The sequence below is a fragment of the Lissotriton helveticus genome, chromosome 4_1 (assembly GCF_964261635.1).
Source record: "Lissotriton helveticus chromosome 4_1, aLisHel1.1, whole genome shotgun sequence".
NCBI classification, from domain to species: domain Eukaryota; kingdom Metazoa; phylum Chordata; class Amphibia; order Caudata; family Salamandridae; genus Lissotriton; species Lissotriton helveticus.
Window position 1 is genome coordinate 1,369,255,344 of NC_136063.1, and position 144,179 is coordinate 1,369,399,522.

The following is a 144,179-nucleotide window of genomic DNA, read 5'->3' on the forward strand; positions in this document are numbered from 1 at the left end:
GGCCAGTGGAACTCCTATCGAGGTGACATATGTACACCTCCCTTCACACATGTCGTGACCACTCCACCTTCCCCCTGACCCGACATTCCTACTGATGTTTCAGCTAAAATGCCTCCTGACTTGCAACTCCCCTTGCTTTCCCCCATCCTGCATTGTTGATCGTATTAAATTTGTATGCTTTCCTTCCTCATGGGACGCTTCACCATTTGTAATGCTTGTATTGCCTTGTTCTCTTTTTTTGTTCATGCTCAAATTTTAATAAAAAGAAATATAAAAAAAAAAGAAATGCCAACTTTTAACATGGCTTGTTTGTTTATTCTTATAGCAAAGTCATAGGGATTGAAAGAAGGGCTACAACATCGCCAGATAAAGGTTTGTGTATATTGTATCCAATGGGCCCTCATGTGGGGGTGTACTCCTCAAAGTTTTTGAACCAGAGTACATTACGGTTATTCGGGGGGATTGTCACCGTTCACATTGCTCTCATACAGTGGCATAATGACATGCCTCACTTTAAAGATGATCGGAACATTTGGACTGAATAGTGACCTTCCTGTTGTCTCCGACACCATAGGAGCGTAGTTTATACGTTAATCACCGGCCCCACAGAATGGCACATTGGATACTGTATATACTCCTTACAGCAGTCATTCCGACATAAATAATTTTGAAAGGATGTTTAAATATGGGAGATTTTCAACCTGTGAATTACTTTCTTTGGGTTAAGTTAACCAAATGCACTTAATATCTTCGGAACAACCCTGAACATGTTTGTCAATAGTATATATCTAACTGATGTAGTAATAGCAGACAGTCTATCTGACTTTATGAAATGCATTAGTGAGTCAGTAATTAATATTTGATCAACTGTTCAAGACAGGGGCAACATCATAATTTATTCAGTCCAAGGAGAGATATATATATATACTAGCAGCCCGTCCCAATGTTGTCCGGGTATGAAATAGAATGTGTGTAATGTATGTATTTGGCAAGGGCAATTTATTTTAAAATCTCGCGGTAGACAAAATCTTTTGTTTCATTAGAATAGGGACGGAGAAGGCCCAGCTGCAGCCCTGGTTGATGTTAGCAGGCGCATGTAATTGGTGTAGTGATCCGCCGCCTGAGCCCGGCTACAGCCCTGGTTGATGTTAGCAGGCGCGTGTAATGTCGTTGAATGAGAGAGTTATCAGCCGCGGGTAAATCCGTTTAATGAGAGAGTTGAGTGACAGCGAGTAGGAGAGGCTGCAGTAATTGTCCCCGCAGACACGCTCATTTGCGTGTTCCCCCACTTGAGGCCCAGATGCAGGCCTGTTTGCTGTTAGCAGGCGCGTGTTCCCCCGCTTGAGGCCCAGCTGCAGCCCTGGTTGATGTTATCAGGCGCGTGTAATTAGTGTACTGATCAGCCGCCTGAGCCCGGCTAGAGCCCTGGTTGATGGTAGCAGGCGCGTGTAATTTCGTTGAATGAGAGAGTTCAGTAACAGCGCGCTGGAGAGGCTGCAGTAACGTTACTTGCCAGGCCTCCAGGTGAACGCCTTTGTCACGCCCCCAGCACACGGCCACAGCAGACGATCTTCTGATTAATGTACGACCCACATGGCATGAAGGGCGGAACGTAGCACACGCCCCCAGTGTTTCTCACCCCCCCAGCGTGCCCCTTGATGCGGCGCAATTGCGTTCACATGGCATGAAGGCCGGACACACACCCCCAGCGTTTCTCACACCCCCAACGTGTCACACCCCCTGCGTGCCCCTTGATGCTGCGCAGCAACGTAATTGGCGCCTGTATGTACGACTCACATGGCATGAAGGGCGGACACACGCCCCCCAGCGTTTGTAACGCCCCCAGTATTTGTCACGCCCCCAGCACACACCCACAGCCCACGATGTGATGGCCGTACCACACGCCCCCAGGGTTAGTCACGCCCCCAGCCCACGCCCACAGCACAACGCAGACACTCCCACAAGGGACTACTTTGCTGGCACGGTTCTTTTACCTTTTAAATGTATAGAGGAGTTGGCCTAACGGCTAAGGCGCTCAACCTCGGACCTGGGGATCTGGGTTCGAGTCTTGGTAATGACGCCAAACATCCTGTGATTCTGGGCAAATCACATAGGGCTAGATGTAGGTAACTCTAATTTACCGACTCATAAATACCAAATTTTACCGATTCGGTATTTATGAATCGGTAAATTAGAAGGAGGGAGATGTAGGTAATTTTTTATTTTGAATTACCGAATCGGTAACATTCGGTATTTACCGAATCGGTAAATACCGATTCGGTATTGCCCATTGATCCCTATGGGCCTTGAAGCCCATAGGAATCAATGGGCAATACCGATTCGGTATTTACCGAATTGGTAAATACCGAATCCTGCAAGGGTGCAGGGGGTGTCACTTTGACACCCTCTAGCACCCCAAGTACAGGCATGTGTGACAAGTAGCACATATACATGCCCTAAGGGCATGTCTGTGTGTCACATTGCACAGGTGTGCATGCACACCTGAATTCAATATTTTACCACCCAATAGGATTGGGTGGTAAAATACCGACTCTTAAGGGCCTGTGGCACTCTCAGGAGTGTCAGCTACATATGGATTTACCGAATCGGTAAATATACCGATTCGGTATTTTACCGATTCTGTAAATTTAACGATTCGGTAAATTTACAGAATCGGTAAAATGTAGGCCCCCTACATCAGAAAACCCTAATACCTGTCGGTAGCGGCCGAATTCGGCCGTTACTGACTGGTATTAGGGCTCCTACATCTGGCACTTAATCTCCCCGTGCCTAACAAAAATGAATGTGTGTCCTCATGTAACGTAACTGGTGCTATGCAAAGCGCTATGATACCTTATTCAGTTCGGGTCAAGTTCGCGCTATATAAAAATCTGCAAATTTTTTTTTAAAAAAATATAAAAATATGGTGGCCATCTACATAGCCTATGTCCTTCTGCTGCAACTGCCCTTTCCAACGCTGTATTGGGTGTTGTGATTGGAGCTGTGGGTACTGAGATTACCCGCCTCAAAGGTTTGGGCTCTCTCTTTATAATATTAGTATGGATATACATATATATATATCCTGAAAGTCGTCTCACCCACAGGAATACGATCTCCAAAGAGACGACGCGGACCCAAAGTCGTGCTGCAATATTTTTTATTATATTTCACCCAGCACCTCCGCCATGACGCGTTTCGGTCCTCCTCGGACCTTGATCACATGACAAGTCACATGGGGAAGTTTCTTTCAATTTAAAGTGCTAGTGCAAATTAAAGTGCAATAAATATGGACAACAGACTGAGTGTCAACCACTATATACTTATATCTGTAGAATACAAGAAAACTGCATGTGCAAATGTCGACAAATGTGCAAAGTGCATGACATAAATATTTATAATAAATATTTAAAATCATCCTAAATGCAATTATAAAAGCCATACAGTAGGAAACCTAATTGATAAAACACGATTAGTTAAAATCTGTGCTTGGAATTCCTAGTCGACCAAAATTCGCAATGTATTGATAAAGCACAAGAGTCAGCGCACATTTGGAAAAAACAGCATCAAATACATATGTGGAAATGACACAAAAGCAATAAAGCCCAAGTGGGCAATACAAGAATTTGTCCAAGTAAAGTGCAAGTGTAAATAAAGTGTGTACCAAAAACCTAAAATACAATAGAATAGTGAATAAAAACTATGTTAAATATATATTTTACAGAAGGCGTCAAATTTAGAATTCATTGATGAAAGGCACTCAAAGATATTTACATTTAAAAACAGGATCATTTCATAAAAATGTAAAAAAATTGTCGGTGGAATTCAATCCATTCGGACTTTTAGTGTCCATCTCCAGTATATACTTTGTCTCTAATTTTCTCAGTTTAGCATTTCTATCTCCTCCTCGTCTTAATGGGAGAATGCAATCCACTACATAGTATCTCAATTCAATTGGGTTCCTGGAGTGCATAGCCTCAAAGTGCCTGGCTACAGGGTACGTATCATCCCCATTTTTAATCGCTCGTAAGTGCTGGAGTATCCTTTTGTGGCATTGGGGTCTTGTGCTCCCCACGTATTTTAAGCCACAAGGACACTCCAGCACGTATACAGCATATTCAGTGCGGCATGTCAGTTTTTTATCTATTTTAGTTGGTTTGTTTTTAAAGGGGCTATGATATTCGGTTTTATTGACCCCTTGTTTGCATGCCTTGCATGTTGCGCACTTTATGAACCCTTTGCTACCCAAGATCCACAGATCACTTGTTTTTATTTCTGGACTACTAGTGACTCGTGTGTTGCTCATGGCACTGGCTCTTCTAAATGTCAAATTCGGAGAACGTGTAAGTTTCTCCCCTAAGATGGGATCATTTCTGATCAGAGGCCAATTCTTTGTGATGATTTTTCTGATTGCCTGATGCTGATTACTATACGTTAGTATAAGCCTTAACGATTGATCCTCACTTAGATTAGTTCTGGCTACACGTCTAGTCAGCAAAGCCTGAGATCTATCTTGTGTATTTGCTCTTTTTGTTGCTTTATCGATCATGAGAGGACTATATCCTCTCTCAATGAATCTTGACCGACACTCTCTTTGTGCTTTTAAGCAATCTGTATCCAGGCTGCAGATTCTCCTAATCCGCAGCATCTCCCCATAGGGGATGCTTCAGATTCAGTGTGCAGGATGATTACTCTCCGCATTAAGCAGGGAGTTCCCTGCCGTGCTTTTCCTGTGCAACCTGGTATTGAGGAGATTATCTGAGACAAATATTTCCACATCAAGAAAGAACACAGAGGACTTGCTAATGTGGCTGGTAAAGTGCAAATTCATGTTGTTGGTGTTCAGAGAGTCAATAAAGATTTCAGCTTCACTCTCTGTATATATATTTTCACAGAAAAAAAAAAGGTTACAGAGATAGTTATGCTCGCACAAAACCAAAGAAATTCAGCCACTACATTAAGTGAGCTAATTATAACTCACGCCCCACAATGCACTGCTTATGACCTCACATAATACATCACTCATAACATGGTCAGTGACATCACTGATGACATCCCAAATGACATCACTGATGACATCGATATTATCCAGTGACTGTGAGTTTAAAAAAAAAATGTTTGAGTATTCAATTATATACCAAGGTAAATCTGTGGGTGCATGACTAACTATTTAAGTGAGTGATTAGGTGTCTCAGTGAATGTAGGGGTGAGTGACTGGTTGTGTGAAAGTATCTGTCTGTCAGTTGGCGTCTAAGTGGCTGTATGGGTATGTGAGTGGGTATACGAGTTTCTGTCTGGGGGAGTGATTGGTTGTCTGAGTATCTCTATTGGTGTCTGAGTGTCTGTGTGGATGGGTGATCAGTGAGTGGGTGAGTCAGTGGCTTTAGGAGTTAGTGAGTGAAATTGTGAGGGGCTGCATGTGTGTGTGTGTGTGTATGGCTGTGGCGGTGAGTGAATGCATGTGTCAGTGGTATGTGGGTGAGTCACTTGGTATGTGAAAGGCAGTATAAGTGAGTGAAGGGCTTTCTGAGTGACTGTATGAGTGAGCGAGTGAATGTGAGAGTGTCTGTATGGGTGCGTGTGTGCTTGTGTCAATGACTATATTGGTGAGTGAGTACATGTTACTATCTGTATGAGTAAGTTAGTGAGTGTGTGTGTAACTGTATGGGTAAACAAATTACTGTGTGATTGACTGTATGGGTCAGTGAGTAGATGTGTGTGTAGCTGTATGGGTGACTAGCTCAGTATGTGAGTGGCTGTACAGGTGTATGAGTGGATATGTCAATGGCTGTATTAGTGAGTGAGTGGGTGCCTGAGTGGCTGTATGGAATCGGTAAAATATAGGCCCCCTACATCAGAAAACCCTAATACCTGTCGGTAACGGCCGAATTCGGCCGTTACCGACCGGTATTAGGGCTCCTACATCTGGCCCTTAATCTCCCCGTGCCTAACAAAAATGAATGTGTGTCCTCATGTAACATAACTGGTGCTATGCAAAGCGCTATGATACCTGATTCAGTTCGGGTCAAGTTCGCGCTATATAAAAATCTGCAATTTAAAAAAAAAAAAAGATATAAAAATATGGTGGCCATCTACATAGTCTATGTCCTTCTGCTGCAACTGCCCTTTCCAACGCTGTATTAGGTGTTGTGATTGGAGCTGTGGGTACTGAGATTACCCGCCTCAAAGGTTTGGGCTCTCTCTTTATAATATTAGTATGGATATACATATATATATATCCTGAAAGTCGTCTCACCCACAGGAATACGATCTCCAAAGAGACGACGCGGACCCAAAGTCGTGCTGCAATATTTTTTATTATATTTCACCCAGCACCTCCGCCATGACGCGTTTCGGTCCTCCTCGGACCTTGATCACATGACAAGTCACATGGGGAAGTTTCTTTCAATTTAAAGTGCTAGTGCAAATTAAAGTGCAATAGATATGGACAACAGACTGAGTGTCAACCACTATATACTTATATCTGTAGAATACAAGAAAACTGCATGTGCAAATGTCGACAAATGTGCAAAGTGCATGACATAAATATTTATAATAAATATTTAAAATCACCCTAAATGCAATTATAAAAGCCATACAGTAGGAAACCTAATTGATAAAACACGATTAGTTAAAATCTGTGCTTGGAATTCCTAGTCGACCAAAATTCGCAATGTATTGATAAAGCACAAGAGTCAGCGCACATTTGGAAAAAACAGCATCAAATACATATGTGGAAATGACACAAAAGCAATAAAGCCCAAGTGGGCAATACAAGAATTTGTCCAAGTAAAGTGAAAGTGTAAATAAAGTGTGTACCAAAAACCTAAAATACAATAGAATAGTGAATAAAAACTATGTTAAATATATATTTTACAGAAGGCGTCAAATTTAGAATTCATTGATGAAAGGCACTCAAAGATATTTACATTTAAAAACAGGATCATTTCATAAAAATGTAAAAAAATCGTCGGTGGAATTCAATTCATTCGGACTTTTAGTGTCCATCTCCAGTATATACTTTGTCTCTAATTTTCTCAGTTTAGCATTTCTATCTCCTCCTCGTCTTAATGGGAGAATGCAATCCACTACATAGTATCTCAATTCATCTGGGTTCCTGGAGTGCATAGCCTCAAAGTGCCTGGCTACAGGGTACGTATCATCCCCATTTTTAATCGCTCGTAAGTGCTGGAGTATCCTTTTGTGGCATTGGGGTCTTGTGCTCCCCACGTATTTTAAGCCACAAGGACACTCCAGCACGTATACAGCGTATTCAGTGCGGCATGTCAGTTTTTTATCTATTTTAGTTGGTTTGTTTTTAAAGGGGCTATGATATTCGGTTTTATTGACCCCTTGTTTGCATGCCTTGCATGTTGCGCACTTTATGAACCCTTTGTTACCCAAGATCCACAGATCACTTGTTTTTATTTCTGGACTACTAGTGACTCGTGTGTTGCTCATGGCACTGGCTCTTCTAAATGTCAAATTCGGAGAACGTGTAAGTTTCTCCCCTAAGATGGGATCATTTCTGATCAGAGGCCAATTCTTTGTGATGATTTTTCTGATTGCCTGATGCTGATTACTATACGTTAGTATAAGCCTTAACGATTGATCCTCACTTAGATTAGTTCGGGCTACACGTCTAGTCACCAAAGCCTGAGATCTATCTTGTGTATTTGCTCTTTTTGTTGCTTTATCGATCATGAGAGGACTATATCCTCTCTCAATGAATCTTGGCCGACACTCTCTTTGTGCTTTTAAGCAATCTGTATCCAGGCTGCAGATTCTCCTAATCCGCAGCATCTCCCCATAGGGGATGCTTCAGATTAGGTGTGCAGGATGATTACTCTCCGTATTAAGCAGGGAGTTCCCTGCCGTGCTTTTCCTGTGCAACCTGGTATTGAGGAGATTATCTGAGACAAATATTTCCACATCAAGAAAGAACACAGAGGACTTGCTAATGTGGCTGGTAAAGTGCAAATTCATGTTGTTGGTGTTCAGAGAGTCAATAAAGATTTCAGCTTCACTCTCTGTATATATATATTCACAGAAAAAAACAAAGGTTACAGAGATTTGATAGTTATGCTCGCACAAAACCAAAGAAATTCAGCCACTACATTAAGTGAGCTAATTATAACTCACGCCCCACAATGCACTGCTTATGACCTCACATAATACATCACTCATAACATGGTCAGTGACATCACTGATGACATCCCAAATGACATCACTGATGACATCGATATTATCGAGTGACTGTGAGTTTAAAAAAACAAAGTTTGAGTATTCAATTATATACCAAGGTAAATCTGTGGGTGCATGACTAACTATTTAAGTGAGTGATTAGGTGTCTCAGTGAATGTAGGGGTGAGTGACTGGTTGTGTGAAAGTATCTGTCTGTCAGTTGGCGTCTAAGTGGCTGTATGTGTCACGATTTGGTTTCTGAGCGCCTGCTGATTTAGTTTTGTCCTGAAGGAGACATGTAACTACAACTACCAGAAGGCTTAGCAGGTAGGAGGAGTCCTCATCTATTTAGTTCCCTGCCTGCCGGGGCGCTGTGTACGTGATTTTGAATTTTGGAATTCCTGTGCTTCGAACCTGTGGTTTCCCGCGTTCGGCAGTGAGCCGGCCAAGCGGAGTCCTCTTCCGAGGAAATACGGCGTGCGGCGGCTGCCGTGTGACTTTTGAACCTTCCCCCTCCCTCCGTCCCGGCTGGGGCTGGAAGCAGCGGTTGTCATCTTGGCTGTCAGAGGGGTGAAGCGGCTGATATCCTAGGTGGCCGCTTAGGAAAGCTTTTGTTCTCTCGGCTGAGAGGAATGACAAGCGGGGAGCGGCGGCTTCCCGTTCAGGCGTTCAGCGGCTGCTGAACGCGGTTCAAGCACCGGCTGGTGTTTGTTCATTTTGGGACCTTGTGAGTACCAGCGTCTTCTAGGAGGCGCGTTCTAGTACATTTGTGGATTGTTATAGACTTTGTGAGAACACTATTTTTGTTCACTTGAAAGCCGGATATTTAGGTTGCGAGACTGTGTTCTTTATTGTGGATATCACTGGAGTCCTAAAAAACATTTACAGTTTATTTTTGGGTCATTATTCCTCTTATGGTTCAAGAGGTTTTTCCCAAGGGATATTTTGTTTGGTGCAAAACCCAGGAAGGCTGGAAGGTATGCATGGACAGAGTGTAATTGCAGAGGAGTGTTTGGGGTGTGGAATCGCCTTATTGAATGCTGATTTTGTTTTCTGTATTACAGATTTGTTTGTTTAGGTGGAAGTAGTTCCTTCCACTACCTACCAAGAGGGAGAAGAAGAGATTTCAGTTAGTTACCGTGGTAGGTGGTGTCCTAGCGAGAATTACTGAGAGTAGTCAGTATTTTGAACAAATTACCAATTGTTTGTCTTTTTGCTTTTCTCGTTTCAGCCTCCCTTCCCGTTCCAGTCCCTTCCTGACCTTTCCCTCACCTGATTTCCTTATGCTCTGTGGTATTTGATATTCAGAGTGTAGGGCAGTCTGGAGGTGGACCCCTATATAGCATCGCCCTGATCCTGAGGATACACGGACGTGACAGTATGGGTATGTGAGTGGGTATACGAGTTTCTGTCTGGGGGAGTGATTGGTTGTCTGAGTATCTCTATTGGTGTCTGAGTGTCTGTGTGGGTGGGTGATCAGTGAGTGGGTGAGTCAGTGGCTTTAGGAGCTAGTGAGTGCAATTGTGAGGGGCTGCATGTGTGTGTGTGTGTGTATGGCTGTGGCGGTGAGTGAATGCATGTGTCAGTGGTATGTGAGTGAGTAACTTGGTATGTGAAAGGCAGTATAAGTGAGTGAAGGGCTTTCTGAGTGACTGTATGAGTGAGCGAGTGAATGTGAGAGTGTCTGTATGGGGGCGTGTGTGCTTGTGTCAATGACTATATTGGTGAGTGAGTACATGTTACTATCTGTATGAGTAAGTTAGTGAGTGTGTGTGTAACTGTATGGGTAAACAAATTACTGTGTGATTGACTGGGTCAGTGAGTAGATGTGTGTGTAGCTGTATGGGTGACTAGCTCAGTATGTGAGTGGCTGTACAGGTGTATGAGTGGATATGTCAATGGCTGTATTAGTGAGTGAGTGGGTGCCTGAGTGGCTGTATGGGTGAGTGAGTGAATGTGTGTGTTGATCTATGAATGGGTTTGAGAATGGTAGTGTGAAAGTTGGAGTGGGTGTATGAAAGGATATAGGGGGTGTGAGTGGGTGCGTCAGAGATTCTGTGGATAATTCCATCAGTGATGTCACTTGAGATGTCATCAGTGATGTTATCAGTTATGTCACTGCCCATATCATGAGTGATGAAATATGTGAGGTCAGTGAATTTCTAAGATTTGTTTAATTCCTTTTTCTAACTATAACGTCTGTGTAACCTTTGTTTTGTTTAGTGAAATTCGAAGGTTTTTAAAATGCTATTTCCTAACTATAACGTCCCTGTAACCTTTGTATTTTTCATTGAATTTCTATGTTTTTTTTACTAGTAGTCGTATTTGCACAGTGGTGGAGAAAGGGGGCTGGGACTCTGACCAGCTCTCAGGGAATCTGCTGTGTAGGACTTACAGGAGGTACCAGCAGGGCTTCTTCCCTCAGGAGTAAAGTGATGGAAGATGGGGCTGGCCTCAGAAGCCCTCTTAGCAATCTCACTTTGTGGGACTTATTGGAAATAGCAGGAGAGGTAGTTGGCCCCCAAGGATGTCCTTATGGGGAAACAACCCCTCCTATTACTTCCAGTAAGTCTCACACAGCAGGATTGCTGAGACCTGGTAGGAGGCAACGCCTCCTTTCTCCACCACTCTGCAAGCAGGCCTCCTGGTGCACTACTACTAGGGTGATGCAGCCCCCTTGGCTATTGGAGGTCCTTGGGGGCCAACTACCCCACCTGTTACCTTCAGCAAATCCTACGCACTGGGTTTGCTGAGAGATTTTTGGATGCCACGTCCCCTTTCTCCACCACTCTGCAAACACACCTCCTGGTGCACTACTAGTTGGGGGATGAAGTCCCCTTGGCTCTTGAGGGTCTTTGGGGCTACTTAGCCCTCCTGTTACCTCCATTAAGACCCACATAGCTGGATTACTGAGAGGTCATCAGAGCCATACCTCCTTTCTCCACCACTTTGCAAGCGCGTCTCCTGGCACACTGTTGCTTGGGGGATGAAGTCCACTTTAGCCCTGAGGCCTTCACCCACCAGCAGTGCACTGAGAGGTGCATTTACAGAGTGGTTCAGAAAGGGGGCATGACCTCTGACCACCTGCTCTCGCTTGCTGAAAGCAGAGTGCTTGCTTTGGCTTGGCGGGAGCATAGTAAACTTCAATGCCCTGGGGGTGGGCACCCTGGGACATTGCTGGAGCCAGACCTCTGAGGTGGCGGTCCCCAGGGCCATGTTGGCTCTATGAGAGGCCTCCCTTCTGTGTTCAGTAAGCCTCAGGGAGTTGGTGGTCCACGGGGCAGAGGTCTGCAATGTACCCCTTAATTATTGAGTTTGTGCCCCGGGTGGGGGGCGGTCCCTGGGGTTGTGTGGGGGCCAGAGCGCCTCCACGCATTTCATTTCATTTATCACTGGGGAGGTGGCGGTTTCCAGGGCTGCGGGGAAGGCCCTACGGCCTCCCATGCATTTCTTTTGCATAAAGTGTACTCCAGGTAGGTGGAGGTCCCCGGGTCTGCAGTGGCTCCACATGTCACCCACATCATAATTTAAACTTGCCCCAGGACCTGGCCCACCGGGAGCCTATAGTAAATGAAGCCGGGAGCCCGCGATTCATTTTAAAAAAAATGTTGCAGCCAATTAGTGGATCTTTTCACGAGTCTGCATCAAAAAAAAAATGTTTTTGACCCCGGCGGGGTGCCTAAGGGACCCCCCATCATATTTAGGGGGTCAGGGTATTCCTACCCTGCCTCCTTTCCTAATTTGTTTTAGATATTTTCTGGTAATCTGCTTCTAGCAGAGTACAAAGATGCCTGCCAACACTTCCTGATTGAAGTGTTTACAGCAAATCTAATTTTAGTCGGATTTCACTGCAAGGACTCGCATCCCCAGATATCTATATTATTTAAATATAGATCTCAAAAAGTACTAAACGGATTTACACCAAATGACAAAAAGCACGCTTTCTGGGCCAGTATCTAGCGTTCTCCCAAATTTGATTTAATTCTGTTCAACTGTTCGGGCTGTAGTCATGTTAGAAAATGAAAAATTCCCATAGACTTAACATAGGGAAAATAGGTTTTGGGGTCCCCTTTTTTCTCGGCCCCGTTTGACAGATGAGCCTGAAACCTTCCACACAGCAGCTGAACCCAAAAGTGGAAGTTTTGTGAAAATGTCATGGAGATTCGTCAAGCGGTGCCAAAGTTATTGGCAAAATAAAAACGCTTTTCCTATGGAAACTTTGGTTCTAACTAATTCGACTTGCTGGTGATATATAGATATATTCCTGCTCCGTGTCACCTGCCTCGTCCAACAGTGGCAAACTGCTAAATATTCAGGTTTTAACCTAACGAGAGTTGAAATCCTGCAGAGAAAATAAAATAAAATGAAGTGGGGACTCCCGCGCTTCGTTATTGTTAAGCCCTTGGGTGGGCCAGGTCCCGGGGGAAATACCAAATTATATAGTGGGGACCCGCGGCCTGCCACCTCCCCAGGGCTTGATTGATGATTTGTGGGGGGGCATGCAGCCCCCCCCTGCAGCCCGGGGACCACCACCTCCTTGGGGCTCTTATTTCTAAAAATTAAAACATGTGGGGAGGCTTAAGCCCCCCCCCACATGCCCCGGAGACCACCACCTCCCAGGGGCTTTGCTAATTAAATGCAGAGGGCACGCGCACCCCCGGAGCCCCGGGGACCACCACCTCCCCGGGGCACTCTATATTTAAATTCGGGGGTCTGTTACTGCCCCCGTGCCCTGGGGACCACCACCTCCCCGGGGCATTAGAAATGAAGGGAGGGTGCCGCCCGGCCCCCCTCCAGGAGCCCTTGATGGCCCTGGGGACTGCCACCCCAAGGGCCGGCTCCTGCAATGTCCCGGGGTGCCCACCCCTGGACACTGCCATATGCTATGGCAGGGAGGGAGCACCGGTCCCGCCCTACCATAGCAAACTCTGCTTTGCTTGATTGAAGCGAGAGCAGGAAACCCTGCTCTCGCTACAATAAAGCAAAGCAGGATTGCTTTTGAACAAGGGAAGCTGCATGGCAGCAGCTTCCCTTGCTCAAAAGCAATGCTGCTCCCGCAGGAGGCGGGGAGCTGGCGGGACTGTGGGGGCTTTGGGGCTCCCCCCACGGTCCCCAACAGAGAGGCCAGGCCCCGTGGGATGGGGTCCCTGGGGCCAGAAGTGGGCTGGAGGGGGGCCACGCAGTCCCCTCCCCAATAATTAGAAATTGGCTTAAGGAGGGCCTCAGGTCCCCAGGGCCCAAGGGCCCGAAAAATAGTAAAAGAAGGGGAGGCCACACTGCCCCCCTTATAAGAAAATAAGCTGGCATTTCACCGGAGGCCCCGACCCCTCCCTGCACCACTCTGCAAACATGCCCCGTGGCACATTGTAAGTTGGGGAATTAATTCCCCTTGAATACTGGGGGTCCCTGGGGCCAACTAGCCCACCAGGTACCTCCTGTATATGCCACAGAGCTGCATTGCAGAGAGGTGGTCCAGAGCCACGCACCTTTTTACACCTCTCTGCAAATGCTCCTCTTGGTGCCAGAGGTCCCGAGGACCTCAGGACACAGGTGGACTTCATCCCCCAAGCAGCAGTGCGCCAACCAGAGCGTTTGCAGAGTGGTGTAAAAAGGGGGCATGGCCTCGAACCACCTTTCTGCAATCAAGCTGTTTGGCGCTTACTGGAGGTACCTGGTTGGCTAGTTGGCCTCCAGGGACCCTTAGTATTCAAGGGGACTTAATCCCCCAACTTAGAACGCACCAGCGGGTGTGTTTGCAGGGTGGTGGAGAAAGGGGGCTTGGCCTTTGTCCACCTCTCAGCAATACCACTGTGTGGGGGCTTACTTAAGGACCCCCAGCAGCAAAGGGGACTACAATCCCCATCAAAGAGCGCGCCAGGGAGAGCGTTTGTAGAGTGGTGGGCAAAGAGGGAGTGGCCTGCTTTTCGAAATTAGCAATGCTGCTGTGTGTGACTTACTGGAGGCAATAGGAGGGGTAGTTGCCCCCCAAGGATGTCCTTGGGGCCAACTACCCCTCTAGTTACCTCTAGTAAATCCCGCACAGTGGGATTGCTAAAACGTCGTCAGAGGCCATGCCCCACTTTCTCCACCATTCTGCAAACGCACCTTCTGGCAGACTACGGGATGGTGAATGAAGTCCAATTTACACCTGAGGGACTTTGGGGGCCAAGAAGCCCTACTGGTACCTCCTGTAAGCCCTACGCACCAGTATTCCTGAGCGCTGGTCGGAGGCCCAGCACCCTTTCTCCACCACTCTGCGAATGCGACTACTAGTTAAAGACGTGTTTGCAATGTAAAAGGTTTCGCTTTTGCGAGAATTAGAGCTATTGGCGTTGTAAATGCAAAGGTTTTTTACTAATGTTTTTTGGAGTGGAGTGGATGTACGTTGTGTGTAGTGGAATTATGTGGTATGTTGTGCAGTGAAATTATGTGGATAGACAGTATGTGGTATTTAGTGTATAAGAATTATGTAGAGTGGGATTATGTGTTATGGAGAGTAATTATGTGGAATAGTAGTCTGTGTTGTGGAGTGGTGACCTCAGGTTTAGGTTTAGACACTTATACACCCACTCATTCTTCAATACAGCGGTCCGTTTAGTATGTGGCATTTCCCTAAGAGAGCGTATCTCCTCTCACCGGCGCTCTCTTCACTGGCTACCAATCCAGAAGAGAGTTGAATTCAAAGCCCTCATCCTGACTCATAGGGCTTTGAAAGGACAAGGTTCTGCCTACCTGACTTCTTGTCTGCGCCCATACAAAAATGTTAGATCTCTCCGCTCTAACACGAAAAACTTTCTCATCTCTCCCAGATTTAAGAAAACTCGCTCTGGAGGGAAAACCTTCCAGGTCTGTGCCGCCACTCTCTGGAATAAACTTCCTCTTGCCATCAGGTTGATTCCTGAAGAGCCCTCCTTTCGTAAGGCACTTAAGACCTTCCTTTTTTGCTGATCCCCTAAAGGAGTAAGATTGTTACACTCTCAGAAGCGCCGGGACACCCCGTTGGGGTAGCCGCGCGCTATATAAGACACACTAAATAAAATAAATACACCTTTGCCTAAATATATATATAACATATTTAAAGTTTACAGAAACACACAGTGACTGGATGATGTCATCAGTGATGTCATCAGTGATGTCATTTGAGATGTCATCAGTGATATCATCTGTGATGTCACTGACCATGTCATGAACGATTTAATATGTAACGTCATCAGCAGTGCATTGCGGGGGCGTGAGTTATAGTTAGCTGAACTAACTATAACGGCCACAAACCTGTGTTTTTTTCAGTGAATATATATCTATATATAGATATATCTATATATACACCCCCCCCCACACACACATATCTATACCCAATACCAAAAAGCATTTAAAAAACATGCCTATGGGGCGTGGCCAAGATGGAGGGCTGAGCAGACGCTCTCGTCTCGAGCTCCCGAGACCTCGGAGCCCTTGAGCCGTTCTACACCGCCGATCTCCCCCAGATCAAGCGGAGGAGAGACCCGGCGCGACTGCGGAGGCGGCGGAGCGGCTTGGACCCCCTGGTGGCCCTGCAAACACAGCACGACGCCTCGCCACAGACATCCCCGGGGCGAGCGCGAGCTGCGGATCCGGCGAAGGCCCGAGAGCCGGAAGCTACGAACCGCGGGCGGAGCCACAGAAATGCCGGAGCTCCGACGGGACCTGGCAGCTTGGAGACGCACCCTTCCCGGGCCGCCGGCGTGGTTTGCAGCGGAGGCTCCGAGCGGAGCGAAGGTGCGCCTTCCGAGCTGAGGAGGGGGAGGAGCCGGCGGGAGGCCGCCGCGCCACATCGGGGATCGAGTAGGCCGGGAGGCCTTTCCTTGAGCGGCGACCCTGCGCTTCCTCCAGAAGCCCCTGCGGAGAGGTGGGGCCGAAGACAGAGGGGGACGGGTGGGGGTGCCCGGCTGCCCCCACGTGCGGTGCGAGGGCCTGCCTGACCCGGGGTCGGGGTGCTTGTGCCCGCCCTGCTAACCTACGTGCCGGCGGCCCTGACTGGCGCCGGGCCCTTGTCCCCCCGGCCCCTCCCGGTGCCGGGACCACGCGGTGGAGCTGATCCCCCGCCGGACACCTCGCCAGGAACGGGGGGCGCCCCAGGGCCCAACACACACTGTCCCAGCAGCCTGAGGTCGCGTGATCGACCAGGAGGGGGTCCGGCCTGTGCCGCCTTCCCCTGTGGCGCGGTGGGCCTCCCATAGGCCATCGTGGAGAGGCACTTCAGATACCGGCCCGAGGTCTAGCACCGGGCCCTACCGACGTGGTAGCTCAACCCTGGACGAACGGGGGAACGCTTGCTGCTCCTGAACCCTGGCCATTTTCACGCAGCTGGGCTAGACTGCTGCTGAGAGAGACCCGCAGCGCCCCCTCCTGAATCGGCACCTTGGGGCCCCGGAGCCCCGCTGACCCGAACTGGACAGCGCACGACGCCGAGGGAGACGAGGCGACGCGGGCCCGGACCCCGGCACCACCACACCCAGCAGACTCTTGTGGCTACCCCCCCCCGCGACGCGCCCCCACTCCTGTGATGTCGGGCAACAGAGGGGGCAAGAAAGGAGAGCGCACCCTGCCCGAAATGTTGGGCAGAGGGGCTCCGAGACAGGACCGGAATCAACCAGCCTCGAGCCCCCCAACTAGCTCCCGGGGTGCGGAGGGAGGAGAGCCCCCGGTCACCAGGTCCTTCCTGGAGTCGTTGTTCGGCACCCTCAGGGAGGACTTCCAGGCGTTGAAGCAGGAGGTGGCCGGGGAGATCCGGGAGGTGCGGAGAGAGGTTGACGCGCTAGGAGACAGAGTATCCACCGTGGAAGACGCTAACCACTCCCGGGACGAGGAGATTGCGCACCTACAGCAGGAAGTCCTGCGGCTCCAAGACCAACAGATTGACCTCCAGTCCCACGCCGAGGATCTCGAGAACAGGTCCAGGCGCAACAACATCAGGGTCCGCGGTGTTCCATCTAAAGAGGAGGGAGAAGACACTGCAGCCTACCTAGGGGACCTGTTCCGCGACATCTTAGGCGAGCCCGCGGACTTCCCGGTGAGAATTGACAGGGCGCATAGAGTGGGCCCGCCGCGCCGGGCCTCGGCGCCCCCCCCGTACATTTTGGCCTACCTACCGGATTTTCCCCTGAAAGAACGGATCTTGCGCGAAGCACGGCGGAAGCAGCCACTGAGCTTCCGGGGTCATCAAATAGCCCTGTTTCAGGACTTATCAACGATCACACTGCAGAAACGCAAGTCCTTCAAGATTTTCTGCGGGAACACGACACGCAATACTCATGGGGACATCCCTTCAGGCTCATCTTCCGTTGGAACGGAACACTGCATCAGCTTCGGTCCCTGCTGGGTCTCACCGCGGCAGACGACGACGTCTCAACGCCTCGACACCGCCGCACCTCCAGGGAGGGATGGCAGACGGTTCGACGGCGACGACCCACGCTCCCGCCTTCACGACCGGACTCTCCCACGATCAGAGCTGAGATGGACAGCGCCATACGGGAGGCGTCCAGAGATTCGTCGTCTGGTGATATGGCCTTGACGGCCTGAGCAGACTCCGGGGAGAGATCTTATTGGCTTCATCATCATTGCAGGTGTGGGGATTCTGGGGGGGAAGGGGGGCTCTGGGAGGGCTTAGGTGGTGGCTGGACGTCCACTCGAATACTTTTCCACGGACTAGTCCGTTAGGGACCAGACTGGGACAATGGAGTTGTTTTTTGAGCAGTTGGGGCTGGGGTTGAGGGGGGAGAGGGGAGGAATCGGGAGTTGGGCAGTTCAGGGGATGTTTGGAGGGTGGGGATGGGGGGGTATGGGGTTTCTGCTGTGCTGAATCGTCTTGCTGCTATGCGCGCTTTACCCTTGCGCCACTTTCTCAGGGCTGGTTGAGGACTGTTTGGGGAGGGACCTCGGGTTTGTGCTGTGCTATCGTTTTTTGCTGCTGCTTTTGCCATGTCCTTCTTCCATAGGTACAGACTTCAGAATGGCATGCTACAAGGTTATCGCATTTGTTCCGACCCACATTGCTTGTCTGCCCCGCTTTCCCTACTGATTTAGGTTCACTAAGCGATATTTCACTGTATGTTCATGGCCCTTAAGATTGTTACCCTTAATGTGAAGGGGCTGAATAACCCGATCAAGCGTAGAGCAATGTTGTCCCTCCTAGAAAACCCCCAGGCAGACATCTGCCTCTTGCAAGAAACTCACCTCTTGGCCCGAGATTGTCTCCGGATGAGGTCTCCCAAATTCCCGGTACAGCTTTTCTCCTCAGGGACTACTAAAACGGTGGGGGTTGCTATTTTGGTGTCTAGACAGTTTAGAGGGGAGGTCCTCTGCAAGGTGGCGGAACAGAAGGGGAGGCTCCTGGCTTACAGGGTTAGGCTGGGTGGATTTCTGTTCACGGTGGGCTCGATTTATAGCACTAATGATCACCAAGATTTGTTTCTACAATCAGCCCTGGAGGATATCACGATTACACCGGACAGACACATAATTATTGGGGGGGACCTGAATATGGTCTTTAACTCATCCTTTTTTTTTTTGTAACTTGTTTTTATTGTTGCATTAGCAAGCATAAGGTTGGAGGAATCATCTGCTGGCGCGGCGTCAACATTCAGCCGCGGTCAGCCAATCACGCAACTTTTCTGCATATAAAACTAGGCAATGTGGCATTTCTTCCATTGAATAACACAGGCTCCTCAAACTGGTAAGTAAGCAGGGATGCAGGCAGGAAACCCCACCTGGGGGGACAAAGAGGAACAGTAGTCGTGGAAGTCCCTGCTGTGGAGGTCGTTGGAATAGGGCCCGTGCAGGTCGTATAGTGGTGGTGTCGTGCAACTGGGGGGACAAAACTGTGGGGGGGGAGCATGGTGGCAATAGCAGGAGCGTCGCTAGAAGGGACGGGAGTCGGGCGATGGGCTACGAGAGGGATTCACAATATCCATGCACGTCGTGGCTGTGCAGTCAGTAGGTAAGGTCGTCCCATGCGTGGGGCAGCCGGGCAGGTGGCGTGGGGGGGGGGGGGTCACAATGTCTCTAATATGGCGCGTGGCGTCGGAATCTGGCACAGGCAGTGCGGGAATCAGCTAGGAGTCGTGAGTGCGCCCGGACGGGCGGGGGGGGGGGGAATGGGGGGTAGATGTGGGTGAGGTACTAGCGCGCAGGGATTGCCGGAAGCTGTGGAGGAGCATGGCCCATTCCAACGAAATGGGATGCTTACGTGCGCCCTTAGCTTCTTCCTCTCGGAGGGCATCCTCCTCGGCTGCCGCCCACTTACAAACCGCCCCCGACCAAGCCGCTATGGGGGGGCCCTCCGGGGATCGCCAATGCATAGCTATGCAGCGGTTCGCCAGTAGTAGTGCCAGCGACACAAAGCGCCTGTGTGCTGGGGCCCGTTTGGTAATGTGAAGGATGCCTAGCGCACTAGCTTCCCATGAGGTCAGGGTCGTGAGGCCTGTGAGTTCCGTCAGTGTGTCATGTACTGTCCGCCACAGAGAGTGGAGGGTGGGGCAGCTCCAGAACATGTGTTGGAAGTCCGCAGCGGGGGAATGACATCTAGGGCATAGGAACGTCGTCGTGGGGTAGAACCGTTGCAGTCGCGCTGGCGTAAGGTATGCCCTGTGTAGTATGAAATATTGAATGTTTTTGAAACGGGTGTTCCTAGAGACTCGTTTTGGGGCCTCGAGAGCCTTGGTCTACTCCGAGTCATGCAGAGCACGCCGGAAAACTTCCTCCCACTTGGCCCGTAGGGTCGCCAGTGAGGCTTGCGAGAGTTCTCGAACCAATTTATAGAGCCAAGTGACTAAGTGGCGCCCCACACCCATGACTAGGGTAGTGTGTATGACTGGATGCGTGTCTGGTTCGCCGGACTGGAGATTGTGGTAGGGACGAAAGCCCTCAAGCAACTGTCGGTGTTTGAGGAATTGACCTGGGGGGAGTGCGTACTCGGCGGTCAGCCGGTCGAACGACTTCATCTGGCCGTCCTGAAAAAGCGACTCCATGTCCGTGATGCCGCAGTGAGTCCACTCGGCCAACATGGGAGCTGAGAAATAGAGTTCCCGTCTGGGGCAGCCAACCAGAGGCAGCAACGGGGAGTACGGAACTCTCCTGGGGGAGATCCGATGGACCCGCATCATGCATTGACGCGCTATCGCAACCTGGAGGGGATATGTACGCCGTGGTTTGGTGCCCGGAAGGAGAAGACGGAGAAGCTCCGGGTTTGCAATTCTACCAGTCGGGGTACCGGTTTCCAGGGTGTATCGGTCCGCAGTCCAATATGATAACCATTGGAGCTGCGCCGCCAAGAAGTATGATTCGAAGGAGGGAGCTCCCAGCCCCCCTTGTGTCGTGGGTAGTTGGATGGTTTTCAAGGCCACTCTGTGCCGGCCCGAGCCCCAGACCAGGCCGCTTAGGAGAGAGTTGAGGTCTTGGAAGAAGGACTTCGGCGGTATCACCGGTAGGTTGGTGAAATGGTAAAGGAGCCGGGGAAGCATCACCATTTTGGCTAGTGCTATCCGTCCTATCGGGGCGAGCGGGAGCTTGGTCCAGAAGGTGACCGTCTGGCGGAGGCTAGCTAGCATCCTGCGGTGATTCCCATCAAAGATGTCGGCCGGGGAGTGGTACAGACGGACGCCGAGGTAACGGGGGGCTCAGCGGACCATGCAAGCTTGTGAGTCCCTAGTTGAATGTCTCGGGGTGGCAACTCGGGGTGAAAGGGGTAGATCGTGGATTTGTCCCAATTCACTCGAAGTCCCGAGGCATCCGCAAATTCGGTAAGTGCCACTGCTATGGGAGCAAGATCTATCTCAATGTCTCGGACGTAGATGAGAAGGTCATCCGCGTACATCGAAACGCAGTGCGTGATGTCCGCAAGCGGAATGCCCCAGAGTGCTCCCTCCTGCCGCAACCTGATTGCCAGTGGTTCGACGGCCAGGGCAAAGAGAAGAGGCGACAGGGGGCACCCCTGTCTAGTGCCCCGACGGACCTCGAATGCGGGTGAAATGTATTTCCCAATTTTTACACGCGACGTCAAATCGGTGTATAAGAGGCGTGTATATGCTGTAAGTCTAGGGCCCATGTTGAGTCGGTGTAGGACCGAGAAAAGATACGGCCAGGTGAGGGTGTCGAACGCCTTCTCTAGATCTAATATGAGGCAGGCGGTGCGAGGGAACCTGTCTCGCACCTGGTCCTGGATATGAAAGACCCGGCGGATATTCTGTGAGGTATTTCTCCCCGGAACGAAGCCACATTGGTCAGGATGGACCAGTGGGCATATGATCTGGGCGTACCTGTCAGCTAGGATCTTCCCCAGGATCTTACAATCCGCAGAGAGAAGCGTGATGGGGCGATATGAGCCCATGAGGTGCGGGTCTCTGTGGGGCTTTGGGAAGGTGACAATCACCGACTCGCGCAATGAACGGGGGAGCACTCCTGCATCGAGTGCCGCTGCAAACACCTGAGTCAGGCGAGGGACCTCCAGGGGGGAAAACCTCTGGTAGTATTCTAGTGGGAAGCCGTCCAAGCCCGGCGCCTTGTTACGAGACAAGGCTTGTAGCGCCTGTGCGATATCTGAGGGTGCTATTTTGGCGTCGAGCGTGCGCTTGTTGGCATCCGAGATCGTGGGTAATGACAGCGGGTCAAGGAAATGGTCCACAAACGACAGAGAGGAGTGTGTTGGGGCGCCGTACACCCGTGCGTAATAGCAGTGGAACGCCAAGAGAATATCAGCTTGGGACTGGACCAATGTCCCTTCCAGGTTGATAATGTCTGTGATTGGTTTGTTCTCGGTGTCTTGCCTCGCAATCCAGGCCAGTAACGCACCCGTTTTGTCTCTGTCCTTGTGGACTCTGGCAGCATAGGCTTTAAAATTGTATTTCCTAAGGTCGGCACAGGCCTCCTGGTAAGTGGACTTTGCCTCAGCTATGTGTGCGGCGTGTTCTACCGAATCATCTGTTCGTTTAGTGAGTGCAGCTAAGCGCTGTTCCGTGGCTGTGAGTGTCTGTTCCAACGTGCGACGGACCCCTGCGATCTGTTGGATGCATTCTCCCCGCGCCACCACCTTGAAAGCATCCCACTCCACTAGTGCCGACGTCGCAGTGTTTGCATTGTGCGAAAAATATTCTCGTATACTGCGTTGGTGTGAGTCCCTGAACACCTGATCCGTCAGGCAGTCCTTAGGAAGCCGCAAAGAGGGAACGGGTGGGTGTGGGGGACGCCAGGACAGGCGTAGTATATGGGCGTCATGGTCTGAGACAACTCGGCCCAGGTAGTCCGAGAAGACCAGTGTAGGGAGGATCGGTGCAGAGCACAAGAATCTGTCCAGCCGGACTCGGAGGTTGTGGGGTATGGAGTGGAAGGAATATACGCGTGCCTGGGGGTATAGGTGTCGCCAAGCATCGGTGAGTGCCCAGTGTGCCGTCCAAGCTCTGAAGAGTTCCGCCTGCCGGGGGATTGGAGAACGCGCAGGGGGGAGGTGTGAGCGGTCTAGCAAAGGGTCCAACGTGCAGTTGTAGTCCCCCCCTAAGACCCAGGGGACGTCGGTGAACTGAGCTAACACTCCCGTGAGGTGATCCCAAAACTTATCTTGCTCTGTATTGGGGGCGTAAATGCTTCCTATAAGGATCCCCTGACCGTCTAGTAGACCCTCCAGTAGCGCATATCTGCCGTCTTTGTCCACCACCCGTCTGAGTTCTCGGAAAGGGGTCCCTGGTCGAACCCATATCAAGGCGCCGCGCGCAAATGCTGAATATGTCGTGGCGCAGAGGGTCCCCCGCCATTTGGACTGTAACCGGCGTAATTCAGTAGCATTAATGTGCGTCTCTTGTAAGAGAGCAATATTAGACGACAGGCGCTTTATGTAGGAGTAGACAGAATATCGTTTGCTGGGCGTGTGAAGGCCTCGTACATTGAGTGTGAGGATGCTAACATCCGGTCGTGGGGTCGTCATGACTATGGAGTCGTGTGTGTGAATCTAGCCCCTTTGTACTCCCCGAGGGAGTGTTGTTGTGAGTCTCGTGTGAGCTCCTGCGTGCCGTGCTTCCATAGGTACGATGGGGGAACTGTCGGGAATAAACAGGTAAAAACCAACGGTGGGAAACAGTCCCAATACAAGGGATATATCACCGGGGGTGGCATATCCAAACCAAGAGTCCCACTAGGGAAGAAATTAAGCAAAATTCAGCGGGGGCGGCGGCGTGTGTTGTCGCTGGGCTGTGCGCCGATCGGTCTTCTGTAGGAGAAGTATCAATCGCACGTGTGCACACACATTCAATCCATCATGTAACCATTGGCTCACAAACAACTCAAAGAGCAAACATCATAAGAGGATACAGTAGTGCGTATGTCTCTACTCAGGAAGTGGTTCCAGGCTGTTCAATCAGGATAGCGTCCATCTCGTGCGTAACAAGAAGAGGGGAAGAGATCGGGCCAAACCCTGACATAGTTCCGTCGCTGTCTCGGTCTTTCTCAGGGGTGAATAGGTGCGGTTGGCATTCAAGGTCCGGAGCCAGGGGGGAGAGGTGCAGATCCGTTACCGCCTTCAGTGCGTCTCGTCGCTCCTTCATGATCTGCGTGAGGTCGGGTGAGCCCGATGGGGAGGAGGCTTGACTTTTGGACGAGCCCGTTTGGGTGCGCTTCGTACCCCGTTTCCTGGGTCAACGTTGATCATCAGTTTGTCCTCTTGGGGGCCTGGCTTTGGGGATCAGCGGGCAGTGGAATTCAGCCCAGTCCTGTGCCTCATCCGCGTTGGTGAAGAAAAGGGCCTTTCCTTTGTGTAGCACCTTGAGGCGAGCCGGGAACAGCAGAGAGTATTGCACATCGTTCGCATGGAGGCGCCTTTTAACGTCCAGAAAGGTGGATCTCTGTTGCTGGATCTCTCGGGCATAGTCCGGAAACACCATGACTCGCTGGTCTTCCACCTGCAAGGGGCCCACTGCCCGGGCCGCTCGGAGCACCGCATCTCGGTCTCGGAAGTGTAGGAACTTGGCCAGCATGGGGCGCGGAGGAAGGCCCGGTTTAGGCGCCCGGGCGGGGACCCTATGTGCCCTTTCGATGGAGAAGAACGCCGACCGCTCCGATTCTGGGGTGAAAGATCTTGTCCAGGACTCCATATAGGTCAGCGGATCCGAGTTCTCGATTCCCTCCGGTAGCCCCAGGACGCGAATGTTGCATCTCCTCGAGCGCCCCTCTAAATCCACTGTACGTTCCTCGAGGGTCGCCACCCGGCGTAGGATGCCCTGTATGTCCGTCGCTTGGGTCTTCACCTTGGGTAGCAACTCGGCGGCAACCCGCTCACCCTCTTTCACTCTGTCCACCAATTTACGATGATCATCGCGGATCAGGCTGATGTCAGTCGTCAGGACCCCCAATCGTTCTTCCATCGAAAGTCTGGATAGTTCGATGGCTGCCAACACCTGATCCAGCTTTGCCGAAAGCGTGGGGTCGGTGGGTGGGGTATTGCTCTGTGTCCAGGCCCTTGTTTGTGGCATGTTCTCGGGGGCCGTTTCCGGGACGGCGGCCGCCTGCTGGCCTCTAGGTTTCCCCATGGGATCGGTGGGATGGGCCTTGTATCGCCGCGCAGTTGGAGGGGAGAGCAGGAGTCAGAGAACAGGTGATCTGGGTGATAGTTGGCCTGTATGGGCCAGGTATACGGCCTGCACTGGTGCGGGGGTGAGGCAGAGGCTCCTTTAGTGCTGTGTGCACGGTTCCTCGGCGTGGCAGGCAGCAGAAGAGTCCGTTAGCAGCGGGAGTAGCGGGTGCCCCTCGGCGTGGTCCAGCGACTGCGCCAGCACAATAGATGGCGCCTGGGGGATGAAGACCCGGAGGGTCCGAAGCGGGTCGGCGGCCTGTGGTGACTGATGGCTCCGATGTAGGGGTCCTCCCTGTGTTGCAAAGTCCCGACCCCTCCGCAGGGTGAGCGGTAAGGTAATGGCGGTCCAGGGGATATGCTGGAGGGTTCGGGGGGGTCTCTGGTGTGTTGAAGGGCCCCTAGTGGTATCCAGGTACCGCCCGGCTCGTCGCGGGGCCCCCGGGGGCCCCCGGGGACTGCGGCGGCGATGAGGTGGCGAGGCGGTCCCTCACAGTGGCGCCTGCAGGCGTACAGCGGCTGGCCGGTGACTAGGTGGGAGGCCGGTCGCACTTCACCCCCCTCGGGGCAGGGAACAGCGCCCGACAGGGTTTGCGGACGACGGGCGCCCGTGAGGCTGTGGCGGAGATGAGGAGTCCTCACCGCGGAGCGTCGCCGCCGTCTCCCAGGGGGTCCCGCCACCGCCGGCATCATGAGGAGGCCGGCGCCGGGCCTGGCAACCGCGTCCCACCGGGCGCCATCTTGGGGTCAGGCAGTCCGTGTCAGGAGTTCTCGGGCCTCTCCGCTCCCACGGGCAGGGGGGGAGGGTGTTGGGCTATCCTCGGGGGGCCCCCAGGGGAGGCCTGGAGCGGTTGGGGCGGTGGTGTCGGGGATCCCCGGGGGGGGGCAAAATAAAGCAGACACTCACTGCCGCGAGAAGCTCCCAAGGCGCTGGGAGGTCTGGTCGCCGCACTGGCGGTGTGGTTGTAATTGCCCCTCAGTCCACGGTAGCTCGACAGGTATCCGGCCGGGTGGCAGCGCTGGTGGGGTGAGGCTTCGGGTCGGTGGCCGCCATCTTGCGCTGCGCCTGAAGCACGCGTATTACACTGGCGGTGACAGATGCGGCCGGTTACTCGCGAACAAACTCCGGGTGAAACACCAGCACCAACGGGTTAGAGAGCTGTCCCTTCCTGACGGAACTTTGGCCACGGAGGACCGCCAGATTGCGGATGGGTTCCGTCGCTATTACGCCAACCTATATGCAGGCGCACCCTCCTCAGCCTTGGCCGAGGATGATTATCTTGCGTCGGTCGACCTCCCTGTCCTTACCCCGGAACAGGCGGAACACATGGAACGAGACATTAGGCCGGAGGAGGTGATTGCGGCTATCTCCCGACTCAAACATGGGAAAGCCCCGGGCCCCGACGGTTATACCCCCCTTTTTTACAAAATGTTTTGTCAGGAACTGGCGCCACTGTTGACACGGCTCTTTTGCTGAGCTGGGGGCTATCCCCCCGGGCTTGCTACGGGCAACAGTATCGGTTATCCCCAAGCCGGGGAAGGTCCGGACTAAATGCGACTCCTACCGGCCGATCTCGTTGCTGAATGTAGACCTCAAGCTCTATACGGGGATCCTGGCGGCAGGTTTGGCGCCATATTTACCGGGCCTGGTGGATCCGGATCAGGCCGGGTTTGTTCCAGGCTGACAAACAGTAGACAACACTAAGAGGGTGGTCCACGTTCTAGAAAAGGCCTCCCGTATAGCCGGGGAAGGCATGCTGTCTCGGTTGACGCGGAAAAAGCGTTTGATCGGGTGCACTGGCCTTACCTTGAGAAAGTGCTCTGCAAACTGGGTATAGGAGAGAAATTCCGCACCTTCATATTTAACTGTTACAAATCCCCCGCCGCGACGGTACGGGTGAACGGGTGCAGCTCCGGCCAATTCGTGATAGAGAGGGGTACCAGAAAGGGGTGCCCACTGTCCCCGCTACTCTTCGCTCTATACATGGAGCCATTTGCCCAGAGAATTCGCCGGAACCCGGCTGTGACCGGCGTCAGGATGGGGGGCCACATTCACGCCATTAGTCTGTATGCGGATGATGTGATCCTGATGCTTGATAATCCAAGGGAGGCGCTCCCTGCTTGCATTGCCGAGATGGACGCCTTCGCCACGGTTGCGGGCTTCAAAATGAATATGAGAAAGTCAGCGGCCCTGGATGTCTCGCTCACCACTGCTACGAGACTTGAGCTGCAAGGGCGATTCCCTATGCAATGGTCTAGGGATCTGGTCCCATACCTGGGCATACTCCTGGCACCTTCTTTGCCTGCCATGGTGACTGCTAACTACGCAGCCCTGGGCAAGAAAATTAAGGAGGAGCTGTCCCACTGGATCAAAGGCACGCTGTCGTTGCTGGGACGGGTCGCTGCGGTGAAGATGACTCTCTTACCGCAGGTGCTATATTTGTTCCGGGCCCTGCCGCTCCAGCCACCGAAGGGGTGGATACGACAGGCTCAGTCCGATGTCGCACACTTTGTCTGGCAGGGCCGCAAACCCAGACTCAGGAGAGCCTTGTCCACGCTGGCTCCTGAATCTGGTGGACTTGGCATTCCGGATCTGCACAAATACTTTCAGGCGGCGCAGCTGCGGTATCTGGTGGAGTGGAGCAAATGGGAATCTGACAGACACTGGACTTCCGACCCGGGATGGAGCCTGGCGCTTTCGCGCTCTGGCAGGCAGCCAGATGCTGCGCTATGTTTCACGTATATGGTCCGGAGGGAGCCGTGCCGTTTGAAGACCTCCGCCGGGACTACCACCTACCCGAGACTGAGCGTATGCGGTATCTACAGGTACGCCATTGGGCGCTTCAGTCGCAAGTACGGGATTTGGCTGACCGGAAACTTACCTCATACGAGATGTGGCTGGCGACGCGTTCATCGGACGCCAAGCTCATCTCAGACCTATACCGGCTCTTACCACCCCCCACTTACCACATCCATAACCCAGGGAGGGTTCGCTGGGAGCGAGAGTTGGGGAGGGAACTGAGCCACAAGGAATGGGACGATATCTCCTACCGGGCGCGTCATTCAGCATACCACACTGGGCTCACCGAAACCTTTACTAAGATATTCACATACTGGTACTACACGCCTCAGAGGTTGCATGAAATGAACCATAACATGCCGAGCACCTGTTGGCGCGAATGCGGACAGCCTGGCACACTTACACACATCTTGTGGGATTGTCCGTTACTGAGTCCTTACTGGAAGGAGGTTTTAGACGAGATAGACCAGTGCTTTAACATTGAATTACCCTGCTTCCCAGCCTATGTCCTGCTAGGATTACCTAATGGCTTGATGTACCCTTTACGATCCAGGAGGGGCAGACAGATAGCGATTGCTTTGGGCTCGGCGATCCAAAACATACTTATATATTGGCGCACCACCACCCTTCCTACCACCATAGGTTGGCTGCACAGGTTATGGCACGTTCTGGGAATGGAGAAACTGTCCCTCACGGTGGCAGGCGAGGTGGACAGATTTGAGGACTTGTGGCAACCTTTCCATACTTTGCTACAATCGGAATTCAAAGAAATTACTTGTCCCCGATACCTTAGGCTGCTGAGACTGACGTCCCCGATTGCCTAGTTGACATGGAGGTAGGGCACGATGGGGGGTGTGGATCCTTTGCGATGGTGATGGAGGGGTAAGACATTTGCTCAGCACAAGGGGGGGAGGGGGGAGGGTGGTTCTGGGGGGAGGGCACGGTGGGGGGGAGTTGAGGGGGGAGTTAGTTTTGGAATTTGTCATCACGGCACTTACACCTAGACTGAGGCTCTACAATTGCTCAGGTGGTACTGCATGGACTTCTGAAGGCGCATCTGGAGCAAAGACTTTGCATTCCGTTATTACGATGACTGTATTCATTGTATGTATTGTTTTTCCCTGTTTCTTAAACTGCAATAAAAATGCTTTAAACCTAAAAAAACATGCCTATTTTTTACAAATAAAAAATATAAAAATATAAATTTATTATAAATATATTTCATATTAAAAACATTACTAATTAAACATATTAACATTTTAACATCACAAAAGCATAATTATGTACATTTAATTAATAAAATCTAAACTGTAAAATTCCACAAATAATTCATGTAGTATACCCACTTCAATTTATAAAACAGTACAAGAAGAATTAAACACAGGAAAAGTATGTGGTGTGGCTCACTGGTTAGAGGCGGCAGACCCGGAAGCAGAGAACGGCCCGGGACCAGGGTTCAATTCCCGACGCGGCAGGGTCGTGGACCAGGGTCAGCAGACTCGATAATTCTCGCCTCGGTGCCTACTCTAACCAGGGATCACACTCGGCAACTCTGGGCATTAAGCTTGCCTCATCTCTACAACGGCCCCCCACAGACGCCGGGGATGCCTGGTTTCACCTTGGAGATACCCAGAAGGGACCATCTTACAGGGAAAGCCAGGACGGGTTCCCCAGCGGTCTTCAGCGCCGGGACGCTTCCGGGCAGCTGTGCGCTTTACAAGTCCCACACATTTACATTTACAAATTACTATTCCCATTACAATAAATGCAGAAGTAGGGAATATTATGTTATATTTTGCCCAATGTAACAGATTGAGTGCTCTAAAATTAGATATGGCCCATCTCTATTCATGTTATTTGAATTTGATATATGACCAATGGAGTGGTATTGTTATAAACTAAACAAATTATACTGGTGACATAATTGTCTTGTCATGTTGTTTTTTAACCTTCTCTAAAAAAATATATACATTTTAATTTTTAGGTTTTGCTGTGGTACTTTCCTGAAGAAGAAGTTTGCTATGCCGAAACGCGTCGAATTATTACTACTTGTATTATTAAATTGTTTATTGATGTAATTTTTACCTTTGGATGGTTTGAAACACTGTAAAAAACTTTTTTTGCTTTGATATATTTTAAAATGTTTGTATTGTTTTTAACTAGTCATGTATTAAAAACACAATACCTATTCGTATAGACATCTTTTTGTTCCTTGGTTTTTTACTATACCCTCCGCACATATATATGTATTGATTCAAGATTGCCTAGGATTTGTTTTTTGCACATGCTTTATTCCCTGTCCTAGGAATTGAACGATTATAGTTCAGGGGGCCTTTGTTTATTTCTCACACTTTTACCCACAGCTTGTCTGTGCAGGGCTGTTGCTTTTTGTATCATTATATTCTGTTATCATTCTGGCCTGTTCTTTTTTATGGCACTCATTTCTCTAGTGAGGAATTTGCTATCCTGGTGGGCACCACTGCTTCCTTTGGTGTCGGTAATCAAGTAAGCAATCATAACCAGGACGATATCAAAAAATTAATAGAACTTAAAATGAAACTCACACGGATTGAGGCACATGGAGGATTCATGTTAGCATACTTGAGGGCAGGCATCATTCCAACAGGCCTCCGAGTCCGTAATATTCCTGGACTATTTGTACACCACAGAGAATTTTTGGAAAAGTGGAGTATGATTGCCAGTAGATGTTCACGAGATCTCATGATTTTAATTGTAGAAATGGCTAAAGAATTATCAGGTAATATTAAAACAGAAGTACAAGAGTTGTAAGGCAAAATTTAAAAAGCAGGCAGTATAGATGAAGCTTTAAAAAAATTAGAAGAATGTAATAAAGAAATAGAATCTTTTAGTAATTATCTTAACAAATGTAAGAACGATAAACTGACAAAAGATAAAAGGTTCTATAGTATTGAAAACACATATCCATTTTTAAGACCAGACTTCTATAAACAAAATCACTACACTGATGAAGCAAGACCACAACAGCAGCGAGTCAATACCTTCTCAGAAACATCTAACTCAGAAAGTGATAATAGCAATAACTATTATGAATCCGAGAACAACTTTAACTCTTTTCAAGCGAAACGTCCTCAACCTCAGTCTTTTTTAGGCAACCGAGGATCACACAGATCACGCCAGAGAGTCCGATTCCAACCACAAACCAGAGGGAATTATCAGCCGCAATTTCACCACCAACCGCAGGATCCTCAACTGATGCGGGAAACACGCAATCGTCAATATTGGAAACAGGGCCTTTAATCCCTGTTTTCAATCTATCCACTACAGAATTAGACACACATAGTATTAATCTTTTATCAAAAGGTTTATCCTATGTTCCACATGCCCATGTGAATATTTTTGAGTTACACAAAGATATCATTTCGTTCTTTCGTAGGATTAGCCTAATGAAATTCTTTAACAGTGAGGAAGCATAAGACAGGGATATAAATTGTATTAATACCCTAAGTTTACCATCCACTTTCAGTCCATCCTTAGATCAGTTAGGACCGGAAGTGGCTGCCTTTAAATTGGTCATTCTACAAAGATTGGAACAAGCAACACGCTTTATTCCAAAACCCTTATATAATCTAAATAGACAGGAATATAATGCACTTACCTCCCTATCAAAAAATAAAGATGTCGCAATAAAAAGCTGCGATAAAGGAGGTGGCATCCTAGTTATTGATACTACTGATTATCAAACTAAAATGAATACTATGCTTAGTGACACTGCCTTTTATATTAAGATTGCAGCTAACCCTAGATTAGCCATTTCCAAAAAGATTTATGACCTTACATGTACAGCCCTACACAATGGAGAAATAAACAACAAAGAATTTGAATCTTTTAACTTTAATAAGAACAAGACAGCATGTATATATGGCATGCCTAAAGTTCATTAAAGTATGGTAGATCCACCGAACAGGCCAATTGTATCTACTATCGGAACCAATACGGAACCTCTGTCTAAATTCATAGACCACTATTTACGTCCATATATTCCTAAAACACCATCGTATATTAAAGATACAGGAGAAATGATCAATAAGGTGGAGAACATTGCCTTTAATCCTAATGTCGACTTACTAGTCACATTGGATGTAGAGGCTTTGCACAATAATATTCCCCTGATAGGAGCTATGGAAGCGACTAAATGGTTCATTGAAGCATATTATATAAATTGCCCAAAATTGTTTATTCTAGAGATTCTGAACATTGTGTTATCTGAAAACATTATTGAATTTGGTCAAGATTTATATAGCCAGATCAAAGGCGTTAGCATGGGGGCATCAGTGGCGCTCTCTATTGCTAATATATATATGGCAGCATTCGAACAACGTTCTATATACAATGAGATAGCACAGTTTTTCGAGTCAGTCTCCCATTGGTCCAGATATATTGATGACATCTTTTTTGTCTGGACCAAAAGGAGGGATGTCTTACTTGAATTTCTTGAGTGGCTCAATGCTACCGATCCAAATTTGAAGTTCACTGCTCAAATTAGTGCACAAAAAGTAGAATTCCTAGATATACTGATCTTCCACAGTCAGGACAAATTAAAAGTGGATTTATATGTAAAACCTACTGCACAAAATACTATGTTACATTTTAACAGCTTTCACCGTAGAAATCAGAAACAGAGTATCCCCTTCTCTCAATTTCTAAGAGTGAGAAGAAATTGTACTGACCTAAAGGACTTTGATCGTCAGGCTGCGACAATGAGGACTAAGTTCATAGAATGTGGGTATCCTCACCGCCTGATAAGAGATTCTTATAAGAGAGCGAGATTTTTTGACAGAGACCATCTGCTTAAGTCAAAAAAATTTAAAGAAAATACCCAACTAGTTTGTGTCACGAGACACTCAACATTAGATGCAAAGATCAAACAGATCATCAATGCCAATTGGCATATTTTAAATAGCAACCCTACTGAGAGTCTCAAACTAAAAAAAACACTGTTCGCCCATCGACGCAACAGGAATTTGAAAGATCCAGTTGTACACTCCAGATTTGAGGGTACTAATAGGACTATGAACTTTGTCCAAAGATCCATTGTTAATGATGCACCAATCAGGGGAACGAAGAAATGCTCTATGTGTAAATCATGCGGTTCCATTCTGGAAGAAGAAATCTTTGTCCATAATGAATACAGTACCCGTGCCACAGAAATGTGGAATTGCAAAACTTTGAATGTTATCTACTTTATCCTTTGCCCATGTGCTTTAGGTTATGTGGGAGAAACATCCAGACCCATTCAAACTCGGCTTACCGAATACCGTTCGGCGATTCGTACCATGAAACTCATTTCACCTATGGTGAAACACTTTGTTGAGAAAGACCACAGGCCAGAAGCTTTTAAATGGAGGATTCTTGAAAAAATTAGACCCCAGACAACAAAGGTGGTGATAAGATCCGAAAGAAGCGAGAAGTATTTTGGATTTTCTCACTTGACACATATAAAAGGGGGCTTAACAGTGAAATCCCTTGGGAGAATGCAATAATTTAGATAAAGGATATGCATTTATTGTACCTAGTTAATCTAATTTATATTGTGGAAATCTTAGCAGATAATAGTTGATTGACCGATAGTACGTTTCTGGTAGCAATAGTGTACATCTCTTATAAATCTTTGCCCAGACTGTGTATTTAGTCTTGAGCGGGGCACGTGTATTTCGAGAACCTGTTACACATACAACAATATACCATTTAATGCCGATCAACATTGTAGTAAGAAAAGAAGGTAATGACTTAATCGATCGTAAAAGATTAGGATAGATTTTAAGAAATTCAAAATAGAAAATAGCTCCTTATTTACCCACTTCATGCAGTCCAATGACATTTTTATGATAGAGTCTGTCGTTTATGTCTATGTAATTTTGAAGATACAGACTCAATAAAATATATAGGTAAATTACTACATGGCCAAATAACAGTAGATGACTTATGTCTTCTAGTCAATACATTAATTATAAGGTTACATTCCGCTGACCTAATGTTTTTGATCGCCAGCTTTAGCGGTCGAGGGCAGGGCCATTTTTTGAATCACATGATATATCACCTCCAATGGATACGTAGTATTTAAATCAGCTGCTCGACAGCCGAAATTGTTTGACTTCCTGATCCCGTGACGTCAGACGCCAACAGCGGACGAGCTGATCAGGTGGGGCTCGACATCGATAATATTTTTAAGTAGGTATTCTCGCTAGTCCCTCACAGGATAATCTTTAATAGCATGCAGGAAAGCAGTATAGTAGATTTAGATATTCATATATCTTTTTTCTTTAACTTGAAGTGTTATGACTCTTTAAATCGTAGGAGTTACTATAGGCCATATCCGGCTCGTTTGTGAGGCATAAAAAGTTTTTCTGCTGTACCTTGAATATTTTTAAACAGGTAGGTATAGCGCAACTGACAGAGTTTTGGGTCTGCTGCCATAATTAGTTTATATATATATATGTCAGATTTCTGACTCGTTGAATAATATTGATTATGTTACTATCACTATTAATTCTCCCAGCTCTGCCGTTGACGTCCCTAAAGTAATTCACAAGGAGACGTTATCATTGTGCCACCGTGATCATTACTACCTGTTAAAGAAGGTTGTTCCGTATACAGGTATGAGGGTTGTCCTCAGATAGATGCATATATTGTTTGCTCTATGGACATAGCTATGAACCTTAGCGATTTTAGTCCTCTAGCAATAAATAAACCAGATGGAATATGGCCATAAGTGATGCATATACTGGCTGCATTATGGATATAGCTATTAGTTTTAGCGTTTTTAGTCCTCTAGCATTCAAGTAACTCAGATTAAATATGGTCATAAGTGATGTAATATTTCAATGTTATGCGTATATAAAGAGCATTCACTAGGTCTGATTAATGCTAGACATAAATATGATTGAGATGTTAGCATGCGTACCACAGACATGTCCGATAATTTAATGTATACACGTGACTTCATATAGAAGTTGATTAATTGACTTTAGAATTATAAATTACTGGTGATGTAGATAATTATTTTAGTTCAAATTAAATAGATAGGTTTATTCATGCTCCTGTCTTTGTCTAATAGGAATGGAAAAATGAATGATAATTTCTAAACTTTATATTTGATTCTACAACCCGCATATTGATTGATTTGGGAGTTTTTAGTAAGTACCGTCCATTTTACTTTCAGTTAACTCATTTGGTAGTTGATATCTTATTAGACCATTATGGTAAAAATGTGTGTATATAATTCTACATTTCAGAAATAACTATCAAGCAGTTCATATAATCAAAAAATCAAGCGACATCATTCTACAGTATGCTCATGTCCTACTTAATAATAAGTAAGTAGATTTACAAATCCATCATTGTAAATAGGTCAATAACTTCCCCTTCTGTGCTCTGGTCTCTCCTGCTCTTTTCTAATTACTTTTTTCTTTTCTCCTCTTTACTTTTTTCTCCCCCCTTCTTTCTTTTTATTCCCTTACTCTTCTTTCTTCTTTTTCCTTTTCTGAATCTATCTGTATATCACACAGATTTTATTTTCAATCGGATTATCCTATATTAGATTGGGGAGACTAGTGAGTCTGTCTATAATACTATATATTATGTTATATTTTTCCCAATTTAAGAGATTGAGTGCTCTAAAATTAGATATGGCCCATCTTTATTCATGTTACTTGAATTTGATATATGACCAATGGAGTGGGGGGGGGAGAAGTAAAATTTACTATTCCCACTCCAATAAGTGCAACCGAAGAGAAAGTGTAGGATTGTGGAAGGGTAACCTTTATTATTGGCACTGCACTCTATGTAACATTACACACACAATAGTTCACTTTTAATTTTTTTTAAAATTTTAAAAACATAATTAAATAACAAGCTGTTTAAATATTTTAATAGAAAAAGTATATATATAATTGTATTTAAAAAGAAACAAAATACATATTCATTACAATCTTTAATACATATTATAAATGAATATGAATATTCTAATTATAATTAAAATACCAAACTATATTCTCAAAATAATAATAACAAATAAATACAATATTTTTCAGAATAAAAAGCACAACACGGTTAACACATAACATAACAAAAACACAATTTTTGAAAATATTTAACATTTTTAAATGTTTTATTACTTAGGTAACTTCCTACCCTATACCCATGGAAACTCCACTACACACACCTAAAATATATTTTTTAAATGATAATATATACACATTTTACATCAGTAATTATAAATTAAAATATAAGTAATAATTACATAATAGTAAATTAGTTATTTAATTATCTTCCCACCCTCTATCCTTGGAAAACAAACAACATGCAGCTAATATATGTAGTTAAGAAAAGTTAATTTAATAATTTACATAATTGATTATCAATCAAATAATTAATAATAACTAATATCAAATTAGTTATATTGCGTTAACTCCCCACCCTCTTACCCCTACAAATAGAACTGCCACCTAACATATAACACAATCATTATCTTAATTAACAAATTACATTATCATTAAATATTTTTTATAACTTAACATTACTTTAGTACTATAATTAAATTCCTGCTCACCCTACACCCATACAAAAACAACGAACTACACAAAATAAAAAATTCATTTAGTACACAATTTACATAATTAATTATCAATTAAATAATTTATTATAATAATGAATAATTATTAGCTAATTATAACTAATTTACTTCCCATCCTATATCCCTACAAAACCCACCACCTGCACCTAAAACTTAAATTTAAAAAAAATGTAATGATACAATTAACATAAATAATGATCAAATAAATAATGAATATAACTTAAAAAAGAATTATTTATTAACTATAATTAATTTACCTCCCATCCTGTTCCCCTTTAAACCCCACAAATGCTACGGTACTAAAAATCACAAAAACTACTGAAGTAAATGAAAAAAGGACAAAAAATTGGCAAAAATCCACGCACTCAACCCTGGACGCAACAACAACTACCAGCTCTCGACGTCGAGCAACACCCCAAGGCCTTATCTCCTGCTGACACTACCGCTGCACCTTCACTCACCTCCGGACCCTGGCAGCAACTCCCAGCCCACCGGACACCAGCAAACACAAACCACTGAGCTGCCATCCTCCTCAATGTACGCTCACTGTACAGACACGCTGTAAAAATCTGGGATCTCCTCAACACTCACTCACCTGAGGTTGCCTTCCGCAAAGAGACCTGTACCAACCCCAGCTCCGCTCCAGACATCGCAACCACCATCCCAGACAAGATCCTGAGGAAAGACAGTCCCAACCGCCTAGGATGAGGCCTTACCCTCGTCTACAAAAGCTCCCTCTGACTAACAACCACCAACTCGGCGATGCCTCACCCCTCATGGAACACATCCACTTCCAGATCCAGCCCAACCCTAGAATGACGCTCCACGGAACACTCGCCTCCAGACCCCCCGGACCCCGTTCCCCTTTCACCATCCTCAGCAGACGACATTTCTCCCCACGCCCTCTACTCCACGGATCATATACTGCTCAGAGACCTGAACTTCCACCTGGATAACCTCAGCGATTCCAACACCGCCACCCTCCTAGAGAACCTCACCAACATAGGACTGAAGCTACTTGTCTCCACCCCCACACACACAGCAGGACACACACTCAACCCCATCTTGACGGAGGAAACAACATTCGATTCAGCTACACCACGGAACTGCTCTGGACAGACCACCACTGCATCAATTTCTCCTTCTTGAAACCCATCGCACACTAGCACCCCCACCTCCCACGCAGAAACTAGAACAGAGTTTAAGAAGAACATCTCACCTCCAGCCTCAGCTGCACTCCTAACCCTACTATGACAGACACCAACACAGCAGCAAGCAACCTTCAGCATTGGATCACCAACTGCACCAACACTCTCGCCCCCTCTAGAACACCACCAGATGACACAACATGAAATCTACCTGGTACACCATGGACCTCCAACAATCCAAGCACTCTTGCCGATGACTAGAGAAAATGTGGAGAAGCAGCAAAACCCCGGAAGCCTGCTCACCTACAAAGCTGCCACCACCAACTCATCTAATCAACAAAGAAAAACCTTTTCCAGGACAGAATCCTCTCCAACTCCCACAACTTCAAATAACTTTTCGCCATCATACAATAATCCACCAGACCCAACAACGAAAAAACCGACATCCCTCCCTCCCAAGACCTCTGCAACAAACTCATCTCCTTGTTCAACCGCAAGAGAAAGACGCTTTACGAAAACTTTTACGACCAAGACCTTGGCACCGCCAAAACACCGTCACCAGTAATGCCGTCCAATATACCCTCCTCACCCGAACTCCTCTCACCACAGAAGACACTGCAAAAACAATGAAAAGCATCCACCTACTGACCCCTGCCCACAGCACATCTTCCACAGGGCCACCAGCATTGCACCCGAACTATGCCAAACTGTCAACAGCTTTCTTGAGACCACCACATTCCCGGATGACTGGAAACGCGCCGTAGTCAAACCCATCCTCAAGAAGCCCTCCGCAGACCCGACTTATCTCAAGAACTTCAGGCCCATCTCACTACTCCCTTTCGACAGCAAAGTCACAGAGAAAGTTGTCAACACCCAGCTAGCACACCTCATAGAAACCAACAAGATCCTAGACACCTCTCAATCCAGATTCTGCAGCAACCACAGCACTGAGACCGCCCTCATAACTGCCACCGACAACATCTGTGCCCTCCTCGACCAAGGCCACACAGCAGCCCTTATCCTCCTGGATCTTTCAGCATCCTTCGACACCCTCTCCTACCACACACTTGCTGCCAGACTCCACAAAGCTGGCATCCAGAGAACAGCATTGGACTGGATTCGATCTTACCTCTCAGTTAGAACACAAAGAATAAGTCTCCCGCCCATCCTATCGGAACCTACAGAGATCAGATGCGGAGTACCCCAAGGAACCTCCCTCAGCCCCACTCTCTTCAACATCTACATGGTCCCCCTCACAACCATCATCAGAATACACGGACTCAACATAGTCTTATACACCAACGATTTGCGATATTTATTGCACGCCTTTGCTAATATGCCCCTTAGTATTTAAAATTTAAACCCTTAACCCAACGTCGTGCAGAGGGGGGTCACAGGCTTCCGGACTCTGAGGATGCGTCATTGCTCTTAGCTACTAAGCTTTAAACGCCAAATATTGCGTATCTTCCCCGGGGGGTCCCTTCTCTTTCTACTTCCGACCACATCTTAATCTATGGCCTTGTCTCCACTTGATAGTGTCTATTTTCTTTTCACTGCTGTCTACCTGCACACACCCGTCCTGACCAGAGAGTGGCCATCTATTGTAGTAAAGGGTGAGCTTCTCCCTGTCTCTCCTTCCCTTTCCTGCTCTGGTTCTGGATTCTCCCAGGCCCTCAAGGCCTCCTTCCAAAGGTCTGTTATGTGCTGTCTCCTTATGCCCTTCGATTCCTCCCAACTGCCCTCTGCTCCGACCCAACTAATAACGTCCCGGTTCCAGCTGGTTACCCTCGGCCCAAATGAGGACTTGCATTCTAACGCTATCTGTCACTTGGCCAGTCCCAGGGCCAAATCAATCAGTCTATTCCCCACCTTTCGTTTAGTTGGAAAAGCCCTAGCATGCAAGTCTCTATTGTGGGGGGCTGGGTCCTTCCCCAGTGTGTCTTTGATCTTAGTTATAATCTCCACCCAGTATGTATGTATGATACCACAGCTCCAAGTCATGTGTCTAAAGTCAGCGTCCGCATGAGCACACCTCTGGCAGTTCCTGACTTCCCCACCATGCATTAGATTGAGTCGATGAGGCTTCATATAGGCCATGTGTATGTAAATAAACTGTATATATTTGAGTCTGGTGTTCCATGATATCTTCTTGGGGGATCGGAGGACCTTAATCCATTCTGCATCTGTAAGCTCTCTGTCTACCCCTCTCTCCCATCTCCCATTAAGCTCCCCCAATGGAGTAGGGGACTCGGAGACCAAGGCCTCCTGGTGCCTCTTCACTTGGTGCCTCGCGGTGCCCAGGGTGAGCAGTGCATGCAGAACAGAGTGAGTCGCTGGCTCCTCCCTTCCCTTGCCCCACAACTGATCAAAAGTACGGACCAAAGCCTCATATCATAGAAACGGTCCTGTGGAAAGACCATTGCTGTCCATCAAATCAGCGAACGTGACTAATGAGCCATCTTGGTAGCAGTCTCCCACCGAATCCAAGCCCACCACCGTCCACGGTATCATTTGCTCAGTTGTAAACATTGTCACATGATCCCCATGAGGGAGCTCAACTAATGGCAGCAAAGGGGTGTACCATGGAGACCCCCCCAGTATGCACACGCATCGCTTCCAAGCCTGAAGGGCTGTAAGTTGTAGCGCCGACCAATAGGGAGTGACAGTCGTCGGTCTCAGTAATTTGGCTAACAGTAATTCAGGGGTATCATTATTAGGCCTGGGCTGTAAATTCCGTTCCGCTCGCGGAATTTGCGGACGGTGGGTAATTTCATGCTCCGCGGAGAATGCGGAATCGCCAAAAATTCGGCGATCCACGGCTTTGCAGAATTTTTTTTGCTTGTTCGCGCTTTCAAATGCATGTTTGCAGATATTTACAAGATATTTACACCCGATCATGCAAACAGCATTCGCGGACAGGAAAAAACGGGCGGAACAAGCAAGTCCGCGTGTTTGCGGAACTCTGCGTGCTCGCTGAGATTTTTTATCGTTTTGCGGGGCTTTGCATAGCGCGACTACGCAAATTCCGCCCACCCCTAATCATTAGTGTCCATCAGCCAAGTTCCCTCCACATTCAACCCCTCCACTCATTGTGGTAGCCATTGCAGCTGGGCTGCTAGCATCTACATTTCGAAGTCTGAAACTCCTAAGCCGCCTTCTGTCATGGGCTGCTGTGGTTTCTTCAGAGATACTCTTCGTATCCCATCTCCCCAATTTCGCTCTAGGGAGTTCAGTGGTCCAAACCATCCGTGGTGCATCAGGACTGTTAAATTCACAAAAATATATAATAACCGAGGCAGCATTACCATTTTAGCCAAAGAAACCTGTGTGAGGATGGGAAACTGCAAACTGCACCAGAAAGACACACCGTTTCGGAGCGACTGCATTGCCTTGCCCAAATTCCCTTCCCTCAGGTCATCCATGGTGTTAACAACTTGTATACCTAGGTATTTAACTGAATGTGGGGCCCAGTTGATGTCTGCTCCAGGACCAGCACCTAGATCTGCAGCTTCACATGAAGGACCTGGAGAACTGCTCCCGGAGACACAACATCCGTATCCAGGGAGTCAAAACCACAACTGACACTGAGGACTTGTTTGCTTTCTCCAGGATGCTTTTCAACCACATTCTGGGTGCCCCACTCGATACTCCTATCAAGCTGGACCGTGCCCACAGAGTTGGGCCCCCTCGAGCGAGCAACGCCCCACGTGCTGACTTCCTCGTCTGTGTGCACGACTTCAGGACGGAAGAGGATATCATTAATAAAGCCAGGGCAATGCACCCAATCTCATTTCAGGGACAGAATCCGGTGCTGTTCCAGGATCTGGATCTCCTCATCCTGCAGTGGCAATGTCAGTTTAGACCCATTACAGACCACCTTTGGCAGCAGGGGGTTTCCTACTCATGGGGCTACCCCTTTCGACTCCATCTTCACGCACAACGGAAGTCTAACACTGTTACGCTCCCTCACCGAAGTCTGTCAGCTACTTGGCCTCCCACTCCCCACTGTGGAAGAAGATCATCACAGCACCGCCTCTGAGCCGGAGGTCTCGCCATCTGGCTGGTGACGACAAGACCTCAGATGGCAAAACCGACAGCCTGATAGATCTGAGATTGCTAAAGGCCAGCAGGCGGTCCTAGACTTTATGTTGGAGACTTCTACGCAGTGCATGGCAGAGGACATGTGAGCTGTTCAGATGATGTTGCTCTCCATTGCTGCACTCAGGGTGGGTGGCGTGAGGGACGGTAGCTCGGATATTTGGTCACAACATGGACCCCATACCGACACTTTACCGGTCATTCTACGATGACGGACTATTCATCTTTCCCTTAATGCTCTGTTGCAGTTTTGCATTTGTTTCTCATTTTTGAGTGTTTACATTTTGGTTTGGGGTTCCCTCGTCCATCCATCTGCCCTGTCGCTTGGGCATCTGCCCGGGTCCACCCTCAATGACATTGACCAGTCCATTACAACATAGGTGGCCAACTATATCCATGAGTATCACAGCTTCTCACTTCACACCCACTTAGATGCCGCCCACCACTCTTAAAATTCTTACCCTGAACATACAGGGTCTCAACAACCCTGTCAAACACAGGGCAGTCCAATCTTATCTTGATGCTGCCAAAGCTGACGTATGCCTCCTGCAGGAGAAGCATCTCTTGCCTAAAGACGGCCACCGCCTTAGATCCCGCATGTTCCCGACTCAAATGTTCTCTTCCGGCCCAACCAAATCGGCGGGGGTCGCTATCCTGGTCTCCCGTGTATTTCAGGGGAAAGTCCTTCAGAAAGAAGCTGAGAAAAAGGGGAGGCTTCTCACCTATCTGTTCACATTGGGAGGGGCCTGACTTTCACTATTGGATCGATATATGCTCCCAACGAAGGACAAGAAAAATTCCTACATACTGTGCTCAATGAGGCCACAGCCACTGCTGAGCACCAGATACATTTGGGCGAGGACCTGAATATTGTATTTGACAACATAGCGGACAGGTCATGTCAGCGCACGGGTCAGGCAGGCACACTCTCTATGACTGGGTTAGCCAGATTACAGGACCTAGACCTGAAAGACTTATGGCGCTGTTCCCACCCCCACAGCCGCAAATACTCTTTTTACTCCAGCGCTCACAAGAAGAATGCCAGACTTGACTACCTCCTGGGCAATTCATCCCTGCTCTCACTCATGACTACGGTAGACATAGGGGTAGCTTCTCTGTCGGATCACGCACCTGTGTCAGTCACCTTCACTCTTCCCCCTCTCCACAGCCCTACACGCCATTGGCACCTCTGCGACGCACTCTTACACCGTGCAGATGTCGTAGAGCAGTACACGCGTGCTATTAAAGATTTCCTCTCCCACAACTCTAATCAAGACACTTCCCTCTTGACTCAATGGGCAGCATTAAAAGCAGTCGTACGAGGGGAATTTATTGCTATTTCCACGGCGGACATCATGAAACGTAGGCGGAAGAGAGATGAGCTCACACAAAAGATGAAAGAACTAGAGCAGATGCACCAGAGGACAGGGGCCTCTAGGGTGCGGAGACAGTTAAAGGCTCGTGACAGCCACTTGCTGCGCTAGACCAAGACAAGGTGGAGTCTGCAGCCCTCAGGTTGTGCCATGCCTCCGGGTTCAAGGTGAATTTAGACAAATCCGTAGCACTAGACCTATCACTGTCATCTGCCACTCGCATATCTCTCCAGGGGCAGCACCCTATACAGTGGTCTAAAGATTCTATCCGTTACCTAGGGATCCAATTGGCCCCCACTATCCCGGCAACAGCTGCCATCAACTGCGCTCGGCTCCGGGCCCACATCTGCTTGGAATTACGTCAATGGCAGCACTACCAGCTCTCCTGGGTGGGCAGAGTGGCGGCCACCAAAATGACCATTTTGCCCCAGATCCTATATGTGTTCCAAACTCTGCCGATCCGCCCGCCCCAGGGATGGATTCAACAGACCCAATTGGAGCTGGTGTAATTTATATGGCACGGCCGCAAGCCTTGGCTGAAACATACCATAGCAGCCCTCCCACCTGAGAATGGTGGCCTCGGCATCCCCGTTCTTCAACTTTATTACCAAGCCACACAAATGCTCCACCTGGTCGAATGGAACCAGTTAGAATCCGGAAAACACTGACTCTTTCAAGACCAAGCGGTAGCTTACACGTCCCTTCAGAAGGTTCCCTTCCTTCGAAGGGCACATAGACCTCCTAATCTATACACGTCATACATCACAAGGGTGTCCTTGGAAGCTTGGGACAACACCAGCACTAAACATAATCTAACTATGTTTCCTTCCCCACTCACACCCATCTTCTAAAACCCGAAATTACAGCCAGGTATGGAAGAGGCAGCGGGTGCACGCTGGCGCTCCACCAGCTGCCGGTCCCTTGGTCATCTATTCGACCTAGAAGAGATCATATAATTTCGAGAGGTCAAGTCAGAATATGGGATCCCAGAATCGGAATGACTTCGATATCTCCAGGTCCGACACTTGGGCCCTACAGCCAGATATTAAACCACACGCTCACCACCCTCTCTCTGCATATGAAAAATGGCACCTCACATGCACATCTGACAAGAAACTCATCTCAGGCTGATACAAATTGCTCCTGGCCATACAGCACCAGCCGAGCTAGCTGGGAACGAGATGTTGGCAGGTCACTTAGTCATAACGAATGGGAAGGGGTGTATTGTAGAGCACGCCACTCGGCCTATCACATGGGACTGACCGAGACGATGACGAAAATAGCTACTTATTGGTACTACACTCCTGAGCGCCTACACTTAGTGGATTCACGACAGAGAGCTGACTGCTGGTGGGGCTGTGGGAAACTCAGCACCCTAGTTCATATCCATTGTGACTGAATTTTTACAACACTACTGGACTCAGGTTCTTGACGAGGTGGACAAATACCTGGACACACAAATGCTGAGGTTTCCTGCCTATGTTTTACTAGGTCTCCCGAATCCCCTGACGTACCCTCTCAAATCCCGAAGAGACCGCCTAATTGCAATCGCATTAGGCTCCGCGACACAGATCATCCTGACCCCCTGGCGCACCCCAAGATCCCTTCATTCACGGGTTGGCTACAGCGACTATGGCTGGTCCTAGGGATGGAGAAGTTGACTCTCTCACAGGCAGGGAAAGGCACCACATTTAGAGACCTCTGGCAGTCCTTTCTGTCACTTCTCGCATCCGAATTCAGGGAAGTAACCTGCCCCAGGTATCTGAGACTCCTACGGCTCTCAGACCCCCAACATGCAGCAACCTAAATGGCACTCATCAACTGACTCCGATACAGGCCCAAGAATTCTCAATATCAGGATGGACGAGGGAAGGGAGGTGGGTGGGGCGGATAGTGTGAGTTTTATATTTGTGTTTTCTTCATTGTGGATCCACTGCACGACCCCACCATGGTGCTTACCTCACTGGGGGCCTTAACTACCCATGCTGTTTTACATGCTTTGGGAGAGCTGTATTGTTCCTGTTTCGTAAAATATCAATTAAAGATTTAAACCATAAAACATTTAGTATAGAACTTGAAAGTACAAAGCATCACTTGTGGTTATCTAATTGCACAAGACCGGGTGAAAGTCACAAGTTCAGGCCGCCTACAATATCTTGCTGATTTCTGCTTGCCGGTTGCTGGATGACGAGACATCGCACATGGAGCTTTTTCAATAATTAATGGATCCATTAATGCTCTGATGCTGTTAAGATTTATATACTCTGCCCGGACAGTGTCCAATTGGTACCATTAGTTGACGCCTTACATTGATGATTTTATATTTAGTGTATGATTTTCACACGTACAGGACTCCCCTGATTTAAAAATATTTCAAAATAAACAAACATTTTTTGTTGGATAAAAGGAGGAGTATCTTGCCGAACAGAATCTACGAAAACTTTACTAAGTGGTCGCTTCTCACTCCTGAAGTTTATTGTCCTGATGATGACCCTCTAAACAACTTTAGGTTCAAACGCCGTTGACGCTTCCAACATGGCCTAAATTCTAGAGGACACTATTGTTTGATTGTGTACTGTGTTAATTGTTGTATATATTTTTCTCTGCCACTGTGTTTTTTATTTTTCACATGTTATGTGCTGTTTTATGTGTAGTATGAATGTAATTGTTCGAGTGCCCTTTGTTTTTTCATTAAAATTATTTATCTTATGTACATGGGTATTTGTGATATTATGTCTATTTTAGGTCTTTTCCTTTTCTCTCTGGTTTAATTGAATGAATATCTAATTGTATAGTGTGTAAACATAGCTCAAGAGCCACTGTTTGGAAAATAGCTACAATAGAGTATGGGCCAGATATAGGGACCAGGTTAGTCTTGTTGAACACGTTACCTTTTGAAAGACTGGTGAGAAGAGTCCAGTTTGCGGAGTAGGAGGACACGAGGAGCAGGAAGAATTTCTCAGATTGTCATTGTAATAGCATGTAGCGCAAGCCAGGGGCGCGAACGGTCGCCGCTTGAGCAAGAAGATCCTGTCATGCGTCGTGGACGTTTTTTGCGGGATATTCACATTGGCAGTCACCATGGGCTTTCAATGCTGTCGATGTTGTAGTATGAAGTGCAGATCTTGCAATGCTGGTCATTGCTGGAGTTCGCTGTAGTGTGAAGAATCAGGTTCACCGTAACTTCACATTAGTGAGTGGCATGGGTGGCAAGATCTTGGCATGAACTGGCCTGCTTGTGGTGGCAAAGAGCCCAAAACGTCGGGATTTCTCCTTTTTTGAGTCAGAGGAGTGCACTCTGATGCCAGCTAAGGGGCCAAGACCTGGGGAGGCACCTCTTGGGGACCTGGGACTCACTCTTGCAGAAGCCAGAAGGGCTCAAGGCAGGACCAGTAGCAGATCCAGACAGCAGGTCAACTGGGCAGATGCAGGGAGGCCCATAGAGCTTGTTGTGCCCCTGTTGCTCAGAACAGGAGATCAGTCAGCTGACTCTTGGAATCACTTCAGCCCCAGGTGGAGGGTGCAGGCAGTAGCAGCTGCTACCAAGTAAGTTGGTGGGGAAAGGAGGGCGGTGGAGATGGAGGAATGAAAAAGACAAAAAAACACTTACCTGGATATGACCTGCCACTGCTTCTCCTCTGTCCTCTTCATCTTCTTCCTGTCTGGAGTCCGGGCAGCAGGAAGCACCCGGGCTCCCAGGCTCCCCTAAGCTAATCCCAATGCTATAATGCAGTGTTGTGATTGGTCTGAGTGCCATGGTTGGGTGCTCAGATGGTAACTGGGAGCCACCACTTCTCCCCCTACAGTGCTCTGGTGCCACAGAGACCCAGCCTCACCCACACCTTATCAGAGGACCCGCCCCTGGGTGCAGGTCCAGCCTTCCTTCTCGGCAAGCAGGGCAGGCCTCAAGCAACTGCAGGGGAGCAGGGCGTCCTTCTTCTGTAGTATTCACAGGTCCAGGAGTGTACTGAAGAGTGGGTCTGAGAGCCCTATTGTTATACCCGGTGCCCCCTTTTAAGCTGAAGAAGCTTCTAGAGTTTTCCCCTTGCAGAATTGTCTGGAATGTATCGATCTACTTGCCCTGGTCCCAGTCTGTTCAGGGCACTATAGGCTAGTATGAAGACCTTTGTGTGTGAGCTTGGCCAGTGTCTTTGTAGTGCAAGTGTAGTAGGTGATACCTCCTCCCCACATCCTGCTATAGACAGCCCATCCTGCCAACAACCACACCCTCTATTGTGATGCTCTCTGGGAGGAATACCTAAACACCAACTGCCAAATACACTGAGTCGTATGACCTAGGATACAGGCTACAGACACCAAATGGTTAGGACAAGAAAATGGAATACACACGAAGTACGTCTGGTGCATTAAAGGAAGAGGAACAAAAGACCTAGTTGTCTGTTGTAGTATGCTTTCTTTGGGACAAGAACTCTCACTTACACCAAAGGTGACATTCTTTATCAATGGGTTCCCTCGGATTGGGGATGGGGCCGTGGGAGTCAGGGGGGCAAGAAGGAAAAAAAAAGTATATAACACTTACCTCTTGGCACGTCTCTCCTCTTCGCCGTGTCTCTCCTCCTCGTCCCTCCCTCTGCAGAACAGGAAGCACTCAGGCTTCCAGGCTCCCCAGAGCCAATCACAATGCTGCAATGCAACATTGCAATTGGTCTGAGCACCGTGGTCCAGCTCTCAGATGGGGACTGGGGACCTGGCCATGATCTCTACCCTGTCTGTAATGCAGCCAAGGTGGAGAACATGCAAAGTGTATATGAATGTTTGGCCAGCCCGAGAAGGCCGCCCAAACATTCATGAGCACTTTACATAGTGGCCACCACTCCTTCCCTGCTCTGAGAGCAGAGAAGCCCCCCACCATCAAGCAGCCGCACTGAGTTGACTTTATTGTTCCTTTATTTACACTGCTTAAAAGCAGTGGTGCGTGATAGGCACCCTGGTGCACTAGGACCAATCCGGCTTTATGCCCCACAGAAACACGGCCCGTACTTACGCAGGGTCCATGGAGTGCTGGGCAGAGCTTCAACCCTTCAGGAGTCGGAGGTGATAGTGTCCCTACATGCGACCATGGCATTCGACATGGTAGAGTGGCCATATCTCGGGGACATATTACAACTCTTGGTTGGCATTTTTATCTCTCATGATTCCTCGGTGTCGTGTACCAAAAATCTTCTCCCACACCTGCACAGGCTTAAGAAAGACATCAGAAAATGAAAATCCCTTCCCCTCTCCCTGCTGGGAAGAGCAGCCCTGTTTAAAATGATGTCCCTGCCCGCTTCCTCTATGCATTACAAAATACATGCACAATATTTTGAAGAAATTGAGGATCTGCAGAGAAAATTACTCTGGGATGGTAAATGGTGTAATCGCCCTCAATAAATTGACCTTGAACTGGTACGATGGTGGCATACGCCTTCCAGATATTAAAAAATACTATTGGGTCACGTACTTAGCCGCCATAAATCAGGGTACGTACGGACGGGGTGACGACCCAGGCTATGCCATGGATAAATGACTGCTCCCTGGAAGGAATTACAACAGGGCACTCTAATCCCGGCCTAACAAAAATAGCTTGACGGGCCCCACCAAACACTCGGTCGAGGTTTGGTACAATGCAACCAACTCCCTTGTTTGGGGACGTAAACTAACGCTGGTCACCCCCCTTTGGGACTCTGAATCCTTGGCCAGCCTATGGAGATCAAAAGGCTTCGACAGATGGGATCTCATTGGCATTACGCAAATCAAAGACCTCTGGGGAGAAGGGGGAGTTAAGTCTTTCAATACGTTACAGACTGAACATGACCTAGCTGCAACAGAATATTTCCGCTATGCCCAAATTCTGCACTCTCTCCGCACGCATATACCAGCGGGCACAACACCTCCTGCCGCCTCGCCATTAGAAGACAGAATCGTGGATGGCCACCTTCCCGAAAAGACGGTTTCCCTAATATATTAAACACTGATAAATAATATAACTGACCCCCTCCAGGTATTAGGGAGAAGTGGACGGGAGAAGGGATTGAGATGGATGACGAAGATTGATAAGGTGCGGTTTCATCTCATAGAGTGGTCTCCATACCGGCGCGCCTTTGATTGGTTCAATTAAAAATCATGTGTACATCACTGGGCCAATCTTGATCCACATGGGGGTCACTGATAGAGGGGACTGCAGGAGAGGGTGTGGTCAGTTAGGAAACTTTTTCCACATTATATGGGAATGTAAGTTTGTTAGCACCTTTTGGCATGAGATACATGAGGTAATGTCCGCAGCACTCCATACCCGTCTTTTGCCCGAGGCAAGACATGCCTCCTCAACATATGGGAAGCCACAAATCTTGTGGTTTTTGAATCATATATTTACTTTTTAATTATTCATCATATTCTTAACAATTAAATGCCTTTACAGAAATTTGCGTCATTTCTTTTAGCATCAAAAATCGATCAGTTTCCACATAAGCTCAGATAGCGCCTATGCATTTCGGGCGAACTGCCCTTCTACAGGGAGCATCTCTAAAACATGAAAATCATAGCACATGTTATATTATGGGTACCAATAGAATTGTGTCTTTATGTAACATTAGGTGCACTGCCTTATAACCCCTGGTGACTAGTGCAAACTTCCTGGTGTATATTTCCTGTGCGTTAAGTGTGGGTTTGTGCAGACAGGTGAATGTGTGAGACGCTCAAAAAACGTGGTGGTACACTTACATCGAACTCGTTGCTGTAGTTCTTAAGACATCTGTAGGCAAGGTTCGGAGCGCGAGTTATGAGTATTTAGCAACAATTAGAAACCGTATACGTTTGATATTTATATAGTATGCGCGGCTCGAGAACTTACTTGAGAGTTGCTAATGCGGTGTTTCGCTCTGTTGTTACGGTACCGAGCTCTGCCGGCACTTCTGTATAGTAGTGGGACGTGCACGCATATTGGCTGGCTGGCGGGCGTGACGTGACATGACGTGACATGACGTCCTCAGCCAGTGCGGAAAGAACGGGAAAACAGGCTAGTATATAGAGTAAAGCGAGCACAACATACTCGAATATAGAGTAAAACGAGTGCAATATTCATATTATTGATGGGAAATACCGTCGCTAAAAAATGAAAGCTCAGGAATAATCTAGAGAATTCGAAGCATACGAAAAATACAAAAAAATGAAGAGTGAAAAAACCGAGGATCGTGCAACCGAGTAGAGGCTAGTACTCGGGTGTGACAATAGTGTGCTTTCAGGATAGTGAATACAAAGTACAAATGCGAATGTGTTAACATGTGCAAGAGGTGCTAACAAATTTCCTCTCTGGAGTGTTCAAAACAGTCTATTCACCTAAAGTGGTCATTCCATAACCTACATCATGTACACAGAACATGTTGCCACTACGGCAGTACAGTGAGATTGTGTTAGAGATAACATGCCAGTTCTACACGATCATTTAACCCATTGGGTTTGCCTGAGTTCAATTTGCTTATCCAAAAGCTTTTGCGGCATAGTAGATGTTTGTTATTATCCCTGCCTTCCATTTTTTCGATGACTTCTAGGACCATACATTTTAGTTGGGAAATGTTGTGATGTTCTTCCATGAAGTGCATCGCCACAGTAGATTTCATGTTTCATGTTCTTATGTTTGACTTATGTTCATTGATGCGCACTTTAATTTTCCGTTCAGTTTTGCTCACGTGGACTTTTCCACATGGCCATTTCAGTAGGTATATCACGTTGGACGTGTCGCATGTGGCTGATACCGTGAGCTTGATGTTGTGACCCATTATTGGATGTGATAAAATGTTGCCTTGTATTATGTTATTGCAATTATTGCACTTAGTACACGTCTGGTTCCTTTTGATGTGATGTTCTGGGTGCTGTCTGTTTTAAGAATCTCTCCCATATTCTTATTTCTAGTATAGGCGAATACCGGTTGGTTAGTAAATACGGCGTTGAAATCTGGTTCCATGCCAAGCATTGGCCAGTGTTTTTTGATGATTTTTTGAAGTTGCTACTTAGGTTACAGAATTTAGAGACCACTACCGTTCTAGTGTTTTTGAGTTTTATGGTTGGCTTCAGTAAATCAGCTCTATTCAAGGAGTGTGTTTTTTGTTTGGCCTTTTTAATGATATGGTATGGGTAGCCTCTTTCCATGAATCTCTGGCCCATTTCTTCGATCCTGACAACGGCCTTGTTTGGATCCGATGTTATTCTTTGGGCCCTGATCATTTGTGATATTGGTAAATGTTGTTTTAACGACATTTGGTGGAAGCTGGTAAAATGTAGTGTGCTATTTCGGTCTGTGGGTTTTCGGAAAATGTCAGTTTCCAATTGCGTTTGTGTGAGTCTGATTTCCACATCCAAAAACTTGATTTTGTCTTTGTGTATCTCCCAAGTAAACTGTATCCGTTCGTCAATCTGATTCAACGCTAGCAGTGCTTCATGTAACTGCTCTCGTGAGTTTTTCCAAAGTATGAATACGTCGTTAATATATCTGACGAAAAATTAGATATTTTTGCTCCATTCTGGTTTTGCAAAAATGGACTCCTCCTCGTACTGTTTCATAAAGAGATTAGCATATGGAGGCGCAGCACAATTCCCCATTAAGGTTCCCACTAGTTGAAGATACCAATCATCTTTGTACTTGAAATAACTTTGATAGACAGTAAAGTATATCAATTCCATAAGAAATATTTGCATCGACTGTTCAACGTCGAGGCTCAATTTCGCTTGTTCCATAGCTTCAATACCCTGTTGGTGTGGAATTGAGGTGTAGAGAGACTTCATGTCTGCTGTGTACAACCATAGGTTTTCTTCGTTGTTGATGTCTACTCCCTGCAGTTTGAGTAGGAAGTCTGTTGTGTCTTTTACATAGCTCTTCATGACTTTCACCACAGGTTGAAGGTATTTATCGAGAAATTGCCCCACTGGTTCGTGGAGACTTCCACGTGTGGAGACCATTGGTCTAAGTGGTGGATAACTTGCATTTTTATGGATCTTTGGAACCATATATATTGATGAGCTCCTTGGATTGTGTTTCATCAGGAAGTTCTTAGTTTTATCTTTGATTGTTCCAGCATCATAGGCTTTGTCTATAATATTTTTCAGGATGTTTACAAATTGTTTCGTAGGGTTGCCATTCAGTTTCATGTACGTGGTGGTGTCAGATATGTGATTCATCAGGTTTCTCTCATACATGACAGTATTCATGATAACTAGCGCCCCTCCTTTGTCAGCTTTCATACTCTTAATCCGTTTATTGTGGCTAATTGGAGCTTGATCTAAGACCCATGAGTTGGTCTGATTGTTGTCTCCCTTGGTCCGGTAGCACATTTTCAAAGAAATGCCTTAGTCTTAATTTCCTCATCAGTTTGAACGTGCTAACCTCTAATTCCAGCTGGTCTGTTCTTGTGGTTGGTACAAATGAAGTGCCCTTTTGTAGTAATTTTATTTCATTGGGTTTGAATGTATGATCAGAAATGTTGATTATTAGTTGTCTTTCGGTGTCATCATATTTTTGTCCTTTGGCTGCGTTGTGCTTCTGGTATTGGGGTGATCTTTGTCTTTTACCCCTCCTGGGTCTTCTCTTACCTTGGTGGCTTTGATCTAAAAAAGGTACCATGGTAGTTTGTGTAGTGGTGGTTGGTAGGAGTTCTCTTGGTGTTGGTTCTTGCGTTCTTGGAGCCTGCTGGGCGCCGTGTGTTTGTAGTCTACTGGCTGTATCACTGCCTGAAGAGGAAGTATCCGTCTGTTGAGTGTATGGGCGGTTTCTTCTCCTTTGGGCGTACATGTCCGCCCACGTATACGCCTCCCCAGTTTATAGTCTAGCTTGTCTCTACTGAATTTCCTGATCTTCCTCTCATTGATGTCATGCGAATATTTTGCAAGCTGCTCGATAATCTCCTCTAGGGTTTTGGCCCAATCTTCTGTTGACATCATGTTTGTCAGCTCGTTAGGAACCTCCAATATTTCTTTAGTTAATTTGTTCAAGATGCTTGACAGTTCCTCTATGATTAGTAGAATTAGATCCAAGCTACATTTAATGAGAATAGCATACCAGCGTTCCTGAAATCGTTTTGAATTTTTGCATAATGACGGTTTGAGTGCTATCCATAGGCCTCTGGGTATGCGTTGTTCTCTATGGTATTCAAACAGCGTATTAGCATGCAATTTTTGATTTATCTCCCTTTCTGACAGATATAATAACTGTCTTATGTTCTGGTCCTTGGTGCGGTTAGTGGTCGTTTGTGCTATGTCTTCATGGCTTAATGCATAGATTATTGATGCTTCATCTTCTGCAAATGCAAAGGTATCTGCTATAGCATCCGTTGTTTTGGCGATATCTTCATAAGACATTTTAATAATTTCAAATTTGTTTTTGATGTAGACGTGCTCCCAGTCTGGCAGGCGGATCAGAAGAACTGTGCCTTGTTCATAGGAACCCAAAACAGTGCCCAAGGGGATGCAACCAATGTAATTTGAGAGCACTTTATAGGTTTATGATACTCAGACGTCACAAGGACGGAAGAAGCTACCAGTGGAGCACCTAACATACCCTATTAACTAATTTAACACATTCGTAGGAATAACCTCGAGGCTGTGCACCAGCATTTCAATAGACTGTAACCCACAGATCTTAACACTCATCAGACACAGTGGGCGACCCTGGGTTTCATGGTTGCCAAAAGAAACATTGCACAACTGTGGGGAGCAGTAAATCGCCGATGTTGGAGTCTTGGAAGCGAGATCTTGACTGGTGTATGGCTAGGGAAAAGATGACATACGTCGCTAGGGGTAACCCCAAAAAATGGACACACATCTGGAGCCCCTGCAATAGTCATCAGGGTGAAATCTGTACACCACAGGAATGCTCTGAACCCAGTACCCCCTCACCCCGTGATGTTCCCATCTTATGTTGTAATGTAATCCTTAATGTCCGCAAGTTGTTTTTAATTTTTCCTCAGTTACTGTGACCTCCGTATTGCTGTACGAACCTGATGCTTGTGTCAATAAAAAAAGAAATATAAAAAAAAGCAGTGGTGCAACGCTCTTCCACCTTTGTGGAGGAGCCGCCACTGGATGTGGGCTACAACTCTCTGATGGAGAGGAGCAGAGGTGTTTTAGTTTAGATGAGCAATATATGTGGATGAGGAGCAGAATACAAACAACAAAAGTGATATAAAACTATCTCCTGGTAGGCTGAATATCAATTTTATTCTGGGGCTTCCAGTGGATAGGACCAAAAAGGAAAAGATGTCAGGGAGTTTGAAATGAATACTCCATTTACAAGGTCAACATGTTTCTGCCCTAAAGGGACCCTGCTTGGTGCACAGGGGCATTCGTCAGGATCATGGTAATATAGTCACTTTGCAATAACAATTCTAAAACCTGATACTGACCTCATGAAAGTAAGCCAGCTAATACAAAAGTCTCACTGGGCACGCTGCTAGGAGAACACATAGACATTTTAAAGGTGTGGGATTCAGGGAGCCTTTAGGCCCGAGCTGAACATTTACGGTACGGTACGATGGTGGGCCCCATGGCTTAGATATTGTGGCCATATTGTGTATCCGCAGGCTTTATTTCATGAGGCCTTCATTTGTTTGCATAGCATTTTTCGCCGTAAGTGGGTGAGTATGCTCAGATGTGGGTTCAAACTAGCCTGGCGTACGAGGGGTGATACCCTGAACTGGTCCTAGGATGCTTGTTTCCAGTCCAGGGAGGAACTGGCTTGACAGTTCTGGCTTGACTGTTCTTATAAGGAGCAGGCTCAAGACTGATTTGCATATGGTTGTGTCCAAACTGAGGTGGCATGGTGAGCAAAAGAACAATGGATTTAACCCAGATCTATTGACTGGGGGTGAATGTTTGATTTGTTCAGTATTCTGTCACACATTTGTTTGTGGCGCAAGCCCACTAGTAGCATTTAATTTGCCACCCCTGGGTACACGAAACACCACTTTACTAGGGACTTATTAGTAAATGAAATATGCCAATTGGGTGTTAGCCAATTTTACCATGTTTAAAAGAACGAGCACAAGCACTTTAGCACGGGTGATGGAGCAAAGTTAAGTATGTAAAGAAACTTGCTCTGACTAAATCCTCTTAAATAACATGTAATAATGTAACCAACATGTTTTGTAAATACTAATAATTGCATTACACAACATTAACTTTATCTAGGGGACGTTTTTAAATGTGCTTTACTAACAAATAATCCGAGTGTCTAATATGGCTGCTGAAAATGCAGGAACTCTTCTGCGCATGCGTCTAATGCATCTATGTAGTATGACATCTTTCGCTTTGGTGGGAAATCTTTGCAGCTGCGCAGTAGTATTAAAGATGGTGTCTTTGAATCTCACATGTTAATGCACATGCTACGCTGAAACTAAACCTTGCTTGTCTTACTAAACTGCCAATGCAATAGCTAAAATAAATTAAAGGCATTAGAGTAGGAATAAGTGGTATACAGTGTGTTCATTTTTTTTCGTATTCTAACATGTTATTCGTTGACTTTATCATTAGTTCGTATTTGGGCCTGGAGGGTGACTGAAAGCGCAATCTTGTCAAGGGGGATGCAGGCGCATTGGACGTTGTAAACTTCGCAATATGACATTGAATCTCTGCCAAAAGCACAAGTGACCAGAAGATGCGCCTGGGAACAGCACCTCTTGACCCGAAGAGGGGAAGGAGAAAACTAGATTTTGCATACCATGTTGTAAACTCAATGTGAAATGCGGGTGGGAAAATAAAGCATGGGATATTAAGTAAGGAGAGGGAACGTAGAACAATGAACCTAAGAAAATTCCCATTGTCCAATCACCAGTAGAGAATACAAAAATATTGAAATATTGGGGGGTGGTACATACACTGAGAATAGTATAACTAAGGTAGGCTCAGTCAGTTAGATTGTCAGACTTGTCACCGACCTGTCACCGACCCATCATTGCTGCAGAAAATGCTGGAGGCCACGGAGGTCAGAGACGCTGTCCGAGCACTCAGACAGAAGAATCAAGGAGGAGAGACGGAGATAAAGAAGAGCTGGAGAGATCACTGAAGGAGAAGAATCTGTCTATCCAGAAGGGGAGGAATCGATGAGAGTAGCACCAGAGAGGGGTGTATCGCAGGTGTTGCACTTAGAAGAGGTTACCTGTCCTGTCCTGCATCTGTCCTGAACTGTTGGCTCCTGACTACTCAGCAATCCCTTTTTCCAGCCCTTGGCCAGGGGTTGATCCTCACACCATTCTAGGTAAATATAAATCTGTGTGGTATGCCCTTTTACCGTTTCCTTTTCCACCCATCCCAGGTACCAACGTCATGAGATTTTACCAAGTTTCTTTACAAATTTTCTTTGATCATTCTCTTTATAAGTTGGTGTTTGACATGTATTGGTATTTGACTCACAAACTTATTGCATAGATAAAGTTTTTAAAACTCTCCAAAGTCTGTGGTCATTCAAATAAAGGTAAATGTCATGTTTTCCTATTATGCTAACAACCTGATCTATCGACTAGAGGAAAATTGAGAACTAAGGGGATACGGTGTTGGAAAGAAATGGTGTACAGGTATAGTTCACTATAAGGTAAATATAAGTCCTGATCACCAGCGTATGATTGCCAGCTTATTGTATGAATGTTTTATGGGACCAGGTGAGTATGGTATCTTTAGAATAAACCCAGGCTTGTAATCTCGCTGCATAAGAATTTCTTGGTAGCAGAGCAATAGTTAGGTTTTAGTTAAAGATAGGTAGTTAGTTGTGTATTGGAATATTGATGTATTTATTAATTGTACAGAAATCCCCGGGGATTTGAATTGCGGGTGGTAAATGGAAGCCACACTGCAGTGAGGTTACTGGCCTTGATGAAGAAAGTGTGGAATGTTAGGTAGAACTTGAAACACTAGTTAGGGATTACTTTCTTGTAAAACAGTGAGAGTGACTGGTAGCAAAGGAGTTCGCTGGTGAAACTTTGGTCTTATATCACCTAGAAAGGGTAATACTGAAGGAGTAGCAGGTTCTTTGATGCTTGGGTGAAGAGTAAGCGGAAGAGGTTTTACTCGTTGTGTGTGAAGTGTAAACGGAAAGTTTTACTCGCAGTGGACGAAATTGGCTTTCCTTTGAATTAGACAATCAGGCACAGTAGCAAATGTTTCTACATTGTTAATTAATGAAATGTGTAAATAAAATTGAATTTTACATTACCTTGCAAATGAGGAGTCAGTCGCGGGTGCTGCACTGACATCACTCAAGGCGGCGCTGGGATTGGTAGAAACAGCGGGCGTGTAAAATTATAAAGGAGGGGTAGAATTATAAAGGAGGGGTGAGTCAGGAGGAGCGAAATTGACGTCACAGAAAAGCAGCGCAAGCATTGGTTAAAGAAAGGCAGAAAACCAAATGTTGATTGGTCAGAAATAAAAGACGCACTGGTATTGGGGAAGCATTAAAGTAGAAGTAAACAAATAAGTAATTGCCAAAATAGAAGATTCAGTGTTGATAGACAGTGGGTTTTCCATCTGGAGACACAATCCAACCATAATAGGGACTCGTCTGGACAGAAGATTCATAGGTTTTGCCCACCAGTAATATATTAGAGGGAATTCACGTAAAATGTACGGAGAAAAAAGAAAATGTAATTTATGCAGAAAATTAAGAATTATTTAAAAAAGGATAAATCCATTAAAACTATAGAAGGAATAATTATGTCTTCCCCGAAAACACGTGCATCATACATGGTGATAGAAAGAGGTTACAACACTTGTGTATGGTTAGAAAATTGGATAGAATACACAAAAGATGATGGAGTATTAGCATTCCCTGAGTACGGAATATTTAATGGGAGAATTTTACACAACTTACAAACTTGCATGAATGAGTTAGAACCAAGACCTAGATTAACCCAGTATGAAGCCTTAGAAGAATGGGAAACTGAGGCATTTGAGCGAGACAGATCACAAAGTGACAGAACCTGAGTAGATTTTATCCTAAATTTCCTTGAGAAACTCGAGATAGTCAGATGAAACAATGGAGACAAGCTATGATAGTGGAAGGATTATATCTTGTCCTAACCACCAAAGAAACAACAGGAAGCAAATGTACAGAGAAAACAAAACATTTAGTGACTGGTAGTGGAGATTCGGAACATTATAATTTTAATGAAAAATCCTCCACCTTATCCTTATCAGGAAGAAGTAAATTGAATTACCCCTAGTGCCCCGCTTCTGAGATCACACTTGGGTCAACAGGTTGTACATGAGACTACACTGGAAAAGGGAACTTCAAGAAAAAGAAAAGGAAGCAATAAATACAAATAGAAGTGAATTAATTCAGAAAATAGCCCAGTTAAATACAAATCCTGAAGTACGATACCAGTGACTATAGGTCCCGTAGACCCTCTATATGGAGATAGGCAAAATTGTCCCAAAACTCCCGTCTTGACTACACCGATCACCCAACCCAGAAAAGAAAATATAATAATTGATGATCAGGCAAGTGAGTGTAAGTCGATAATTTCTTTAATGGATTTGCCAATAAGAGAGCCAATAAATGCTGCATTCAGAAAATCGACACCTGGATGCTCGAAAGAGGTACAGATTGAAACTTCAATAGGGAGGAACAATGCTACTGTAGTAACCCCATAAATAATAGAAAGGTGAACACGAGAAATAGAACAACCAAAAACACAACCAAAAGTATTGGATATATTTAAATTACGAGTAGAATTGGAAGAAATGATAGCTAGAAATGTAGGGATAAAAAGATTCAATACTTTCAGTGAAGAAGAGTTACTATTCATATGCAGAAGTATCACCCGAAATACAAAAATATTTCATGAAAAGTTAATGAATTTTGCTGCAGAAATGGGAATCGACATAGGTAAAACTAAAGTATTACAGAAACTATATAGAACTGAATTTTCTGACAAAGATTTAGAAAACATGAATGTGTCAGGAAGAAAATTACAGATAAAAGCATGTTGACATTGTTGCAAAAATGGGGGGATTTGGATAAATGGAAGGTTAGGCGGACAAAGAAGAGAAAGAAGCACAGGCAAATCGAACGACATCTGAGTATTTAATAAAGGAAACAGAAAAGGTTGAAAGGTTGTGTCCAATGAGAGAAGTTCCGGGAGGAAGTTATGTACATGTTCCATGGACCACACAGGATAATTAATCATTTACAAATGATTTTCCAAAGCTTAGAGAAAAACCAGTAGAATGGTACAGGCAAGTCGAGAGGTTTGTGAAAGTCTCGAAAGTTTTGTTGAAAGATCTAGATGGTTTATTTGACATTGTTGTTCCTGCTGATTTATGGGCGGAATGTAACATCACTGTAGATTGGCCTAATGATGAGTACCCAAGAGATGCAAAAACAGGAGCCCCGTCAGACGATGTGATTAAAAAATATCATCAGATAATTACTTTTCTGAAAGGGAAAATTCCACCACAGGAAACTGATTGGATAAAAATAGACAGAACCACCACGAAAAAGATGAGTCATGCATATTACGAACGTCTCTTACAGGTGTTAAAACAGTACAGTGGGGTTGAAAATATGGAAAATAAGGACAAGACTCATTTTGTGTATGCTTTGTGTCCAGGTTGAGGTTGGAAATATCACACATGATTAAACAGCACATGTTATGCTGGCAAGCGAAGCCCATAGATGAAATCCTTAAATATGCAAAGTACTGTGGGGATGAGATCAACAACAGACGAAAGAAATTAGAAGAAAAAGAAATGTGGGCCCAAGTAACATTAGCAGAGCAGCAAGAACTGCAGCTAAGTAATCAGGCAGAAAACTCAGGAAAGGGGCAAGGTCAAGGTGAAAAAAGTGGGGGCAAACAAAGAGGGCGAATGAGCAATGAAGAGGCAAAGAAAAAGTTTCCCTGTCACAGGTGCGGAAATTTTGGGCATTGGAAAAAAAGTGTAAATTTATACTGAATAATAATGTCCAAATTCAAAATTTAAATCCACAGACGCAGAATGAGGTGTTAATGAGGCAACCCCAGCAGGTTGTACAGAGTCAATTGCCACCTGCCCCTATGCCAGATTTTGTAAGTCAAGCTAAATACAGTGTGGACCCCGGATTCCGGGAGGGAAGTGGTATGAAAAATTCTGTAACACCACAGTTTCATTTGCAAGATTCATTTTTTGAGGCAGAATTACAATGACGGTGCCTGGTAGGGGAGGAAGAGAAATGCGTAATTGGCGCATCCTTGCAGGTAGATCAGTCAGGTCCATATATAGATGGTAAGGTTGAAAGAAATGACATCACCTTCAACAAATTAGGACCCCAATTACCGAACCAATGGAGGTATGTATTGGCAACTTTCGAGAACTGCACAAATTTGTTGTGTGTGCCTCGAGTCCCGTAAACTTGCTAGGAAGGGATTTATTGTGCAAAATGAACTGCACAATATTTTGCACACTGGATGGTGCTGCAATTCAGACTCCTGATGAAGACGGAGTATACAAAATCATGTTAGCTAAACAGGGAACCAAAGTGAATGACATGTTTTCTATGATGACACCAGATGAATTACCAGACAAAGTCCAAACCACAGTAAATCCTGATGTGTGGGATTTCACCGGATAAGAAGTAGGATTAATGGCAAATGTAGACCCAGTAAAAGTAACTGTAAAAGAAGGTGCAATTTATCCAACTACTCAACAATACAAAATGAGCCCAGAAATTAAAGCTGGTGTTGCAGCAGAGATTGAACGATTAGTTGAGCAGGGCATTCTAAAAGAAATAATGAGTAGCCCTTGTAATTTGCCTATAATTGGTATAAAGAAACCGAACTGAAAATATAGACTTGAGAAAAATTAACAAAATTGTCGTACCATGTTGTCTGATAGTGCCAATCCAGCAGTAATCTTATATCAGATACCGTGGAACGCAGGATGGTTCACTGTAATTGACTTGTGCTATGCCTTTTTCTCCATTCCATTGCATCCTGATAGCCAGTTTTTATTTTTGTTCAAATTTGACGAGCATGTTTACGTTTGGAATCGGGTTCCACAAGGGTACACTGAAAGTCCTTTGATTTTTAATAAAAGTTTGAAAAAATATCTTGAATATCTGGTGTTGCCCAGACAATCAGTTTTGGTGCAATACATCGACGACTTACTAGTCGCGTCAAAAACTCGAAGTGATTGTGTTATTGATTCCATTGCATTATTGAATCACCTGGCTGAAAGTGGACATAAAGTGTGGCCAGATAAATTAACATTTTGCACAACTCCGGTTAAATATTTGGGACACCAAATAGAAAGAGGAGTCAGAAGAGTGACTTCAGAAAGAATACAAATAATAAGACATATGCAGTTACCACAGACCCAGAAAGAAATAAGGATGTTTCTTGGAGTTCTAGGTTATTGCAGGCAGTGGATTGTCAGAGTACTAGCTAAACCTTTGATTCAGATTACCAAGAAACAAGCTCCAGTAGTGTGGGATGATGAAAGCATGACAGCTTTTATAAAATTAAGAAACTGTCTGTGTGAAGCACCTACTCTAGGTATGCCAGATTTTTCAAAGGAGTTTGCATTATTTTGTGATGAGAGAGCTAATTGTGCACTCTCCGTCCTAACACCGAGACATGGCCTAATGCGACGTCCAGTGGCATATTGTTCTGCTGTATTAGACCCAGTGGCATCTGCATTGTCAGGGTATCTGAAAGCTGTAGCTCCAACCGGCATAAGTCTAGAATAAAGTGAATCCATTGTAATGGGACACCCTGTAATGGTGTACATCCCACATGCAGTCGTAATTCTGTTCATACAAACTCGGACTCAGTACCTTACTCCTAGTCGGCTGACTAAATATGAGGGAGTCATATTAGGGGCTGAGAATGTAACGATAGTGAGATGTGCTTTCTTAAACCCTGCAACTTTGCTGCCAGATCCATATTTTGAAGAGGTAAAAGATGAAGCTGATCATGAATGCCTTGACGTCACTGAACTAAGTACCAAGCCTCGTCCAGACATACAGGAAGAACCATAAAAGAATGCAGAACATGAGCTGTTTGTAGATGCCTCGTTATGCGCCATGAGGAAGGAGGATTGAGTGCTGCTTATGCTGTGTGCACATTGGCTGGAATAGTCGAAACATCCTATTTACCAGGAGTCAAGTCTGCACAAATAGCCGATTGGTAGCTTTAATTATAGCTTGTAAAATTGGGAAAAATTGGAGAGTAACCATTTACACTGACAATCAATATGGTTACGGGGTTGTGCATGACTTTGGCCAGCTCTGGATGCAAAGGGATTTCATGATTTCTTCAGGAACCCCTATTAAAAATGGAAATTTTGTGAAAGAATTAATTGAAGCAATTCAATTGCCAAAAGAAGTGGCCGTGGTCAAGTGTGTTGCTCACCAATCAGGAAATGATAAGGTGATAGCTGGTAATCGTTATGCTGACCAAGTTGCCCAACATTGTGCTAAGTACAAAATAGCAGTAAACAAGAAAATTGATGCATGCAACTTATGCTACTTGGGGGTGTAGGAACGGGAAGAAGTAAGAGATTTACAAGTTGAAGCCGAGACAAAAGAAAAGGAAGAATTGGAAACAATAGGTTGTCAGAGAAGAGCTGCTGATGGGGTATGGATTTATCTAGATGGAAGACCTGTGTTACCCGACTGTATGCTTGCACCCATGGCTAGAATGTATCATGGAGACACACACATAGGCAGAGATGCTATGATTAGACTTTTTCGACAAGATTGGTTTAATGCAAGGTTCAGGAATGTCACAGAGAGTCTTTGCCAGAGATGCTTAATTTGTCAACAAATGAACCTAGGCAGGAAAACTGTAGTCTGCACAGGAAAGATTGGAAAGGCTGAGGGTCCTTTTATAAGACTTCAGATTGATTTCATCGAGTTACCTAACGACCTGTCGAGGATTAAAATATGTACTTGTCATTGTTTGTTTATTTTCAAAGTGGGTGGAAGCATACACAACCAGAAGGAATGACAGCTTGACAGTGGCCAAACCTTTACTGAGGGAATGCATTCCTCAGTCCGGTTTTCCAGTAACTATTGAATCAGACAGAGGGTCTCATTTTAATAATGAAATATTTCGATTAATTTGTGAACCATTCAAAACTGAACAAAAACTGCACTGTGCATACCGTCCAGAGGCTTCTGGAGTGGTAGAACAACAATCAAGTCAAGACTGGGAAAGGTGTGTGCATCCACCCAACTGTATTTGCCTGATGCTTTACCTCTTGTCCTGATGGGACTCAGAAGTATCCCATACAAAAATACAGACTTGAGTCCCCATGAGATAATCATGGGAAGGGCAATGAGGCAAGCATGTAGACCAGGACACAAGCTTTTGAATATATCTCATGATTTGGTACTGGAGTATTGCAAAAAGTTGGCTGACCAAGTGTGTTCTATCTCTCACCAGGTTGGGGAAGATGCTGTTGCCAGGCAGCCGAACTAAGCGCATGATCTGAATCCAGATGACTGGGTAGTAGTGAAAAATCACACACGAAAATCGTGCCTAGCACCAAGGTGGGAAGAACCACATCAGGTTATATTGGTTACAACAACAGCTGTAAAATGTGCAGGCTTGCCTAATTGGATTCATGCAAGCCATACAAAGAGAGTGCCAGCACCTGACGAAGTAGATCCACAAGGAACCCAAGCAGTTGAAAGGGCTGATGGTTGTACAGCTGAAGGATCGCAGGCAATAGATCCTGAAGTAACTGATCAAGAGCAACCTAGCACTAGTCAGGACGACTGGATCCCAGTGGTGGACATACCTGAAATTATTGTGAAGAAGCCAAACTCGATTAGAAAGACAGGACGAGAGTGAGGACGAGACAGGAATAGAAGAATGCACTCAGTTTACAGAAAACTAGCTAATTCCGAATCTAAGGAGGACCAGATAAGGAAAGAGCAATGTACTCAGACAGAAGAAAATTAAAGCAACACCTGTGAGTCTGAAGAGGGACAGATAGGCATTAGAGAAAACACCCAGGCAGAAGAAAATCAAGACCTGAGCAGAACCAGTTAGGTGTAGAAAAACAACTTCAGGAAGAAGAAGGAGAACAAAGTCAAACCAAACAAACTCCTGAACAGGGTCAGAATAGAGAAGAAGAACCCATCCAGGCAGAAACGGCTAAGGTAATAAGCCCTGGATATGGTCAGACAGAGAGGAATTCCGAAGACAGAAATAATCAAGTTGTGCCACAAATCAACGAAAATAAAAGACCACTTGAAGAGACTGAAAGCACAGTGCAAGCTAAAAGACTCAAGAAAGTTGATACTTGGCCTAGTATTATGAAGAGGCTGAAATATCGCCTTAAGACAATAAGTGAAGAACCTGACCAAGTAAATGAAGTAACAATCCACTCTGGACCGTCCACTATAAAGTCAAGAAGGAGAAGTCCACGATTGCAAAGACTGAATAAAAAATTCAAAGGACCTGAATGGACATGTAGTTCTTGAAGATTTCGAGAGTTTAGAAATAAGAGGAGATAGTGATGAAGAATTAAATACTGATCAAATAGACGAAGAAGTGAGACCAACTTGAAGAAGAGAAATTCCCTCAGTTGGAATCTGTAAAAAGAGAGGAGAAATCCTCATAGTCTAAAATGGCTGATAATAGAGCTGCTGGAAAATCTAAACACAATTGTGTAAAAATATGCTGTAGAATGTGTATATGTAGCCTATTTTTAGTACTTATAGTATGGTTAGGGCTGACAATAGCCATTCCCTACTTGATGTCTGAAGGCAAACAGAATAACACTAATGCACATGGAAAGATAGCTAACATCAAGCAAGACAGGGGAGAATTAGAAGCACCAGTTGAGACAGATTTACACCACAGAGTGAATAAAAACGATACAGATTGAAATGATTTTGCTAACCTGTTAGTACATACTGTAGAAACTATGGAGGTTAGCGATTTTTATGCATGTATGAAATTGCCGACATCTGTAGCAGAAGGAGTGATATATCATCATTTACCACTGACATATGGTATTTCATGTAGTATTTTAGCTAGTTTATTTTATAGAACTGGAAAGTTACAATATTATTATTCTAATGTAGATGTGATATTTTCTGAAATTCCTCTGCGCAGAAATATGAATCCTGTCCTTAGCAGTAGAGATTCACAATTCATGGGTGAATATTTTCTAACAATAAAAACAACAGATATAGCTGAAGCACATAAGCACAATCTAACATGTAAACTACATGAAGAAGAAAAGATATTTTTGAATTTAGTAGAGAAAAGGAGACATGATTTCCATAGAAGGGCTTCTGAACCGAAATCTCAGATACCTAAGTGGACTGAGAGAGAAGACGTTATTGCAACTGGCAAGACTCGTGCTGCTATGTCCCTGGACCTTGAAAAGAAAGGGAAAATCTGTCTCCATAGGTTAAAAACAGTGTTTAACAATATATTTATTGGTTCCAGTGAATGTGAGCACAATTTTCTGATAATCGGGTGATGTGGACTACAAGGGGGAACAGATCGAGTATTTCCTGGAGTCTATAATGTATGTGGAAACAAAGCTTACTTTAAGCTGCCTGACCACTGGTATGGGAGTTGCTATTTCGGAATAGTATTCCCAAAGGTGTATCATGTAAAAAGAATCACTGGAAGCAATGAAGAAAATAACGGACTAACACGCAAGACAAGGGCTAGCTTTTCAGAAATTGTAGGAGATATATTTGGTGTATTGATACCTTCAGTGAGAGTAATCCTGAATACGCAAATAAGTTGTAAATTATCAACAGTGGTGGATCGACTGCCACTGTTGGAGGATTTTTATTGATCAATACCGAATTAGTTGTGGTAAGAACTATGGTTTTGCAAAAGACTTGCTCTAGACCTAGTATCGGCAAAAGAGGGCGGAGTCTGTAAAATGTTGAAGGCGCAACATTGTTGCACCTACATACCTGACAAAAGTATTGAAATTGGGAGGTATGTCAAAAATATTATGAATTTGAAAGAAGAATTGAAACCCCTGGAAGTTGACAGTGTATGGAAGAAATTTACGAATAGTATTTCTTCTATAAGTAGTTGGTTTTCTAATGTAGGAAGAAGTATTATAGGTTAAATATTGATGCCAATAATGGGAATAATACTATTAGTTTTGACAATAATGATTTGGTGCAAATGCTGCAGAAAGAGAAAATGGTATGGAGTGAATGAAAAGGGAAGGAAAAGAAAATATGATGATATTCAGCTTTAAGAACTAAAGGGAGATATTTACAAAAGAATTAAGGCTTTTCAAAAGAGAAAAGGAAAGGGAAATTCCAAAATTATAGAAGAAATAGAAATGGGAAATTGCTAAAGTTGGCATCTGGTTTATTAATTGTTGATGGCATAGAATACCATCAAAGAGGGGATTGGTGGAGCAAGGTTTCGTATGTAAAGAAACTTGCTCAGACTCAATCCTCTTGAATAACATGTAGTAATGTAACCAACATGTTTTGTAAATACTAATAATTGCATTACACAGCATTTACTTTATCTAGGGGAAGCTTTTAAATGTGCTTTACTAACAAATAATCTGAGTGTCCAATATGGCTGCTGAAAACGCTGGAACTCTTCTGCGCATGCGTCTAGTGCATCTCTGTAGTATGACGTCTTTCGTTTTGGTGGGAAATCTTTGCAGCTGTGCAGTAGTTTTAAAGATGGCCGCTTTGAACCTCACATGTTAATGCACATGCTATGCTGAAACTAAACCTTGCTTGTCTTACTAAACTGCTAATACAATAGCTAAAATAAATTAAAGGGATTAGAGTAGGAATAAGTGGTATACAGTGCGTTCATTTATTTTTGTATTCTAACATGTTATTTTTTGGCTATATCATTAGTTCGTATTTGAGCCTGGAGGGTGACTGAAAGTGCTATCTTGTCAAGGGAGACGCAGGTGCATTGGACGTTGTAAACTTCACGATATGACATTGAATCTCTGCAAAAAGCACAAGTGACCAGAAGATGCACCTGGGAACAGCACCTCTTGACCCGAAGAGGGGAAGCAGAAAACTAAATTTTGCATACAATGTTGTAAACCCAATGTGAAATGCGGGAGGGAAAATAAAGCATGGGGAATTAAGTAGGGGAGGGAACATAGAACAATGAACCTAAGAAAATTAACATTACATAGTATGGTGTGATGACTTCTACCCATCCCATTGTCCAATCACCAGTAGGGAATACACGAATATTGAAACATTGGGGGGTGGTACATACACTGAGAATAGTATGACTAAGGTCAGCTAGATAGTCAGACTTGTCACCGACCTGTGACCGACCCATCATTGCTGCAGAAGCCGCCGGAGGCCACGGAGGTCAGAGACGCTGCCGAGCACTCAGACAAAAGAATCGAGGAGGAGAGATGGAAATAAAGAAGAGCTGGAGAGATCGCTGAAGGAGAAGAATCTGTCCATCCAGAAGGGGAGGAATCGAGGAGAGTAGCACCAGAGAGGGGTGTAACACATGTGTTGCACTTAGAAGAGGCTACCTGTCCTGCACCTGTCCTGAACTGTTGGCTCCTGACTATTCTGGAGTCCCTTTTCCAGGCCTTGGCCATGGGTTTATCCTCACACCATTCTAGGTAAATATAAATCTGCGTGGTATGTCCTTGTACCGTTTCCTTTTCCACCCATCCCAGGTACCAACGTCATGAGATTTTACTAAGTTTCTTTACAAAGTTTCTTTGATCATTCTTTTTATAAATTGGTGTTTAACATGTATTGGTATTTGACTCACAAAATTATTGCATAGATAAAGTTTTAAAAACTCTCCTGAGTCTGTGGACATTCAAATAATGGTAAATGTAATTTATACCTATTATGCTAACAACATGATCTATTGACCAGAGCAAAATTGAGAACTAAGATGATAAGGCGTTGGTAAGAAATGGTGTACAGGTATAGTTCACTGTAAGGTAAATATAAGTCCTGATCACCAGCGTATGATTGCCAGCTTATTGCATGAATGTTTTATGGGCCCAGGTGAGTATGGTATTTTTAGTATAAACCCAAGCTGGTAATTTCGCTGCATCACTGGCTAGCAGTGGTAAAGTGCACAGAGTCCTATAAACCCACAAAAACGGTTTCAGAAAACAGGAGGGATGCAGGTAAAACATTTGGGGGAGACCCTGTAGAAAGAGGGAAGTCCAACACAGCTATTCAAGGGTTTTACTACCACTTTAATCAAAGTATCTGGAGAGACCTCCAAAAATCTGTATTAAGCTTAGAATACTTGACAAATGCGGAATTTGACCATGAAATTAAGAAGCAAAATGACCTGTTATATGTCCCTGTTACTGAAATAGTAAAACATTTAAACTATTTACATTAACAAAAAATTAACTACTCTAATGAACTACTTTGAACATACTCAGTTGGCAGACTGCACTGATTTGGTAAAAGACACCAACCCAAGTTTCATATACAATGGTGGAACATTTACGAGCTCACCATGGCACAATAGGCAAAATGTAATGAAGCAGTGGGAGGGTGGCCCAATGCCTTACAAGGAACTTCCGGACTAAGCCATGAAAATATCAATAACTAAGAATTAAACAATTATTAAGGCAACTAAAACCTAACGTCTCAAAACAAACCAAAGAAATGCACAGCATGTTACAAAGCAAAGTCCAATTATTTTCTAATAATCAAGGCCTACTATAACTAGACTCCCCAGCAAGAACGTTACTCTAAACTAACCAATCAAAAAACACCATAGAACAACCCTAAAGAAACCTATATTCAACTAAATAATGAATATGTTTAATTCTACTATTTTCATATTTTTACTGTTGAATCTTAAATAAAAAAATAAGAATACACAATTAATTTATGAGATTATATTGTTATGAATACTGACATAAAATTAATCAATAAATGCATGTTAAAAAAAATACCAACTCCAAAAACCACAGCAAACAGTGCAAAATGCAATATAAAATTTACCCAGCATATAAACATCTTTAACTATAAACAGCACATAACAAGAAGGAGTTACTTACACTTTTGTAGCTGATGAGGAGAAACTCCGTAACAAAAAAAAGGCACAAATAATCCATAAATAAAAATATTTAAAATCTCCCAAAATGCAAAAACACAAAATAAAAAAAACATTCTTATTAAGAAGTTGTAACAATCCAAGGACACCATCATAAACACAAATAATATATATCAAAAAATGCTCAATGGGAAACTGAAAAATCAAAGAAACTAAAAACAACAATGGTTAAAATAATAACCAAACTTATTTCCTTGGGAAAAAAAGCATCCATAAAAACTGCATATCTGAGGACCCAAACGAGAAACCTGTAAAAGAAATACTAAACACCCACCAGCACAACACATACACCCTATAAACATTACAATGAAATACACAATTTAAATAAGCACATACATGTAGTCCATAAATAACAAACACAAAAAACCTACAACTACAATATAATTAGGCCTATTACACTCAACTAGCACAACTTCAACACATTTCTAATGCTAACTAAACAAAATTCTAGAAACCACTTTACCTAAGCTGGCTAAAATAATCATATAAACTCTACCTCCCATAGCACTGAAACCCAAAAGGTAATAAAAAAAATATTCTTACCAGGCCTGGAGAAGAGGAACAGTGAACTGTGACAGAATGCAACCAGGAACAGACCAAAATAACAAAGATAGATGACAAAATAATTATAGTGGAAACATGGCAGCTAGTTAAACTTAAAAAAAGATTCATCCCCTATCGAAAACGGTACTAAATAAAAACTATTTTATTTCACATTTTTTATATACAAATATTATAAAAAAAGAATAAAGAAAAACTTTGGAAGAAATGTAAATGTATAGAAATGTAAACAGATATTAAAATGAAATTTAAAGATAAAAATTGAAAATAACATATCATTTTTAAAATATTGAAAACATTTGTGACTATACAATGTATACAATATGTGTATGACAAAAACTAAAAAATATTTAATGTTCAACATATATGTTAATGATATATTAACAATGCAGAACAAGTATGTTTTAAAATGTTCATGATGATAATAAGTATGTTGAAAAAGTATGAGAATGTATGTTGAAATGCAAATAAATATCAAATGTGTAAACAAGCATGAGAAATTCAAACCTACATTTGTTACAAAAATGACTTCATGCAATAAATAAAACTTACCTTACAAGAACAGTGTGCATTCTTGAATTTGCACTTGATAACCTAAAATGTAAATCCAAGCACTTTATATACAAAATTACATTTAAATGTAAACAAACTAAAACAACTAACAATGCTTCAAAAACAATTTTTTCCTACAAAAAATCAACACAGTAAATCAAGGGGCATATGTATAAAAAATCATGCAGCACAGCACGTCACCTTGCTGTGCTGTGTGATAGGGAAAGGGCAGAAACGCGCCATATCTAATATTATATGGCACATTCTAGTCTTTTTCCTGCGCTGCCCAAAATGTGCTGCCTAGTACCAACGCAGGCGTTCTTCCACCATGGTTCAAGGGTGCCTTCATTGTAATCTGGATTATTATCGTGCGGGAAGGTACACCTTCAAGCATAAAAACAATCCTGATCAGCATTTTTTTCTATTTTGTTATGTGTGCTGCTGTTGGACCTGGGTTAGCCAGTCCACATAGGGTAGCCTGGCACAGAGCGGGTAGGGTCAATCCCAAGGCAAATTGTGCTAAGCTTGCATCACACCTCGCATAGTGACTCAGCGCCCATCCACCAAAAACGTCTCTACACCAGTTTAGGAAAATACGGTTTACTTTATAAAATTCTCTTTTTGTATCTCTTTTGTCCCTTGGCAGGGTTTAAATTTCTTACAGTAAATTTCTCCACATTTGATCATTGACATTCATAAGGTTTACATTGCATAAGGTATTACTTTTCCCCAAGATGAAAGATTCTCAGCAACTACCCTTGCACCTTCATTTCTCAGCTACAGTATCACAATTAGATGAGGTAAACAACAAGGATAGCACTCTCTTATGAGGACATCAATAAGTACATTATCCACCAAGACTCATTTGTCATTTCAATATGCAGTTCAAAGTTCAGTCTATCACTCCGCAGGTTGTACAGTTGAATATATATCTATAAGTGAGCAGCTGAATCTAGGAATGGAACAAGCAGATTATTATCTTTTCTCATAAAGCTTTCTAATTGCGGCTTCTATCATAGGGGCCTATCCGGTACACAACAGGAATCTTTCCAACCTAAAACAAATCACATGCAGCATCAACACATTCCCTCCTTATCCATCAGTAAATGTACCAGGGCCTGCAAGGTTGTTTTAACTTCCTTTCGCGGAGAACTCCCTCAGGCTAAAGGCAATTGAAGTCTCCACCCACGCGGGGAAAGTGTCTTACTTAGCCGGAACAGCAGTCGGGGACAAAAGCTGCGTTGAAGTTACAATCCATCAAGGTCCGCAGCCACTTCCCTCAGTTTAGGGTCACAATCTCAGTCAGGGGTTATCTCCTCCTAACAGCCCTTCTCCTCTGGCCCCGTTCCTTAACTAATGTCAATGTTAGATTGAAACAGCCCACCTCAGCGCTGGTTTCTGGCTGAATTCCTGACAATAATTGACGCGCTGTGCTTTTAGCGCTCCTACGGCTCTTCCCTCGCCGGCTTCGACAGTGGTTCCTGGGCTCCTCTGGGATCCTCCCCCTGACTGGCTTCACCCGGGGTAGTTCCCGACCAAGTCCGGCCTCCTCTCACTTTTCCCCTCCCCTTGCGTCGCCGCTGTTGCTTAGAAGGGCGGAACGTCACTCCCAGCTTTCTGCCCGGCGGCCTCCCTCAGCAGCTTCTGCCTCCCCTCACTGGCTTTGCTCCGTGGCTTTGAGGGCTCTGCTATCTTCGCGTGGTGCACCTCACCTCAGACCTCTGTCGCATGAAGGACTGTCACCGGAATGGAGTTCCGAGTAGTCGCCGATTCCCCCACCTCTCCGGTAGGTTCCTGGTCTAGGAGGGCAACCTCAGGCAGGCCGTAGCCGCTGGCAAAGCAGATGTTGCCCCGAGGTCATACAGCGGCTAAGTTCTACGTTGCCTGAAGTGAGGGAGGAGGGGGGGTCAAGGGAAGAATGATCCAGTTCCCACAGATAATGTCGCGATCACTTCTGGGGTAAACACTCCCTGGTTAATATTAGAAATAAAGAGGCTGGTACACTGGATGGGCCAGATCGGTGGATGCGGGACAACGTCAGGAACTATGAAGAGCATCCCCAAAAGGCGGTCAAGCTTCCCACACTGCGCCGACCTCCTTCTTCCACAGCCTAAGCTCCAACTGTCCACACCTCAGGACTCAACTCAACACAAAATGGCCGCACAACATTCCATTATTTATAGTCTCAGTCCAGAGGGCCCAGAGTGGTCCAGAAGGTTCTGGAACCCCTCATGTTGCCCAATGTCCCCAAACCATAAGATAGGAGTTGGCAGTTATCAGGCCACCATTTTGTGAAGTTTCACCTCACTACCACCTCCATTTTATAGGAACACCTGTGCCCCTTCATGAGGTTAAAAATATTGAGGCACCCAGAGCTCTAAGAACAACACCAAAAATTGTAGTGGACACAAAAAGAAAAAGAAAAATTAGGAGGCAAAAAGGAAAAATAGGAGGGACTACCCAAAGGGCTGACAGGTCTAACAGCTGCAAAATGGGGAGTAGTGAGGAGAAATAAGGAAGTTTTTCCTTCTTACGCCTCACCTAGGGAGGAGTTGCATTTTGATGCATTCCCAGGTCTACCAATAATGGTAAATCTGGGAATACGCCAACATCCATAGGAGGATGTGCGGGAACACCCAAGTTCCACCCATGGAATGCCTTTCTGGGAGCAGAGTAATGCAACGCAGCGATTTATGCTGCGTTACTTTACTCTAGATTTATGGTGCAACACAGGGCCACACAAGGTCACAGTGTGTGGCTTGAGAAATCTTACTTATGAGTTGCCTCGCTCGTGCGCCCCTTTGCATGGTGCAAAGACAATACAACTCTTTCACAAATATGCACCCCCTGTCTTCAAATTACAAGGGTGTAAATTAAATATTCCACCATTAAAGTGTGTACATTTACTATTTCAACTCCGAACTAAGCCACACTGAGGAAAGCTTTGGGATTTTCAATGTGTAGATTTACTATTCCCACTCAAACCTAATCCACATAGGAGAGTGTTGGATTTTGAGGGCGTAGATTTACTACTCCCACTCCAATCTAAGCCACAATGGACATTTAGGGGGTAGATTACTCATTTCCCTTTCCAACTAAGCCACATTGGGGAAAGTGTTGGACTTTAAGGGGGTACATTTACTATTCCCACTCCACTCTAAGCCTCATAGGGGAAAGTGTTGGACATTGAGGGGGTTGATTTATTATTCTTTGTAATAAACATTGCAGGAATTACAGTGCTCACCTCTTTTTTTCATCATAATCTTGACTCGTAACCATTATCCTTTTGTTTCCAGTTTGCGTGCAACCAGCGGGCGTGATCTGCCCTTTTCACGCTGAGATACAATCAAACAACACACGGAGAAAAGTTTCACTCCGACGCCAGGTGCACAGCTTTGCGTTTAAGTTTTTACTGCTTCTTAGCCATCAGTTTTCCCAATTTCAGACAAACTTGTAAAGTCTACTCCAAAGTGTATTTCATCTTCATTTATTTTCTTCATTTTTGAATTCACACACATGAGACGATTACAGTTATAACAGCTTCATATGCCTCAGGTATGCCCATCCAAGCCTTTTCCTGGGCACGTGCATAAATGTAAAGCATTCCCAGATGCAACTCGTGGATTACCCAATGCATTTCGGGCTTTGTATAGCCCTTCTCCAGGGGTTTGCTACAGATAAAAGAACGAAGCAATTAGTCTATGGCTTCAAACAACTCTGATTGACACTGTGAATTATTTAAAACAACAAATCACACAGGGTCAGCATGTGGGAGCCTTAAGGTTTATGTGTTTAGAGGGAAAGCGCAAGCATGGGGTGTTTCCAAAATCTGACATGGATTTGTTGTTTTAAATCTGGGAATGTTTTACGTTTATGCACGTGCCCAGGAAAAGGCTTGGATGGGCATACCTGAGGCATATGAAGCTGTTATAACTGTAAACGTCTCATGTGTGTGAATTCAAAAATGATGAAAATAAATGAAGATGAAATACACTTTGGAGTAGACTTTACAAGTTTGTCTGAAATTGGAAAAACTGATAGCTAAGAAGCAGTAAAATCTTAAACGCAAAGCTGTGCACCTGGCGTCGGAGTGAAACTTTGCTCCGTGTGTTGGTTGGTTGATTTATTATTCCCACTCCAATCTAAGCCACATTGGGGAACGTGTTGCACTTCAAGGCGGATATGTTTACTATTCCCACTCCAATCTAAGCCATTTTGGGGAAAGTGTTTAACTTTGGGGGATAGATTCTCTTTTTCCACTCATTTCATTTTAAAATCTTTATTCGGTTTTCAGACAGAAAAAAACCCATAAAAGCTCATTATCCAATAAATATTGCATAATAGAAACATGATATACACACATAAAATACCCAAACAGTACAATATATATCAATAACACCAATCACAGAAAAACAGGTATGAAGGTAAAATAGCAGCAATCATTATACAGTTACATTTCCCTACTGTCCCTAATTCTTAATGCGGATTTTAAAAAAACTGTCATAAATAAAGTGCTTTCAGGGTTTAACAATTGCAGGTAATAAAGAGATGGTCTGACCTGGGTAAAATTCAGTTTTTTTTAGGAGGGGCTTTAAATAAAACCTCCGTGGTAAATCATAAAATGGACAAATAAATAAAAAGTGCTCCAAATCCTGCGGAGACTCATTGTCGCAGCCGCAGGATGGTAGCACTTGGCCTCGATGAGAACCCCTAGGAATAGTTAACAAAAGGTGATAATAATTCAAACGAAACCTAATTAGCAGGTGCCGCTCGAAACTCGACATGGGCCAGGATAGATAAGGCTCCATTGAGGGTGTAGTTTTCAGCATAGCATGGTTTTGGACACTGGGTTTAGTTAATTCCACCTCTTCCCGATTAATTTGTAATAACAGAGGGAAGGTTTTCCTCACAGACTACGTCAGCGAGTCTAATTGAATCAGGATTTGAGAAGAGTTCTGGGCGCCCTATGGAAAAAAAACAGGCTTTTAAATATTTTAACCACGGGATTTTGGGCATGTTATCTAAGGATAGTGCTTCCCTGAGGAGTAGATGGTTTAAGACCAAGTCTTTGTTTAGCCAACATTTTAGCCAAAAGATTAGTGGCCGTAGTACTAAAGTGTCACTAATGAAAGGTGTGCCAGTTTCATCATGCACTATTAAGTTGGAAGTCCCCTTTGGTACCCCCAACAGTTGCTTCAGAAAGATGTTCTCTGCCACCACAATATCATTAGCTGCCACATACCCCCAGAGTTCACTACCGTAACACGCTATATCCACGCTCTTTGCCTGATAAATCTTTAAAAGTGCGGCAATAGGTCGTTTGCCCATTTTCCTTGCAAAATTAAATATAGCGGCATTTGCCCGGGTTATCTCGCCCCTTTTCCTTTGAATTAATGGTCCCCATTTTAACTGATCATCGAACAGGACTCCCAAATAAGAGAACGTTCTGGTTATGGGGACCCGCTCCGTATTAACCCTGAAAGGATATGGATTTATTTACTCTGCCCCACCTGCATTATAAAAGATTTTGTGTTATTAATAGATAAGTTGCGGGCATCCATGAAGTTATGAAAGGCATTTAATAGTTCAAAGTGAGGGCCTCTCATTCTATGACAGCCCAATGTTTCCATTGCAGTGTTCATAGGGTCCCCACATGGGTGCACGTTAAAGTCCCCCGAAATAAGGATCTGGTGGAAGGAACCTTCACAGTGGTGCCTAATGAAATCGCCCAAATCAGCAATCCTACATTCCCCTCTGACATTTACAACATTATAAAAGTTAATCAGGGACACCATTTCTTTCCCTCTTTTAATAGTTACTGCTTGGATGTCGGTGTTATGTGTGGTTATTGATTTAACTACACAAAGCAGAGCTAGATCAATATACAGGGCCAGACCCCCTTTGGCTCTACCACTACGTGACGGTACCGCCGGCACAAAGAAGCTTTTGTAACCTTCTAGAAATATGTCACACTCTACTAGCCAAGTTTCTTGTAGACAGATCACCGAAAAAGGTCTTATGAATTCTGCCCATTTTGGATCTTTAGCCTTTCCCGCCAGCCAAGCGATGTTCCAGGAAATGACATTATAAGCAGGTTTCTTACGTACAGGTGATAGCGGCAATCTGGTTACAACCATACTCCCTATTGAATCAGCATTGTTATCTACAGTATTGCCCCTGCTGGGAAATGGGGGCGCACAAGATATTTGGGTGGTAAGTGGCTTGGTTACTCCCAAAAGGTGTACAGGGCTGCCACTAACAGATTCCAAATTAGATTCATCCCTAGAGTGGTGGAGTCAATCTACCATTTCTAACCCGCTATACCTATTTTGTGTGTATGTAACTCGGTATATGCAGTTGCACGTACCGGCCCCCAGCCAGCCTTTCCGCACCCGATGTTTTACCAATGTCCAATCACTTTCCAAGTCTAAGGAATGGGGTAGGGGATAGAAGTACGATAATGGGAGGGTTTGGATTGAGGACCCAGGGCTGTGGTGGCTCCAGTTACAGATATGCCCCACAGTACGCGGGTCTCTAAAATTCACCAACACGCAGTCCCCTTGTGTGGTTTTTAGTCTGTGTCCCACCCAAGACAACCTGCGCGCCATCAGGATTTCGCTAGAGATGTTACGCGGGAGTGGTCTATTTCTATTTAGCCAATCGGCTACTTTATTTTTCAACGATTCATTGGTCGGGTTACTTATTTCTAGGGACCCCAGTTAAAACTACCAGATATAGACTTGATTCTGGTGGTAAATTAATTCTAAATGTCCCCAACATTACCCACATCAGATAACTCCCGAGAGGTTTCTTTAGGCTTTACACCATTGGCCCCAGTTATAACGGTAGCAGGTGGTGGCACAGGGGTCGGTGATTTAATTGTGGGTGCATTAGAATTTGGGGGTGATGAAAGTGAAATTGGGTTCTGTGTCCCAACCCCCCCTTGTACGTTATACACTTGAGCATTACCCCTGGGCAACATATTAAACTTAATGTTATCCGCAATCTCCAATGTTGTTTTCTCAATCTTGGTTAACTGCTGCTCAATCTTTACGAGTCTGTCCTCAAAAGATTTAAAGGATGACTTTAGCAGTGCTCCAAGATTGACAGAGTCTAGATACTGCGGGGCCGTTGTTGTAGCAATAGATTTAGGTGCCCCTATGGTAATTTGAGCCGGGACTGGCGACCCTCCTCTCTCGACATGTGTCAGAGCCTCAGTACCCAGGCCGTTTGATCTTATATTACTGTCACTGACACATTTGGCGATTTTGGGCTTCTCACCACCATTTACTGTGTTAGCCCCCCGCTTCCTCTTAGGAATCGCCCCCTCGCGTCTTCCTCGCTGTTGTCTGGTGTTTGGTCTCTCAGGTGAGCTGCTAGTAGACACCATGGTGTTCTCCGTAGTCATGGATGTTTGGAGCTGGTCGATTAATGAGGTAAAACCCTGATCCGAAATGGTGGGTGGACTATGGACAATTACAGGACCATCGATGATGTTTACACGTGATGTTGTATCCGGGGTGCGAGCATTGGCAAAGTGTTCCATGGAGGATCGGTTAGCTAGTGCAAGGTCCAGAGAAACCCTGCGCTCCATGAGAATGATTCCCTGGTCGATGACTGAGTTTGCCCTAATGATGAAGTTGTCCAATGTCCCTGTGAGGAGCCCGCTTGGGTTTACTGCTTTGCTTCTGTTTTCGTACACTGACATTTTACCATGCAGGTAACAAGACAAACAGGTACCTACAGTTTGACTAGATGACCAATATTCTGGGACTCCACATGAAAGAGGGGTGGCCCGGTCTTGTCTCATTCGGGCTCGAATGGGCTAAAACGGGCCCGCCCTTGGCCCGGGCGTCGCACGGCACGTCCCGCGATGTGGGATAACGGGGCTGATTTTAACCCCCTGTGCAGGGCGTGGTGGGAATGTCGCTCTATGCCCCCATTGTCTGCTGGGCACTGTAGTTCCCCCTCTGCACTTGCCGCGTACTCCAAGACTACGAGCGTTTCCCGTGGAGCGGGAAACGTCAGAAGTGTCCTGAAGTTAAGGATAGGGGGAGCGTGGTTCTCCGCCAAATCGTGGGTCCCTCTGCTGCGCCAAGAAGAGTCTGCAGGTATTTCCAACGATGCGGGATAACGGGGCTGATTTTAAACCACTGTGCAGGGCGTGGTGGGAATGTCGCTCTATGCCCCGATGTCTGCTGGGCACTGTAGTTCCCCCTCTGCTCTTGCCGCGTACTCCAAGACTGCGAGCGTTTCCCGCGGAGCGGGAAACGCGAGAAGTGTCCTGAAGTTAAGGATAGGGGGAGCGTGGTTCTCCGCTAAATCGTGGGTCCCTCTGCTGTGCCAAGAAGAGTCTGCAGGTTTTTCCCGCGATGCGGGATAACGGGGTTGATTTTAAACCCCTGTGCAGGGCGTGGTGGGAATGTCGCTCTATGCCCCGATGTCTGCTGGGCACTGTAGTTCCCCCTCTGCTCTTGCCGCGTACTCCAAGACTGCGAGCGTTTCCCGTGGAGCGGGAAACGCGAGAAGTGTCCTGAAGTTAAGGATAGGGGGAGCGTGGTTCTCCGGCAAATCGTGGGTCCCTCTGCTGCACCAAGAAGAGTCTGCCGGTTTTTCCACTCCAATCTAAGCCACAATGGGGAAAGCTTTAAATTTAGAGGAAGCTTGACTTACTACTAAATCCAAGCTAAGCCATATAAGTGAAATACTTCAACTTTATAAAATCAAACAAACGATTTCCTATCCAATACAAAATATATACATAAAAGTACTATACCATAAAAAAGACTAAAAATCAATAAAAAAAACTTGCACTTGTTAAAAATAACAACTTATCAATTACATTTAAAAACATTTATCAACACAAATTAATTATACATAAAATATTTAAAGAAAAATGTTAATTGCTTCAAAACAGAAAAAAACTAAGGAAATAAAGATAATAATTAGAAACTTAATAAAACACATAAAAAAATAAATAGAAATTAAAACATATAGGGGCATATGCATCAAAAATCGGTATTACATGTCCTTAATAGCGAAAAATAAGGAATCGCTATTAGGGACATGCAAACCGCGATGCATCAATGAATTCGGTATTAATTACCGAATCGGTAAAAATCGGTATTAAATAGCGAAACAACGTCAGCAAGACTAGCAAATACCAATTAGCAAATACCGATTCGGTATTAGTAAATCCGGTATTTGCGAAATCGGAAATAGCGAAAACGGCAAAAATACGCGACGCATCGGAAGCAGGCTGATGACATCACAACCAGGAAGTAGGACAGTCCATGCGCCATTCTGTGCCCGAGGAGCTCAGAGGAGGAGGCAGAGCACAGGAGCTGAGGAGCCAGACTGAACCAGCAGCAACCAGGACTAGGCAAGCAGGTCAAGATGGAGAAGGAGGCCCCCCAGCAGGGAAAGGACACACACAGAAAGAGGAAGCGCAAGTTCTCAGACAAGGAACTCGAAATCCTGATAGAGTGTGTGACCAGCAACAATGACAAACTGTTTGGGAAGTTGTCGCTGAAGGTGCCTGAGGCTGAAAAACGAAAGATGTGGCTGCGCATCAAGGACAAGGTCAATGCCTGCGGAGACACCCACCGCAGCATCGACGATTTAAAAAAACGCTGGTATGCCCTGCGTAAAAGGTCCAAGGAGAGGATTGCGCAGAGGGTCAAGGATGCTGCAGGCACAGGTGGGGGCACATCCAATGTGACACCTAACACAGCCCTGGAGGACCTTGTGGAGTCTACCATAGAGCCGGAAGCTGTTGTGGGGGTCACCCATCTGGACACCTCTGGTGCTGCGGAAGGAGGACACTGTAAGATGCATGGCAGCGTAGCAATGCAGCGTGTAGTCAATCCCTGCCCACTCCCCCATGCCAGACCCAGTGCACATGTAGCCGTGCCTCAAACACATAGCCTCACCACAGTGTTGCACCATGGGAGTTGTAGTCAATACATGAATGAGTGCATGTCTGACCCCAGAGGTGAATGAAATGAATACAGCAGCAAAGGGCCATATGTCTGTCCAAAAAACAGCTTTATTTAGAGACAACAATGCTATATCCACATACAATACATTTATATTAACTATGCACTGTTTCACACACAGATGCATCCCCCATGGATTCTGACGGCAGTGACCGCCTCGTCATCTCGGAGTCACCAGTGCTGACCGATGCGAAGTGCTCACCGGGACATGAAGCCATGTCCTCCCCTTCACCACCACCGCGGACAACACCTCCACCATCCATGCGGAAAAAGACACCACCACCATGCCATCCTCACGGAAAAAGACACCACCACAACCACCACCACCGCCATCCTCGCGGGCAAAGACACCACCACCACCACCACCACCACCAGTGCGGTCAACTCCGCAGAGCCACAGGGCAGATGTTCCCTCCCTGGTCGAGATGGAGTCGGAGCAGAGTTCAGCACCCCAAAATGTCCCACGCCAGGCTGTCGTCACTCCAACCACCCAAACTGCAGCACGTCAGCGGGTCAGACAGAGGGCTGTGTCCCTGGTCAGGGCAGCAGCAAGACAAGTGGATCCGTCCGAAGGGTACGGAGATGTGGAGGCCCGGATGCTGCGTGTCCAGCGCCTGCAGGGGAGACACATGGGTGCTATGAAACTCTCCATGACAAAACTGTGCAACAAAATAGGCAACTTGACTGACGCTGTGCGTGAGCACACCACTGCCGTTGCTGCGGGCAACAATGAGATCAAGCTTTGCATGCAGGAAATGACACGTGCCATAGTCACAGGCCAACAAAGTAAGCGCCGGCGTCACAAGCAGGTCATGCTCGCTTTGAATTCCACCAACAAGGCCATCAATAAGCTGTGCAACAGCACAGCTGTGCTGTCCCGCAGGTCCGTGTCCCTGCAAGTGGACCTAGGGCATTATTGTGGGGATGTGGCTAAGGCCCTTGAGAGGGTGACCACTGCAGTGGAGCAACTGCAGCCTGGGTCTGCCAGTGTCAGCAGTGTGGGAGTGGATGAGGGGAGTGAGGCAGCCTCCAGTGTGAGCAGCGTCTCCCTGCCGGAGACTAGCGGGAGGAGGCGCAGTGTGCGCAGCGCAACTGCCACTGACACCCATCGTGCAGAAGCAGAGGAGTCACAGGACAAGAGACTGCGGGTACGCGGCAAACGCAAGTAGACATGTGGCAAAGTCAGACTATCCATGGTGACGTAACCATGGCCCAATTATAGTGCCACATGCATCACCCGTGTTGAGAAGGGACAATTTAAGTTTAACTTCTACTGCAGCTGCATCATGTTTGAGTTACATATTTCTGCACCTGTCAGGTGTTCATTTCCATTAAACCCTTCCAAATCAAATACTGTTGTCAAGGCACTCTCTTACCTGTCTCAGAAATGATGCTGTGTGATGTATGTCCGCCTCCGTTGCCCTTCTGCTGTGTTGGGCACATGCGCCTGTTGGTGTTGGGGGGGGGTTGCTGTGCACGTAGGTCATCCTCTCCGTCCACCTCTATGGGTATCCCCCTGCGGGTGGCGATGTTGTGCAGGATGGCACAGAGTGCTATGATCTGGCAGCAGGTCACTGGGTCGTACTGCAAGGCACCTCCAGTCTTGTGCAGTATTCGGAAGCGACTTTTGAGGATGCCAAAAGTACGCTCGACCACATTGCGTGTGCTTATGTGTGCTCTGTTGTAGTGCTGCTCTTGCGGTGTAGCTGGGTTGAGGTAGGGAGTCAGTAGATATTCACGCAACGCGTAAGTGCTGTCACCTGCAGGATGGGGAGAGAAAGGTCATCAGCATGAATGCAATGATACATGTGGGGATGGAGTGGACGATGATGCATCAATATGTACCTAGTAGGTGTCCCTCTCCGAATTCACCCTTGATCAGGCGCCTGTGGAGGCCACAGTGACGGAATATGTAAGCGTCGTGTGTGCTCCCAGGGAATTGGGCTACAAGGTCCGTAATTATGTACTTAGCATTGCACACAACCTGCACATTGATAGAATGATATGACTTCTGGTTGCGGTATATGTATTTGGTGGCTGATGGAGGACAGATGGGGACATGCGTGCAGTCAACACACCCTATCACATGGGGGAATTTGCCACCTGGTAGAATTCCCGTTTGGTGCGGGTCAGCTGCTGGGGGGTTGTGGGGAAGGTGATGTGGCGGTTCTTGAATGTCAGTATGGCCTCTAGGAACCGGTGGAAGAAGCATGATAATGCGCTTTGCGACACGCCTCCAGTCTCAGCTATTACCCCCTGGAAGTTTCCAGATGCCAGCAGGTGTAGGTAGCATAGGACCTGGACATGGGCTGGTATGGCGTTGGTCCTACGGGTCTCATGCTGCAGTAATGGTTCCAGATCTGCTATTAGGCGCATGATCATGGCACGGTTGAGTCTGTACTTAATGTACACCAGTTCCTCGGTCTGCCCCAGCAAAGTGATGCACACCCTGAAGACCCTGTCCTGGATCATCCTCCTGCGCTGAGCCTGGGCGTTGATCCTCCTCTTCCTAGCAAGCACGTAGAGGGCAGCCATTTTGGATGACTTGTGGGGTTTCCCAGGGCATATGTGAAGGGTTACTGATTGTCAGCACCTGCTGAGAGATTTTTTTTTTCTATCCTTCAAATAACTTTACCTCCTGATTCAGATTCCCCTTATTTTGCTCATGCTAAATAGCGATTTTTGCGTTTTTTTCGGTATTAGCGATTGTTCATGCATTCCATTGCGATTCTTTAATAGCGATTCGGTATTACCGAGGTCAGCTTTGGTGTTTGTTTTTTCCGATTGTCTGATTAGCGATTCTGTAATTTACCGAGGGGATGTTGTTAGCGATTCTTTATTTTTTTCCGATTTTTGGTTGATGCATGGCATTTTCAGGTTTAGCGTTCAGTAACGGCCTGTTTTACCGATTCGGTATTTTACCGGGAGGTATTTTGCTTGATGCATCTGCCAGATACTTTACAATTATTGCTTTACAAAATATAAATAAAAAATACGAACATAAAAATTTCATTTATGAATGAAAAATTGCACATTTTTATATATTTTATATCATGGAGAAAACATTTTTTCTTGTTAAGCAGTGTCTTCCCCTAAAACTTTTCAAGTTTGGAGGTGATCTGTTCCAGTCCATCCGCGGAAGAAAAGTTAATCCAGTCCTTTGCTGGAGTAAAACTGAGACCATTTCTACAGATTGAAAGGGTCCAATTGGCGTTTGTGAATGCCAATAAAGTCACAATTTGTTTACGCACTTTCGAGGGAAATCACGTCTTGATTCACCCAATCCCTTCCCCTTGCTTGTGGTTTCTATTGTAAATGTCTTCATTCTCGTGTAGTAAACCTAGTTATACCAGTTGAAAATTCTATGAGTCTGTGACATGCATAAGTTACAAGTACCATGGTTGGCTGTAATCACACATTTAAGGTTGAAAATAGCTTTCTGAATAGAGCCCAAATCTTTTTTTTTTTTAGAGATCTTGACCATTTCTTTAGAAAGCATGCAATGAAAAAATCTCGGAAAATTGTTAGTAGTCAAGTCTCCTGTCATATTTTCGAACTCCTTCTCCCAACTCATAAATTTCACTCCACAGTGGAAACATTTTTCTTCTCACACATTGACAGGGTGATAGATACCATGCCTATCAATTTATCCGATTTTACCTTAAACTCCTGCATGCCATCTACATTCCAGCAGCACACGTGATCACCTTCCAGTGAACTTAAGGAATGCCTAACTTATATAAAGTACTCCAGCATTCCTCTTCAGCTAAACCTGCGTTTTGTAAATACCCCAATAAAATTACTAGAAATTGATGAAGAAAGTGATATTAAAATCAAAATCTCCTGTGGATTAAAGATACAATCCCACAGGACACACAGGGGAAAGACTTGCAACTAGTACACAGCCTTCAAATGGCATTTCTTTTCCATTAAACAGGGAAGTAAAGGATTCACAAAGATCACAATGTTCCAGTGTATTCATAATCTGATGCTGCATTCAGTATGGAAGGTAAAAGCAGATAAAAGGGTCATTTTATGCGGGTTAAGTCTGTACAATAGGAAAGAAATGCATTTTGCTGCTAATGATGGTATATGTGACACATTCTGCATTACATAAATGTACAAGCCATGAAAATGTGCTTGAATAATCAGATTGTATTTCAAAGGGCAGTCAGAAGAGCAAAGGTTGACAATGAATGCAGGAAAATTATATACCAAACCAGTGTAGTGTGCCTTCAAAAGACATGAGGCATGCTGAAGGCAATCAGAAAATCAAAAGCTCTAAAGGAGAGTGCTCCACATATTCCACATATTCGGCGCTCACTCCGGATACGTGATAAATTGGACTAAATCCCAGATGTATGTGTTATGGGGTGATCCGCCCTCTAGCCCTAGGGGCTACGACATACAGGTGGCATCTCGAGGTTTTAGGTACCTCGGAATCTTCATTACCCCGGATCCTAATTTATTCTATGAAAGCAATCTGCTGGGGCCCCTGACATGACTGAAATCAGACATTAAACATTGGCAGTCTCTTCCTCTTACCCTCCTGGGGCGTGTGGCGCTCTTTAAGATGCTTGCACTACCGCGGTTCCTGTATGTGCCGCAAAATACCCCCAACGCGATCCCCGACATCTATTTCTCCAGTATTAATAGCTTAGTGTGGAGTCTGTTATTGGATGTATGGGCACCGCGAATAGCCATGTATAAACTCACTATGGGATGGTATGATGGAGGTATTGCATTGCCGGACATGCGACTCTATTACCAGGCGTCGCAACTGGTTGTGGTTAATAAGTGGGTGCATGGGGAATACAACAATCTGAACTTTCGCACAGACCACTGGCTTTTGGGACGGGGAGGATATAATCTGGCACTCTACACAAACCCTGTAAGCTTAACCTTACGGGTCCCACCACATGCTCAGTGGAGGTCTGGCATGGTATTACAAACAAATGGGGCTAGCACAACTGAATTACAAAAGCCACACCACTCTGGGAACCAGATATGTTGGGTCAACTTAGTAAATGCCCTGGCTTTGACAGGTGGGATATGATAGGCATCTCGATGGTGGGGGACATGTGGGTGAAAGGGAAATTGGCTACTTTCGCCGACTTACAGACCAAGTATCAATTGGCATACACTGAAACATTCCGATACCTTCAGATTAGTCATGCCATCTCTGCAGCCATGTCCAAAGACCTCCCCCTGCCTGCGTCTTCACCTCTAGAGGACAGATTGATACTTGACCGGATGTCCACAAAAGCGATATACCTCACCTATACAAAACTAGTATACAATCGCCCTGACCCTATGCAACGTCTGCGGGAGGGTTGGGAGTCGGACCAGCGGAGCATAGACGATGAGGACTGGCACGACGCGCTGGCTTCCCCTAAGGAAGTGGCCATCCCCATGAGATTGCAAGTTGTTCAACTGAAAATCCTCCACTGTGTGTCCTTTGATGTAAAACCCCTATTTAAACTGGGTAGAAGACCTGACCCCTTATGCTTGCGAAATTGCAATCAGACTGGCACCTTCTTCCATATCTTATGGGACTGCCCACTAACGAGGCACTATTGGGATAGAGTCACAAAACAAATGGAAAGGGCTTGCGGCAAGACCTTGAATGCCTCCCCCCAGCTCTGCCTCCTCAATGTGTGGAATGCCACTGATCTCTCACATGCTGAACAAACATGGGCCTCAATGGGATGGGCCATTGCAAAACACAATATTGCACAGAAATGGGGGGTGGGGATGGCCACATGCTTACGAGACAGGGCTATAGACATGGATAGGGCAATGATTGCCGAAAAGGATGTGTTCAAACATAGAGGGTGCCCCAAGAAGTTGGACCATAAATGGGGGAAATGGAACAAATACAGAGGTGATATCTGTATATCCCCTACCATAGAACTGCAACATGAAAGATACTTATTGCTAGGTCAACCAGTAAATGATGTGGAGCCCACACCCTCACTTCCGTAATGACTGCCCAACTGTATGCTCCCACATGCTTTTGGTGAATTCATGTCTCCAAGCACTTACTGATAACCGCCCAGACGGGAGGATGGCACCCTGGTTCATGTCTGGGACAGCTATGGTGATCATTATTTCATCTCTGTTTTGTACACTCTGTCATTTTAATATGGACCTGCCTACTGATTTGTCATTGCCATTGCCTTGTATTTTTTTCTTTCTTTTGCTTAATAAAAATGGATACAAAACCCCCCCAAAAACTGTCATGTAAATGATTGGGGGCCGTATTGCGAGTTTGGCGGGCTGGTGGTATGGAAACAGCGATCTTGCTCTGGTGGTGAGTACTTGTTCCAAATATATGCCTGTGTGCGCATTGCAACGGCATATGTGTCACACAAAATATAATTTACCCATTGCCGGGCTTCAGCCCATATGTGGGTAGTACTTCAGTGGGTATATGGAACGAAAAAGACTCACCTATATATCGCTGCACAGAGGGTCGAAATCCTTGGGGTGAAGAACCCACTGTGAAGTGGGGACCAGAAGACAGGGATCCACATCAGACTCTGCCTAAAAGAAGAAAGGGGTGAGTATGCACTCGAAATCCTTCATCACCACCCCCTTGAAGCAGGTGATTGGACTGCTGCGGTCCACTCGTGGATCAGGCAACTTGTAATACGCACAGCATTACAGCTCCCCCTGTGGTCGGCGGTCTGCCAGCAGACTTGGCGGTCTTCCCATAGCCAACCTGCCCAACTCGTAATACCGCCGTTGGACCACCGAGATTTCCATGCTCAGACTGTTTCCGCCGTTATGGCGGCCCACAGGACTGCCTAACTCATGATAACGCCCTTAGTCATAACATATAAAATGTGATTTTCGATGGAGTGCAGGGGTTTGCAAGAAGAAGAATAAAGACACTGGTAGATAAAGCTTTCTGTTGTCCATAGGGGCTAAGAGTGGCCTGCAGCATGAGTGGTCTCAACTGTATAAGATTGTGGTGCAAATACAATCAAGGAAAGGAGAAAAGACACTGCTCTCTAATAAAAAAAAAAGCTCTAAATGAGGATAAGGATAAAGTAGTAAAGGCAACCAAGTATGGAATATAATATGATACAATAGTGACAAGAGGAAGTTTAGAATTGGGATCATTATAGTAACAATAAAAAAGGGGCAGAGAAGTTGGAAAAACTACAATGAATGTATCACTGAATTTGTGTAGCATTGCTCTAATGGGATTTGTATAGTGCCATTGAGGGATCTAAGATCACAGACACTGAACCTTGAGGCCAAAATGACTTCCACATGATTGACCACCCCATAACCCCAGGTGGCAATAAGAGCAAGAAGTGCATGTCTACAGGATCGCCTTCAGATCGGTGAACGTCAAAACACCTAGTAAAGGAAAATAGAAATAACGGGATCCTGGGGTAACAGAAAATCCAAAGAAGAGCCACGAATCACCATAGGGACATGGGTTTAGATAAGCACAAGGTGAACTGGGAGCACTGGAGTTTGAATTATATTTTCAAGCTGCCCAAATACAAATGAGCATGCCGCTGACTGTCTGGAGGCCATCTGACTGAGAGAGGCATGACAGTGTTCCAAAACTAAGAGGGACTACTATATAAGCTGTCGTTTTCTCATACCTGTGTGGGACTGGATCTTTCTCACCTGGTGCGAGTGACTCTGAAGTGCATTTGAAGTGGACTGCAAATGACAAAGCACATGCCCAGTGATCCCACTAGTTGGAATTCCTAAACACCTTTACTTATGTATGATGCTCATGTTCATAACCGAACCCGATTTCTTAATCGGTTGTTGCCAGTAGGGCCCTGTGATAAACACCTTAAAAAGTGTCTTGAAGCCTACTGCCACCATGGTGCGCACTACGCGATCCTCACGTCCTAGAAAGACGTCTTTCTGGGATGTGAGGCTGATGCTCCACATGGCTGGACGCTTCACAGGGGCCTACTGGCAATAACCGATTAAGGAATTGGGATCAGTTGTGAATATGAGGATCACACATTTGTAAATGACCTGTATCGATTTGAAGATTGGTGGAATTCAGGAACAGGATTCTAGACTCATGAATATAAAAGTATACGTGCCCTAAGGAAGTTCACATGTGGTTTACGAAACAAGTTGGTTGTCTCATTTTACATCAGCAAAGAAAATAAAGAAGATTTGGAATATACGCAACTTGGAACTGTATTTGTTTAATAGACTAGTATTAATGTATTTATTATTCCATTTGGTATTTGGCCAAGGGTATGCCAAGATATATTTGGCTACCTATCTCTGTTATTGTCCCTAGAGATCATAAGAATCTCAGCTTATGTTTATTTATTTTTCCTGCTATTCTGCGCAAACCCCAGGGAAAGCAGAAGCTTCTTGTTTTTTGGCTGGGTGCAGCTTTGAGTAGTTCCAAAATTGTTTATGTGTAAGTTATAAATTCCTGGGTTGTGTTCCTATTTTTTTGTTGCTAGGTAATATCTTCACGTGAATTCATATCAGCTGCACAAATCTCCACAGCAGATTATCTTTTAACAATGTGTCTTTTAATGAACCCTCCTTATTTTCTTTTTTTTTATATTTCTTTTTATTGAACAGTTCAACCAAAACACATTAAGTGGTTACAAGCAGGTGTCTCCATCATTCCTCAGTAACATTTTACACATTTCTAGATTATACACAGTTATTGTAGTAGGTAGATCAATGGGATTCAAGTGCATCAGTGTCCATTTGACTGTCTGGTGGGGTACAAATATCCCCCTTGTAACGGTTCCAAGCTTCCCACACCTTATTCCATTTCCCCATTTCCCCAGGCATCCCCTGGCTATGTACACTGATTTCTCCCTGAACATGCACCAGTCCAGATTGAGGTTACGTAGGTTTTTCAGCTCCGCTTCGCATACAGCCTCCATTTTGTGCTTAGCCGCCATTTTGTGTTGCCTCACTCAGGCAGCACGGCTAACACGGTAAAAATTGTATTTCTGCCTTTTCAGCTGCTCCGTGCCTTTTCTGTTAAAGAACAACCCTTGTCCTTGTTTACAAAACTAATGTCAGGGTCCGACCGAGTCCTTAAAGCCATGTCTAGACTGATTAATCCATGTCTTACTCCACTGTTTGGGTCCCACCATTCTTCTCTACTTTATCTTGTTCAACTGGCCTTCCCCATTTTCTTCGTGTGTTCTCTTGCTACATAGCCCTTCTTTTGAAGCATTCTACACATGTTTGGCTACCTGCAAATTGAATTACGGGCACTAGTGTTGATTAACCTGAAGGGAGGAGAGCACACGGGGTCTGAAAGGAAGGTGTGTTTTAGACATCCGATAGCTTGTTTTCGAACTATTCCTATTTGTCAGTTTTGTGTGTATTGGGAGTTGTCATTGTAAACTTGTTCTGTATAATAGACTGTGCGCCACGGATTGAAGTGGCAGTCTCTTGAGAACCTACCTGTGTGGTACTTCTTAGATAACTGTACTAGCTGCAGCTAATAAAACTGCTTTTCTATGCCTAACAGAGTGTCTCGTGTCTCTGTCAGTCGAGGCAGGTGAACTCGGAGATCCTAGGCGTGCCCTGCGCCGCCTGACCCGTAAGGTCAGGTTCTCCAATTGGCGGCACAACGTGTGGGCGACTTCAGCGGTAGTAGTTTTGCCCGAGAGTCGTGAGGAGCTTTGTAAGAAAATTCCGGAGGATTTTGCGAACCAAGTGAGCGACCCCTGCATGTCGAAGTGGACCGAAGGTCTTTTGAAGCGCGGGTACTCCTTCCCGACGGCTGCTGACGACTGCTGCCCTGACTGTCGCCCTGCCTTGGCCCTTTGGTGATGAGTGGTATCGCGAGACGTTAGACGGACATCTGTTGGCGTGAGAAAAACATTTAGTTAAGTATTTGTGGGTAGCGCCCACTCTTTGTTTTTGTTTTTGTTATTCGATTAGCGCGCTAACTGAAGCCAAGGGGTAAGTACGTATGTGCTGTGACTATATTGTCTAAACATCCCTTGACGTTTGTAAGGCAGTCCAGTTCGTTAAGAAAATGCCTGGATTTAGTAAATTTAGGAAGTTCTGTTGCTTTGGATGTTCTAGGGATTCCCGGCTAGAGGATTCTTGTCCGATTCCTTCAGTTGGAACTCCCACTTACGAGCTCTATTCTAAACATGGTTTGGGTCCTATTGTTTTTAACGAAACATGGATCCGATATGCTAAAAAGGATGGTGTTTTACAGTGGCCACAAAATAGTTCTTTTGAGCCCGATATATTAGATAATTTGGAAGCAATTCTATTCAAGAGAAAAGCCCGGCCGGCAATGTTTGACTCTTTCCGCCTTTGGCGTAAGGAAGCCAAACAGAAAGAAATTAAGCAAATGAAGAAAGATAAGAAAGAGCAGAGTATGACGATTTTACAGGCTGCCCAACAGTTTAAAAATGACGAGGCTGATCAGGTGATTGAGGTGTCGGAAAGACAACATCGTATGGCAATAGATAGATGTTATCCTGTGCTACCTACTGTATCAAAGAGTAAGAATCCCGACGAAGATTCTTTTATGTCCCATTTGTTGATATTACCTCCACCTTATGTGTTAGGTGCTAATGCACCGCCATTACAACCTGCTGTTAATCCAGCTGTTTTGGTTCCTGCACAATTGCCTATTCCTGCAAATCCAGCTCCGCCCCCTTTGCCAGCGACTCCTGTATCTCAATCTTCTGTGCCTCAGCCTTCTCCATCTGTCGTTTCTTTTGCTACAGATTCATCTTCTGTTTTACAGAATACGTTGTCTCCTGTTTTGGTGTCAGATTCCCCTACAGCTCGACACTGTTTCAGGTCTTTTGTCGGCCTTTCTTCGGCCTCTTTACTTTTCTCCTGCATCGTCTAGGAGACAATCCCGTAGTCAGTTTCCAGATTTGGAAGAACGGACTAAGTTGGATTCTCTTGCTCGTAATTGGATTATGAGTAGTGTGCAGTACAGTGTACGCGATATTTTAGATACTTTCCTTCAATGGAACGCGCCTACACAGAGGTACGTGTTCAATACTATGTGCAATACCCTGATTAAAGGATGGGGAGATGTAGATCTAGATTCACCTCCTCAGGATCTATTCGAAATACAGGATCAATTTGATAAAGGACTTATCGTGGGTCCTGATCCCTCGGTTCGTCGTAAAATGGCACAATATCCGGTGCGAGAAGTTCCTCCGATATGGAGGGATGCGATCCCACAGGCAGGTAACGTTCCTGGTGTTCCTGCTCATTTCCAGCGTATATGGGTACATGATCCTTGGAAACGGTCAGAAGTATTGGCACTTAAACAGTCTTTACCGGACCCTCGTAAGAATCCTGCTGGGTATTATAAAGAGTTGTCCCAGACTGTTGACGTTTTTTTTTTTTTTTGCAGAGTTTTATATAGCGCGAACTAGACCCGAACCGAATCAGGTATCAGAGCGCTTTACACATTTTCCAGTTACGTTACATGAGGACACAATTCCATTTTAGGCACGGGGAGATTAAGTGATTTGCCCAGAATCACAGGAGTTTTTGGCGTCGTTACCGAGACTCGAACCCAGTTCCTCCAGGTCCGAGGTCGAGCGCCCTAGCCGTTAGGCCAACTCCTCTCCCCTTGTATTATGAATTTGGCAGATATTGATTTACTCATGGGAAATGTAGTCCCACAAGCGATATGGACCAAGATTCGTAGATAGGATCATGACGCAGCTTTAGGTGGTAATTGGGCTGCTATTACAGCTGCAGATGCAGGACAAATAGGTGGTGCCAAACCTGATGACTTAATTACAGAGTTACCTGGAAGAATAATAGATTTAATGAAAACAATGATGCCTGCGGTGCGCGTTAACTGGGATAAGTTGGCAGCGTGTAAGCAAAAGACAGATGAAAGTGTCTCCGACTTCTTTACTCGTTTCGAAGAGACTTTCATCGACCATAGTGATCAAGACATGAGTACTGAAGGTGGACAGCGATTGTTCGTAGATAAATTTGTCTTTAATTTACTTCCAGAATTATCACATATATTGAAACAATCGGAGAGTTCGTGGGCCGTTTCCTCCACTGCCCAGATATTGGCTACTGCTCAATATTATGAGAATAAGGATAAGGAAGATAAGGAAAAAGTGGAGAAAAAGACTAAGGAATTAAAAACAAAGGTTCTTCTGCAACAGGCTTATCCCCCTCGTTCTGCTCAACCCCAATTCCAACAGCCCCCGCAGTTTCAGAGGTTGTTGCAGAAACCGGTACCCTCAGCTCCGGGAGTTCCATTGGGTCCTAATCAGTGTGTCTATTGTAAGGAAGAAGGTCATTTTAAGAATGCTTGTCTGATTTTATTGCAGCGTTATGGTGGACAAATGGCACCACGGGTTTGTGTTGATTCTCGGTCTGCATCCAGAGGTAGGGGACGTGGTGCGCCAACTCAGGAACGACGTCCCTCTCCCCCTCAAGATTCTACAAATTACTTTGATCAGCAGACTTCTCAGTCCGCACAATATTACAATGATGACTATTGACTCGATAGTCAGGATGTTGATTTTCATACTAGCTAGGACAGCCATAGGCAAAGTAAGGGAGTCATATCAGTTCCAGTAGATCAGGAAGGACCTTATGTTAATGTTATGGCATTTCTTTTGGATACTGGTGCAATGAGAAGTTCCATTATGCATTCCAAACTCCCTGGGGCACCTTTGGCTGGCTTAACGAATGTTTCTGTAGGATTCTCTGGCGCCCTAGTCTCAAATCCGGTCTCTTGTCCTTTGCCCATCTCTATTGGTCCGTATGATTTGGAAGCTCCGCTTCTTTTAACAACGGGTTGTGGAGAGAATTTGTTGGGTTTGGACTTATTGAAACGCTTGCATGCTACACTGTATTGTTCACCCTCTGGAGTGCATCTCACTTTGGGTGATAAATTGACTTCTCCAATGTATGTATCTAAAGAACAGCTACCACTCGAGTTGCGTTCACTTCCTGTTACACTTTGGGCTACGGGTCCGAATGATGTTGGGTTGTTGCAAATTCCGCCATATGTGATTACCGTTAAACCCGATGTTAAGATGCCACGTGTTCCTCAATATAAGATATCTAATCATGGTGAGAGAGCTTTGTTGGCCATCGTTCATGATTTGGTTCAAAAGGGTGTGGTCGAAGAGACTAGAGGGAATGTTTGCAATTGTCCTGTTTTACCTATTCTTACATGAACTGATCCCTCTCAGCCACCTGTGTACCGTTTTGTAATTGATCTTCGAGAAGTCAACAAAATTGTTGTCACTCAGTTTCCTGTTGTGCCAGATATCACTGCTTTGCTTACTAGGATTCCTGCTTCAGCGGTCTGGTTTTCGGTTATTGATCTTAAAAATGCTTTCTTTAGCATTCCTATTGCTGAAGAAAGTAGGGATCTCTTTGGCTTCTCTCTCGGAGGCAGAAGCTTCTGGTTCAAGCGTGCACCTCAAGGCTATTGTGGAATGCCTTCCATATACAGCCAAGCTTTGAAGTCTCAGCTTGACACTTTTTCTTTGCCTTCAGGTGCTACTCTTATCCAATATGTGGATGATTTGCTAGTGGCTGCTGATTCGGAAAATGTCTGTAAAACTGCAACTGTGTCGCTTTTACAACATTTGTCTGATTTACATCACAAAGTATCATCTTCTAAGTTGCAATATTGTCGACAAGAGGTTACCTATTTAGGTCATCTCTTATCGAAGGAGGGAAGGCGATTGACCCCTGACCGTATACATGCAATTGCACGGATGCCTATACCGTCCACACAAAGAGAGGTGCGTGCTTTCTTAGGCATTACCTCTTACTGTAGACAGTGGATTCCAAATTTTTCCCTACTTGCCAAACCCCTGTTAGCACTCACACTTAAAGATACGCCCCAGCCTCTTCCTTGGACCGATGAATGTCAAAAGAGTTTTTCTGATTTACATACTGCTTAGTGTTCTGCTCCAGTGTTGGGTACTCCAAATTACAGTAAACCTCTTACGCTCTATGTCCATGAAAGGGAAGGTTGCGCATTATCAGTCCTGACACAGAAATTTGGCGACAAACAAAGGCCATGTGCCTATTTTTCGGCTACATTAGATCCAGTAGCTAAGGCATTACCTAGTTGTCTCAGAGCAACAGCAGCAGCGGCGATTTCTATTCGTCAATCTGCTGGGTTGGTGTTAGATCATACTCTTAATGTTATGGTGCCTCATGCAGTAGATACTCTTCTTAACAGGATGAAAACCCAGCACTTAACGAGCGCCCCGTTTGTCTGGATATGAGTTGACACTTTTCAGCTAGTCATATACATATAAAAAGATGTAACATTCTGAATCCAGCAACATTGTTGCCTACTTTTGATGAGGAAAATGTACAAGATCAGCATGATTGTTTTCTTCGCACTGAAGAAGAAACGAAGGGTCGAATAGACCTGAAGGATACACCACTTGTGGATCTGGATGGGATCCTATGGGTAGATGGGTCTTGCTTCAAGCTTCCTAATGGTGATACAACAGCTGCTTATGCAGTAACAACCTTGCACACAGTGGTAGAAGCTGCACGCATTTTGCAAAATTCAGCGCAAGCTGCAGAACTGATTGCATTAACAAGAGCATGTGTGTTGGCGAAAGGGAAAAGAGTGACTGTCTATACTGACAGTCAATATGCATTCGGCGTTGCCCATAGTTTTGGTCGTTTGTGGAGGAAAAGAGGATTCTTTACCTCCCACGGCACTAAAATTCAGCATGGTCAGTTGGTAACTGACTTCCTCGAATCACTTGCTTTGCCCACTCAAATAGCGATTGTGAAGTACAGTGCACATAGAAAGATTACTGATGATGTAGGGCAAGGAAATGCATTTGCGGATGAAATAGCGAGGGAAACAGCGAGGAATGTTGAAAGTCACATGTATATTGCGGGCCCTGCAAGATGGGTCGCAGAAGGTGGTATGTGTGAAGACACAGTAGAAAGCGTGAAAGCGATCCAGAAGGAGGCCACCGAGAAAGAATTGAGTACGTGGAGAGAAAGTACGGGAATGTTGGATACAATGGGATGTTGGACGGAATGGTCAGAGCATCAACGATGGTTGCTACCAGATGCATATGTACTGCCTGTAGTTACTATGGCTCATGGACCAGCCCATATTAATGCAAGGGGTGTATGTAAGCTTTTAGCTCCAGTATGGCAAAATGAAGGTATTCCTAAATGTGCAGAAAATGTGGTGAAACATTGCATTTTTTGTTTGATGCACAATCCAGGGAAGGGAACTCCAACTCCAGCAGGTCATTTTGCACCCCCTACGTACCCATTTGAGGTGCTGCAAATAGACTATATTCATATGGAACGCTTTAATAGCCTCAAGTATGTCCTGGTGGTGGTTTGTGCCTTTTCCAGATGGATAGAGGCCTACCCCCTAAAGGACAATACTGCCTTGTCCACTGCAAAAATACCCTTGAAGGAATTTTTCCCGAGGTTTGGTTTGCCGCGCATTGTCTGGAGTGACAATGGAAGTGAATTTGTGGGTCAAATTATGCAAAAGGTGTGTGTGGGCCTAGGTATTAGACAGAAATTCCACGCGGCAAACCATCCTCAGTCAGCGGGTCTGGTAGAGTGCTATAATGGCACTCTCAAACTTAAATTAGCAAAGATTCAGGCCAGCACAGGCCTTTCCTGGCCCGATGCCTTGCCTTTGGCACTTCATTCAACTAGAACGACTGTTCATTCTCGTTTGGGGCTTAGCCCATACAAGATTGTTTTTGGACGCCCAGCCAATGTTTGGGGAGTCCCCAGACCCAAGAACTACTCAGACATTCCATATCCATTGTTGGTTGACTACTTGCATGATCTCACCACTAAATTGTATGTTATTCGTCAACAGGTCCAAAACGCTTTGCCGGAGGCCTCCTCAGATCCCGGACACTCCATACAGCCTGGGGATTGGCTGTGTCTGAAAAATTTTCAGAGGAAAAAGAACTTGGAACCTCGTTGGGGGCCGCCGAGACAAGTGTTACTTACAACTCGTACAGCTGTTAAGGTCCTGGGGAAAAAGAATTGGATCCACGGCGTGCATTGCAAACGGGTACCATTGCCTTTACCTTTTGACCAGTGGGTCCGAGAAGGTGTTGGCGATAGCAAAAGTGAAAAGGTACCCAGATTCGTGCCGTTCAGCAGTGCACGCCTGGATTGGACTAATTCAGAGAAGGAAGACGATGACGTCTTTCAGGAAGCTGTACCTGAACATTTAAATCTCGACACGACAGATCCTGAACATTTATTCAAGGACCAAACGATACCTGGAAAGAAACGTTACAATCTGAGAAGGAGATTGCCTAAAGACAATTAATTTTGGTTTTCTTTTTATTTTGTTTAAAAAAAAAAAAGATAACGTCCTTTTCCTTTATCCATCAAGTTGCAGGGTCACGGTAGGAGTCTTGAGCTGTGACCTGAATAATGACTAGGTCAACAGGACTTGCAGTGTCATAGGACGGCTAACAATCACAGCCAAGTGATTAAGGAAGATTATCGTGAGCAACGCCTTTAGAGTAATGGATAGTCCAGGAAAAGGGAGTGATATTAAAAGGATGAAAAGAGCTCATTATAAGATATTATTATTCAGTCGTTGTGGTGTAGCATTGTGTGTTTTAATGTGTTTATTTAGTTTATTAGCCTGCATAGGATGGCTCATACATGTCCTACAGTTGGTATCTGTTCCTACTTCTGTCCCTCTACCTACCTCTACTACTGTTTCTCCGCATAAATTTTACTCACTCCCAGACTATGAGCAAATGAGAAGAACGGAATATCTTAACAATTCGTTCATTCAGTTGTTACACCAGCATCAATTGATAGTAAATGTTACTGATTGTTGGGTTTGTGGTCTCATACCACATAACACACAGAGAGGAATGCCATATCTAGTTCTCCCATTTTCTTATGAAGGTTCTGCTTGGGCCTACCTGGCTATGTTCTCCAATGCATACCAGAATCAACTTCGGTATCCTCCTGATGGGTCCTATAATGGTGGAGTGGATTTCAGTCACGGTCCTTTGAGAAAGGGGATTGTAACCATGGCAAAGATTGCTGACATTAGCAAGATTCCCAAAGATGAGAAGAGAGCATACGATGGATGGAATATAACTCGTTATACTCTCAGCCTCACTGACAAGGTTAAACAGAAGAGTTTTACACCGATTTGGGTCCTACTCCAAAAAGGTCATTTGTGCCTACAAATAAATGGCCAGAATACCAAAACTAAGCAAGAGAAAAGTAATTGCTCCCATACGTATATTTTTACTCCCTCTACTCCCGCACCGTTAGTGCCATCTCAGGGTACATATTTTATCTGTCATGACAGAGCTTATACATGGCTTCCCACATATTTCTCAGGAACGTGTTATATAGCTTTTCTCCTTCCCCCTACATATACTGCTTCTGCTGACTATCACAGAAAGAGATTTGGTAGAGGAATTGTGGATTCGGAAGATACAGCAGGACAAGAAGTAGGGGATTTTCTGAAAGGGTTTCTTCCCTTTTGGGGTCCGATGGTCAATAGCAGAAATATCAGACACTTAGTTCGCGTGGTTGATGCCACAATCAATGTAACTTCCGGAGCATTGAAGAATTTGACCGCCGAACTGCAGGCGGATCGTCTTATGACTTTGCAGAATAGAATGGTTTTAGACATAGTTAAAGCAGATAAGGGAGGAGTCTGTAAACTGATTGGATCCAGTTGCTGCGTTTATATCCCTGACAATGCCCCTACAGTATACAAAGCCATCTCTAAGCTACATGTCATCTCTGAGTCCATTCACCAAGATACTGGAGATTGGTCTGTGATGGGATGGTTTTGGGGACTACTGTCCACTTGGGGATGGAAAGTGCTAACTTGCCTTGGGATGATTCTAGCGATCGTTTTTTCTTGTTGCCTCTGTCTACAGTGTGGCCCAGCTATTTGTGGACTTTGTGCCACAATCTGTGTCTCCAAACCAGTGGCACAGCAGACAGAGAACATTAGGATGATGGTGCAGCAACACCTTAGTGACCTTATGACCATTGATATCGACTCAGACTAACATGGGTCACTTTGTGCATTGCCTGAGTATGGCAAAAGGAGGGTCTGAGGTTACATAGGTTTTTCGGCTCCGCTTCGCATACAGCCTCCATTTTGTGCTTAGCCTCCATTTTGTGTTGCCTCACTCAGGCAGCACGGCTAACACGGTAAAAATTGTATTTCTGCCTTTTCAGCTGCTCCGTGCCTTTTCTGTTAAAGAACAACCCTTGTCCTTGTTTATGAAACTAATGTCAGGGTCTGACCAAGTCCTTAAAGCTATGTCTAGACTGATTAATCCATGTCTTACTCCACTGTTTGGGTCCCACCATTCTTCTCTACTTTATCTTGTTCAACTGCCCTTCACCATTCTCTTCGTGTGTTCTCTTGTTACATAGCCCTTCTTTTGAAGCATTCTACACATGTTTGGCCACCTGCAAATTGAATTACGGGCACTAGTGTTGATTAACCTTAAAGGAGGAGAGCACACGGGGTCTGAAAGGAAGGTGTGTTTTAGACATCCGATAGCTTGTTTTCGAACTATTCCTATTTGTCAGTGTTGTGTGTATTGGGAGTTGTCATTGTAAACTTGTTCTGTATATTAGACTGTGCGCCACGGATTGAAGTGGCAGTCTCTAGAGAACCTACCTGTGTGGAACTTCTTAGATAACTGTACTAGCTGCAGCTAATAAAACTGCTTTTCTACGCCTAACAGAGTGTCTCGTGTCTCTGTCGGTCGAGGCAGGTGAACTCGGAGATCCAAGGCGTGCCCTGCGCCGCCTGACCCGTAAGGTCAGGTTCTCCAAGATCCTCAGTCCACTTCCCGACCTGAGGCGGCTGGCTAGCCCCCCACTGTTGAGCGATGTTACGCTTCGCTACTATGAACGCTAATGTTGCCCACTGCGTGGTGTAAGTGTAGAGGTCTGTGGGTTCCCAAACATTTAATATGCATCTACGAGCTTCTGGCTGCAAGTCAATCCCAAGAACTGCCCGCAATGTGCGATGGACATCCCTCCAATATGATTGTATCTGTTGGCAGTACCACAATATACGAATGAATGTCCCCAGTTCCCCACAGCCTATTCTGCACGCTCCGCCTTCTGAATGATCCATTCAAACTAGGCGGGGACCCATAACGTATGTCCTATGTAGTATTTTAAGCTGCACTAACCTCTGCCTGGCCTGGATTGCAACTACGCGTGGGGAAGAAACCGCCTCCTGCCAGTCTTCGTCATCTAGTTCTAAGCCATCTTCGTTCCAGTTTCTTTTGAGGTTCAGCAATGGATCTTCCATGTTATTTATTAATTTCCTATAGATCAGGAAGATGGTCTTCTCTGGAAGGTGTCCGTCTAGAACCCTGTCTTCTAGGGGAGAGGCTTCCGGAAGTATCGTATCCCAAGGGATTTGGGAAAGCAGCGCATGTCGAACTTGAAGATAACAGAAGTACTCACTATCATTCAAACTGAACTACAGCTTGAGTGAAGCAAATGTGTGGACTGTTCCCCCCCCCCGACATCTTTTATTCGCGAGAACCCAATGAGGTCCCACTTGTCAAAACCTTTGGATTTCCAGAGGCTCCCCAGTTTCTCCGAATTCCACCGTGGAGTGGCTAATGTAAGTTTGTTTTCCCCCTTCAGGTGTCTATTAACTGTATGTCATATCTGGACAGCGCGTGCCGTGGGTCCAGTCATCGGGAATCTATGAGGCCCAACATATTTTGCTCTGGTGTACTCTTCCCGAGGGAGATGCCACCTATCCATGGCAAATCCAGGATCATTTGGTTGACCATATATCTTGTGGGTGATAGCCGCAAGCTGGGACGCCCAGTAATATTTCTTCAGGTTGCGCAATCCTATTCCTCCATCATACCAATTAAGAGTTAACTTTGAGAACGCTAGAAACAGGGTCTGCCATCCCAGAGGAGCTGTCTCTGGAGACCCTCAATTTCTCTGAAATAGGACTCTGGGACCGTATCCATTGTATTTTGGAGTGCATACAAGAACCGAGGTAGAGCCATCATTTTAAAAAGCACCGCTCTACCTAGCATCGAGAGCGGAAGGGATTTCCAGTGAGCAACATCGTTCCTACGTCTCAATAAGGGAGGGTTCAGATTGCTGATGAAACAGAGTTTTGAATCTAGTGTTATGTAAATACCGAGGTATCTAAAGCCTTCAAGGGCACTCTGGATTGGGAAAGCACTCAGAATGGCAGGTGGGTCACCCCGAAGGATGTATAGTACCGATTTGGACCAGTTTACCGCAAAGCCAGAGTACCTGCCAAAGATTGCCAGTACGTCCAGAAGGCAGACCAAGGACCCTCTCGGATTGGTGAGATAAATCAGAATATCATCTGCGTACAGGGAGATTTTATCTTCCCACTCCAATGACCACCGCATTCCACGTATAGACTGGTCCTGCCTGATCCACGCCGCCAGCGGTTTCAAAGCCAGTGCAAAAAGAAGCGGGGACAGGGGGCAACCCTGTCGTGTGCCCCTGCTCAGGTGGAAATCAGGGGACTTGCGATTATTCACCACCACCCGGGCCATCGGGTCAGAATACAGGAGGCGTATCCAGTACGTGAATTCCGGACCACAGCCCAATTTGTCCATTACTGCAAACAGATAGGGCCACTCAACACTGTCAAAAGCCATGGAGGCGTCCAATGATACTACGGCTGCCGGCTCCATTATAGTAGGGGTCCTACCCAGCACTCCATGCAACTGACGTAGATTGAGGGCTATATTACAGTGAGGCATAAAGCCCGATTGATCCGGGTGGATCAGGGTGGTGATGACTTGCCAAACGTGTCACCAGCAATTTCGCAAGGACTTTGGGCACCACATTCAGAAGCGATATGGGCCTGTAGGACGCGCAGCTGGTTCTGGTTTGCCTTCTTTATATATGACCACTATGTTAGCTACTCGTTGGTCATATAGAAGCCCCCCCTTCTCCTTGCTTTCCGCTAACATGGAACGGATGTATGGGGCGAGCTTATTGGACCTCAGTTTATATAGTTCAATGGGAATACCATTGGGCGCTGAAGCTTTCCCTGAGTGTACGCCTCTGATGGCCTGGGCCACTTCATGGTCCGTCAATGGGGATTTCAAATAAACCCTGTTTTCACCAAAGAGCGTGGGTAACTTAATATCTCTAATATTCTCCCTGTTTTCTTCTTCAGTGAACCTTCCCGCCGTACTATACACCGTGCCATAGTGATCCACAAACGTGTCTGCGATGGCCTGCAGCTCCTTACTAGCACTGGAGTCTTCCCCTGGTAGGGCACCAGTCTTGACGCCCACTCCCGTCTGTCCAGCCAAGCAATCAGCTTTCCTGATTTATCTCCGTGTTCATAGATTCTACTCTGAACCTCTCTACTCTGCGCCCTGGCTCTATCCCTGGCAATGCTGTGAAACTCGTCTGGACTTAACTTCAGAAGATGAAGGCCTTCAGGGGTTACCGCTCGGGCCATCTCCCCTTCGGTTTCTAAGACGTCCCCTTCTGCTTTTTCAAGTTCCGCTTGTCTTTCCCTCTTTTTGCCTGTGATCAAGGAGAGCATCTCTCCCCGAATAACAGTTTTGTATGCCTCCCACAGGGCTTGTGCTGAGTCAACCGTACCCTGATTTTCCTGGAAGTATCTATCTGTGGCTTTGGCAATGTTCTTCCTTGTAGTGGGGTCTTTCAAGTACCATGGGTTAATGGGGGATACTCTACCAGCGTTTACATGGTCCAATTCCATCTTGAGCCACACAAGGGAGTGATCCGATATGCCCCGACCCAGGTGACGTACTTCCCAGAGAGCACCTCCTTATTTTCAATTCTGCATTTCCTGTAATCGTGTTATTTCGTGGAGTGGTGAGAAGAGAATGAGAGAAGCAGGATAGAAAATCGTTGGGAGTCTGAAAGGCTCATTTTGAGGAGGTTGCAAAAATCGGCCACAAGAGTTTTTGTTTCAAGGTTTTGTGTCCACTACAGGATTAGCGCAAATTGCAATCACTTTCTGACATTTTTCTTAGGCAATTTCCTCCAGTTGCTAGCCGCACAGGCAAAACTTTGTTGAAGGGGCAATACAGTGTCCAATATAAAGTTGCAAATACAATTTCAGCAGATTATTTCACCTCATCGCTAACGTCTTCTTTCCCCTTTCAGAGTTCTATGGACACTCTTCTTAAACTTTAATTATGCTCTTGCTTGCTATCCTTAATCTCACCTTCTGCGCTTACAAACTGCATTTGTGTGGTACAAGTTAGGCATAATAAATTAATACAAAACTACAAATAGCAACCTGATGCTTTGCACAAACAGCATTTCAAATGACAAATGCTGCGATTGTTCATAGAAACCAACATCCCCTATGGCTACCCAGCATTAAACAAGAAGGGGCAGATGTACAACTCTTTTTTGCGGCCGCAAACGGGAGATCCTCCCATTTGCTGCCGCAAAAAAGAGTAATGGCATGTTCAAATGCTATTTTGTGAGTCACTGAATCGCAAAATATCATATGCGGCTCCTGCTATTAGGAAGGGGCGTCCCTTCCTAATAGCGACTCACCATGCCATATACAATTGTTTTGCGACCTCATTTGCGGCCGCAAAACACTCGCAGTTTACCTCCTACTTGAAGTAGGTGGTAAACCACTTGCGAACAGCTCCCCTTTGTGAGTATGTGAGAAAATATTTTGACCACTGCCTGCCCTTCAAAAAATGAAACTGAAAAGTTTCATTCTTTTTTTAAATGCATCCCGTTTTTCTTTAAGGAAAACGGGCTGCATTTTTTAAAAAAAAGACTGCTTTATTTAAAAGCAGTCCCAGACATGGTGGCCTGCTGATCCCACCGTCCCTGGGAGTGCTAGCCATTCCTAATGGGGTCGCAAATTGCGACAGCCTTATTAATATTCATGAGGCATGCAATTTGCGACCCCATTAGGAATCGCTAACAGTGTATGAGACACTGTAATACATCCCAATTTGCGAGTTGCAAATTGCGAGTCACAAATGCGACACAATTTGCGAGTCGCAAATTGGTGAGTCATACATCTGGCCCTTAGCCAGAGGGACAGGCAAGTTATTAAACTCCCTCCCTCACTGACTAATCTTGTCTGTTTCAGGGCCAGACTGGAAACCTTAAACATCCCAGGCAATTTTCTTGGACTACCACGTGGGAAACACTGACTGGCCCAGAGATGTTGGAAACACATGCTTGCTGATTTTGTTACTGTGGAAAGATATTGCAGCACTGCTGCAAAAGCAGCCCACAGTAACAAAACCGGCACTCACTGCTGCAAAACCGGCCCCACCCTTCCAGCCTCCGGGGGAAACGCCTGATGCCCAGTACGGCCAGTCCAGCCCTGGTCTGTTTGCTTTGAGCAATTTGATCACATGCTCATGTGCTTGCATTAAAACCTCCACCACTGGAAACTGTTGTACCAAGTTCTTTATTTCTCCTCTTTCTTGCTGAGTAGAAGAACACAAAGCATGCCCATTTGCAACCCTGGTCAGTCAAGGTTTTCGGGGGTAATTTTCAAGGTACCTACTCTTTTTTATACTACCTTGTTATTTCTGTCTACTGCTTTAATGTTTTCCTGAAATCTCATCTTGCCTTCCTTAGTACTTAGCAAACCTTTGATGGAGGAGAGAATCATCTTTTCAACCTCTGTAAGGTCTTGAATATGGAAAGCAACCACTTGTAAATTTGTGCAAGTGGCGAGCACTCACACTTTCTTTTTGGGAACCGGGACACATTTTCCATATCAGGATGTGACCCAGCGCAAGAGAGAGAGAAAGACAAAGAAGAGAGAATGAAGGAGGATGAAAAAGATGAAAAAACCGTGATCAAGAGAGAAAAAGGGGATGAAAAAGTGCCTCTGATATTTTGATACTTAAAGAGGTCTCCAGTTGGCTGGTAGGTGGTTGGGAGGAGCACTACAGCTTCCAAAGGCCTTCGTCGTTGAAGTTCAGGGCTGCCCACTACCATCCACAGCTGCCCAACAAAGGATTCCTGGTGCAGCTACAAGGGAGCTCTTATAGATTTGCCCCCAAAATTTTAATTTTGCACCATAAGATTCAAATATATTTCGTTTGTATATAGATTTATCAAAGAGGAGAATTCACTTTGTCGATTAACCTGTGATGAAAACCTGCAATATTTTCAGGATAATCCTGAAGTTGCACTAGATATATCTATATTCACATACTGATGATGGTTTATAAAATCAAACAAGGGGTTGTTGTGAAGTGGCATCTTTGAGAAAGGAGCCTATTAAGCCTATATCCTTTTTTTAACACATCAAGCAACTTGTTGAACTAAATTTAAACCATTTTATTGTAAGACATCACTCAAACACCCTTTTCTAAAATGTATCACCTTAGCAATTGACACTTCATTGACCTCACCGACTTGTTAAAAATATTCTTAATTAAAACATTGCCTTTTTCAGAGAAGAACAAGTGATAAATATAAAGATCTGACTAACCTCGTGAGTAGACGCAGACATTTCCGGCTGTGTATGCATGCTCTTGCAGATGCACACCCTCAGGCATTAGTGAAAGTTGCTGTAGCATCACCAATGCAGGAGCAGCAATTCTTCTAGTCATCTCCTGTACCGTCCTGCCAAAAACCCAGGAGATGAAAAGGTGTAGTAACAGTGCTACATGGAGTAGAGGGCATGGAAAGGGGTGTGCCACTACATTGCTAGAGGCTGAAGAGAAGGCATAAAGGAGTGCAGACCGAGGGAGTGGGGGCATGATGGGGTAGGGTGGGGAGCTATGAGAAGAGAAGAAGAAACAAAAAGTTGCAACATGCAAATGCCTAGGGAAAGGACAAAAAGGGTATTGTGACCTGTGTGCATGACCTCAACCCCAACCAATTGCATAAGTGCATTAATTGCAGTGGAATAATGAGTCTTCAGCCATCCATGGATTATGCTGGGTCATGCATAGAACGTTTATGATTAGCATAGAGGGAATATAATCAGAGTCTCAGCAGAGGAATTTTGAGCAGTGACTGGGTGGCCGAGACAATGGGATAAGAGGACAACAGATTCACATGGTTGATATGACAGAGCAACATATCTGCATTGCTGGCTTCCCTCTCCCCTTCCCTTCCCTGGTCTGTTTGATCCTCTGAAATGAGAGCCCAGTTATGGATCAAGCAAATTAAATCATTGGGGTGAAGGGAGATCAGAGATCCTTCTAATACAGAGAACATTATAAAGGAAAAGGGATGCTAGTGCCTCAATTAATGCAACAAACACATTCTCCCCACTTTATAACCTGCTGCTGGGGGTAGTAGAAAGTGATGACTTATAAAATACAAATACAAGAGTAGAGGCAACACTGAGGATGCTTAAGCCTATGGGACTGGAAATAAATTTAGATATGGTAGTACAGTCATAGGCGAAGGCAGCTGATAAATCTGGTAAATCCAGCAACCCATTCGACCTATTGCAAGGGCAAAGGCGTATTACTGAATTCTGGGCACCACTTAGCAAGTGTGACTGCCTTGAGAGCTGACTTTGAGGATCCCATTAATGACACAGCAGAAGTGTTGGGTAATGACTTTGAATGACCTCAGAGAAAGCATGTCCACTTTGCCTCTTTGTGGTCCAGGCTGCCCAAGACGCCCATCCATTAGTTCCACCCAATGTTATAGGGCTTCTCCACAAGGAAGTGTCTAGAAAGAAACTGATTATCTTGGGGTTATGTCTGACTGGGGGAAGATCACAATGGAAGTCAAATGGATCTGAGAATGAATGTGACTAGGAAAGATAATTTGTGATAGCCAGTGATTGTAGTCAGATCTCCCCGATCCAGTCATAATTTTCAGATCAAATCACCTAGACAACGAGTCCCTAAATGGAGACAATTCAATCCGGGTATGCACCTGGCACCATTGTAACTCCTCCCCACATGCAGGGGAAATTCTCTACTTTTTCTAATTAATGATGAGTCTGACACTAGTGGTGTGCATAAAATGTAAGCATAGACTGTCTACTGCAAGGTGAATATTAATTGGGTTGCACAGAGATGCCAGTCCAGAATACGCAAAACACACAAGATGATGGACGAAATGTTGCACAATGGCAAAACATTCACCCCCAGTCACCATTCTGGGTTTAATCCATCATTATTTTGCTCACCACGCCACCCCAGTTCAGACATGGCCATATGCAAATCAGCCTTGACCCTGTGCCTCATGGGAACAGTCCAGCCGGAACTGCCAATCCATGTCTTCCCTGGACCGGAATCAAGCATCCTAGGACCGGTTTCTGGCTATCAGGGAAGACATGGCTTGGCAGTACGGGCTGGACTGTTGCCATGAGGCACAGGGTCAAGACTGATTTGCATATGGCCATGTCTGAACTGGGGTGGCTTGGTGAGCAAAATAACGATGGATTAAACCCAGATCTGTGACTGGGGGTGAATGCTTTGCCATTGTGCAACATTGCGTCCATCAATATAAATTAAAGATGCACCTGCTTGAATAAAAAGTAGGGGTTCTACTCAGAATACTCCAGACTAGCTATCAGGTTGGCTCCCGTGGATGAATAAACTACCTATCAAAACATGGCAAGTGTTTAGCAAAACACAATTTGAATTCCAAAGGGAATCTGAAAAGCTGTGATACCTAGGGGAAAACCAAAAGCTAAAACGAGAGCATGTTTTCCAAGAAACTGTCCAGTTATTAAATTAACAAAATAATCCAAATATGTCACATCCACTCAAAGAGATAAAATCAAACAACTAGGTCACTGTCTCTCAATCACACATATCCAATTTTAAGAATTGGTACAAGCACACCAGATACCAAGTGTTGTGATAGGGGGCATGAGTGAAGAAAAACTAACCATATAAAATACAAGTCAGAGGTCGACCCTTCAAGTCTGTGGCAAAGATTACAGGTGTGAGTTAACCAGATGCAGGGAAGAAGCTATTTATCTTTCAACCCACATTAGAAGGTGGAGTGGGAGATGAGATAGATAATCGCCCCCCTCCTCAAAATATGAAAGCTAATTCAAGGTGCTATCTCCAGTGTGACCCTTACAGATTTGGCATAGATCAAGAACCTGTGTGACAGAAAAAAGGTTGTTGTTATAAATTCTCCAGTGCCGTAAGAATCTGAAAAAGTCCTGTCTGGGGAATAGGGGTCATACCTGACTATCTAAAAAGCTAGGGTCCTGGAAAATTAGGAGAAGTGATTTAAAACTCCTTGAAGTGCCAGTCTTGAAGGCGAAGCATAAGAGACTTATTTCATCTGTGTGGAAACAGGTAAGAGTGCCAGAGTTGCCTCTAATTTTCTTTAATCATAAGGATTCCCATGGCTGGTTACTAATTAAAAGCCAGGATCATCATGTCACCAATGTAAAATAACAAGTACGTCAAAGCAAAGATAAGAGAGAAAGTGAAGAATGGCATCAAGAGAGGCTAAAATGAGGGAAAGCAACATGTCAAATCTAAGATTAAGGTTTAGATGGGAAATTGAATGCAGGAATGAGGAAGATCACTTAGCTTAAGGCCATTAACACAAAGCAACACATAGCAAGGTGGAAAAAGGTAACCAATTAAAGGTAAAAAGTTTGTGTATTAGTACACCTCTATTTGACCATGAAATAGGAGATACTCAAGCCAGAACGTGTACAATTACAGGTGGCACAACGGAGAAAGCCAGTTTAGGACAGGCTTTCCTGGAACATTAAGGAACACAAACAAATGTGAGTGCTTGTAGATATTCACAAACTGTTGCTCACCCATTCTCCTTCAAGAAATGGTTGCAGAGTTACTCCTATCAAGGAGAGGATCAGATTCCTTTCCAGGGTAGGAATGGGAATGTAATAGCCTCAAAGCTGGTAACAAATATTGGGAAAAAGTCAATGTGGTTAAAAAAGCCCAATGGTTAAAATGCAATGGAATTTTTTTTGTGCACAATAGTACTCAATTTAAAATTGCACTTGCAGAAATCCCTTTGAATGGTCGTAGTTACAATTCACAAAACATTTCCAGAAGCACTCCTGAAACCCTTTGACTTTCACAGCTTTTCAGGGCCTGTATTACCAACAAATTTGCATTGCTTTGTGTAATCCGCACTGCACCTTTAACTGGATGTGCTAGGCTAAGACTCTAACAGTACACCCTACTACAGTAAATGCGTTCACCCCTGTGCAGACTCAAACTTGTACCTGCTCTGAGGGTAGCGTCTTAGTGGAAAGTGGATCAGCTCTTTGAAGAGATCTCATTGCAGATTGGAGCAGAGAGTTGCATTAATTGTGCACCACCTCTATGTGGCATACAGCCAATTATCCTCCCATCACCTCCTTTGCTTCTGCGCGGGTGTCTGCAATATGGCTGAGCTGCAAAAGCAATGTGTTTCCTCATTTGCATGAGCCATGCCCCCATGCAAATGAGGGAACACTCCGTCATGGTCACGCGAACCTCAAAAGTGTGCTGACAGAATCTGTTTAGAGAAGTGTCTGCATAAACATCAGCAGTCTTTTCTACAATACTACAGAGAATAGAAATATAGGGATACACAAGTAATCCTAAAAAAATCGGGATCTTAAATATTGTCATTATATACTGTGTATACAAACTACGAAATAGCAAAAATAAATATTGTGGACAAGAATATTGCCAAACAAATAGGTAAGTAGATCGATTTTATCATAAAAAGCATTATATTTAATGTAGTTTCAAATTAAAATGTAAGATATTAATACATAAAAAATAAATGAACGTGATATTTAAAATGAAAACATAAAAATATATACTTTAAAAAGAAAACATTTTTCCAACTAATAAAAATAAAGGGCCTAATTACGATACTGGGTGGACTTAAGTCTGCCCGACACTGTCTCGGTCTTGGGACCGACCAACCTCTGGTCGGTGGTCGCGACCGCCTAATTAGGATGCGACCTTACACTGTTCGGTCGCATTCCTACATTTCTCTATGGGAGCATGCATTACGGCTGTAGACCAGCTGTAATATATGCCCCCATAGGGAAATGAGAGGTGCTGTTCATCCCTGCATCTTGAAACAGACACCTCAAGGTGCCTGTCACCGGGTGCAGGGATCAACAGTGAGGCACCATAGGTGCTCTCTCTGCCACCAACCGGAGGCCGCACACACAAGAGGCCCCTGCTGGGGGCTCCCAAACACACTTTTTAACCTGGGACAGGCCGGCATGGAAACCATGCCGGAAGAAACCGTGTGTTGTAATCCAGAGGGCGGAAAGGTCCACCCTTTGGGATTCTGAACCTGTTCCGACTGGCTGACGGACTCCTTGAGCCTGTCAAAGGCCAGCCGGAATGACTGGCCGGTTTAGTTTCCGACCACTGGCATTGTAATGCGGCAGTCGGAAAGTAAACTGAGGGGCCGATTACGATGCGTCCCGGTAGGCTCCGACAATCAGTCGGAGCCTTTCCTGGCCGCATCGTCATCGGCCCCAAAAGTATTTTGAAATGATTAATAACAAAAATAAGTATATACACAACAAAACATACAGCAACGTATACAAAACATATAATAGGAAAAATATTAAACCAAAACATTAAAGTATACAATTCTGAATTACGAATGATTTAATAAATTATTAAAAAAGTATTTATTTCAATAGAAAAAAGAAATAAATACTACCTACCCTAACTAATTAATAGTATGAAAAGCATCGAATTTGAAGGGATCAGATGTACTCTTCCCACTCCAATATAAGGAAAATTGGGGAAAGTGTTGGACTTTGAAGGGGCAGGACGAACTATTCCCACTCCAATCTAAGCAACAGTGAGTACAGCAATAGACTTTGTAGGGATCAGATTTACTCTTTTCACTCCCACATGTCTCTCTACTTTTCCCCTTTCCTCCTTCGTATGGGAACTCTTCTTCACCTGCTGTGTCATACTGGAGAGGGTTGGTGATGGAGTAAGAATTATTGCTAAAATATAGCCCAGTTCTAATTCGACGGTGGTAAATTTGGGATGCTGTGGGAAAGTAATGTGTATTGAATGGTTTAGGGCGTTATACTCAGTAAAGCTGGAGTAAATGAATGACATAGCAAATGCTTATAAAAGTATGCCCTTGCATTGTAATCATGAAAATTATGTGAATTATCCATTTAATAATAAAACTGTAAACTTTGTTTTGAAATGCTAAACACCGGTAACTTACAGTCACAAAACTAACAATCAAGAAAATACTTTATCCATAGACGGCATATTCTTGGATGAATTGATGATGACACACCCTAGTTATCATATTTCTGGAAGCTGATTTACAAAACACAACCAGTTTATAGTGAAGCATCAGCACATGTTGCTGTTACAAACCACAAACCTGTGGTAATCTCATAAAGTGTCCAGAGTCAATGTATTGGGAGACTTGTTCTCTAAATCCTCAAGAATAAATGTTTGGAAAAATTGACTGCGCTATATATTTTGAAAAATATTCAAAGAGAGAGTGCTTGTACTTTTAGCCACAAGTTGCTAGCATCACTTATATGAGATATTAATGGCATAGTGGAAAAGATAGGAGCATGATGGCATAATGAAAATACACAAATATATAGTATTGCTCATTGATTAAACTACAAGTGTATTTACTAGTTGTTGACATAATGTGGTCATAATATGAGTCTACAATATGAGGTTAGTCACAAACTCTGATAACAGTGTACATGGTGATACAGCAGCCTTGAGGTATCATCTTATTCTGACATTCAAAGGACCATCAATTTCATCAGAGACTAAACCTTGAATATCTTTAGATTAACTGGAAATAAATGAAATTTATGATCTTTATAGTTCCAGTTCACACCATTGGGAATATTTTATGGACGTAATGAAGAAGTATGCAAATCAGGAGAATTTCATATGAACATTTGAAAACCATTTAAAATATTTGGACTCTTTGGGTCTGATTTATATATTGGCAAACAGAGTAATTACCATCGCCATGGTGGAGTACTTTACTCCCGCAATGGCGAGTGTACTCTATCCGCTATATTTAGATATGTCTGCCGTCTCTGCAGATGTTTCTTGCATTTTCAGGAACTGCCATTACCGCGATTCCTGGCAATGTATTATAAATTTGACGGATGCTTCAGTCAACATTACAGAGCAGTATGCCAAACTTACAACAGTCTTTTATGTTCAAAAAGAAAATTCCAAAGTGGGATTTTCTTTGAATAATACCCACAACTGGACTGGAATGGGACAGAAAATAGGCTTGCCAAAATAAGAGTGGGCCATATTAATGATAGCTTAAAAGGTAGCCCGCATTTGCAAATCATGGCAGTCAATTAGTAAAGACACACTTTATTGGTGTTTTGCAGGGTATGGCAGACTGCATGCATTTGTGTTCTCTGCCGGTAATGTCTGTGATACTCTCAGGGAACTAAACAATAAAAGCCGGCCCACACAAGGCCATAAAACAAGCACACAAACAGACACAACACTGACCCACACACCAACTTGTCAGACAAGCACAACCTAAAAAGGTTTGAAAACTGCGTAAAATGTTGCTAAAACATAAAATGTGAGTATATGCAAGTCTATTGACAAGATTCCCTATCATAAAAGGCTGCATCTGAGCCTTAAACAAGTTTGAGATTAATGCGTGAAGCAAATTCAGATGCAATGAGTTACACTTACCTAGCAGTGGCTCTGCCAAGGTACCCATCATGCCCTTAGAGTTAAAAGTCTGAAAACTTAACTAGTCCACCTATTTGCTGCTCAGGGCTCCTCAGTGTCAGCCCGTGGTAAACATTTTGACGCTATTGGTGCTTCACTTGAACAGGACTACACAGGATATGAAAAGGGGTCTGGAGATTGAGGTTATCCTGGATCTCTGATTTATAAATGTTTTTCTTGCGATAAGACAGTTTTAAGGAACAACCGCCTGTAAAAGGTATAGAAGCTGAAAAGAGGGCTTTGCTGGTAAACTGTTGTATCATTTATTAGGTGTGCTATGGTTCACTACTCCCGCTCCTTGTTGGACTTCAGTTTCTTTCATATAGAGGGGTGGAGTATTAGTTTAGACCAAAATAAATTCAGGATGGTTGCATGCACTCATTGACAGAATTGGAATCATGCCTATCTCACTGTACATTTGAAACTTGTATGGCATCGAATACAGTGTGAAATTTCATAGAATTTCTCACCCAATTCAATTTTGTTTAGACCTATTTTTTGTATTTGTTTCACTCGTATTTGTAATTGTAATTGTAATTGTAAGTAGAATTTGTACAGCGCACTGTAACCCAACAGGCATCCGGGCGCTAAGAGAGGGAAGCAGCAATGAACCACTGGGATCTGAACAGCTAAAAGTTAGATTGTACATGGAATAACAGCATCTTTCCTTGCTTTGTGGCGTTGTAATATTTCTATTGCTTCCATATGTTGGTATTTTATTTCACCTCTTTTCTTGAGGTGGCACCTTTGTGTAGTTTCAAATCCACCATAGACAGTTGTGCAGGAGTTCTTGGCCACTTCAAAAGGAACCCATCTTTCACCGTTTCAGTTTAGCAGTTTAGCAGTATACCCTGTGCTGTAACTCCTGTGAATGAACACTGTATAACTTCCTGGAAGCCTTTCTATAACAATTTTTATCCTGGCCATTTCTTTCAGAACAGTTAGATGACTGCTGGTTCGGCCTGTTTACAAGTTGTATTTTCCAAATGTTACTTTATTTTTTCAAACAAAGAAAAAAGTAATATTGCATATAGTGTGGAGGTTCGCCACTTGTTGCTCTATACCCCAGTTGTATACTGTATGTACGTAAACTACAAAATAGTAATGTATAGAAATTAATTAATCCATATGAACTAATGGATGCTACTCTTAGCACATTCAATTCTAAAATTATTTAGCTTCTTTGTGCCATTACAAATAAGGACTAATGATGTGGACATCAGTCTTAGTTCTGTCCCAAAGGAGACAGCCCAGTATAACTGCTAGGCAATTACCTCACTAAATGGGAACACGTGCAGGCACAGATGTATCCAATTTAAATCATTGCTTCTCTTGTTTCTTGAAAAATTCCTGCATCACTACTTGTTCACATGTTTCTCCATCTAAAGTCAGACATTCATCTGGATCTTTTCACACATATATAAAAACACAGTTCAAATTGTCCTACTTCTGAAATCTCATTTGCTTTCTTATACAGATTTTGTAAATATTGATTGAAGTATATTCAAGAAGGAAGGCTAGGATGTTATGTTCTTTATTTAGCTACGAACTTCTCCTTGTAATTAAATATTAATACTTTAAGGCCTACTTTAAAAGTGTCCCATTGTTATGTGCGATAAATAATAATATTGTGGGGTAAGTTATTTTATGCATGTGATAAGCACTAGCACGTGTTTTGCACCATAAAATAGGGCATAACATGTGGGTTTTAGTGATACAGCACCAAACTTCACATGTTCTGTTTTTTCTGGTCTTTTGTCTCCCTTAACATTCTGGCAGGTTTGACCAGCGGAAATGTAACTTGGGTTAGGTTTTTATCATGATGAAAACTACCAAGCTCTTAATTCCAAGACATACAGTACCTAGTAGTCGGAGTTACCGTATATATTGAATTGAATTGAAAATAATTTATATTGCGCGACCAAAACCCTAAGGTATCAAGGCGCCTATCAAAACAGATCGAAAAGGCAGATCACAAACTATAGGTATGCGCGCTCAAAAAGACGGGTCTTCAGGGCCTTTCTGAATAACTGTAGGGTAGGAAGGGACCTTAATTCCATAGGGAGAGTGTTCCACCATTTAGGGGCCAGAGTGGAAAAGGCTTTACCACCCCATCTGGTTCTTCGAATACGCGGGACTGATAGAAGGAGTCTGTTTGAGGAACGTAAGTTCCTACAAGGGCTATAGCGGGACAAAATAGATCCAATTCCGGTAGGACTACTTTTTGCTAAGGCCCTATAGGTCAAGCACATGGTTTTAAACAAGATGCGATCTTCTATAGGAAGCCAGTGAAGCTGTTTTCTGGCAGAGGTAACCGAAGTGCGCCGGGGTAAATCCAAAACAAACCTAGCCGCAGCATTCTGGACCACCTGCAAGCGCTGCAGCAGACTTTTGTTCAGTCCCGCATACAGCGCATTGCAGTAGTCCAGGCGAGAGCCAACAAGGGCAACTGCCAGTTGTTTCCTTGCCTGCTGTGTAAGATAATGCCTGATCTTCCTCAGTATACGAATAATACCCCAACAGGTAGAGACAGTCCTGTTTACCTGTTGACACATACTGAGGGTGGGATCGATCACGACCCCGAGGTTTTTGGCAGACGAAGCAGGAACAGGACAGGCTCCCAGTGAGTCTGGCCACCAATCGGCTGACCATACCTCCTCATTTCCTCCAAACACCATCACCTCCGTCTTCTCCCCATTCAGTTTCAACGAATTGTGAATCATCCATTGACCGAGTGCCTCCATACAAGATCGAAAATTGGAGGCAGTCGAAATAACTGACGAGGATCTGTGTGTCATCCGCATAGGAAACTACCTCCATCCCAAAAGATCTAATTAATCTGGCAAGAGGAGTCACATAAATGTTAAAAAGGGTCGGACTTAACGCCGACTCCTGAGGGACCCCACATTGTACAGACAGGGATGGAGATAGAAATTTACCCAGCTTCACTCTTTGCTCTCGTTGATCGAGGAACGAGGTAAGTAGAGCCAGTGCCTCCCCCTGAACCCCGATCTCCCTCAGGCGTGATGTTAGGACTGAGGGAGAAAGGGTGTCGAAGGCAGCTGGAAGGTCTAAGAGGATCAGGAGGGAGGTCTGTCCCCCATCCACACGCGTGCGGATATTATCCAGCACTATGGTGAGGGCAGACTCGGTGCTATGTTCCCTCCTGAATCCATGCTGGGAGAGATCCAAACAGCCCGAGTTTTCCACGAAGGCAGCGAGATGTTTATTCAGATGAGTTTCTAGCATCTTCGCCGGGGCTGGAAGCAGTGAGATGGGGCGGAAATTCTTTAGTACCCCAGGGTCAAGAGAAGGCTTCTTGAGTAACGGTTTTACTACTGATTTTTTCCACTGCTGGGGAAAAATACCATCCCTCATGGCCATATTCATGATGTCTACAAGGGGGAGCAGGAGGGACTTTCTACACTGCTTAAGGATCTTGAGCGGGCAGACATCTAAAGGGGAACCGGATTTAGTTTTATTAAGGAGGATCTCTGCATCCTGTAGAGAAAGAGGAGGGAAGAAATCCAGACATCCCAGCGGGAGTTTCTCCGGAAGGACAGAGTCCGGATTAACAGGGACAACGGGCTCGATGGTAGCGAGTCTCTGTAACTCCAAGGCGGTATAAATGTCCAAGATCTTAGTCTGGAAGAAGGAGGCAATATTATCACAGAGCACCTGTGACGCAATGACCGGGTCCGGGGTCTGAAGGGTAGTGTGGGAATCCGCTATCCTAAAGAGCTCCTTCGGAGAGGAGAGTGAGGTGGTAAGGGCCGTAAAATATTCTTGTTTTATCCTAATTACTTCCAGCTTATACTTCTTTATCAGGATCTTATGGGCCTCCTTGTCCCTTAGATCCCAGCTGGTGTGCCATAAACGCTCCTGTCTCCTAGCTTCCTGTCGAAGGAGTCTTAAATGCTCCGAAAACCACGGGGCTGATGCTCTTTTCCTGGCTGAGTAGCACAACCGTGTCGGAGCCAGTACTTCCAGAGCCTCTGTAACGGTCTTTTCATATTGTAGGACCGCCGACTGAACATTATCCTCCTGGAGAGTAGACAAGCTAGGTATCCAGGGTATAAAGGAACTTTCCGTGATGTTGTTCAGGTTCCTGCGAAATTCCCTTTTACTTGGAATATTTCTGAATCCATCCGAGGTCCGGCACAACACATTGAATGGTACAGCCAGATGATCTGACCATGAGAGAAAGAAGGGGTATTTTACCGTCAGCCTCCGATCGTTAGAAAAGATCCCATCGAGCGTATGACCTGCTCGATGGGTAGCCCCTTTCACCAGTTGAGAAAGTCCACAGGCTGACATAGCATCCAGCAGGGAGAGAGTATCATGGGTCTCCAGCAACTCCAGATGAAAATTAAAATCTCCCAGGACCGTAAGATTTTCACAACCAAAATAAGGTTCTAGGATATGGAGCAGCTGTTGTCCAAAATCGGCTCTAGGGCCAGGTGGACGGTAGACCAAAATCCCATTGAATGCAAATTTATGGAGGCCTGTCAAAGAAAAATACAGTACTTGAAAGATGTCCTTAGGGTCAGTGACTGGTGTAATAAGGCAATGGAAACAGTCCTTATAGAGAATTTCTAGCCCACCTCCTACAAGACCCATTCTGTCCTGCCGTGCCAGGCAGTACCCTTCAGGGACTGCTTCAACAAGGTCAGGACTTGAGGAGTCCTTAGCCCATGTTTCCGTAACAAAGACCAACGAGGGTTTCCTGTCGAGTACAAGCTCCTTAAACATAATGTTGTTTTTAATAAGTGAGCGAGCATTGATAAGAATGCAGTCTACTTGCAATACATCGGCTCCTACATCAGCCTGAGATTCTGATAGATGAGCAAAAGGAGGTAGGTTAGAGCCTCCAGAGCCTGCCAAAAAGCAGCAGCAGCTAGGAGGTCGTCCGGCGAGCTTTTATGGAAACACGGAAGTGCCAGAGGCTTGAGCCTCAGCATCTCCTGTAGCGAATACCTACAGGGCGGGGGGCCAACCTTATCGTGACCAGCCGTCCAGCCGTCCCGCCCGTCCTCGGCGCGGACGGGCGCAGACGGGCTGGACTCTGGCGTGACTCCGGCGTGGCTGCGGCGCACAGGCTGCGCGCCATGGATCCGGTTTATGTAGGGCTCTAGCCAGTCCACCTGACTGCTAGAGCGCAGAGTAGTGCAGCGCTTACCCCAAACCCACCCAAGATGGCGCCCACCAATTTCAATGCGCGAGGGTCAGGGCCACCTGAATAGCGGTGAAGGCACAATTATAATGCGGCAATGCGAACGGTGAGTAAAACCAGGGGATAACTGTGAGCTGAATTAATATTAAAAGAAAAGACAAAACGGGAAGTTAAAAGCGCTAAAGCGTCTTAGAGCGAGCGCAATGCCTAGCTGTGCAAAGCCACAAGATACGCTCCTACCTCAAGCCTGTTTTATAGAAGATGCCAGGAACTGCCTCTAGCCAGTCCACCTGACTGCTAGAGCGCAGAGTAGTGCAGCGCTTACCCCAAACCCACCCAAGATGGGTAAGATATTGGAAATCACAATGAAAACTGTAATGAGGGATCTATTCTTTTTTACCTGTCTATTGGAGACAGCTCTCACATATTTAACATACTGTTTTTCTCAGTTATTATTTTTAGTTTAATGATTGTAAAAATAAAGCCAATAATCAATGTGCCATTCATTCGTCTGTATTTACCATTCTTTCATTGCAGTGGTGAGCGTTGGTGCTCAACTGACTGCTTACCTGAACATCTGCATTTTTACTCCTAGCGTTCTCCTTTGATAGATGAGGCCTGACTTTGAAATTGGAGGAGAAGCCACACGTGAAATTGCCTCCTCGATGAGGATACGTTAGTGGAGAAAAGTTTTAGCATTTCTTCCAAAAATCATGGGGTTTCCATTACCTCCCAATTAATTCAAAATGATACCCCAAGTCTCTTATTATATAAATGTGATTTTTATCTATTTATTTGCAATAAATCTCTACATTTTTCATTTCGCTCAAGAACTCACTTATTGAGCCTGTCTTTACTAAATTGGCTGTTTTTTTATATTTATTGGGGTGCCTTGTTGCAAGACACATTGCCTCATGAAATAGAGCTTTAAAATCGTCAATTTCGCATTCACCCCTGGGTGTGGTATTCATGTGTCATTTTGGGGTGATATGATTTTGGGGTTCCACACACCCACAATGGCAGTCTTATACAATGTATATGTTATTAATGAAGTAGAGGTCAGAAAAGCCTCTTTGCTGCTCAAATATCCTAGTGAATGATGCAGTGTTTGAGTATCTGGAGATTTTTTAGATGATAAAAGGTTAGTATGAGAGGTCTTCCATAAGGGATTATATTTAAAGGGAGCTGTGCCAAGGCTGCTTACAGTCTTGAGCATCAAGTTAACAAAATAATGATTTGACTAGCTATTAATCGACACACTCTAGAGGGTGAGGGAGATGTGCTTGATGCAAACAATTTTTACGGTATAGCCATTCCAGAGAGTGGGGCCCCTGACCCGCTGCTCAAGCCTCTTATACAGCCAGGAGGTTCGAAATAAAGTTTAAAATCTGAGGCTGAATAGTGTCTGGCGAGAATGCTAACACAGTGTTTGGAATTGTGGATGTGAACTTGATATGACCTTAACTGAACAGGCCATTGATTTTCTCTGCAGAATAGGGAAACCTAGTGTCATTAAAATTGCATGTACAGTAAAGGAAAAAGGGATAATGTAAGATGCTAAAAGATAAACATGAAAGTATTTATGGTCGACTTTAATGTAATTATATATTTGACTGCGGGGGCGCTAGAGGGCGCCAAGCAAAATGGCCGCACTTACTTAAGGCTCTTGCTGCTCGGGAGTCAATCCACAGACTATCCTCTTCATCTCCCGCATCACAAGTGAATGAACAGCTCTATCAGACCTTCAGCACCTCGGAGCACTCGCCGCACTGCCTCGCTGCTCGCACCTCTGCTCAGATCTGGAGAAATGTGAACTCCTCTTCCACCGGACTAAGCTGGCAATATGGCGGCCGTGGCTTTCCGATGAGCGAGTTGAGACGCTGCTGAGTATCACAGAGGAAATCACCGCTCCCACAACCACAGTGATCGTAGTGCCCCATTGCCGACCTTGCACTGCTGCTGCCCTTGCCGCCGCTGACTGAGGAGGCCACCATCGCCTCCCGCGAGAGATGAGCCTGACAGCTTCTGATGGAGATCTGCGGCCCACCGCACTTGCTGAGGCAGCGGGTCCTGAGTGACCGACGAGCCCCTGCCACAACCAGATGACACAGACAAGCTCGGGCGGTGAGTGAGCTGCATTATCCTGCTGGTGCCCACGGGGTTGCTGGGGCCTGCACTGCTGCAAAGTCTGGCCTGTCTGCTCAGGCCTTGATGGGACCACGGCGCTTCGCCTTCCTGAGTGCGGGCATCTGTCGCCTCGAGAACCGTACGGAAGGGCCTGTGTGACAGCGGGCGGCGGCTGCGGCGGCCCTAATGCCGGCTTGAAGGTAGGTGCTAACCACTGCAACGCCCTGGCTGCGGCTGGACGCGGGCCTGACCGGAGCAACCGACCGTGCCCGATCTCCACAAACTCCCCTCCGGCTGTGGGAGGATACTGACCTTCTCATCCCTAAATCTACACTACGGAATCACCGTACCATGCAACAATAGTGCACACCTAATCGGCCCTTTGCGGGATCTTGGCCCTCCCTCCTCTCTCCTAGGATAGGGGTGGAGGGCAGACAAACACCCTGCAGTCCCATCAAATGTGCTAGATTCCCGCAGGTGTCACTACGATCATCGACTGCAGTCACGCATAACAATTTAACCCGCCACGCCCGGAGGCCTCTAGCTCTGCTCCCGTGGTACACTGGGTGGGTGCAACGCAGTGCTACCTTCTCGGGGCCACGTAACAGCACACAAGCTCATACTCTTACTGGTGGACTTGCCCTGAGCAGCTTCTGCATCAACCACCTCACTTCTACCATCAGCGCTTCCCTTCGACATCCCCTGCGGCTTGGGAGGAATATTGTTACGGCTCATGCGACAGGATGTAGAGCTCTAATGCCACCCTTACTGTTTCTCGACCACTGAATCCATCTTAAAAGAGTATATCCCGAACATCCCCAGTCACAGGTGCCACCAATTTCCCACGGGCCGAGAATATGATCCGCGGCACGGGACACGGAGCGTACACAAGAAAGCCACACCTCAGACCCTCACCTAATACAATCGCCCTCTCCGTTCTGTAGCCATGGGGAAACCAGACGGGCTGCAACCAAAACTCAACTTCGACAGCCCCAAATCGGCCCGATCCCAAGCGGAGCCTGATGAAGACCAACCTGAGGTGCTGACTACTTCTACTGCGGATCTAAAAGAACTGCTGCTGGTGATGCAGTCAAGCTTGGCATCCATTGAGTCAAAAATGGACTCTATGAATGCTAGGCTAGATGGTCTTATGCACAGAGTGGAGAAGCATGACGACCGCCTAACTCAATCAATCAATCAATCAGTGACACTTATAGAGCGCGCTACATACCCATAGGGTCTCAAGGCGCTGGGGGGGGTGGGGGGGGGGTGCCGCTACTGCTCGAACAGCCAGGTCTTCAGCTTCTTCCTGAAGGAGAGGTGGTCTTGGGTCAGGCGCAGGTCGGTCGGGAGGGAGTTCCAGGTCTTGGCGGCCAGGTAGGAGAAGGACCTTCCTCCTGTAGTCGCTCTTCGGATGCGGGGGACGGCGGCGAGGGCGTGGTTGGCTGATCGGAGGTGGCGTTTGGGAGCGTAGAAGTTGACTCGGCTGTTGAGGTAGCTCGGGCCTTGGTCGTGTAGGGCTTTGTGTGCGTGGGTGAGGAGGCGGAAGGTGATTCTTTTGTTGACGGGGAGCCAGTGAAGGTCTCTCAGATGTCCGGAGATGTGGCTGGTTCGTGGGATGTCGAGGATGAGTCTGGCTGAGGCGTTCTGGATCCGCTGGAGTCTTTTCTGGAGCTTGGCGGTGGTGCCGGCGTAGAGGGCGTTGCCGTAGTCCAGTCGGCTGGTGACGAGGGCCTGGGTGACGGTCTTCCTGGTCTCGGTGGGGATCCACCAGAAGATCTTCCGTAGCATGCGTAGGATGTTGAAGCACACCGAGGAGACGTTGTTGACTTGCCTGGTCATGGAGAGGGAGGAGTCCAGGATGAAGCCCAGGTTGCGTGCATGGTCTGTCGGTTTGGGTGCGGTGCCCAGGGCGGGGGGCCACCAGGAGTCGTCCCAGGCGGAGGGCGGGGAGCCCAGGATGAGGACCTCCGTCTTGTCCGAGTTCAGTTTCAGGCGGCTGGTCGTCATCCACTCGGCTACCTCTTTCATCCCTTCGTGCAGGTTGGCTCTGGCGGCGGCGGGGTCGTTGGTCAGGGAGAGGATCAGCTGGGTGTCGTCGGCGTAGGAGATTATGCTAAGGTTGTGCTTGCGTACGATGGCCGCGAGGGGGCTCATGTAGACGTTGAAGAGGGTGGGGCTCAGAGATGATCCTTGGGGGACGCCGCAGATGACTTCGGAGGCCTCTGATTTGTACGGTGGTAGGCGGACTCTCTGTGTTCTTCCGTCGAGGAAGGAGATGATCCATTCCAGCGCCTTGTCCTGGATTCCGATGTTGCTGAGGCGCCGTACTAGGGTGCGGTGGCAGACCGTGTCGAATGCCGCGGAGAGGTCTAGGAGGATGAGGGCCGCTGTTTCTCCATTGTCCATCAGGGCTCGGATGTCATCGGTGGCGGCGATGAGGGCGGTCTCGGTGCTGTGGTTGGCTCGGAAGCCGGACTGTGAGGGGTGGAGGGATCCGTTCGTCTCGAGGAAGGCGGCCATCTGCTTGTTGACGGTCTTCTCGATGACTTTGGCTGGAAACGGGAGAAGCGAGATGGGGCGGTAATTCTTGAGGTCGGTGGGGTCCGCTGTTGGTTTCTTGAGTAGAGCGCTGAGTTCGGCGTGTTTCCAGCTCTCAGGGAAGATGGTGGTGTCGAAGGATGTGTTGATGATGTCTCGCAGGTGGGGTGCGATGACAGCGTCGGCCTTGTTGAAGACGTGGTGAGGGCAGGGGTCGGTCGGTGATCCGGAGTGGATGGAGTTCATCGTGCGGATGGTGTCTTCGGTGCTGATCGGGGTCCAGGCGTGGAGGGTGGTGGTGGGGGGTGGTTGTTCGGTCATGGTGTGCGTTGGTTGGTTGTTGAAGCTGCTGTGTATGTCCGTGATCTTGTTGTGGAAGTATGCAGCGAGGGAGTTGCAGAGGTCTTGCGAAGGGGTGATGTCGTTGTTTCCTGCGCTGGGGTTGGAAAGCTCTTTCACGATGTTGAAGAGTTCCTTGCAGTTGTGTGCGTTGTTGTCCAACCGGTCCTTGTATGCTGTTTTCTTGGCGGTGCGGATCAGCTGGTGGTGTTTCCGGGTGGCAAGTTTGTAGGAGGTCCTGTTGTCCGGTGTCGGTTCCCTTTTCCAGACTTTCTCGAGGGCTCGGCAGTTCTTCTTGGAGCTCTTGAGTTCGTCGGTGAACCATGGTGCCTTCTTGCTGCCGGGTCTGCTAGGCGGGGCCCTCAGTGGGGCGAGTTCGTCCGCGCAGTTGCTGATCCACTTCGTGAGGTTGTCGGCGGCCTGGCTGGGGTTCGCTGTGCTGGCAGGAGGGTGCTGGCTCAGGGAGGTGGCGAGCTGGTCTGCTGTGATCTTGTTCCAGCTTCTGCGGGCGGCCTGTTGCTGGTGTTGGTGGGTCGTCGTTCTCTTGAAGGTGAAGTGGACGCAGCTGTGGTCCGTCCATTGAAGCTCTGTGGTGTGGCTGAAGTCGATGTCTGTGCTGGATGAGAAGACGGCGTCGAGTGTGTGTCCGGCGAGGTGGGTGGGGGTGGACACCAGTTGCTTGAGTCCAAGATTGGCGAGGTTGTCGAGCAGGGTGCTGGTGTTGCGGTCGTTGTTGTTCTCCAGATGGAAGTTGAGGTCTCCCAAGAGGATGTAGTCAGCGGAGGGGAGGGCATGCGGGCTGACGAAGTCGGCGATGTCCTCGCTGAATTGCGTGCGTGGTCCAGGGGGTCGGTAGATCAGGGTGCCTCTGAGGGTGGTGTTCGGGTTGGTGTGGATCTGGAAGTGCAGGTGTTCGGCGCTGGTCAGGGTGTTGTCGGTGCTGGTCGTGAGACGGATGGTGCTCCTGTGGATGATGGCGATGCCTCCTCCCATTTGGTTGGCGTTTCGGTCCCTCCGGACGATCTTGTAGCCCTCCGGGATGGCGATGGCGATGTCGGGAGCTGAAGAGGCGTTCATCCAGGTCTCCGTGAGGAAGGCAACGTCAGGGGCTGTGGTGTCGAGCAGGTTCCAGAGCTCGATGGCGTGTCTGTGGACGGAGCGGGTGTTGAGCAGGATGCACTTGAGGTGGGTGCTGCTGGTGTTCTGCTTGGCTGGTGCTGGTGCGAGGCAGGTCCGGATGCAGGAGAACTTGCAGGCGTGGCAGCTGAAGGCTCCGTGGGTGTGCTTCGGAGTGGCTCGGTAGCATCCTGGGGTTCGGCCGGAGTTGAGTGCGAGGAGTTCCGTGGTGTTGTAGGTTCGTCGGGTCGGCTTCCGTCGGTGGGGGACAGGGGTCCTGGCACTGGGCGCGGTCCAGGCGCGGACGGGCGCAGACGGGCTTACCTTCGGCGCGCCTTCGGCGCACATTCGGCGCGCCCGCTGCGCGTCACCGCTGCGTGTTCGCACGGTCTCCATTTAAGGCGAAGTGCGCGGGTGGGCGGAGCAGCTGGGAGGCGGGAGCGGGGAGGGTTACAGAAGAGAAAAAAGGGGCGGGGACAAGCGGCGGTGGCGGGAAGGGAGGGCGGAGGGCGGCGAGTTAGGCGGACAACGAGGAAGGAGAGCCAAAACACGCGGGCAAAATGAAATTAAGCGAAGTTACACTAAAACAGGCACAAATCAATGACAAAACACGGGAAAAAAGAGAAGTTAGACGGAGATAGCAATACAGGCACAAATGATCGACAAAAACACGGGAAAAAGAGAAGTTGGGCGAAGTTAAGCAATACAGGCACAAGTGATTGACAAAACAAGGGAAAGCAATCCCTGCAGCGGGGGCAGCCGGCAACTGGCAGACGAGGCAGCAGCGGGGCAGAGGGTAGGCAGGGGGCACACGCAGCAGCTGGTGGCCGTGCGGCGCGGGGGTGTCCCACAAGTGGGTCACACTCACCTGCGTCGCACGGTCTCCATTTAAGGCCAAGTGCGCGGGTGGGCGGAGCAGCTGGGAGGCGGGAGCGGGGAGGGTTACAGAAGAGAAAAAAGGGGCGGGGACAAGCGGCGGTGGCGGGAAGGGAGGGCGGAGGGCGGCGAGTTAGGCGGACAACGAGGAAGGAGAGCCAAAACACGCGGGCAAAATGAAATTAAGCGAAGTTACACTAAAACAGGCACAAATCAATGACAAAACACGGGAAAAAAGAGAAGTTAGACGGAGATAGCAATACAGGCACAAATGATCGACAAAAACACGGGAAAAAGAGAAGTTAGACGGAGATAGCAATACAGGCACAAATGATCGACAAAAACACGGGAAAAAGAGAAGTTGGGCGAAGTTAAGCAATACAGGCACAAGTGATTGACAAAACAAGGGAAAGCAATCCCTGCAGCGGGGGCAGCCGGCAACCGGCAGACGAGGCAGCAGCGGGGCAGAGGGTAGGCAGGGGGCACACGCAGCAGCTGGTGGCCGTGCGGCGCGGGGGTGTCCCACAACTGAGACAGAACGGTAAATTTCTGACCCGGATGACACATCCAGCGCTACCACAAGCCGCACACTCGAGATGGAGAGGGTGCTGAAGGTGATAGCTGCAAAAAACGAGGATTTAGATTCTCGCTCGAGAAGAAACAACCTCTGGAGTCTTGGAGTGCCGGAATCGACGGCCACCGGTAAGATGGAAGAATATGTAGAGCACCTCCTCATAACATTCTTCGGCATAGAGGTCTTTTCACCGGTTCTCGTCGTTGAACAAGCGCACCACTCACTAGCAAACCGTCCAGCTCCTGGGACCCCGCCCCGGCCCATAATAGCCAAACTACTTAATTATCTGCATAGGGACACTGCCCTCCGCCTCTCTAGAGAAAAAGGACAACTTAAACATGAAGGGACTGAGATAGTGATATATCCAGACTTCACCATGGCCGTCCAAGACCAAAGACGAAAGTTCCTCCAAGTAAAATAAAACTGCAACAACTAAATATGCCCTATGCAATGCTGTTCCCGGCCCGCCTCAAAGTAACACACCAAGGTAAGCACCACTTCAGCACGCCCAAGACTTCCTCAAGACCCTAACCAAACTACCCACGGGCCAATCATTCCCGACTCATCGCCCTGAAGGTCATGGTGACATGTCAGATATCGAATAAACCACAAGAGGACTTCTACTGAAACTGTTAATATATGTATTAAACTCCTGCAGGCACGCTCATTCTCCCAGGCATAAGGCGGAAACCGAACTTACCCGCATCACTCTGCCCATATTATACAGAATGGAAAATATGCGAAGGCCAGTGCACACATCTCGCAGATAAATCTGAAAAGGCCGGGACTGACTTTATATACTGTGACAGGGCAGAACTGGTTCCTTGACTAACATCGCAATTGCCATCCTACAAGATGCTCTCGCTGCCTTTCAACTATGCCTGGTTCACACAGAAATCTAATGCATGACCTCTGTGGCATTTTCACAGTGAACAATCCTGCAACTGCTCCCACCTGCCTGCAACACCATGCAAGCTGCGCAGCACGCTGCCAATCAAAATCTTTCAAAAAAGAGAACCGAAATTACTACAGCGACGAGATGAAACTACACAACACCACCCGAGCACCCTCGCTCTGACGAGGAGAGACTGGTTGCCCTCTAGCTTCCACCCGACAGGTGAACCCTAAGTATCGTATACAATAAATGGTTAAATTGTTGATCCCACTTTCCCCTGTTGGGACGGTAGAAATTGGGACTCATTGGGAGGGTGGAGGGATGGGACACAGTGAGTTTGGGTTGCTGTTGTGGGCGGCGGAAGGGATTGGGAAAAGTTTTTATGTCACTTTCAATTGTACCACTTCACACATGCATTCTGATGCTGAAAATACTGACTATACACTTCACACTCTCCATCCGCATAGTTTGTACAAACGTCATGGAGTCATGACCAGTCTCCCTTCAATATAATTTTTTGACATGGAATGTACGAGGGTTGGGGGATCCCAGCAAACAACGCCATATCCTTTCCTATTTAGACCACCACAACATTCACTGTGCCATGCTTCAAGAGACGCATCTCGCTCCCACCGCATCGCCCACATTCGCAGCCCGCTGGGCAACTAGCAGATGTTTCTCATCCTATTCTTCATATGCCCGAGGTACCCTTATCTTGGTGAAACACACGCTTCTCTAAACTCCCATTGGACCTTATGGGGACCCACAGGGCCGCTACAGCATTCTCTGGGGAAGAATCTCTACACAGTCCATCACATTTGTCTCCTGCTATGGACCCAACACTGATGACCCAGAATTTTTCCGAATCTTCTGGGACAAAATAATGGACGTAGGCTCTACGCACCTGATATGGTGGGGGGACTTCAATGTCACCATAAACCCAGCTTTTGATAGGTTGCATCCACAGACTCACCACTACTCTAACATGCAAACTGCCCTCAAAAGCATTGTAGAAGAACACAACCTTATAGATGCTTGGAGAACGCTCCACCCACAAACCCAAGAGGGATCCTATTACTCTACTGCTCATTCCTCTTGGTCTTGCATAGACAGCTGGCTAATTGACAAAGGGTTGACAACTTGGCTAACACATGCGACTCACCTCTCCCGCACATATTCGGACCACTCTCCCGTGCTCCTTACTCTCACACCACTTTATGGAGACCCACTTTACATCTCTTGGCCTATCAACCCACAATCATTACAAGATCCTGTTTTCAAAGATGAACTCGAGCAAGAAATATCGGATTCTTTCCCCCGAAATGACAACTCGGTTCCGCAGTATTCTACGGTATGGGAGGCCCTAAAGGTCACCAAACTTGGTATTTGCATAGCCAAAAGTGGGGGGTCTTAAAAGATATCCGTAATACGCTGCGAAAACTAGAACTAGACATCAAACATGTGGAACTCTCTCTTCAAACTTTGCCCACCCCTGAATTGAAAGCGCATATACGCGACCTCCTCACTGAATACCAGGAAACAGCTGAAAGAGAGTGCAAGTTTAGAGGGAAATACCATCAGGCACGTCGGTATGGCGAGGGAGAGAGAACGGGCAGGGCACTAGCCTCTACAAACCGACCCCACGTTTTGACAATACTATACTAGAGATAGAAGACGAAGAGGGCCAGACACACAAAAACACCTCTGACACACATGACACTTTCAAAAGATTCTATAAACGACTATATAAAACACACAGGAAACAATCAGTTGATTTTATCACATTCTTTGAGGACACCGCAATCGCTTGGTTGGGAGAAATTCAGAGAGAATTCCTTCCTGCACACCATGAAGATGAGGAAATTATCTCCGCAATAATGCAATTACTATCTGGCAGGGCTCTGGGGCAGGACAGCCTCCCAGCTGAATTTTACAAAACGTTTCCGCATCTACTCATTTCCATACTGTGCCATGTCTTCGAGGAGGCACGAGAGTCGGGCATTCTGCCTCAATCTATGAAGCTCTAATCATCTCCCTACCTAAACCGGGGAAACTGACCACACAAATTGGCTCATATAGACCCCTGTCCCTTATTAACGTGGACGCCAAGATTCTAGCTAAATTAATCGCGAATCGTATCAGTTCCCTTATGCCTGTGCTGGTCCTCTCCGACCAATCAGGCTTTGTGTCGACCATTGGCACTTTGTAAAATCGTCTTATCAATAAATACAGGATGCCGAGGTGAGTTCCCTTGTTTTATTGAACTTCGGGGAACAAGATCAAATCGTTGTTAACAAGCCTGAGCCAACTGTCCTTCTGTGGAATCTGGACCACACACAGTGTGTTCCAGATTCCACCAAAGAACCATAGGATATCAAACATCTCCCTTCTTTGCAAAACATTAAAAGTGATGATCAAAACACAACAGAATGATAATGTAGAATCTTTCACATCGGCTAAAATTACATAACATTACAATAAAAGATAAATAAACAAAAAGCATAAAACATGGAAATTTATGTACTCATATCATAGTCTTTGCACCCTACTGGTGCATGTCTCTGTCTCACATTAACATGGCTTCTCCCAAGGTTGGAATCATATTGATAACCTTTTCGCCAGTTCAAATTTTCACGCAAGACTTTTTGATCTCGTAATGGACGAACTCCATAGTTATCTCCTTTAGAAGAAAACCCTTTAGGAACTTTCACAACTTTTGAAAAACTCCAAACATTTCCATCAGTCAACTTCACAACTTGTCTCCCAACTCTAACCACCCTCATGGGAGCAGAAAACCGAGATTCATCTGTCCTCACAATTCTTCCCTTTTTTACACGTACCCAATCATCAACTTTTACAGGACAAGAAGCAATCTTGTTTGAATCATTATCCATATCATGTGGCTGTTTTATAACAGGTTTAGTAATTTCATTTCCTTTGTCCACTAAATCTCCCATCCATTTCCGACTCAAATTACATAAACTCTTCCTACCTCTCATTTTTTCAAAAGGAGATATATCACCTGCACTTCTGGGTGTATTCCTATAATTCCAAAGCAACTTGTTCACAGCATCATGACAATTCTTCCCATTGCTAATGGGAAGTTGTAAACCTTCCTTCAATACTCTTATCCATCGCTCTACAATTCCATTGCTATGGGGACAGTACACAGAAGAATGCTTATGCATGATACCATGATTTTCAAGGAATTACTTAATTTCTACAGAAGTTAATTGCACACCATTGTCTGTTAAAATTGACACAGGAAAACCTTTCTTCTCAAAAACATCATTTAAAAAGTGAATGACAACTTTTGAAGTAACCTGTGAAACAAATTTACCTTCAGGCCATTGAGATAGTTGATCAATTAAAATAATAGCATAAACTGGATTATGACCAAAACACATCGGTCCAGCAATGTCCAGTGACACACATTCCCACACTTGTGTAGGTCTCGAAACAGGAGCATGATGATAAACCAACGTTTTCTGCGATTTGTCACTAATGTTTCATTCAATACAAGATCTAACTTTTCTCTCAATGCATCTATCAATAGCAGGCCACCAAAATTCACTCCTAATTCTTATCTTCATACTAGACATACCAGGATGTCCTTCATGAGCCATGTCTAAAACAATTTCTCTGAAATCCCGAGGCACCACTAATTGTAAACCCGTCATTAAAATATCGTCCTGAATGGACAATTCCTGTGCAACTTGATAATAAGGTAATAAACTTTGAGGCAAATCAGCTTTCTTGGGCCAGTTAGTTCTGACAAAGGACATAACTTTCATAATATCATCATCATTTACACATGCTGTTCTCCATTGATCTTCTTTTATGCACCCATTAGAAACTTCACATATGGATACAACTTTTTCACTTTCAGCATCATCAATAACAACATTGTCATCTTTAACGCCTTAACCGCAGCGGTTTTTCCACCGCGATGCCGGCGTTCTATTGAGTGGGCGGGGCTCCGTCAGTCGTTGTCCGACGGCAGCACCTGCGAGGTAGTGCTCTAGTCGGCCAACAGCTGACGGGAGCACGGAACGAGTTAACAGGTAATCTTGACAAACAGTCAGCCAGTGCATTTTTTATTCCAGGAATGTATTCAACTTTGAAGTGAAAATCTTGTAATTTATATTGCCATCTGGCAATTCTAGCTGTTGCTTTACCACACCCTTTAGTCGTAAACAACTCTACCAAAGGATGATGATCAGTCCTGACTTTAAATACTGTACCATACACGTATTTACAAAAATATTCAATGCCTCACCAACAAGCAAGTATTTCTTTTTCAAGAGTGGAGTACTTATCTTCTGCACCTCTTAGAGGTCTTGATGCAAATGCAATAGTGACAAGATGTCCTTTTTGATTTTGCATAAGCACTGCACCAATTCCAACATTGCTTGCATCAGAAATGATAACAGATTCACAAGATGTGTCAAATGGAGATAAAACGGGTGCTGAAGCTATACATTTTTCTTTACAATTCAAATCCCAAACAAACATTTGATGTTTTTTCATTAAATTTCTCATATGCGTTGTCTTGTCTGCAAATGATGGAATACATTTAGCATAATACTCTGATAAGCCTAGAAAAGACCACAACTGGTCTTTGTTTTGAGGTTCTGGAGCATCTTCAATTGCTTTCACTAAATTCTGTTTAGGAGAAATACCTTTCTTACTGATGGAATTACCTAAATAATCAACAGAGTCCATCCCAAATATACATTTCTCCCTAGTTAAAATTAAACCACTGTCTTGAAGAACAGACAAGACTTTGTATAAAATCTCTGTGTGTTCTTGTACATCCTTCCCAAAGACTAAGATGTCGTCTTGAGAATACAACAATATCTTTGAACAATTTATGCATTACCCTCTGAAATACTGAGTAAGCTGAAACTAGCCCAAAAGGCTTTCTTTGATATATAAAAGCACCTTCAGATGTGATAAAGGATGTGAGCTGTTTGCTATCCTCATGTAATGCAATCTGATGGTATGCATTAGATAAATCTAATGATGAAAATATTGCGGCATCTTTAAGTTTAGCGAACCTCTCTCCAATATTTGGTAGAGGATGTCTGTCTACCCAAACATTGGAATTCAGATCTCTCAAGTCCACACATAATCTAACCTTACCATTAGGCTTATGTACTACAACCATGGGCGAAAGTCATTCGGACGATTCGATCTCCTCTATAACATCCAATTGACAAAATCTCTCTAATTCTTTCTTAACAGCATCTCTCAACAATAATGGAATGTTCCTGACTTTATGGACTTTAGGGATGGCATTGTGCTTTAAAATGATCATGTGTACAAACTTTTCCAATAATCCTAACTGAGAGGAAAATACCTTGGGAAACATTTTTCCCATTTTGTTTTGACAGCATTACTGACCTGACAAATCAAATCAGAATAATCCAATACTTGATCGGGGTGATTGGGATCTAAAGTGATCATCAAGTCTCGTTGCTGTGGCCAACCCAAAAGACAGGATCCCTCTTTAGCCACATAAACTTTAGCCGATATGGTTTTACCTTTAAAGCTAAAATCAGAAGTGAAATAACCCAAAACTTCAATTGGTTTCTTACCATACCCTACTAATTTGATGTCAGGTGGAAGCAAAGATATGTCAGGAAATTCTTTTAACCATTCTTCACTAATCAAAGTATGTCTTGCACCCGAATCGGCCATAACTTTTATTTCTTTGTTACCTATTTGTAACATACCAATGGTGCATCCTTGCCAGTATCATTAATTTCATACACAGCTAATAAATATTCAGATTCATCAATGTCGCTGTTAACTTCTTTAACATTTTCTGACCTAAAATTTCTAACTTTTATGTGTTTATTTTTAAATTTGTTCCTATTTCTGCACATTCTAGCATAATGACCTTTAGATTTGCAATATCTACATACTTGACTTATTGCTGGACGTTTATCAGTAGCCAAGTGTCCTGGAAATCTACATTTGAAGCAAACATATTCTTTTCTATCTGAATTAGCACCAGAAGCAGATGGTTTGTTGGTGCTTTCCTCAACACATTTTATTTTTTAAATGTGTACTTCAGTTGTACTATTTTTTTATCCGACAATTCTTTTATACCTAACTTCATGTCTTCAAAGCGATGAGCAATATCAAGAGCTTTAGTTAGGGTTAGGTCTTGTGCAGAAAGTAGCTTTTCTAGTAATTTAGCATCAGCAACATTGTGTACCATCTGATCTCTTACCATCTGATCATGAAAATTGTCATAGTTGCATTTTGCAGCCAAAATTCTTAAATCGTTGACAAAAGTATCAATATCTTCATTAGATAATTGTTGTCTACTCAAAAACTTGTGTTGAGCTACAACTTCATTCATTTTTTTATAAATTGTTTGTCAAGTTTTCATAAACATCAATATCATCATCACTGGAATTATCTGTGGGTATTGGAGCCAAATGACTTAATACTCATCTCCCTTCAGCCCCTAGACAATGTTTCAAAAGAGCAAATTTACATTTACCAGTGTAGTCATCACCTCCAATTGTCTATATAAGCTTCCAAACCTTCTTCATTCAATCAATCAATTTAAACTTATAAAACTCCTGGTTGCACAAATCTGTGCGTCCCCGCGCTGCGACAAGGGCCCAAAACCATTGTTTCCATTCCAATAGAGGTTCTCCTGGTGAAGCTAAAAATGGAGGAGGAGCATTGAAACCTTCCATGTGTGTACTGTAACTTGAGAGAAAATGCTATGTTGAAAATATATTGTATGAATGAAAAATTTGTGCTGTGTGTGTCAGCGTTAAATATTTTTGACACACAAATGAATAAATACCTTTGTTGTGTGTATCAACGAAATTTAAAAATTCAATCCAGCCAAAAAGATGCAGCTGCGTGTATCAGCGTAGAAAGAAATGCGTTGAGACACACGTTTTAACTTCATTGAGCTGAGTGTGTCGGCGCAAATCGGAGCAGCATCAGACAGGCACCCGGTGCTAAGCAACACTGACTGTGACGTCAGCGCTAAGCAACATGCAAATGAATTGCTTTCAGCGCGTAGCGTCACAAAGATTGGGTTGCTTAGAAACGCTCGTGAAGCAACGCGAGAAGTAAAATTCCAAAGCGCAAGTCACAGCGCATGCGTGAAGTACGTCAGCAGCGCGAGTCACAATGCGCGGAGACAGCCAAAATGCAATTTTCAATTAAATTCTTTAAAGTCTCACCGCAAGCTGGGGCTTTCAGCTTTACCTCAAGAATCAAGAGGCCAGCACTCGAACGAAATGTCAAGCGGATTTATGACTCCTCGATGTCAACCGCCTCCCGATCTGCATACCATGCAGGGCTTCAGGCTTGAAGTCTTCAGGTAAAGTTTCCCACGTCGCCAGTGTAAAATCTTCTTATCAATAAATACAGGATGCCGAGGTGAGTTCCCTTGTTTTATTGAACTTCGGGGAAAAAGATCAAATCGTTGTTATCAATCCTGAGCCAACTGTCCTTCTGTGGAATCTGGACCACGCACAGTGTGTTCCAGAATCCACTAAAGAACCATAGGATATCACACACTTACCATAATTTGCATACCGTTTTTGCGATCCTTCATGACATAGACCCCGAACGCTGCTGCGATTTTCCTAGACGCCACTAAGGAGTTTGACTCCCTGGAATGGAACTATTAAGCCTTTGTATTACACTGCATGGGATTCCCCTTCCATTCCTAGCATGGATAAATCTCCTTCACAATAGCCCGAGGCACTAGACAGGGGTGCCCCCTATCTCCCCTCTTGTTCGCCCTGGCTATGGAACCCCTCGCCTCTAAAGTCTCCCAACACTTCCCCGACCATGCCATCATATACCCAGAAAGACAAATACTAATTTCTTTATATGCAGATGAACTTACCCTTTATTTGCAGAATCCGGGCGAAAGCTTGAACCCCATTATCAGACTTTTAAACCTCTTCGGACAGCTCTCTGGAGTAAATATCAACTGGGAAAAATCCCAAATCTATCCCCTAACTGACTCCACTCCCAGATTTGGCCGGATTATCTCTTAACTTGGTGCAAAGCCACACTTACTTACCTCGGCATAGTAATTTCCCGTAAACGTGAGGAACAAATGAGGGCCAACTATGGATGTGCATTGGATTCAATAACTGACAAAATTACACAGTGGATTGCATTGCCGCTGTCTATGGCGGGAAGAGCTGTCCTTATAAAAATGGTAATACTGCCTAAACTATTATATTTGTTTGTCAATATTCTCTACGTCTCTGGCTGACACTTTTTCTCGTCCATCAAGAGTCAACTCATTAGACTCACCTGGGGAGGAAAACAAGCCAGGTTACGTTGAGACACCCTCACGCGTCCCTTTTCTGAGGGCGGTTTTGAAATACCAGACCTGGAACTCTACTTTAGCTGCGCCCAAGCCCACTTTGCCTCATATTGGATAAACCCCTCCCACATGCCACATCTTGCAATTGAAGACGGGTATATGACCTCGACCCCATGCACTGCCTACTTGAGCACCCCTGTAGTCCCGAGGTGCCTTGCCTCCACCACTGTTCAATGTACCACCAGTGCGTGGCAAGATTTAGCGAACCTTACACAATACGCTCTGCTGTACTCCCCCTTCTACCCCTATCCGGCAGACAAGACATCCCGGTCACACAAGAGGGCGGCTGTCGCAGACTCCTCCACAAACTGTCCCTACAAACCTGGGGACAACTGTATGATAAGGGCAAATTCCTCACAAGTGACTAATTTTTGGCTCCACAACCCCCTCCCCTCTAGAGCGCTTCTATTACATTGGACTGCATCAAAACATGAAGGCTCTTACTCCCTGCTTTCCTCAAGAACCACCATCATGTCCCCTCTACACGCCCTTCCATAACAAACCGCACCTTCCCACGTGATCTCACTACTATATCTCACAGTGCAGAAAGATAAAGAATATGCACCCCCCTTAGCTAGGGCCGGGTGGGAATAGGAATTGGGACATCCCTTAACTGATGAACAGTGGTCTTTTTGCTGTAGAAAGATGGGCAATATCTCCGCTAACAGCAAATTTCGAATCATACATTATAAATTTGTCCACCGGCTCTACTACACGCCAGCACACCTACACCGCCTACAACTTCGTGATAATTACAGATGTGACCAATGCGGTAGTGAAGGTGCAGACTTTCAACACACAGCCTGGGAGTGCCCGCCTGTTCGTCGCTTCTGGACGGAGGTACTGGCAGCACTGGACCACATGACAGGACTGCACATTCCTGAAGACCCTCTGACCGCACTCTAAGGCTTCACCGAACCCCTAGCCGCCAAAATCCGCAGATACACGTCCCTTGCACTCCTTCTAGCAAAGAGGAGATTTGCTTGCAGATGGGGAAGAGGACGGGCACCGAAATTTAAGGACTGACTTCATTACCTTATGTATTGCCAAGAGCAATTGCACATTTACGCGGCACTCCTACCCACTCCTCCCGTCCATGGGATATATGGGCACCTCTACAAACTTATTTATTGGAACACTCCACTATTACAGACTCCATGACCCCCCCAGTACTAGCCCAACAGAGTGAAATGAACTGAATCGTAGGGAACCCCCAGCCAGTACGACACACGCTATACATAGGAGACGATGGGTCACCATGATACACCACTCCACACTCAAAAGCTCAGAATCCGACAAACCACACACACATGCCTCGGGTACACACAATGCAACAATGGAAATGTTATTTTTGATAAAATGTTGTTCAAAATCAAATGCCTACAGATAAATATATGATCCTTAAAAACCGCCTGCTCCAGTTAAGGTGGCCAGCCCGATGTGGCTGTAGGCGGCTTGCTGTGTAATGCTCTTGTGCGTATAGCAAACCTTAATATTTTGCATCGCAATGCCGGCTCTTTCAGGGATGTGGGCATTAGGCTGTGTGTTGAGACCCCATAGTGGCAACAGATGTAATATTTCTTGCAATGTGTTGCTTTCACCTTCTCTATGGTGACTCCAGCTCACATAAAAGGATGAAGTCCCCAGGGGACAATTCTGAACTCTTGTTTTTATGTCAGTGGAAACTTCCATGCAAGAGAACACCAGAGATATCAATCCCCTTTGATGGTGAAGATCGTGGAATTGTGTTTTTGGTTAACTCTATACTCCTCAGTTGATCACTGAATAAATTCACAAGGCAGCGCTCAAGAAAGAAGAATGCATAGCACAGTTTCCGAGGTGGTGACGAAAAAAACCAAAAGGCAACTGTAGTGAATAGCTAAAGGGTCATCTGAGCTGGCTGACTTCGACATTATTATCTTGTTTCCTAACCTTATTACAACAGTTCACTTCAGCCTGCATTCTGATCTTAATGGGGGGAAGTTTGGTGAGTCTTTGGGGGTGACCTAGTTCTAGGACACCCCCGCGCCGCACGGCCACCAGCTGCTGCGAGTGCCCCCCCTGCCGGTCTACCTCGCTGCCGCCGCGTGACCACGCCCCCTGCCTCCGAGCGGCGTGGTCCGTGATAGCCTGACCTGACCCTGTGGTTTTTTGCTGTTTTATATTTGTTTTGTCTAACTGTATTGCCTGTTTCTTAAGTCTTGTAATTTCCTTCCTGCTTTTCCGGTTGTACTGCTGCCCTTCGTCCTCCCTCCCCGCTTCCCGCCACCGCCGCTAACCCCGCCCCTTTTTTCCTTCTGTACCCTCCCCGCTCCCGCCTCCCAGCTGCTCCGCCCCCCCGCGCACTTGGCCATATATGGCGACCGTGCGACGCAGGTGAGTGTGACCTAGTTCTAGGACACCCCCGCGCCGCACGGCCACCAGCTGCTGCGAGTGCCCCCCCTGCCGGTCTACCTCGCTGCCGCCGCGTGACCACGCCCCCTGCCTCCGAGCGGCATGGTCCGTGATAGCCTGACCTGACCCTGTGGTTTTTTGCTGTTTTATATTTGTTTTGTCTAACTGTATTGCCTGTTTCTTAAGTCTTGTAATTTCCTTCCTGCTTTTCCGGTTGTACTGCTGCCCTTCGTCCTCCCTCCCCGCTTCCCGCCACCGCCGCTAACCCCGCCCCTTTTTTCCTTCTGTACCCTCCCCGCTCCCGCCTCCCAGCTGCTCCGCCCCCCCGCGCACTTGGCCATATATGGCGACCGTGCGACGCAGGTGAGTGTGACCTAGTTCTAGGACACCCCCGCGCCGCACAGCCACCAGCTGCTGCGAGTGCCCCCCCTGCCGGTCTACCTCGCTGCCGCCGCGTGACCACGCCCCCTGCCTCCGAGCGGCGTGGTCCGTGATAGCCTGACCTGACCCTGTGGTTTTTTGCTGTTTTATATTTGTTTTGTCTAACTGTATTGCCTGTTTCTTAAGTCTTGTAATTTCCTTCCTACTTTTCCGGTTGCACTGCTGCCCTTCGTCCTCCCTCCCCGCTTCCCGCCACCGCCGCTAACCCCGCCCCTTTTTTCCTTCTGTACCCTCCCCGCTCCCGCCTCCCAGCTGCTCCGCCCCCCGCGCACTTCGCCATATATGGCGACCGTGCGAACGCGCAGCGGGCGCGCCGAAGGCGCGCCAAAGGTAAGCCCGTCTGCGCCCGTCCGCGCCTGGACCACGCCCAGGGCCAGGACCCCTGGCCCCCACCGACGGAAGCCGACCCGACGAACCTACAACGCCGCGGAACTCCTCGCACTCAACGCCGGCGGCATCCCGGGATGTCACCGAGCCACCCCGAGGCACACCCACGGACCCTTCAGCTGCCACGCCTGCAAGTTCACCTGCATCCGGACCTACCCTGCACCAGCACCCGCCAAGCCGAACACCAGCAGCAACCACCTCAAGTGCATCCTGCTCAACACCCGCTCCGTCCACAGACACGCCATCGAACTCTGGAACCTCCTCGACACCACAGCCCCTGACATCGCCTTCCTCACGGAGACCTGGATGAACGACTCCTCAGCGCCCGACATCGCCATCGCCATCCCAGAGGGCTACAAGATCACCCGGAGGGACCGCACCGCCAACCAGATGGGAGGAGGCATCGCCATCATCCACAGAGACACCATCCGCATCACGACCAACACCGACGACACCCTAACCACCGCCGAACACCTGCACTTCCAGATCCACACCGACCCGAGGACCACCCTCAGAGGCACCCTGATCTACCGACCCCCGGGACCACGCACACGATTCAGCGAGGACATCGCCGACTTCATCAGCCCGCACGCCCTCCCCTCCGCCGACTACATCCTCCTGGGGGACCTCAACTTCCACCTGGAGAACACCATTGACCGCAACACCACCACCCTGCTCGACAACCTCGCCAACCTCGGACTCAAGCAGCTGGTGTCCACCCCCACCCACCTCGCCGGACACACACTCGACGCCGTCTTCTCATCCAGCAAAGACATTGCCTTCAGCCACGCCACCGGACTCCACTGGACGGACCACAGCTGCGTCCACTTCACCTTCAAAAGAACGACGATCCACCACCACCAGCAACAGGTTGCCCGAAGAAGCTGGAACAAGATCACAGCCGACCAGCTCACCGCCTCCCTGAACCAGCACCCTCCTGCCAGCTCAGCGAACCCCAGCCAGGCCGCCGACAACCTCACGAAGTGGATCAGCAACTGCGCGGACGAACTCGCCCCTCTGAGGGCCCCGCCCAGCAGACCCGGCAGCAGAAAAACCCCTTGGTTCACCGACGAACTCAAGAGCTCCAAGAAGAACTGCCGAGCCCTCGAGAAAGTATGGAGAAGGGAACCAACAATGGACAACATGACCACCCTCAAGCTCGCCACCCGGAAACACCACCAACTGATCCGCGCCACCAAGAAAAATGCATACAAGGACCGGCTGGACAACAACGCACACAACTGCAAGGAACTCTTCAACATCGTGAAAGAGCTCTCCAACCCCAACGCCGGAAACAACGACATCACCCCGTCGCAAGACCTCTGCAACTCCCTCGCCTCCTACTTCCACAACAAGATCGCGGACATACACAACAGCTTCAGCATCCAACCGACGCACGCCACAACCGCAGCAACGCCACCCACCACCACCCTCCGCGCCTGGACTCTGATCAGCACCGAAGACACCATCCGCACAATGAACTCCGTCCACTCCGGATCTCCGACCGACCCCTGCCCTCACCACGTCTTCAACAAGGCCGACGTTGTCATCGCACCCCACCTGCGGGACATCATCAACACCTCCTTCGACACCGCCACCTTCCCGGAGAGCTGGAAGCACGCAGAACTCAGCGCTCTACTCAAGAAACCTACAGCGGACCCAACCGAACTCAAGAATTACCGTCCCATCTCGCTACTCCCGTTCCCGGCCAAAGTCATCGAAAAGACCATCAACAAGCAGCTGGCCGCCTTCCTCGAGACGAATGGATCCTTCGACCCCTCACAGTCCGGCTTCCGAGCCAACCACAGCACCGAGACCGCCCTCATCGCCGCCACCGATGACATCCGAACCCTGATGGACAACGGAGAAACAGCGGCCCTCATCCTCCTGGACCTCTCCGCGGCATTCGACACTGTCTGCCACCGCACCCTAGTGCAGCGCCTCAGCAACATCGGAATCCAGGAGAAGGCACTGGAATGGATCACCTCCTTCCTCGACGGAAGAACACAGAGAGTCCGCCTACCACTGTACAAATCAGAGGCCACCGAAGTCATCTGCGGCGTCCCTCAAGGATCCTCGTTGAGTCCCACCCTCTTCAACGTCTACATGAGCCCCCTCGCGGCCATCGCACGCCAACACAACCTCAACATAATCTCCTACGCCGACGACACCCAGCTTATCCTCTCCCTGACCAACGACCCCGCCGCCGCCAGAGCCAACCTGCACGAAGGGATGAGAGATGTAGCCGAGTGGATGACGACCAGCCGCCTGAAACTGAACTCAGACAAGACGGAGGTCCTCATCCTGGGCTCCTCGCCCTCCGCCTGGGACGACTCCTGGTGGCCCCCCGCCCTGGGCACCGCACACAAACCGACGGACCACGCACGCAACCTGGGCTTCATCCTGGACTCCTCCCTCTCCATGACCAGACAAGTCAACGCCGTCTCCTCGTCATGCTTCAACATCCTACGCATGCTACGGAAGATCTTCTGGTGGATCCCCACCGAGACCAGGAAGACTGTCACCCAGGCCCTCGTCACCAGCCGACTGGACTACGGCAACGCCCTCTACGCCGGAACCACCGCCAAGCTCCAGAAGAGACTCCAGCGGATCCAGAACGCCTCAGCCAGACTCATCCTCGACATCCCACGAAACAGCCACATCTCCGGACATCTGAGAGACCTGCACTGGCTCCCCGTCAACAAAAGAATCACCTTCCGTCTCCTCACCCACGCACACAAAGCCCTACACGACCAAGGCCCGAGCTACCTCAACAACCGAATCAACTTCTACGCTCCCAAGCGCCACCTCAGATCATCCAACCACGCCCTCGCCGCCGTCCCACGCATCCGAAGAGCGACAACAGGAGGAAGGTCCTTCTCCTACCTGGCCGCCAAGACCTGGAACTCCCTCCCGACCGACCTGCGCCTGACCCAAGACCACCTCTCCTTCAGGAAGAAGCTCAAGACCTGGCTGTTCGAGCAGTAACGGCACCCCCCCCCCCTCCTAGCGCCTTGAGACCCTACGGGTGAGTAGTGCGCTATATAAATGTATTGATTGATTGATTGATTGATTGATTCATTCCCACTGAGAGGTATTTCATCCTTACCAGCATCATCTTCATTCTGACAGCTTGTCAGATGTTACCAGTTGGGGGTACTGTGCCTTAAGGGGTTCTGAATCCTACACGCTCTAAATTAGTGAGTGTCAAACTCTCTCAGTCTTTGTAATTTTATAGCAATGACAGCGTTAGGAGCATTTGACATAATGAGCCACTATCTCAGCAGCCTCTCTCTTCCATTCTCTGCTTCAGCTGACGGAAATTCTGTCAGTTGTAGGATTCCAAGATGGCTCTGACTAACCATACAACCAGCTAACAAAGAAGAGACAGCTGCACTAGAAGAGTGAATATTATTAATAAATTGAACCTTCACCCTACACACACACTTCCATGGATATTATAGCATGAAACAAATGCCCAATATTGGCTCAGGTCAAAGCGGTCAAATAGTATACATCAAATTAGATCAATTAAAGGCACAAAATATCTACTGTAAATAACCCAGGGGCATATTACCAAGGGCCTTATCGCCGCTTTAGCGGGAATTTGTCCCGCTAAAGCGGCGATAATTTTCACGCCCTATTACCTAGCTGTTGCTAACACCAGTTAGCGACAGCTAATAGGCGATAGTGGGCATTTAGGGGCCCACTTTGCATGTCAGCGATAATTATCGCTAATGACATGCAAAGTGGGCGTGCCAAGATGTTAGCGACTGGAAACAGTCGCTAACATCCCTATCCCCTATTACCAACTTTTGGAAATAATCGCGCTAAGCGCCATTATCTCCAAAAGCTAACGCCTGCCCAGAGCTGTTCTTAGCCATGTTATCCAATGGTAGGTTGATAACATGGCTAAGAGCATTTGCTCGGTAATGCATGAATATCGCTGACTTTTCAGCGATATTCATGCATTTCGGACGATTTTTATCGCTTAGAAGATAAACCTTGATAATATCAAGGCTCCTAAGCGATAAAAATAGGCGAAGCTCGGCGATAATATTTTCGCCGCTAACCAAGCTTAGCGATAATTATCGCTATAGCTTGGTAATATGCCCCCCAGTCACTATGTAAACTAACCAATACAGTATGAAAAAAATGTCACTCGTGCTACACTTCCACATACAGTGAATATTTGAATAATTGCAACATAATTTTAACAATTTCAGTGTTGGGCTAAGGAAATGTTAACATGTATTCCTTTCTTTTAACCTTCAGCTGGACTGCTGCTAGCAGCAATTGATGTTTTTACAACCCTGAGTAGAAATATTGTGTGCGCACTTAATAAAGTGTATACTCAAGGTAATGTATACTCATGTTTCTCATTTAACACAATTCCACGATCTTCACCATCAAAGGGGAATGATATATCTGGTATTCTCTTGCATGGAAGTTTCCACTGACGTAAAAACAAGAGTTCAGAATTGTTCCCTGGGGACTTCATCCTTTTATGTGAGCTGGAGTCACCATAGAGGGAGTGAAAGCAACACATTGCAAGAAATATTACATCTGTTGCCACTATGGGGTCTCATTTGAATTAGCACCACCTACTCGGGCCACACACAAATGTGGGAAACTCAGAGGTTTTTAATTTCACAGAATCCAAGAATTATCTTTTGATGTAGATTAAAACGTTAACTTGGGATAAGAGGTGTGTTCTGCTGCCACCTGAGCCAATGTGTTTCATCACCTAAGCTAAGGTAAGCAGGTGGCTCTAATTAGGCTCTAATGCCTTATGTGTTCTTACACACATTAACACATGCAAATATATACACACACGCACACAGATACACACCCACATGCACACACATCCACGCGCACACACACACCCACACACACCCACAAAGGCAAACACAAACACACACGTCTCTCAAACATTTTACCATACAACTATATTAGTAAATGCAATAATAATGTTTAATGCATGAGTGGGAACTCAAGTGAGTTTCATGTAACAATACTGCTTGGAATTCAGCTGTTACTAGGTTACACTTGTTTTGATGATTTATATACAAATGGTTGAAGTTGATTGTACTACAGTACTTAGTATTTGTAGATTTTCGATTACCTTATGGTGCAGTGCAGTTGAAACCTGCATATTGAAGGCATGGGTTCTGTCTGGGTGTTGGCATAGGCCACTTTGTTCTTTAAAATGTTTCAAAACGTCGTTCTTGGGTAAAAAGACAAAATTGATACATGGATGTTTCTGATGTGTACTATTTTATTCACAGTGTCTCAAATCACTGACAGAATATCGAGGGCCAAAATATCGAGAAGGTACGTACAAATAGGTAAGTATAGATTCAATATGCTTATCTCCAGATCTATGTACCGTGAAGATATTTATACATATCGCCAACAATATTGTCAAGTGCACACAGTGGCGGCTGAAGACATTTAAAAGTGGTGTGGCAAAAATATGGAGATGAGTAGTACTCTGTGAGCAAGCAAACCAAGAGAGCCAGAGCAACATAAGGAGGGTTGGTGGTTGACAGGGGTGAGAGTTGTTTGCATCGGTACCAGGGAGTTAAGTGAGCCACGTCCGTTCGGGTCTCAGACCTGGTAGTAATTAAAAACAGACATTGAAATAGCTCTCTATTGGGCCCTATATTCATGTCCTGAACTTTCCTGGCAAAAACACAGAATGATTTCTGAATAATGAATGTGGAAAATGTTAAGGTAATCCATATCAATGATTCAATTCCTATTTAGCTTTCACGTGCTTTACTTAATCTTAGCCTTACACTTGTATTCCCTAAGAGTGTTTGCTATTTCCAGGATGATGTGTTTCTGTATTTTTCAATGTAGCCCATTACTTGTGTATTGTGCATACTTTGAATTGATTTGCTACCAGGTGTTTACAATGAGAGTTCTGGAGTTAAGGCTAAAGCCAGTGCAAGTTTCTTGCAGTACCTGACAGTGGATCAGAAAGGTATTCAGAATAGATAATCCTTGTCCTTGCTCCAGAGCACAAAAGGCAGTGATCACATATTCTGCTGTTCAGTTTTGAGCAAATGTGTGTGAATGAAGTATAAAGTTGTCAAAATATTGACAACTGAAAGTTAAAGAACATTCAGTGCTTAGCGTCCAGTGGGTGTGCTGTGTGTTTGGGAGTGGTGAAGTGAGGAGATGCAAGTAAGTGCATTCAGGAGGGGGTGAAAAAAAAGGCTGCTGAAGAGTAAAGAGATGAGGTGTAACATGTGAATGCGGGAGATATGTCGAGAAAAATGGCATACATGTCTTGCATTGAGTGAACATAAGGAGCGTGATTGAGACACTGAAGATCTTTTTTCACAGGCCTCAGTACATTTTAATTCAGCCTCATAATTAAAATATTTTCAATATGAATTATTTACACTAAATCATTAACAAAGCCAATAGTCCTGGCTGGTTTTAGGTGTAGATATGTTCTTGTGTTATACATCTGGATGCAATAACAAAAACTCAGAGAGACACCAAAATGCTGTTTGGGTGGCACACTATGGAAATCACAGAAATTAAGTTTATATGTTTAAGTCATGTCCTAGAGTATTTGTCAAATTTAAAGTGTTTTTAGGTTTTATTGCATACAAATATGCAACTCCAATTACCTAGCCCAATTACTCCTGATAAAAAAATAACTAAACTTTAACTAATGTGAGTTTTCAAGTATTTCTTGACGATATACTAACCACCAAAGTCAGTGTTTTGGTTCCATGATTGTTCAGGGTCACTCATCTAAGTTGATGCAAGTATGGTCAACACGTTCTTTTTTGCATTTATCCATAGGTAACTAAAACCCAGCCATGCCATTCTATGGAGGCAGTAAGTGATCACTTACCTGTATTCAGTGGCACATGGCCCTGATCTCACAGCAAACCCGCCCCAGACATGTATATGTCAAAACCAGAGGCCCCCAGCAGCAGAGTGCAGGACTGACCCACTTCTGCAGCTCTGCGAGAGACCGGTTTATAGTAAGCAGAGTGAAACAAAAGACAGCCTGCTCTGATCCGCTATTGACAGCACTATAGTCAACAGAGACCAGCAGGTATGTAAGGGAACCTGATTGCAGCAAGATGATCAGCACACACGTTATTTTCAGACACAAATTAATTTACTTAAATCGTTATTCTCATTGAGTAAAATACAAGAGATTTTATGGAGAGATGTATTACATTTTTATAATCCTTTATTTTTTTTATTCTTCTTGGTGTAGCCAACGCGTTTCATCCCTTTGCGGGTCTTCTTCAGGGC